This window comes from Dendrobates tinctorius, unplaced genomic scaffold (assembly GCF_039654945.1).
Source record: "Dendrobates tinctorius isolate UK_male_01 unplaced genomic scaffold, ASM3965494v1 ptg000216l, whole genome shotgun sequence".
Classification (NCBI taxonomy): Eukaryota; Metazoa; Chordata; class Amphibia; order Anura; family Dendrobatidae; genus Dendrobates; species Dendrobates tinctorius.
Window position 1 is genome coordinate 845,809 of NW_027361883.1, and position 144,179 is coordinate 989,987.

The window sequence follows — 144,179 nt, forward strand, 5'->3', positions numbered from 1 at the left end:
CATGCCTCTGATGCTCCTTGACTATGGGCTGTACCCCTACATCACATGTCTAAGCTCAGCAGATTGTATCCCAAATTATAAGCTTAGATACATTGCAGCTAAAGCCAACGTGTCCTTCTCTTCCCTAGATGAAGCCGTACTTGTGTGGTCATGTGTGACCGGTCCCCGCGCCCTTCACACCTGTGCTGAGTATTAAATATCTGCAGGATAACATTTAACAGCAAATTGGTCTCCTGTTTAACCTGCAGGATTTTCCTGAAAGGGGATAAAAGACTGCGGAGGAGGTAAGGATCCAGATCTTACACCACAGGCGCAGCCATGTCACCGGCAGGTCTCAAGGGTCAGAGATGGTCATTTGGCTGAACAAAAGACAAGTGTTTACAGTTAGCTCATCAAAGTGACCAGCGGAAACCAAAGAGTCCCCCTACCACCGCTCCCAGAGTGCGACTCAAGGCGTAATGAGACCGCTACAAGTCAAGACGATACTTCCTATATATACTGACTTGAAAAAGCCTTGAGACCCTGAGAAGTTTTCCACATTTTTTCACATTACACCAACAAATTTAAATGTTTTTTATTTTCTGTGATACCAACACTAAGTAGCAAGTATTTGTGAAGTGTAAAGGAAATGGTATAATAAATATTATAAAACTATAAATCTGAAAGTTGCGAGTTACATGTGTATTCAGCTCTCTGTAGTCTGATGCCCCGAAATAAACTCCTGAGTGACCAATCTCCTCCAGAAGTCACGTAATTAGTACATTGCGGCCACCTGTGTACAGTTTCTTCTCAGGTGTTCTGTGAAGGCCTCAGTTGTTTGAGAACATTAGGGATCCAACAGCATCATGAAAACCAAGGAACACAACAGACAGGTCAGGGATAAAGTTGTGGAGAAGAGTAAAGCAGGTTTAGGTTATAAAAGAATAACACTGAACATATCACGGATCACTGTTCAATCCATCATCCAAAAATGGAACTATTATGGTACAAGTGCAAACCTACCAAGACATGGCCTTCCACCTAAAGTGACATCAAAACAAGGAAAGTTCTAATTAGAGAAGCAGCCAAGAGGCCCATGGTCACTGGAGGAGCTCCAGAGATCCACAGCTCGGGGGAGGACATTCTGTCCACAGAACAACTATTAGTCCTTATCAGGAGAACGCAACTCTGCTGCCTCCAATCATCAGGACAATTACGCAATTGAGTAACAAGTGATGGACAAGGCTGTGGCTGCTTCCACTACTAGGCTGGTTATTGGGGAACTCTGTGAGCGTTTGATATATACACCTCCGATTCCAGCGCATGGACTATATGCAAATACCCCGGTATGGTTACTGCCAACTCCACAATAACAGAAAAAAAAGAAACCACTACTAGCTTCTGCCACCAGTCATTTATACAGGCCGATATGACACCCGTTACAGGTAGTGTTTGGCTTCAGGGGTGCGGTTTACTGAACAAAAGCAACAGAGCTATTAAATTTTGAATATTTAATCCAGAAAGATACCTGTAGGCAGAGTTTATAAAAAAAAATAGTTTTCTCTCTTCCTCATCTACAATTAATCACATATGTTCAATGTGAGGGTGATATGTCCCCTCACTGGAGATGTCTGTATGGAATTTAATTTTTCTCTATTACATTCATATACTCCAAAAATATGGCCTTTATGGAAGAGGACATGCAAACATGTAGGGGGACACAGCTAGAATGTGGAAGAAGGTGCTCTAGTCAGATGGGCTAAATGGAAAATGCTGTGTGTCAGAAAGCAAACTGCTCTTCACCATAAAAACACCATCCCCACCATCATACATGGTAGTAGCAACATCCTGCTGTGGGGAGGTGATCGGAAGATGGATAGAGCTAACTACAGGGCAGTCCTGGAGGAAAACTTGTTAGTGTCATGATCAAAGCTTGGTGGAGTGGCAGCTATGGTGAAAGCTGCACTCAGATGCTGGACTCTGTTGCTGGAAGAGAGCTGCACTCAGATGCTGGACTCTGTTGCTGGAAAGCTGCACTCAGATGCTGGACTCTGTTGCTGGAAAGCTGCACTCAGATGCGGGACTCTTGCTGGAAAGCTGCACTCAGGTGTTGGATCCGGTTGGAGGAAAAGATGCACTCAGGTGTCGGACTCTGTTGCTTGGAGCATTAGCAACAGATCACAGCTAAGTGGTGTTTCCCTGTTTGTCACTTTCCTCAATGTGTGTTTTAGTGCAGTGGTGGGATTAGTTTCTGCACCGTCCACTTCACTAGTAAGGGATTGGTTCAGGGCGAGCTAGGGATTTCAGGTATCCTGATCGGTGCCCGGTGCGGAAACGGCCTAGGGATCGTTAGGAGTGTAGAGACACTGACTCAGGGGAGTGCAGGAGGTCTCCATGTCCCCGTTCCCTATCGCAGGGTCACCAATGTAATTGTTTTCCTGGTTTTCCCCTTTATTCTGAAATTCGTCCTGCTGGAGGCTGTGTATCCAGACATACGTGTACTACTGAAATTCGCCTGCTGGAGGCGGTGTATCCAGCTGCACCTTCTATTATTTAAATTCGCAATGCTGGAGGCGGTGTATCCAGGGTCACGCTTGTCATATAAATTCGCCCTGCTGGAGGTGGTGTGTCCAGTCACACGTGACCATGACATTATCACCAACCCTACTTTTTTTTTTCTGGTAGGCCTTTGGCCAAGTTCAGGCTGGTGAGTAATTGCTGCTGGGCCTCACTGAGGTGAGTGAGGAGCTGCATGGTGTGTTGAAGCAGTTCCAGCAGCAGTTATCAGGGTCTGGGGCCTTCCCTCTGGCTCAACCAGAAAATCAAATTGCGGCTCTGGCAAAGAAGCCTCCAGAGTCCCTGCTGGTGTTCGGGACTTGCTCATGCACGCGGACACATCCAGACAGGTGGGAGGAGTGGGTGAGTGGGTGCCCCCATGGTGCTGCCTGGTATTCCCCGAGGTGAAGGTCTACGTCCCTGTTGTGGGCGGATTTGTTATAGTCCGCGGGGCTCACGCCAAACCTTCCATACCACCAAAGAAGCCGCCCCCTCCTGGTCGTGTGGAGGAAGACGACCAGGGAGTATATATTTCCTCTGTACCCCCGTCCCCTTCTCCAGTTGTGGCTGCAGGGGTGCTGCCAGGGATTAGGGGCAAGTCTCAACCCTTTCCATTAGCCAACCCAGAGAGGCGCAGACCTCGTAGTAGGAGGGGTTGGAGGGTGGTGTTTCCCTTGGTGAATAGCGGGGATGTGAGTGTGGTGACACAGGGGGACGCCTGTTGTCAGTTCCAGTAAAAGTTCACAGTATTTGACAAAGTAATGAGTGGCGATAAACGTTCTGGTCCGGACCAGTGTGTGAACGAGCGTGTATGGGTGTCCACCAAATAACATCCAGTGGAAGTGTGTGCGGAGTCTTGTCAGCTTGTTTTACCTCCAAACATGCTCATGCACAACTCGCTCCCCAGGACGGTGCTCTGGGGATGTGCAACGCCGCCAGAACATACATTTCCAATTCCAGCGGTGTCCATTTGTCTTTAACCTGAAGTACAGGTAGTTGCAGAGGTGAACTCTGGATCTGGGCGTCCCCCCTGTAGGTGGTTCCCTGATGATGAGTGGTCTTGAGGGTCCAGAGGCCCCTCATTGAGGGAGAGTACAGTCATGATCCAGGTTGGATATGACAGGTTTTGAATAAGTAACCTTTTTTTCCTTTGAGCTGGTTGCTTAAGAGTTGGTTTTGCCCCCGGTGGCCATTAGGGTTATTACACAGTGGTGTCTTTTGTTCTAGTTTGCCCCCGGTGGTGGTGAGCGTTATTGCATGGGAATCTCTAACAGGTGTGAGTCTCTGACTCCTAACTATAAAGGTGTGTCAGGTGTTCTCACTCACTGTTGGTGATATTGGTGTTTTCCAACCATCCTTGGTGAAGGAAGGAACTAGAGAGAGGAACTGGGGCAGCCCAGTCAGAATCCTGGAGTGGCAGCTATGGTGTCAGCGAGGAGTTCTTGCAAAGCTTGGAGGAGTGGCAGCAATGGTGTCAGCGAGGAGTTCTTGTAAAGCATGGTGGAGTGGCAGCTATGGTGAAAGCTGCACTCAGATGCTGGACTCTGTTGCTGGAAGAGAGCTGCACTCAGATGCTGGACTCTGTTACTGGAAAGCTGCACTCGGATGCTGGACTCTGTTGCTGTAAAGCTGCACTCAGGTGTTGGATCCGGTTGGTGGAAAAGATGCACTCAGGTGTCAGACTCTTGCTTGGAGCATTAGCAACAGAGCAAAGCTAAGTGGTGTTTCCCTTTTTGTCACTTTCCTCAATGTGTGTTTTAGTGCAGTGGTGGGATTAGTTTCTGCACCGTCCACTTCACTAGTAAGGGATTGGTTCAGGGCGAGCTAGGGATTTCAGTTAACCTGACCGGCGCCCGATGCGGAACTGGTCTAGGGATCGTAAGGAGTGTAGAGATGCTGACTCAGGGGAGTGCAGGAGGTCTCCACGTCCCCATTCCCTATCACAGGGCCACCATTGTAATTGTTTTCCTGGTTTTCCCCTTTATTCTGAAATTCGCCCTGCTGGAGGCGGTGTATCCAGACATACGTTTACTACTGAAATTCGCCTGCTGGAGGCGGTGTATCCGGCTGCACGTTCTATTATTTAAATTCGCCCTGCTGGAGGCAGTGTATCCAGGGTCACATGTGTCATATAAATTCGCCCTGCTGGAGGTGGTGTGTCCAGTCACACGTGACCATGACAGTTAGAGGCTGCAAAATACTTGAGACTGGGGCAGGGATGTACATAGAAATCATGGGGCCCCACAGCAGAAGTTCTATTTGCCCTCTGCTCCAAAACAAAAAATCCTTAATATTCGGCAAGGTCACAGAGTATATCTCACAACTTTGCAGCCCTTACAAAGTCATTTTATTTAACTTTAACATAGTCACCCATACAGTATTATGGGCACCATATAGTCTTCCATACAGTGCTATAGGCACCACATAGTCCTCCATACCATATCAAGGGTACCACATATTCTTCCATATAGTATTATAGGCACCACATAGTGCTCCGTACATAATAATGGGCCCTATATAGTGCTCCATACAGTATAATGACCCCACATAGTGCTCCATACAGTATAACGGGCCCCATATATTACTCCATACAGTATAATGGGCCCCATATAGTGCTCTATACAGTATAATGTGCCCCATATAGTTCTCCATTCAGTATAATGTGCTCCATACAGTGTAATGGGCACCACATATTGCTCCATTCACTATTATAAGCCCCACATAGTGCTCCATACATCATTATGGGCCCCATATATTGCTCCATACAGTGTTATGGACCCCACATAGTGCGCCATACAGTTTAATGGACACCATATATTGCTCCATACACTATTATGAGCCCCACATAGTGCTCGATACAGTATTATGGGACCCATATATTGCTACGTACAGTATTATGGGACCTCTATAGTGCTCCATTTAGTATTATGGGCATCACATCGTCCTCCATGCAGTATAATGGTCCCCATATAGTACTGCATACAGTATAAAGGGCCCTATATAGTTCTCCATTCAGTATTATATATCTTCCATACAGTATACTGGGCCACATATAAAGTGTTCCATATAGTATAATGGACCCCATGTAATGATCCATACATAAGATACATAAATACTCCCCTAATAGACGCACAAAGTGATCCATACAGTATAATGGGACCCATATAATTCTCCATACATAAAAGATACATAAATACTCCCCTAATCCCATTCCCTGCTCCTCTAGTCTCCTGAGCATCTCTTGACTCTGCCGTGCTCGGCACACAGGGCTTTAGTGACCTCATCTGACAAAGAAGAGAGAAGGAGCATCATCTGACAGCTCCCTCTCCCATCATTGTTTTAAACTGTGTTGACTTCCAGGACCAGGATGCTGATACAGTTGAAAGTACGATGACGGGTGGGGAGCCTGGTGCTGGCACTGGGCCCCCTCACTCATGGGCCCCATAATGGCCTTGTGGTCTACGCCACTTGACTGGGACATGTTCATCTTCCAGCAGGACAAAGGCCCTAAACATCCTACCAGGGCTACAATGGAGGGTCTAGAACACAACATATTCATGTGGGTGAACGGTGCAGTCACCATCCAGACCCAAATCCCAGAGAATCTGTGACAAGACTTGAAAATTACTGATCACACTCGTCTCCATCCAATGTCACTGAGCGAGAGCGAGGGAGCAAAGAAGAAGGAAGAAAATGTCACCTCTAGATGTGCAAAGCTGGAGAGACAGACCTCAAAAGACTACAGCAGTAACTGCAGAGAAAGAGGGTCCTACAAGGTATTAACTCAGGGGGGTGAATACAAATGCAGGTCACAACTCTCAGATTTATCATTTTTAAAATAATTAGAAGTGTATCATTTCCTTTACACTTGAAAAATATAACTATAATTCTGCCCCCTATGTACATGAATATATTACTATAATACTGCCCCTATGTACAAGAATATAACTATTATAATACTGCTCCCTATGTACAAGAATATAACTACTATAATACTGCTCCCTATGTACAAGAATATAACTACTATAATACTGCTCCCTATGTACAAGAATATAACTACTATAATACTGCTCCCTATGTACAAGAATATAACTACTATAATACTGCCCCCTATGTACAAGAATATACCTACTATAATACTGCCCCTATGTACAAGAATATAACTACTATAATACTGCCCCCTATGCATAAGAATATAACTACTATAATACTGCTCCCTATGTACAAGAATATAACTACTATAATACTGCCCCTATGTACAAGAATATAACTACTATAATACTGCCCCTATGTACAAGAATATAACTACTATAATACTGCCCCTATGTACAAGAATATAACTACTATAATACTGCCCCTATGTACAAGAATATAACTACTATAATACTGCCCCATATGTATAAGAATATAACTACTATAATACTGCCCCTATGTACAAGAATATAACTACTATAATTCTGCCCCCTATGTATAAGAATATAACTACTATAATTCTGCCCCCTATGTATAAGAATATAACTACTATAATACTGCCCCCTATGTACAAGAATATAACTACTATAATACTGCCCCCTATGTACAACAATATAACTACTATAATACTGCTCCTATGTACAACAATATAACTACTATAATGCTACCCCCTATGTACAACAATATAACTACTATAATGCTGCCCCCTATGTACACGAATATAACTACTATAATACTGCTCCTGTGTACAAGAATATAACTACTATAATACTGCCCCTATGTACAAGAATATAACTACTATAATACTGCCCCCTATGTACAAGAATATAACTACTATAATACTGCCCCCTATGTACAAGAATATAACTACTATAATACTGCTCCTGTGTACAAGAATATAACTACTATAATACTGCTCCTATGTATAAGAATATACTATAATACTGCCCCTATGTACAAGAATAAAACTACTATAATACTGCTCCTATGTACAAGAATATAACTACTATAATACTGCCTCCTATATACAAGAATATAACTACTATAATACTGCCCCCTATGTATAAGAATGTAACTACTATAATACTGCCACTATGTACAAGAATATAACTACTATAATACTGCCCCTATGTACAAGAATATACTATAATACTGCACCGTGTACAAGAATATAACTACAATAATACTGCTCCCTATGTACAAGAATATAGCTACTATAATACTACTCCTATGTGCAAGAATATAACTACTATAATACTGCTCCTATGTATAAGAATATACTATAATACTGCTCCCTATGTACAAGAATATAAATACTATAATACTGCCCCCTATGTACAAGAATATAACTACTATAATGCTGCCCCCTATGTACAACAATATAACTACTATAATGCTGCCCCCTATGTACAACAATATAACTACTATAATGCTTCCCCCTATGTACACGAATATAACTACTATAATACTGCTCCTGTGTACAAGAATATAACTACTATAATACTGCCCCTATGTACAAGAATATAACTACTATAATACTGCCCCCTATGTACAAGAATATAACTACTATAATACTGCCCCCTATGTACAAGAATATAACTACTATAATACTGCTCCTATGTACAAGAATATAACTACTATAATACTGCTCCTATGTACAACAATATAACTACTATAATACTGCTCCTATGTACAACAATATAACTACTATAATACTGCTCCTGTGTACAAGAATATAACTACTATAATACTGCCCCCTATGTACAAGAATATAACTACTATAATACTGCCCCCTATGTACAAGAATATAACTACTATAATACTGCCCCCTATGTACAAGAATATAACTACTATAATACTGCCCCCTATGTACAAGAATATAACTACTATAATGCTGCCCCCTATGTACAAGAATATAACTACTATAATACTGCCCCCTATGTACAATATAACTACTATAATATTGCCCTTATGTACAAGAATATAAGTACTATAATACTGCTCCTATGTGAACAATGGACAGCAACCAATAGATTGGTAATTAACAGGGAGAAATGCAAGATTCTATATCTGTAAGAAAAAAAAAATTAGATCTACAGAATGAAAGGAATGGAACTAAGCAACAGCACATGTGAAGAAGACTTGGGTATACTAATAGATAACAGACTGCACATGAGTCAACAGTGTGATGCAGCAGCAAAATAGGCAATCAGTTCTAGGATGTATTAACAGAAGCATACAGTCTAGATCACGTGAAGTCATTATCCCTCTCTACTCCTCCTTGGTCAGGCCTCATCTAGAATACCGTGTCAAGTTCTGGGCACCACATTGTAAAAAGACATTGAAAAGCTGGATCAAGTTAAGAGAAGAGTGACCAGGATGGTGAGCAGACTGCAAAGTATGTCCTACAAGGAACAGTTAAAGGATCTGGGAAAGTTTAGTTTGCAAAAAAGAAAACTGAGAGGAGACTTAATAGCTGTCTACAAATTTCTCAAGGGCTGTCACATTGCAGAAGGATCAACTTTATTCTCATTTGCACGAGGAAAGACTAGAAGCAATGGGATGAAACTGAATGGGAGGAGACACAGATTAGATATTAGAAAAAACTTTTTGACAGAGTGAGCAATGAGTGGAACATGCTTCCACGAGAGGTGGTGAGTTCTCCTTCAATGGAAGTCTTCACACAGAGGCTGGACAGACATCTGACTGGGATGATTTAGTGAATCCTGCTTAGAGCAGGGGGTTGGACCAGATGGCCCAGGAGGTCCCTTCCAACTCTACGATTCTATGTACAAGAATATAACTACTATGGATGACTATAAGGTGCATTATATTATATGGAGGACTATAGGGGATGCATTCTACTTCTGCTATGGAGCCCCATGACTTCTGTGTTTTTTTTCTGCAGTGAAACACGATCTCTTGGTAGGAAAGAAGCTGCACACAGGTTACACGCTCTTTATCACACAGTTCCCTGTAGGTTTGGATTTCTTTTTCCCTTAATAATAAAGACTCCATTTATAAACTGCATTTTGTCATCTTTGTCTGATATTTACATTTGTTTGGTGATCGGAAACATTTAAATGTGACAAACATGGGAGAGAATAAGAAATCAGGAAGGGGGTGAACACTTTTTCACACAACTGTATCCATATGATATATCCAGGGTGGGGGAGGGGGCGGTATAAATCCATCAGACTGTAGTTACGCCCCTGGTCAGCGCTCATTATGCAGGTAGGACGGCTCCTCCACTTCTCCCCGGACTGTTCAGGTGTCGGGGGCACGTGGCTCCCCCAATCCAGCTTTCCCGGGCGCAGAGACGACACTGACAAATGTCGGCATTGTGCAGTATATGTTGTGGGATTCCGTCTCTAACGGTAAAGTGGTCAGTGCCAATGTTTCCATCAGGCAGCGCTGCGGCGTGCAGCGAGGCGTCACGTGCCTCCGTCTGCAGAGAGTGAAGTGTGACTGCACCTATGTAACGTGGCATCTGCCATTCCGCACACACCAGATCTAATCACCAGGGTCTGAGCGCGGGAGAGATTTGCAGCCAACCTGGCAGCGGCTTTGTTCTCAGAAATGGCATTTGTTGTTCTGGTGTAAAAAACACAAATATTATTCCCAGTCCTCCCATCCTACAAGTGACGATCCACAGACAGACAGGGGGCGACCTGCTGATTGGCGGCGGAGGCATCAGCCTGGCATTGACATGGTTAAATATTATTAATATTTGTCATTAATGTGCTGCTGTCCCGGCTCATTGATTTCAGCAGGAGCAGAGAAGGATCGGACATGCTGAACGACAACATGTCTCATCCCTATGCAACCACATGGGCTGTTCTCATCTCACTGGTATGTTTGAAATTTGCTGCTTATTAAAATTTGCCTCCGCTCTTCAGATATTAGCACTTTCGGCTTGTTTACAGCTCGTTGCCTGGGAGACCGACCACCGCTGCTGCCTGGTTTGTAAGCACTGCACTGAAGGTGGACGGGATTAGGAGTTAACCGCACACTCCAGCGATCCTGGACAGCTTCAAAACAGTGCTTACAAGCTCAAGAGAAAAGAGCCTGTAGGCACTGCGCATGTCCTGCTGTCTAACAGCAGTGGTCGGTCTCTAAGACATGGAGCTGTAAATAAGAGTTAGTAACTCAAGAACAGTAACCGGCATAATTGCTTCTGTTAGGACTATCCATCCATTTCCACTTGTAAGGATGGCATCTGTGGAGATTGTTCCTCTGATTAGCAGACAAGTTCACCAATGGATGAGGGCAGTCAGCAGCTCCCGCTATTCTCTGGAGGCAGAAATCTCTTTCAGGAACAAAGGATTACGCATGTCACAATCCAACATGCCTGATTCCCCCCTAAAAAAAAAATTCCTGCCATCAGGACAAGGCTGAGAGACCACCACACATTGGTTTCTCAGCCATTCCATTGTGGGGTTACTCTGATATTAGGACGGAGGATGGAGACTTGTCCTTGGTGCCAACTACAAGATAGCTCTGACATCCTACAATCATTTCTGACAGATTACATACTACTGCTTCAGATTTCTCAGCAAGACCTGACAACCAAGGAGGTATGGGACTGGCCCTGACCATCAATGGGGTCTGGATTACAATAGCCACCAAACCTGACTACTTTAGGGGAACCTTCTGCCTGTCCTATGTGACTATTTTGGGGGATCCGTCTGCCTGTCGTGACTACTTTGGGGGAACATTCTGCCTGTCGTAAGTGACTACTTTGGGGGATCCGTCTGCCTGTCCTATGTGACTATTTTCGGGGAACAGTCTGCCTGGCCTATGTGACTACTCTGGGGGATCAGTCTGCATGTCCTATGTGACTATTTTGGGGGATCCGTCTGCCTGTCCTATGTGACTACTTTGGGGGAACCTTCTGCCTGTCGTATGTGACTACTTTGGGGGATCCGTCTGCCTGCCCTATGTGACTACTTTGGGGGATCTGTCTGCCTGCCCTATGTGACTATTTTGGGGGAACCTTCTGCCTGTCCTATGTGACTATTTTGGGGGAACCTTCTGCCCATCCTATGTGACTATTTTCAGGGAACAATCTGCCTGTCCTATGTCACTTTTCTGGGGGAACCATCTGCCCGTCCTATGTGACTTTTTTGGGGGGAACCATCTGTCCGTCCTATGTGACTTTTTGGGGGAACCATCTGCCCGTCCTATGTGACTTTTTTGGGGGGAACCATCTGCCCGTCCTATGTGACTTTTTTGGGGAAACCATCTGCCCGTCCTATGTGACTTTTTTTGGGGGAACCATCTGCCCGTCCTATGTGACTTTTTTGGGGGGAACCATCTGTCCGTCCTATGTGACTTTTTGGGGGAACCATCTGCCCGTCCTATGTGACTTTTTAGGGGAACCATCTGTCCGTCCTATGTGACTTTTTTGGGGGGAACCATCTGCCCGTCCTATGTGACTTTTTTGGGGAAACCATCTGCCCGTCCTATGTGACTTTTTTGGGGGGAACCATCTGCCCGTCCTATGTGACTTTTTTGGGGGGAACCATCTGTCCGTCCTATGTGACTTTTTTGGGGAAACCATCTGCCCGTCCTATGTGACTTTTTTGGGGAAACCATCTGCCCGTCCTATGTGACTTTTTTTGGGGGAACCATCTGCCCGTCCTATGTGACTTTTTTGGGGGGAACCATCTGTCCGTCCTATGTGACTTTTTTGGGGAAACCATCTGCCCGTCCTATGTTTATGGCATCTCTTGACTCTTCCCATACAGCAGGTGCGGGGATAAGTTGGATCAGGCTGTTGGATGTAATATAATAATATTCCCAATCCTTTGCTCTCAGGAAAGTTAACCTGTTTCCAATACTGTCTGGCAGTCCGCACATTCAGGATACAAGCATGCTCAGGTGAGCTGAGCGTGCATGTGTATGACACGCTTGAGATGAGAGTCTGGCCAGCTTTACTCCTCATTTTTCCCCTTCGAGGTCTCAGATGATGTCAGACAGACCCATGTGTTTTATATTATTTTTATTAACACACATTTACACACTAAATTGGTAATAGCTACAGTGTCTTTCCTTTATCAGATAAAGAAAATAAATTAAAAAATTAAGGGAGTTGGAGGGCAGATAAAAGAAAACAAAAAAAGATTTTTTTTTTCTTGAACGCCCATTCAGCCCATGGTCATGATTTGTGATGGCTAATAAAAGTCTATGGAGAAAGCAGCCTGGTCCGGAGCCGAGGGGCCTCACCGTCACGACGGGCCCACGGCGTCCGCTTCTTCCTCAGTTCTGTACCATAATGGTCGCACTCGGTGGTCTCCGCTCAGTTTGTCATTGTGAGATGCAGTAAAGTCTTGTATGGTGTCGGGGTCCTGGCGATTAATCATTGGACGTGACATCGATGTCCTCCCCGTTGGGCTGCTTGGTGGCCAGTCTCCATCTGTTGATGTGGTGAGAACCTTTCTTCTTCTGATCCGAGTCCGGACCTTCCTCCTCCAGCTTCTGCCTCTTGTACTTGGTTCTCCTGTTCTGGAACCAGACCTTCACCTGTCAAAAAGTGACAAGATCACAATTAATGTAAGGCAAAAAAAAAATAATCTAATGCCCCCAATATTCAAAATTAATAAAAATGGAATTATTTTGACATTTTATAACATTGGTTTACTTTCAAGAACTGCAGTGAGTGGCGGTATTATTTATGTACTGGTTACTAAATGTAACCGGTAATGATCGGACGCAATCTCTCAGTGGGTAAAAGGAAATCCTACATTATTAGTTAACTCATTCATGGCCTCCCAGGGTCGGCGACTCTTTGTAGTGGGGTGGTTTAATTTTTGGTCAACATTGGGTTAATGGAAGGGCTATAATGTGTTAATAAATGACATGAGTTATTATTATTTTAGAACTTTTTATTGCGCTTTGACTTTTTTTTTATGCAAATGAATGATTTTGTCCGAGCACCATCTCTAAAGTTCAAGTGACGTTTTATGGATTTAGGAATATCTTTGTGACTTTTTGAAATAAAAAAAAAAATCATTAACCCCTTGTTGTATTTTTACCTAATTTTTCTAAAGAGTTGTGTCCTATTGGGCTGACCTCTGTGTATACTACTGATGGATGACGATGCATCTGGCTGAAGTATGAGGTGGACCACGAAATAAGAATGGGGGAGATACGGATTATCACATGTGTGAATGAAAAAAAAATAACATATATTTCAAACAGAATCTACTGGGTGAGAACTCAGCGTGATGGCAGCTATACACACTGACTAATTCCAAGATATTCAGTGTGAGCAGCAAACTCTCATTTGGCCACAATCCATGAGAATGTGAAAATGCAAACTGCATATTTAATACTCCAATTTTAACATGCAAGAGTGTGAGATCGTCGTCAGTCAGACTTCTAGAGACGAGACGCGCCAAGGCCACCCAGGCAACAGGTCACATTGCAGAAGACAGGTAGGACTCCACCTGCAATCTATTCTCTGTGTCCAAGTATTAGACCAGGAAAGTGTCTGAAGAAGGCGCCGAACACTGGTCTGCTCTCATATTATCAGCAGATGTCCCAGGCCTTCTATGTTCTAATGGCACCGGAAAGGGGGGATATGCTGAGTTCAGGGATGTCTCATTTCCTGGTCCCAGTCTGGAATTGCTTAGATAAAGCAGATCAAATTCTAGTAGAACTCATAAAGAAAGCTTGTGAGTCCTGCTTCCTCCTCCCACTGGTAGAGAGAGCCTGTGAGCCCTGCTTCCTCCTCCCACTGGTAGAGAAAGCCTGTGCGTTCTGCTTCCTCCTCCCACTGGTAGAGAAAGCCTGTGCGTTCTGCTTCCTCCTCCCACTGGTAGAGAAAGCCTGTGAGTTCTGCTTCCTCCTCCCACTGGTAGAGAAAGTCTGTGAGTTCTGCTTCCTCCCACTCGTAGAGAAAGCCTGTGAGTCTAGCTTCCTCCTCCCACTCATAAAGAAAGCCTGTTATTCCTGCTTCCTCCTCTCACTCATAGAAAATCCTGGGAGTCCTGCTTCCTCCTCCCACTCATCAAGAAAGCCTGTGAGTCCTGCTTCCTCCTCCCGCTCATAGAGAAAGCCTGTGAGTCCTGCTTCCTCCTCCCGCTCATAGAGAAAGCCTGTGAGTCTAGCTTCCTCCTCCCACTCATAAAGAAAGCCTGTGAGTCCTGCTTCCTCCTCCCACTCATAGAAAATCCTGGGAGTCCTGCTTCCTCCTCCCACTCATAGAGAAAGCCTGTGAGTCATACTTTCTCTACCTACTCATAGAAAAAGCCAGCGTGTCTTGCTTTCTTTGCCCACTCCTAGAGAGAGCCTGTGAGTCCTGCTTCCTCCTCCAACTCATCATCAAAATCTGCCAGTCCTGCTTTCCCCTCCCTCTCATCAAGAAAGACTGGGAGTCCTGCTTCCTTCTCCCACTCATCAAGAAAGCCTGGGAGACCTGCTTCCTCCTCCCACTCATCAAGAAAGCCTGGGAGACCTGCTTCCTCCTCCCACTCATCAAGAAAGCCTGGGAGACCTGCTTCTTCCTCCCACTCATAAAGAAAGCCTGGGAGTCCTGCTTCCTTCTCCCACTCATCAAGAAAGCCTGATAATCCTGATTCCACCTTCCACTCATAAAGAAAGCTTGTGAGTCCTGCTTCCACCTTCCACTCATAAAGAATGCATGTGAGTCCATCCTGCTTCCTTCTCCCACTCATCAAGAAAGCCTGATAGTCCTGCAAGAACCTTCCACTCATAATGAAAGCCTGTGAGTCCTGCTTCCTCCTCCCACTCATAAAGAAAGCCTGTCAGTCCTGACTCCTTTTCCCACTCATCAAGAAAGCCTGGGAGTCCTACTTCCTCTGCCTACTCACAGAAAAAGCCTGTGAATCCTGCTTTCTTTGCCCACTCCTAGAGAGAGCCTGTGAGTCCTGCTTACTCCTCCCACTCAGAGAAATTAAATTAAGCCTGTGGGTCCTGTCTCACCCATCCACTCATTAAGAAAGCCTGTGTGACCTCCTCCCACTCATAGAGAAAGCCTCCTCCTCATGACCACTCACAAAAAAGCTTTATGCGCATGAAGTAACAAATGTCAGTCATTACATATATGCAGGAAAAGTAGGACTCACAGGCTTTCACTAATAATGGCTAAATGCTGGGGGAAGCAGGACTCACAGGCTTTCTCTATGTGTGGGCAGGAGCAGGGGAAGCCTTGTAGGTTCACTTGTGCACTTGTATCCAGAGAGGAGACCTTGTTTTGTGATAGACACGTGTGTACAATCTTTTGGGTCATTTTTACCTTAGAAGAGGTAACAATTGTGGATACAATGAAGACTTTAAGATGTTTTGGGTCAGATCTCCAAAGATAAGGACTTTGGCCGTCACTCCTCAACTAAATTAATATGGTAAATGCACATTTACATGGAGTATTGATTGGCTGAATGAACACTCACCATAATGCTCTTTCCCAATCGATTGGGATAAAAAAAAAAAAAGTTTGCTCTCTACAGCTTATCTCCCCGTATCGACAATGTTCCACCCTCATGAGGCCTGAAGAATTGTTGTAGTGCGGTATTCCCACTATGGAAAACTATGATCAAATGTGGCCCCAGTGTAAATGGAGAGGGCAGTCACGCATGACCCTCTATAATATGCGATTTCCTGAAAAAAAACAAACAGAGGAAGCGTTCCCCTCAGTTATTGCAGTGCCATATAGTGCACATTTCACCATTATACCTGGGGGACTATTCCACCATACTGCCAGATGTCCGGTCTACTATTCCACCATACTACCAGATGTCCGGTCTACTATTCCACCATACTGCCAGATGTCCGGTCTACTATTCCACCATACTACCAGATGTCCAGTCTACTATTCCACCATACTGCCAGATGTCCAGTCTACTATTCCACCATACTGCCAGATGTCCAGTCTACCATTCCACCATACTGCCAGATGTCCGGTCTACTATTCCACCATACTGCCAGATGTCCAGTCTACTATTCCACCATACTGCCAGATGTCCAGTCTACTATTCCACCATACTGCCAGATGTCCAGTCTACTATTCCACCATACTGCCAGATGTCCAGTCTACCATTCCACCATACTGCCAGATGTCCGGTCTACCATTCCACCATACTGCCAGATGTCCAGTCTACTATTCCACCATACTGCCAGATGTCCAGTCTACTATTCCACCATACTGCCAGATGTCCAGTCTACTATTCCACCATACTACCAGATGTCCAGTCTACCATTCCACCATACTGCCAGATGTCCTGACTACCATTCCACCATACTGCCAGATGTCCTGACTACCATTCCACCATACTGCCAGATGTCCGGTCTACTATTCCACCATACTCCCAGATGTCCGGTCTACCATTCCACCATACTGCCAGATGTCCGGTCTACCATTCCACCATACTGCCAGATGTCCGGTTTACCATTCCACCATACTGCCAGATGTCCGGTCTACCATTCCACCATACTGCCAGATGTCCGGTCTACCATTCCACCATACTGCCTGATGTCCGGTCTACCATTCCACCATACTGCCAGATGTCCGGTCTACTATTCCACCATACTCCCAGATGTCCGGTCTACCATTCCACCATACTGCCAGATGTCCGGTCTACCATTCCACCATACTGCCAGATGTCCGGTTTACCATTCCACCATACTGCCAGATGTCCGGTCTACCATTCCTCCATACTGCCAGATGTCCGGTCTACCATTCCACCATACTGCCTGATGTCCGGTCTACCATTCCACCATACTGCCAGATGTCCGGTCTACTATTCCACCATACTACCAGATGTCCAGTCTACTATTCCACCATACTACCAGATATCCGGTCTACTATTCCACCATACTACCAGATGTCTGGTCTACTATTCCACCATACTACCAGATGTCCGGTCTACTAATCCACCATACTACCAGATATCCGGTCTACTATTCCACCTTACTACCAGATGTCTGGTCTACTATTCCACCATACTACCAGATGTCCGGTCTACTATTCCACCATACTACCAGATGTCTGGTCTACTATTCCACCACACTGCCAGATGTCCAGTCTACCATTCCACCATACTGCCAGATGTCCGGTCTACTATTCCACCATACTATAAATATAGATCAGAGCACGAACAATAATTGTAAGATACTGACAACATCCAATATGTCATTGTGACAGAAAAACTCCCAACAATAAATGAACAAATTAGAAAAATTTGAGTCAAAATAGCCGTCTTTAAGTGAATAAAAAATAATTTATTAAATACAAGCATCCAATAAGAGATACAAAAAGAACATAATCATAAATAGATACATATGACATTCAAAAGAGTATCTGAAAAATGAAGGACACAGGTAAAAAATGTCCAAAAGACAACACTGGTAAACAGACAAATCCGACAAGGCGAATCAAGTTCTTTGAAAATATAGACCTTAGAATACAGTGTGTATACGCCTTTAAGGGCACCTAATAAATTTGACTAGTCAAAGATAGATCCTCACCCATCATGGTCGCAGTGTGTCAAAGGACTGCCAGCCCCTACGCTCGTTTTGCGTAGGCTTCTTCGGGGGGCCATTTTTAAGATACTCATTTGAATGTCATATGTATCTGTTTACAATTACGTTCTTTACATATCTCTTATTGGATGCTTGTATTTAATAGATTTTCTTTTTCACTTTAAAGACAGCTATTTTTATTCCACCATACTACCAGCCACCTGGTCAACTATTCCACCATACTACCTGATGTCCAGTCTACTATTCCACCACACTACCAACCACACAGTCTAGAATTCCACCATACTACCAGCCACCTGGATCTACAATTCCACCATACTACCAGCCACCTGGTCTACTACAACACTACCAGCCATTCGATCTACTATTTGACCATACTACCAGATGTCCAGTCTACTATTCCACCACACTACCAACCACACAGTCTAGTATTCCACCATACTACCAGCCACCAAGTCTACTATTCCACCATACTACCAGATGTCCAGTCTACTATTCCACCACACTACCAACCACACAGTCTAGAATTCCACCATACTACCAGCCACACAGTCTAGTATTCCACCATACTACCAGCCACACAGTCTAGTATTCCACCATACTACCAGCCACCTGGTCTACTGCAACACTACCAGCCATTCGATCTACTATTTCACCATACTACCAGCCACACAGTCTAGTATTCCACCATACTACCAGCCACCTGGATCTACAATTCCACCATAGTACCAGCCACCTGGTCTACTACAACACTACCAGCCATTCGATCTACTATTTCACCATACTACCAGATGTCCAGTCTACTATTCCACCACACTACCAGCCACACAGTCTAGTATTCCACCACACTACCAGCCACACAGTCTAGTTTTCCACCATACTACCAGCCACCTGGATCTACAATTCCACCATACTACCAGCAACCTGGTCTACTACAACACTACCAGCCATTCGATCTACTATTTCACCATACTACCAGATGTCCAGTCTACTATTCCACCATACTACCAGTCACCTGGATCTACAATTCCACCTTACTACTAGCCACCCACTCTACTATTCCACCATACTACCAGATGTCCAATCTACTATTCCACCATACTACCAGCCACACAGTCTACTACAACACTACCAGCCATCTGCTCTACTATTTCACCATACTACCAACCGCTCTGTTTACGTTTCCACTATATTACCAGCCACAAGGTCTACTATTTCACCATTCCACCAGCCACCCGATCAATTATTGCACCATACTACCAGATGCCCAGTCATACTAGCAACCATACGGTCTACAATTCCACCATACCACCAGCACCTAGTCTGCTATTCCACCATACTACCAGCCACCAACTCTACTATTGCACCAGACTAGCAGCCACCTAATCTACTATTCCACAACACTTCCAGCCATCCGCTCTACTATTCCACCATATTACCAGCCACCCTGGTCTACTATTTCACAATTTCACCAGCCACCTAGGTCTACTATTCCACCATATTACTAGATGCTCAGTCTAGTATTTCACCATACTACCAGGCACTCGATCTACTAGTCCAGCATGCTACCAGATGCCAAGTCTATTATTCCACCATACTACCAACCATGCGGTCTACAATTCCACCATACCACCAGCAACTAGTCTGCTATACTACCATACTACCAGTCACCAGGTCTACTATTCCACCATACTACAAGCCACCTAGTCTAGTATACCACCATACTACCAGACACCCGGTCTACTATTCCACCATAATACCAGCCTCCAGGTCTAGTATTCTGCCATACTACCAGATGTCTAGTCTTCTGCCAATCAGTCTAATATTCTGCCATACTACCAATCTCCCAGTCTACTTTCTACCATGCTACCAGATGTCCAGTCTAGTATTCTGACATACTACCAGCCACCCGGTAGTACCTATCCTTCTTTTTGATACTTTTTATCCCCAACATGTGCCATGCACAGTTCAGAAACTCACTTCATTCCTAGTAGGTTATAGCTATTACAAGCTTTTAGTCATGTAGCTTTGTAGGCCTTTATCATGGTATCCTAGAAGCCTGGTAGTCATGTAGCATTGTGGTTGTTTATTATAGTATCCTAGTAGCCTGGTAGTCATGTAGCCTTGTAGCCCTTTAACATGGTATCCTAATAGCCTGGTAGTCATGCATCCTTGTAGCTCTTTATCATAGTATCCTAGAAGTCTGGTAATAATGTAGCCTTGTAGCCCTTTATCATAGTATCCTAGTAGCCTGGTAGTCATGTAGCCTTGTATGTTGTGAGTTCATTTTCCCCTCCGTCACTGAGGCCTGGTGAACTCCCTATTCTAGTGAAGGAAGGTAGTGAGCCTGATTATCAGACACCTGGGACTAATGAAGACGATTGGCTGAGTGGAGTCACTGACTGGATTTAAGGCAGCCTACGCCCTTTCTGCCCTGCGGGTGATTTCTCTGTGGACTCTTGGACACCAGTCTGATTCCTGCTCTCCTAAAGCTAAGTTTTCTGTTTTGCCTTTTGCATCTAAGATTTGTTTTTGTTTTTCTTGCTTTTTGGATTCTGCCACTCCCTGCTGGAGTGTGCAGTGTTCCGTGAGCTCTGTCTTCTGAAGGTACCTGAGTGCTGATTTAGTTTTTGAAGCTTAGTTGCTTCAGGGCCATTTTTATATCAGCTTGTTGGCTTTTTCTCTGATAGGGTTTTTGCAGATTGCAGACAGCAGCCTTCCTATCCGTTCCTATCTAGGTAGTTTTTGGGCCCCGTCTTTGCTCAGCCTGTCTTTCTGTCTGTGTAAGTGTTTTCATCTTGCTTCACCGTCATTATATGTGGGGGGCTGCCTATTGCTTTGGGGTCTGCTCTGGGGCAGTTAGATTTCCCCTTTCCTTCTTTAGGCCTATGTATCTCTCTGGCTGTGATCGAGGGGTCTAGGTCATCGTAGGAACCCCCCACGGCTACTGCTAGTTGTGTTGATAGGTTCAGGGGTCTGCAATCTGATAGTTGCCAACTTCTCTGGTTTTCAGGACTTAGCTAGCATTTCTGTTTTTGCCTCCTATGGTGACTCAATCATAACACTTGTAGCCCTTTATCATAGTATCCTAGTAGCCTGGTAGTCATGTAGCCTTGTAGCCGTTTATCATGGCATCCTAGTAACCTAGTAGTCATGGTATCCTAGTAGCCTGCTAGTCCTGTAGCCTTGTAGCAATTTATTACAGTATCCTAGTAGCCCATTATCTTGTAGCCTGGTAGTCCATTAGCTTTGTTGCCTGGTAGCCTTTTATCATGGCATCCTAGTAGCCTGACAGTCTTATCTTCATAGCCTGGTCGCCTTGTGGTGGTTCCTGGTTTTATTAGCCGGGCCGCCTGCTCATCTGCTCCCGTACTATTCTAGGTGAATAATCTCCTGGATGGCGTTCTCCGCTTCTTCCACCTTGGGCATTTCGTATTCTGTCTGTAATTCTAATTTATACAGACATCGTCCCTGGAAGGCAAAGATCCCGAAAACTCTCACTGCTGCTTCATTTCCATATCCATTACTGCCTTCACCAATCAGAGGCCGCCTCCCACCACCAATATTCTCACCCCTCCTCTCCGTATGCAAATGCTTTTTGCGCTCAAACTGGCGGACGAAATAATGATTTTTTTTATTTTTTTTTATATTCCTGGCATGAGAAATCACTGTGGGGTGGTGGAGGAGAGAACAAAGCTTTATAGGTGCCTCGCAACATATGGTGAAGTTATCGGCACATATATTACTCATAGGTGGTGAACTCTTGGATTTACATGCATTGTAAGAACCAGGAGAGCATCGAGCCGTGGACTGTATGCCTCCTAACAATCCACAATATATTCGTAGAAGGCATTACTGGACAAGAAATAAAAACATGCCCCAATGGGCAACCAGTGCTACCCGTAGTGGATGCCACCCATGTTACATTCCTCCCGCGAACCTCCTACTGCTCTCCTCCAACCAAGCAGCCGAGATATTGGCCCCTTCACACTACGATGCTGCTCTGCATCTGGTGGAGTTGCCCTCCTGATAATTTCGTGACCATGCCATTCCATACCTTTCACCATTGCCCACCACCTACCATGCTTCCTCTATCTAGTCTCTGAACCTTTCTTGTATATGTGCCGATTTCCATAGCGTGAATGTGGTGGGTATGTGTAGACGTATGACACCAACCTGGGTTTCTGATAGACTGAGACTGCTTGCCAACTGTTTCCTCTCTGCTCCCACCACATAATGGTTCTTCTCGAAGGCCCTCTCCAGCCGGAGCAACTGCGAAGGTGAAAACGCTGTTCTGATACGCTTGGGCTTCCTGGCAAAGGGTCCATGAAGGAGTAAACTCTCCTGGGAGACATCGCTGCCTGGAATAAGAAGATACAAGACAAGAGTGAGAATGTCGCCTGATCCCGAGAGGACAATGTCCTACCGTAGTGCCACTCATGAATAATGAACACACTATGACCTTCACATGAAGGTGATGTCACAACCTTCCATGATCTTGGGATGATTCAAAATCCCCACAGTTTGTAGGAAAAATGTAAAAATAAATATATAATAATACATATGAATAACTAAGTGCTGACAACCTAAAATACCTGGCATGTGCTAAAACTTTAAAATGATGTCAGATTATTTCACAGCCCCTCATAAATCATGGAGAAGATGATGTCATCAATCCTAAAATCCATTCATCTGATGTCATCATTCTGAATAATTACACAGATGGTGTCAGAATTTATGGCACAAAATCTCTGATCCTTCGGATGATGCAAAAATCCTCAAAAGTGTGCAGGAAATATGCAAAAATAGGAAAAAAGCCGAGAGGATTCTAAATGGCGACAACATAAAATATATAACGTTGTGTCGTGTTCTGTTACTGTCGGTCACTAGTGATGAGCGAGCACAGGAATGATCGAGCCGCTCAGTACTAGAATCCAGCAGGTCTGAGGCCTGAAAAAAAAAAAAACCGCCTCCTCCTCCTCCACCCTTTATAACGGCCATCTCACTGCGTATTTCCCCATCCCCTATGACTACGGTAGATGACATAACAGGTGGGGAAATAATACTACACCACCCGGTAAATGATAACATTCTACCTTATCTGGCATGTGGTGTGTGACATGGTCAGACACGTACTGTGTAATTTATGAAAGAGCGACTCTGAAACTCGCAAAGCCTATGTGGACGATGGAAAGGCTGTCAAAAATGAGATTTATGAGACATAAAGGAGTATCTTATACACAATCTGTTACAATTGTTAAGCAGTGGACTCCTAAACTCATAAAGCCTAAACACTGGGCTGCCAAACATTAAAAGGAAGGACTGAAATGCACCATGGAAGACACGTAGTGGAGGCCTCAGAAAATATTTTTTTTTCCATTTTTAAGGATTAGGACTCCTAGACTGGTAAAGCCTATGCACCAAGTGCAAGGGCTGAAGAGCATTTACTCCTGGGGAGTGTATATATGTATGTAAAAGAATTGTACAGGTAGGCCTTTTACAGACCCTGTAAAAATTATGAAGGAGGGCATCATACACACCCTGGAAAAACAATGAGTGAGCGTCATGTGATGAGCTGACCCTCTAAACATTATAAGTGAGGGCCGCCTGTTTACTGTCTAAAAATTATAAGTAAGGGCCACCTGTTTACCCTCTAAAAACTATAAGCAAAGGACCACCTGTTTTACCGTCTAAATATTATAAGCGAGGACCGCCTGTTTACCGTCTAAAAATTATCAGCGAGGACCGCCTGTTTACCCTCTAAATATTATAAGCGAGGACCGCCTGTTTACCGTCTAAAAATTATCAGCGAGGACCGCCTGTTTACCGTCTAAATATTATAAGCGAGGACCGCCTGTTTACCGTCTAAAAATTATCAGCGAGGACCGCCTGTTTACCCTCTAAATATTATAAGCGAGGACCGCCTGTTTACCCTCTAAATATAAGCGAGGCCTGCCTGTTTACCCTCTAAATATTATGAGCGAGGACCCCTGTTTACCGTCTAAATATTATAAGCGAGGACCACCTGTTTACCCTCTAAATATTATAAGCGAGGACCGCCTGTTTACCCTCTAAATATTATAAGCGAGGACCGCCTGTTTACCCTCTAAATATTATAAGCGAGGACCGCCTGTTTACCCTATAAATATTATGAGCGAGGACCCCTGTTTACCGTCTAAATATTATAAGCGAGGACCGCCTGTTTACCGTCTAAATATTATAAGCGAGGGTCGCCTGTTTACCCTCTAAATATTATAAGCGAGGACCGCCTGTTTACCCTATAAATATTATGAGCGAGGACCCCTGTTTACCGTCTAAATATTATAAGCGAGGACCGCCTGTTTACCGTCTAAATATTATAAGCGAGGACCGCCTGTTTACCCTCTAAATATTATAAGCGAGGACCGCCTGTTTACCCTATAAATATTATGAGCGAGGACCCCTGTTTACCGTCTAAATATTATAAGCGAGGACCGCCTGTTTACTGTCTAAATATTATAAGCGAGGACCGCCTGTTTACCCTATAAATATTATAAGCGAGGACCGCCTGTTTACCCTATAAATATTATGAGCGAGGACCGCCTGTTTACCCTCTAAATATTATAAGCGAGGACCGCCTGTTTACCCTATAAATATTATGAGCGAGGACCGCCTGTTTACCGTCTAAATATTATAAGCGAGGACCGCCTGTTTACCGTCTAAATATTATAAGCGAGGACCGCCTGTTTACCCTCTAAATATTATAAGCGAGGACCGCCTGTTTACCCTCTAAATATTATAAGCGAGGACCGCCTGTTTACCCTATAAATATTATGAGCGAGGACCGCCTGTTTACCGTCTAAATATTATAAGCGAGGACCGCCTGTTTACCCTCTAAATATTATAAGCGAGGACCGCCTGTTTACCCTATAAATATTATGAGCGAGGACCCCTGTTTACCCTCTAAATATTATAAGCGAGGACCGCCTGTTTACCCTATAAATATTATGAGCGAGGACCCCTGTTTACCGTCTAAATATTATCAGCGAGGACCGCCTGTTTACCCTCTAAATATTATAAGCGAGGACCGCCTGTTTACCCTATAAATATTATGAGCGAGGACCCCTGTTTACCCTCTAAATATTATAAGCGAGGACCGCCTGTTTACCCTCTAAATATTATAAGCGAGGACCGCCTGTTTACCCTATAAATATTATGAGCGAGGACCCCTGTTTACCGTCTAAATATTATCAGCGAGGACCGCCTGTTTACCCTCTAAATATTATAAGCGAGGACCGCCTGTTTACCCTATAAATATTATGAGCGAGGACCCCTGTTTACCCTCTAAATATTATAAGCGAGGACCCCTGTTTACCCTCTAAATATTATAAGCGAGGACCGCCTGTTTACCCTATAAATATTATGAGCGAGGACCCCTGTTTACCGTCTAAATATTATCAGCGAGGACCGCCTGTTTACCCTCTAAATATTATAAGCGAGGACCGCCTGTTTACCCTATAAATATTATGAGCGAGGACCCCTGTTTACCCTCTAAATATTATAAGCGAGGACCGCCTGTTTACCCTCTAAATATTATAAGCGAGGACCGCCTGTTTACCCTATAAATATTATGAGCGAGGACCCCTGTTTACCGTCTAAATATTATCAGCGAGGACCACCTGTTTACCCTCTAAATATTATAAGCGAGGACCGCCTGTTTACCCTATAAATATTATGAGCGAGGACCCCTGTTTACCCTCTAAATATTATAAGCGAGGACCCCTGTTTACCCTCTAAATATTATAAGCGAGGACCGCCTGTTTACCCTATAAATATTATGAGCGAGGACCCCTGTTTACCGTCTAAATATTATCAGCGAGGACCGCCTGTTTACCCTCTAAATATAAGCGAGGCCTGCCTGTTTACCCTCTAAATATTATGAGCGAGGACCGCCTGTTTACCGTCTAAATATTATAAGCGAGGACCACCTGTTTACCCTCTAAATATAAGCGAGGCCTGCCTGTTTACCCTCTAAATATTATGAGCGAGGACCGCCTGTTTACCGTCTAAATATTATAAGCGAGGACCGCCTGTTTACCCTCTAAATATTATAAGCGAGGACCGCCTGTTTACCCTCTAAATATTATAAGCGAGGACCGCCTGTTTACCCTCTAAATATTATGAGCGAGGACCCCTGTTTACCGTCTAAATATAAGCGAGGACCGCCTGTTTACCCTCTAAATATTATAAGCGAGGACCGCCTGTTTACCCTCTAAATATTATAAGCGAGGACCGCCTGTTTACCCTCTAAATATTATAAGCGAGGCCTGCCTGTTTACCCTCTAAATATTATGAGCGAGGACCGCCTGTTTACCGTCTAAATATTATAAGCGAGGACCGCCTGTTTACCCTCTAAATATTATAAGCGAGGACCGCCTGTTTACCCTCTAAATATTATAAGCGAGGACCGCCTGTTTACCGTCGAAATATTCTAAGCGAGGACCACCTGTTTACCCTCTAAATATTATAAGCGAGGACCGCCTGTTTACCCTATAAATATTATGAGCGAGGACCCCTGTTTACCGTCTAAATATTATAAGCGAGGACCGCCTGTTTACCCTCTAAATATTATAAGCGAGGACCGCCTGTTTACCCTATAAATATTATGAGCGAGGACCCCTGTTTACCGTCTAAATATTATCAGCGAGGACCGCCTGCTTACCCTCTAAATATTATAAGCGAGGACCGCCTGTTTACCCTCTAAATATAAGCGAGGCCTGCCTGTTTACCCTCTAAATATTATGAGCGAGGACCCCTGTTTACCGTCTAAATATTATAAGCGAGGACCGCCTGTTTACCGTCTAAATATTATAAGCGAGGACCACCTGTTTACCCTCTAAATATTATAAGCGAGGACCGCCTGTTTACCCTCTAAATATTATAAGCGAGGACCGCCTGTTTACCGTCTAAATATTATAAGCGAGGACCGCCTGTTTACCGTCTAAATATTATAAGCGAGGGTCGCCTGTTTACCCTCTAAATATTATAAGCGAGGACCGCCTGTTTACCGTCTAAATATTATAAGAGAGGACCGCCTGTTTACCGTCTAAATATTATAAGCGAGGGTCGCCTGTTTACCCTCTAAATATTATAAGCGAGGACCGCCTGTTTACCGTCTAAATATTATAAGCGAGGACCGCCTGTTTACCGTCTAAATATTATAAGCGAGGACCGCCTGTTTACCCTCTAAATATTATAAGCGAGGACCGCCTGTTTACCGTCTAAATATTATAAGCGAGGACCGCCTGTTTACCGTCTAAATATTATAAGCGAGGAACGCCTGTTTACCGTCTAAATATTATAAGCGAGGACCGCCTGTTTACCCTCTAAATATTATAAGCGAGGACCGCCTGTTTACCCTCTAAATATTATAAGCGAGGACCGCCTGTTTACCCTCTAAATATTATAAGCGAGGACCACCTGTTTACCGTCTAAATATTATAAGCGAGGACCGCCTGTTTACCGTCTAAATATTATAAGCGAGGACCGCCTGTTTACCCTCTAAATATTATAAGCGAGGACCGCCTGTTTACCCTCTAAATATTATAAGCGAGGACCGCCTGTTTACCCTCTAAATATTATAAGCGAGGACCGCCTGTTTACCGTCTAAATATTATAAGCGAGGACCGCCTGTTTACCCTCTAAATATTATAAGCGAGGACCGCCTGTTTACCGTCTAAATATTATAAGCGAGGAACGCCTGTTTACCGTCTAAATATTATAAGTGAGGACCGCCTGTTTACCGTCTAAATATTATAAGCGAGGACCACCTGTTTACCCTCTAAATATTATAAGCGAGGAACACCTGTTTACCCTCTAAAAATTATAAGCGAGGACCGCCTGTTTACCCTCTAAATATAAGCGAGGACCGCCTGTTTACCATCTAAAAATTATAAGCGAGGACCGCCTGTTTACCGTCTAAATATTATAAGCGAGGACCGCCTGTTTACCGTCTAAATATTATAAGCGAGGACCGCCTGTTTACCGTCTAAATATTATAAGCGAGGACCGCCTGTTTACCGTCTAAATATTATAAGCGAGGACCGCTTGTTTACCGTCTAAATATTATAAGCGAGGACTGCCTGTTTACCCTCTAAAAATTATAAGCGAGGACCGCCTGTTTACCGTCTAAATATTATAAGCGAGGACCGCCTGTTTACCCTCTAAAAATTATAAGCGAGGGTCGCCTGTTTACCCTCTAAATATTATAAGCGAGGACCGCCTGTTTACCCTCTAAAAATTATAAGCGAGGACCGCCTGTTTACCCTCTAAAAATTATAAGCGAGGACCGCCTGTTTACCCTCTAAAAATTATAAGCGAGGACCACATGTTTACCCTCTAAAAATTATAAGCGAGGACCGCCTGTTTACCCTCTAAAAATTATAAGCGAGGACCGCCTGTTTACCCTCTAAATATTATAAGCGAAGGCCGCCTGTTTACCCTCTAAAAACTATAAGCGAGGACCGCCTGTTTACCCTCTAAAAATTATAAGCGAGGACCGCCTGTTTACCCTCTAAAAATTATAAGCGAGGACCGCCTGTTTACCCTCTAAATATTATAAGCGAGGACCGCCTGTTTACCCTCTAAATATTATAAGCGAGGACCGCCTGTTTACCCTCTAAATATTATAAGCGAGGGCCGCCTGTTTACCCTCTAAAATTTATAAGCGAGGACCACCTGTTTACCGTCTAAAATTTATAAGCGAGGACCGCCTGTTTACCGTCTAAAATTTATAAGCGAGGACCGCCTGTTTACCGTCTAAAATTTATAAGCGAGGACCACCTGTTTACCGTCTAAAATTTATAAGCGAGGGCCGCCCGTTTACCCTTTAGAAATGATAAGCAAGGGCCGCCTGTTTACCCTCTAAAATTTATAAGCGAGGACCACCTGTTTACCGTCTAAAAATTATAATCAAAGGCTGCCTATTTACCCTCTAAAAATTATAAGTGAGGCCCGCATGTTGACCCTGAGGGATAAGAAAAAGAATAAACCATAAAGCATGTACCCTTTTTTGAGTGGGAAGGGGTGCATGGGAATATACCAGACAAAGAGGAACATCTGAATTGACTGCATGTTCCGCTGCTGTCATCTGGTGGGGTTGAGAAGTCTTGGCCCACATACTCTGCGTGCACCATCAGCAGCATATCCACTTCCCCGTTTCTTACTGCATGCTTTGCGCATTTTAAATTACGTAGATATTTATATGCCTGCATACTTTCTAGTATTAATACGGAAAAGAATATATGTAGCACTGAATAGGACTTTTATTTTTAGGTTGCAGCAGCAGTATATCTATAGGACTGTAAGGCAATAACCCCTGCCTATATGCCTCTAATCCAAAACTATCCCTCCTCCACCAGCTATCTCTACACTGAATGCAGATAACAGCAATTTTACTAGAGAAAGGGCAATATGTCTCCTTGAAAAACACTTTTGTTTTAATGGTTCAGCAGCGGTATACAAGTACTGCGATAGAAATTAAACCCTGCTGTGATGGTGTGATATGTTATGTGGATGTCATTTTTTGTATATTCCTATTTTTCTATTTCAGTTATTTTCATAGTGTTTTTCTTATTACATTGTAAGTCTACAGCCTCACTGTATCTGTCTCTTGATGACCCCCCTGTACTGCATTAATCTCTAACGCCCTTTGTTCTCCTCTGGGGGGCCTGGAAACCGCCCCAACTTGTTTGACTTTCCCTGGACAAGGAAGGGGGTGGAGAAAGAACAGGAGCTGGGCAAGTCAGTTCTGGTGTGGACAGGATCGTGTAACAACTGCATTTCAGAGAGAAGGACCCATTTTATCCTCTGGTGCTAGAGTTTTGGAATCTCGTTTCCCTGGACATTTTATCCTGTTACTGGACTGCATTCTTATTCTGGACTATCTTATCCTTTGTGTGGTGGACTGAATATGGACCTTTTCGTATTTTTGCCTGAATAAAGGTCTTGGAATTGTTCACTCTTCGCTTGCTCTGTTGATTGTGTGATACCAGAGAAGGACCCCGTGACACCTGCCTATAAGCCTGCCCTAATCTAAGCTCTCCTCCCAATATCAACTCTCCCTGATTTGCTTATAGAGGACAGTGTGCCAAGAATCGCGTCACTGGTTCTCATATAAGACCCCATGACACGATGAGGCCGTCCAACATGGCTACTGCATAACCGTGTATCGCAGGCATTCCCTGCATGTTTATTGGTTGTCTAACAAGCAGGAAACATGCGGGGGCAGGGATTCGAGCATGGTCTACCATGGTGCACCGATACATGATAAAGTATCAAGCGTACCTGAGCAAGTATGGAGCACACGCGCTCATCACGATCCTTGACATATTGCGATGTCATAAGTCACAAGATCCTTCCTGTGAGGTCATACCATTGATACGATGCCACAATCTCTAATATTTACAAACTGTATCAGATTATGTCAAAATCAATCCTGAAAATTACATGGGGGTAACACTTCACAAACACCGTGCTGTGATGTCAGAGCTTTCACATGGCGTAAAGATGAGGTCTGACATGATGTCATCATTGGCACAAACCACAGCGATGACCAGAGCGACTAAGCACAGATTAGAGCGTGTCCGTGACCGGGTGACCAGACGTCAGCCTCCTGGGAGATAACATGGAAGTAGCACCTCATGGTGTCTAAGAACCGGCTGCTCAGCACAACGCACAGGTCCTTGGCAGGAAATATGATTTATATTATTTTTCTTCAATTTCATTCAAAGTTATAAAAATAGTGAAATATTTGAAGATATTTTACTCCACGTTCAGCAAACAGTCATATTACACCCACTGACGACGTGTGCCAGATCACTAGTGACATCCGGGAAAGAGCGGAGACACAGGAGGAACAGGAGCATGTCATCCAGGCTATGCTGGTATAACCTGGGCATCTCCTGTATATAATTATAGAGGTACAGCTGGTATAACCTGGGCATCTCCTATATATAATTATATATGTACAGCTGGTATAACCTGGGCATCTCCTGTATATAATTATATATGTACAGCTGGTATAACCTGGGCGTCTCCTGTATATAATTATATATGTACAGCCGGTATAACCTGGGCATCTCCTGTATATAATTATATATGTACAGCCGGTATAACCTGGGCATCTCCTGTATATAATTATATATGTACAGCCGGTATAACCTGGGCATCTCCTGTATATAATTATATATGTACAGCTGGTATAACCTGGGCATCTCCTGTATATAATTATATATATGCACAGCTGGTATATCCTGGGCATCTCCTGTATATAATTATATATGTACAGCCGGTATAACCTGGGCATCTCCTGTATATAATTATATATGTACAGCCGGTATAACCTGGGCATCTCCTGTATATAATTATATATGTACAGCTGGTATAACCTGGGGATCTCCTGTATATAATTATATATGTACAGCTGGTATAACCTGGGCATCTCCTGTATATAATTATATATGTACAGCTGTATAACCTGGGCATCTCCTGTATATAATTATATATTGTGAGAATCATGTGGGAATAGTGGATGAGGGCAGGTATATCTCGCCCAGATTCCTTTCCTATGTGGCCTAGTCTGGTCAGTATCTCACCTGGTTACTAATGAATAATGGAAGGCGGATATAAAAGGATGCCAGGTGGTTGTGTGAGTGTCTCAGCCTGGGAACACAGAGAGCCTGTCTATGTGAGAGACACATGTGAGTGGAAGCAGTGCCCACTGCAACTGTGGTTTGGCTGGACGGGAGAAGCCCGCCAGTTGGTAGTTAGGTTGTCCATTGTTTAGTTAGTGCCGGACAGGCAAGGATTTGTTTTATGTTTTATTTCCTTTATGCATTGCTTTCACCGTTAATAAACCTGACTCAGGGTCAGTTACACCCGAATCCCTGCTCTGCGCCTGACCTTTGACCCCAGCAAAGGCGATCCCGGAGTGTTTTATCACATTGTGGTGGAGAACGCGGGCATCACGTTGCAAGCATGAGCATGGAGGACGTGGTGAAAGCGCTGGTACAGTCCACCGCCGTACAGCAAGAAGCTAATCGGGTGATGATGGCCCAGCTGAAGGAGTTGGTGGACATGACAGTTACCGATCGTTCGCTTCTCCAGCAGGTGGCGCAGCGCTTGGCAAGCTTACCTGAGCTTAACCTGGAAGCCGAGTCGAGAGTGATTCACGTGAGTCGGTACTGGCAGAAGATGACGACCGAAGATGACGTCGAGGCATACCTGACCACGTTTGAACGGACGGCGGTGCGAGAAAAATGGCCGAAGGCACGATGGGCCGGCCTGATTTCCCCGTTTCTTTCCGGTGAGGCCCAAAAGGCTTATTATGACTTAGAGCCTGAAGCCGCGCAGGACTTTGACAAATTGAAAGCCGAGATCTTGGCCCGGCTGGGAGTGACGACCGCTGTCCGTGCACAGAGAGTGCATCAATGGACTTATCAGCCGGATAAACCACCGCGGTCCCAGATGTTCAACCTGATCCACGTGACGAAGAAGTGGCTACAACCCGAGGTGTTGACAGTGCCAGAGATAATCCAGAGAGTCGTCATGGACAAGTACCTGAGAGCTCTACCACCAGCCCTGAGGAAGTGGGTAAGCCATGGAAATCCTACCACGGCAGATCAACTGGTGGATCTGGTTGAACGTTACTCCGTGGCGGAAGGACTCCGAGACGACGCTACCTCACCTCGTTCTTCATCATCTCCACGGGGAACCGGTAAGACTGTTCCAGGGAGTAGGGGAGATGGAAAAATCCCTAAGACAGTGGGGGAGGAAAACGGGACTGCCCGCACTGCGAGGCCGAGAGTAACGAACTATGGTCTAAGCAAGGGGCCCGTTAGGTGTTTCCCCTGCCAAGAGATGGGACATATTGCTGCGAACTGTCCGGTCACTACTGAACCCATGCAGTGCGACGTCACAGACTCTAAAAACCGCATGTCTATGGTTGCATGGGTAGTGAGTGTGAATGCCGGTCAAAAAGATGTGGAAAAACATTTGTGTGATTTAGCTGTTGATGGCAAAAATGTGGTGGCATTGTTAGACTCGGGAAGTGTGGTGACTCTGGTGAAGGCCAGTCTGGTGTCAGCCCCGACTGGACCAGCAGACAAATTTTCTGTAACGTGTGTGCATGGAGACACCTGTTCGTACCTCACCGCGGTCATATGCATTACTACTTCCTATGGGTCTGTGCAACATAAAGTGGGACTCGTCCCGGCGTTATTGCATGATGTTATCCTGGGCCGGGATTTTCCCCACTTCTGGCAATTGTGGGAGAATCAGTTGATGCCCTCGGGTAATAGTGTACATGATTCTTCTCCCAGGGCGCGTGTGGGTCCCGAACCCCTGGAAGAGGTCTCCCCGGAAGACTCGGGGGAAGAGACTGCTGGAAATGACCTACAGTTCCCGTTTTCAGTCATGGCGGGTGATACGGAGGAGACCGGGGAAGAGGAGGAGGCCGACAGCCGTCCACCTCCCCGTTTGCCGGATTTAGAAGTTCAGAAAGATGACTTCCAAAGCGAGCAAATAAAGGATCCTACCCTTTCTCAGGCTAGGACAAATGTAAAAGTGATAAATGGGGTACCCGTAGAACCTGGCTCTAGGCTGGCATATCCTTACATGGTTCTGGAGAATGATTTACTCTATCAGACAGAGAAAAAGGGGGAAGATACGGTGCAACTATTAGTCGTGCCAAAACCCTACCGGCGGCAGGTGCTGGACCTGGCCCACGGACATGTGATGGGAGGTCACCTGGGAGTCCAGAAAACCACCGAAAGGATATTACACTGTTTTGTTTGGCCAGGCATGCATCACGATATTCGTGTATATTGTGAGTCTTGTCCTGACTGCCAAGCCTCTGCACCTAAGCCCCGGTTCTGTAGCCCTTTGGTACCCCTACCTATTATTGAAGTCCCGTTTGAGAGGATTGGGATGGATTTAGTTGGGCCCCTTCCACGGTCTGCACGTGGACACCAACATATCCTGGTGATCTTGGATTATGCCACTCGTTACCCGGAGGCCATCCCTTTGCGTAACACGACCACCAAGACGATTGCCAAGGAACTGGTGCATGTGTTTAGTCGGGTCGGTATACCAAAACAGATACTCACCGACCAGGGGACCCCCTTTATGTCCAGGGTAATGAAGGAGCTCTGCCGATTGTTACAAATCGAACCGTTACGCACATCCGTGTATCACCCTCAAACAGACGGGTTGGTCGAACGGTTCAATAAAACTCTGAAGCAGATGCTGAGAAAGGTGATAGACAAGGATGGGAAGAACTGGGACTATTTACTTCCGTATTTGCTTTTTGCCATCAGGGAAGTACCCCAGTCTTCCACGGGATTCTCGACTTTCGAGTTATTGTACGCCCGACGTCCTCGTGGACTGTTAGACATCGCCAAAGAATCCTGGGAGGGTCAGGTCACACCGTTTAAAACAGTGATAGATCACGTCACACAAATGCAGGACCGTATTGCGGCTGTTATGCCTATCGTCAAAGAACACATGATACAGGCTAAAAGAGCCCAAAAAAGAATCTATGATAGGGGCGCCAAGATCTGTACGTTTGCACCCGGAGATAGGGTGTTGATCCTGGTCCCCACGGTGGACAGTAAGTTCCTGGCAAAGTGGCAGGGCCCCTTTGAGATTAAGGAAAGAGTTGGTGAAGTAAACTACAAAGTATACCAGGCAGGTAAACGGAAACCTGAACAGATTTATCATGTAAATCTGATAAAGCCCTGGAAGGATCGGTCTGCCTTGTCAGCGGAGCTGGCCCGTCCCGTCTGCTCACATACCGTACCGGAGGTACGGGTTGCAGAGACTCTCTCGGAGCGGCAAAAGACTGAGGTCAGGCAGTTTCTACTTTACAACCAAAAGTTTTTCTCAGAAAAACCCGGGCAGACTACGCTAATGAAACATGACATTGTAACGGAACCTGGTGTCACAGTTCACGTAAAACCCTACCGAATCCCGGAAGCGCGCCGTGAAGCCGTTTCCCGAGAAGTGAAGGCAATGTTAGAGTTAGGAGTCATTGAGGAATCGCACAGTGCGTGGTCCAGCCCGATTGTGCTAATTCCTAAACCGGACGGCACCATCCGGTTCTGCAATGACTTCAGGAAACTGAATGCGGTCTCAAAATTTGATGCCTATCCTATGCCCCGGGTCGACGAGTTAATAGATCGGTTAGGAAAAGCCCGGTATATTATGACCCTAGACCTAACAAAGGGGTATTGGCAGATCCCTCTGGTGGAGGCTGCCAGAGAAAAGACGGCATTTGCTACGCCGGAAGGTTTATTCCAGTATGTGTATATGCCGTTTGGACTGCACGGAGCACCGGCGACCTTCCAGAGACTGATGGATCGAGTCCTGAGGCCACATAGGCGGTATGCTTCGGCCTATTTGGACGACATTGTCATTTACAGCTTGGACTGGGAGACTCATCTCCAGAAAGTACAAGCTGTGATTGACGACCTGTGGGAGGCAGGTCTAACCGCGAACCCCAAGAAATGTCACATTGGGCTAGAAGAAGCCCGGTATTTGGGGTATGTAATTGGGAGGGGTGTTGTTAAACCCCAGCTCGATAAGATTCAGGCGGTTCAGGACTGGCCACAACCTGGCAACAAGAAGCAGGTACAAGCCTTCCTGGGGATCGCCGGCTATTATCGCCAGTTCATACCCAATTTTGCAGCCATCGCTACCCCCCTGACGGATCTTACAAAAGGGAAAGACTCCGTCATGATTAAATGGAGTTTAGCGGCTGAAGAAGCCTTCCATAGCCTAAAACGGGCACTTTGCTCTCAGCCCGTACTGGTGACTCCGGACTTCCGCAGCGAGTTTGTGGTACAAACGGATGCCTCTGATACCGGTATCGGGGCCGTACTCTCACAAGTGAGGGATGGAGTGGAACACCCAGTCCTCTATCTCAGCAGGAAGCTGAACAAACATGAGCAAAGGTATACAGTCATAGAAAAAGAGTGCCTCGCCATTAAGTGGGCTCTAGGGGCCCTCAAATATTACCTGGTGGGCCGAAAGTTCAGGCTGATCACTGACCATGCCCCTCTCAAGTGGATGCACTTGCACAAGGAACGGAATAGCCGGGTGACCCGGTGGTTCCTTGCCCTGCAGGCCTACACTTTTACGGTGGAGCACCGCCCAGGGGTACAGATGGGAAATGCAGATGCCCTGTCCCGAGTGCACTGTTTGGCGGGTGTCATTGCTCGACCAGAGTGGTCTGAGCAGAGGGGGGGGGATATGTGAGAATCATGTGGGAATAGTGGATGAGGGCAGGTATATCTCGCCCAGATTCCTTTCCTATGTGGACTAGTCTGGTCAGTATCGCACCTGGTTACTAATGAATAATGGGAGGTGGATATAAAAGGATGCCAGGTGGTTGTGTGAGTGTCTCAGCCTGGGAACACAGAGAGCCTGTCTGTGTGAGAGACACACGTGAGTGAAAGCAGTGCCCACTGCAACTGTGGTTTGGCTGGACGGGAGAAGCCCGCCAGTTGGTAGTTAGGTTGTCCATTGTTTAGTTAGTGCCGGACAGGGAAGGATTTGTTTTATGTTTTATTTCCTTTTTGCATTGTTTTCACCGTTAATAAACCTGACCCAGGGTCAGTTACACCCGAATCCCAGCTCTGCGACTGAGTTTCATGCTAAACGCACGTGACCTTTGACCCCAGCAAAGGCGATCCCGGAGTGTTTTATCACAATATGTACAGCCGGTATAACCTGGGCATCTCCTGTATATAATTATATATATGCACAGCTGGTATATCCTGGGCATCTCCTGTATATAATTATATATGTACAGCCGGTATAACCTGGGCATCTCCTGTATATAATTATATATGTACAGCTAGTATAACCTGGGCATCTCCTGTATATAATTATATATATGCACAGCTGGTATATCCTGGGCATCTCCTGTATATAATTATATATGTACAGCCGGTATAACCTGGGCATCTCCTGTATATAATTATATATGTACAGCTAGTATAACCTGGGCATCTCCTGTATATAATTATATATATGCACAGCTGGTATAACCTGGGCATCTCCTGTATATAATTATATATGCACAGCTGGTATAGCCTGGTCATCTCCTGTATATAATTATATATGTACAGCTGGTATAACCTGGGCATCTCCTGTATATAATTATATATGTACAGCTGGTATAACCTGGGCATCTCCTGTATATAATTATATATGTACAGCTGGTATAACCTGGTCATCTCCTGTATATAATTATATATGTACAGCTGGTATATCCTGGGCATCTCCTGTATATAATTATATATGTACAGCCGGTATAACCTGGGCATCTCCTGTATATAATTATATATGTACAGCTGGTATAACCTGGTCATCTCCTGTATATAATTATATATGTACAGCTGGTATAAGCTGGTCATCTCCTGTATATAATTATATATGTACAGCTGGTATATCCTGGGCATCTCCTGTATATAATTATATATGTACAGCCGGTATAACCTGGGCATCTCCTGTATATAATTATATATGTACAGCTGGTATAACCTGGGCATCTCCTGTATATAATTATATATATGCACAGCTGGTATAACCTGGGCATCTCCTGTATATAATTATATATGCACAGCTGGTATAGCCTGGTCATCTCCTGTATATAATTATATATGTACAGCTGGTATAACCTGGGCATCTCCTGTATATAATTATATAGGTACAGCTAGTATAACCTGGGCATCTCCTGTATATAATTATATATATGCACAGCTGGTATATCCTGGGCATCTCCTGTATATAATTATATATGTACAGCCAGTATAACCTGGGCATCTCCTGTATATAATTATATATGTACAGCTGGTATAACCTGGGCATCTCCTGTATATAATTATATATATGCACAGCTGGTATAACCTGGGCATCTCCTGTATATAATTATATATGTACAGCCGGTATAACCTGGGCATCTCCTGTATATAATTATATATGTACAGCTGGTATAACCTGGGCATCTCCTGTATATAATTATATATATGCACAGCTGGTATAACCTGGGCATCTCCTGTATATAATTATATATGTACAGCTGGTATAACCTGGGCATCTCCTGTATATAATTATATATATGCACAGCTGGTATAATCTGGGCATCTCCTGTATATAATTATATATGTACAGCCGGTATAACCTGGGCATCTCCTGTATATAATTATATATATGCACAACTGGTATATCCTGGGCATCTCCTGTATATAATTATATATGTACAGCCGGTATAACCTGGGCATCTCCTGTATATAATTATATATGTACAGCTGGTATAACCTGGGCATCTCCTGTATATAATTATATATATGCACAGCTGGTATATCCTGGGCATCTCCTGTATATAATTATATATGTACAGCCGGTATAACCTGGGCATCTCCTGTATATAATTATATATGTACAGCTGGTATAACCTGGGCATCTCCTGTATATAATTATATATATGCACAGCTGGTATAACCTGGGCATCTCCTGTATATAATTATATATATACAGCTGGTATAACCTGGGCAATCTGCTGTATATAATTATATAGGTACAGCTGGTATAACCTGGGCATCACCTGTATATAATTATATATGTACAGCCGATATAACCTGGGCATCTCCTGTATATAACTATATATGTACAGCTGGTATAACCTGGGCATCTCCTGTGTATAATTATATATGTACAGCTGGTATAACCTGGGCATCTCCTGTATATAATTATATATATGCACAGCTGGTATATCCTGGGCATCTCCTGTATATAATTATATATGTACAGCCGGTATAACCTTGGCATCTCCTGTATATAATTATATATGTACAGCTGGTATAACCTGGGCATCTCCTGTATATAATTATATATATGCACAGCTGGTATAACCTGGGCATCTCCTGTATATAATTATATATGTACAGCCGGTATAACCTGGGCATCTCCTGTATATAATTATATATGTACAGCTGGTATAACCTGGGCATCTCCTGTATATAATTATATAAGTACAGCTGGTATAACCTGGGCATCTCCTGTATATAATTATATATGTACAGCTGGTATAACCTGGGCAATGTGCTGTATATAATTGTATAGGTACAGCTGGTATAACCTGGGCATCACCTGTATATAATTATATATGTACAGCCGATATAACCTGGGCATCTCCTGTATATAATTATATATGTACAGCTGGTATAACCTGGGCATCTCCTGTGTATAATTATATATGTACAGCTGGTATAACCTGGGCATCTCCTGTATATAATTATATATATGCACAGCTGGTATATCCTGGGCATCTCCTGTATATAATTATATATATGCACAGCTGGTATATCCTGGGCATCTCCTGTATATAATTATATATGTACAGCCGGTATAACCTGGGCATCTCCTGTATATAATTATATATGTACAGCCGGTATAACCTGGGCATCTCCTGTATATAATTATATATGTACAGCCGATATAACCTGGGCATCTCCTGTATATAATTATATATGTACAGCTGGTATAACCTGGGGATCTCCTGTATATAATTATATATGCACAGCCGGTATAACCTGGGCATCGCCTGTATATAATTATATATGTACAGCCGGTATAACCTGGGGATCTCCTGTATATAATTATATATGTACAGCTGGTATAACCTGGACATCTCCTGTACATAATTATATATGTACAGCTGGTATAACCTGGGCATCTCCTGTGTATGATTATATTTGTACAGCTGGTATAACCTGGGGATCTCCTGCATATAATTATATATGTACAGCTGGTATAACCTGGGTATCTCCTGTGTATGATTATATATGTACAGCTGGTATAACGTGGGGATCTCCTGCATATAATTATATATGTACAGCTGGTATAACCAGGGTATCTCTTGTATACAATTATATATGTACAGCTGGTATAACCTGGGTATCTTCTGTATATAATTATATATGTACAGCTGGTATAACCTGGGCATCTCCTGTATATAATTATATATGTACAGCTGGTATAACCAGGGTATCTCTGGTATATAATTATATATGTACAGCTGGTATAACCTGGGTATCTTCTGTATATAATTATATATGTACAGCTGGTATAACCTGGGCATCTCCTGTATATAATTATATATGTACAGCTGGTATAACCTGGGCAGCTCCTGTATATAATTATATATGTACAACTGGTATAACCTGGACATCTCCTGTATATAATTATATATGTACAGCTGGTATAACCTGGGCATCTTCTGTATATAATTATATATGTACAGCTGTATAACCTGGACATCTCCTGTATATAGTTATATAAGTAAAGCTGGTATAACCTAGGTATCGTCTGTATATAATTATAATAATAATAATAATAATAATCTTTATTTATATAGCGCCAACATATTCCGCAGCGCTTTACAGTTGAACAGTTTCAAACACAACAGTCATAAGTAACAACGTTAACAATACAATAATTAAAGCGAAATAAGACGACCCTGCTTGTGGAGCTTACAATCTACAATGAGGTGGGGGGGATACAAAGCACAGGTTTGTATTTACAATGATGTATTTACAATGATGGTCCAGCCATCTTCAGGGGGTGGGGGATAGATGGAGATAGTGAATGGGCTACACACACATAAGCATAAAATGACTTTGATTACTGAATGTGATAGGCCGCTCTGAACAAATGTGTTTTGAGCGAGCGCCTAAAACTATGCAAATTGTGGATGGTCCTAATATCTTGGGGTAGAGCATTCCAGAGGATTGGCGCAGCACGGGAGAAGTCTTGGAGTCGGGAGTGGGAGGTACGGATTAGGGCAGAGGTTAGTCGAAAGTCATTTGCAGAGCGCAGCGGTCGGTTAGGCCGATAGACAGAAATGAGGGAGGAGATGTAAAGGGGTGCCGCACTGTGGAGAGCTTTGTGGGTGAGAACAAGTACTTTGAATTGTACCCTGTAATGAATTGGCAGCCAGTGTAACGACTGGCGAAGAGCGGACGCGTCTGAGTAACGATTAGCCAGATGGACAACCCTGGCTGCTGCATTAAGGATAGACTGGAGAGGGGAGAGTCGAGTGAGAGGGAGGCCAATTAATAGAGCATTACAGTAGTCCAGGCGGGAGTGGATCAGGGTGACAGTGAGAGTTTTTGTTGTTTCCATGGTGAGAAAAGGACGGATTCTAGAGATGTTCTTTAGGTGTAAGCGGCATGAGCGGGCAAGAGATTGTATATGGGAGGTGAAGGAGAGATCGGAGTCAAACATAACACCCAGACAGCGCGCCTGCTGTCGGGGTGTTATTATGGTGCCACCCATAGAGAGGGAAATGTCAGATTTAGGGAGGTTGGTAGATGGTGGGAGCAGAAGAAGTTCAGTTTTGGAGAGGTTGAGTTTCAGATTGAGAGCAGACATGATGTTGGAGACTGCAGACAGACAGTCAGTGGCGTTCTGTAGTACAGCGGAGGTAAGGTCAGGGGATGATGTGTACAGTTGTGTGTCATCAGCATAAAGATGGTACTGAAAGCCAAATCTGCTGATGGTCTGTCCAATTGGGGCCGTGTAGAGAGAGAAGAGAAGGGGGCCAAGGACTGAGCCCTGAGGTACCCTGACAGCAAGAGGAAGAGGAGATGAAGTGGAGCCAGAGAACAAAACACTGAACGAGCGGTCGGAAAGATAGGAGGAGAACCAGGAAAGAGCAGTGTCCTTAATGCCTAGTGACTGGAGCCTAGAGAGTAGGAGAGGATGGTCAACAGTGTCGAAAGCTGCAGAAAGGTCGAGAAGAATGAGCAGAGAGTGGTCACCATTACGTTTTGCTGTCAGAAGGTCATTGGTCACTTTGATGAGTGCAGTTTCTGTCGAATGTAGGGGCGGAAACCGGACTGTGAAGGGTCTAGGAGGGAGTGAGTGGAGAGGTAACGGGTAAGGCGTGAGTATATCAGGCGCTCCAAGAGTTTAGAGATGAAGGGGAGATTGGAGACTGGTCTGTAGTTGTTTGTGCAGGATGGGTCGAGAGCGGGTTTCTTTAGTAATGGAGTAATGATAGAGTGTTTGAAGGAGGAGGGGAAAATGCCAGAGGAGAGGGAGAGATTAAAGATTGTAGTTAGGTGAGTTGTGACGACTGGAGAGAGAGACTGGAGGAGATGTGAGGGAATGGGGTCGGTTGTGCATGTAGTCGGACGAGAAGAGGAGAGGAGTCTGGAGACTTCTTCTTCTGTGATGGGATCGAATGTGGAGAGTGAGCCAGGGGAAATGCAGGGAGGGATGGGAGTCACAGCACTTTGTGGTTGGGAGCAGATTTCCTGATGGATATTATCTATTTTTTCTGTAAAGTGGGAGGCCAGGTCATCAGCACAAATGTCTGAGATAGGGGCTTGTGCTTTTGGCCTGAGGAGGGAGTGAAAGGTGTCAAAAAGTTTCTTGGGGTTGTTGGATAGTGAGGAAATCAGGGTGGTGAAGTAGGTCTGTTTGGCGAGGTGAAGGGCAGTGTTATATGTCCTTAACATAAATTTGAAGTGTATGAAGTCTTCTGGTGTGCGTGTTTTCCTCCATAAGCGTTCAGCACACCTAGAGCATCGCTGGAGAAATCGGGTTTGCGATGCGAGCCAGGGCTGTTTCACTCTGTGTTTGGAGGTTCTGAGGGTGAGAGGAGCTACTTGGTCAAGGGTGCTTCTAAGAGTGTCATTGAAGTGATGTACAGCCAGATCAGGACAGGACAAAGAGGAGATTGGGGACAGAGATGAGTGTAGGGAGTCTGAAAGTGTATGAGGGTTAATGGCTTGTAGATTTCTGACTGAATGGTAGGTAGGAGGGTGCTGGGGTGAGCGAGGATTTGTGAGTGTAAAGGAGAGAATGTTGTGGTCAGAGAGTGGAAGCGGTGAGTTATCTAGGTAGGAGAATGAGCAGAGCCGGGCGAAAACCAGGTCCAGGGTGTTACCGTCTTTGTGTGTTTCAGATGTTGAGAGCTGAGAGAGGCCTAATTATATATGTACAGCCGATATAACCTGGGCATCTCCTGTATATAATTATATATGTACAGCTGGTATAACCTGGGCATCTCCTGTATATAATTATATATGTACAGCTGGTATAACCTGGACATCTCCTGTATATAATTATATATGTACAGCTGGTATAACCTGGGCATCTCCTGTATATAATTATATATGTACAGCTGGTATAACCTGGACATATCCTGTATATAATTATATATGTACAGCTGGTATAACCTGGGCATCTCCTGTATATAATTATATATATACAGCTGGTATAACCTGGACATCTCCTGTATATAATTATATATGTACAGCTGGTATAACCTGGGCATCTCCTGTTTGTAATTATATATGCACAGCTGGTATAACCTGGGCATCTCCTGTGTATAATTATATATGTACAGCCGATATAACCTGGGCATCTCCTGTATATAATTATATATGTACAGCCGGTATAACCTGGGCATCTCCTGTATATAATTATATATGCACAGCTGGTATAACCTGGGCATCTCCTGTATATAATTATATATGTACAGCTGGTATAACCTGGGCATCTCCTGTATATAATTATATATGTACAGCTGGTATAACCTGGAGATCTCCTGTATATACAGTCATATGTAAAAGTTTGGGCACCCCTGTTAATGTTAACCTTTTTTCTTTATAACAATTTTGGTTTTTGCAACAGCTATTTCAGTTTCATATATCTAATAACTGATGGACTCAGTTATATTTCTGGATTCAAGTGAGGTTTATTGTACTAACAGAAAATGTGCAATCTGCATTTAAACAATATTTGACCGGTGCAAAAGTATGGGCACCCTTATCATTTTCTTGATTTGAATACTCCTAACTACTTTTTACTGACTTCCTGAAGCACTAAATTGGTTTTGTAACCTCATTGAGCTTTGAACTTCATAGCCAGGTGTATCAAATCATGAGAAAAGGTATTTAAAGTGGCCACTTGCAAGTAGTTCTCCTATTTGATTCTCCTATGAAGAGTGGCATCATGGGCTCCTCAAAACAACTCTCAAATGATCTGAAAACAAAGATTATTCAACATAGCTTTTCAGGGGAAGGATACAAAAAGTTGTCTCAGAGATTTAACCTGTCAGTTTCCACTGTGAGGAACATAGTAAGGAAATGGAAGAACACAGGTACAGTTCTTGTTAAGCCCAGAAGTGGCAGGCCAAGAAAACTATCAGAAAGGCAGAGAAGAAGAATGGTGAGAACAGTCAAGGACAATCCACAGACCACCGCCAAAGACCTGCAGCATCATCTTGCTGCAGATGGGTCACTGTGCATCGGTCAACAATACAGCGCACTTTGCACAAGGAGAAGCTGTATGAGAGAGTGATGCGAAAGAAGCCGTTTCTGCAGGCACGCCACAAACAGAGTCGCCTGAGGTCTGCAAAAGCACATTTGGACAAGCCAGTTACATTTTGGAAGAAGGTCCTGTGGACTGATGAAACAAAGATTGAGTTGTTTGGTCATACAAAAAGGCGTTATGCATGCGCTGTATTGTTGACCGATGCACAGTGACACCATCTGCAGCAAGATGATGCTGCAGGTCTTTGGAGGTGGTCTGTGGATTGTCCTTGACTGTTCTCACCATTCTTCTTCTCTGCCTTTCTGATATTTTTCTTGGCCTGCCACTTCTGGGCTTAACAAGAACTGTACCTGTGTTCTTCCATTTCCTTACTATGTTCCTCACAGTGGAAACTGACAGGTTAAATCTCTGAGACAACTTTTTGTATCCTTCCCCTGAAAAGCTATGTTGAATAATCTTTGTTTTCAGATCATTTGAGAGTTGTTTTGAGGAGCCCATGATGCCACTCTTCATAGGAGAATCAAATAGGAGAACTACTTGCAAGTGGCCGCCTTAAATACCTTTTCTCATGATTTGATACACCTGGCTATGAAGTTCAAAGCTCAATGAGGTTACAAAACCAATTTAGTGCTTCAGGAAGTCAGTAAAAAGTAGTTAGGAGTGTTCAAATCAAGAAAATGATAAGGGTGCCCATACTTTTGCACCGGTCAAATATTGTTTAAATGCAGATTGCACATTTTCTGTTAGTACAATAAACCTCATTTGAATCCAGAAATATAAATGAGGCCATCAGTTATTAGATATATGAAACTGAAATAGCTGTTGCAAAAACCAAAACTGTTATAAAGAAAAAAGGTTAACATTAATAGGGGTGCCCAAACTTTTACATATGACTGTAATTATATAAGTACAGCTGGTATAACCTGGACATCTGTATATAATTATATATGTACACATGGTATAACCTGGGCATCTCCTGTATACATTATATATGTACAGCTGGTATAACCTGGGCATCTCCTGTATATAATTATACTGTATATGCACAGCTGGTATAACCTGGGCATCTCCTGTTTGTAATTATATATGCACAGCTGATATAACCTGGGCATCTCCTGTATATAATTATATATGCACAGCTGGTATAACCTGGTCATCTCCTGTATATAATTATATATGTACAGCTGGTATAACCTGGGCATCTCCTGTATATAATTATATATGTACAGCTGGTATAACCTGGGCATCTCCTGTATATAATTATATATGTACAGCTGGTATAACCTGGGCATCTCCTGTATATAATTATATATGTACAGCTGGTATAACCTGGACATCTCCTGTATATAATTATATATGTACAGCTGGTATAACCTGGACATCTCCTGTTTGTAATTATATATGCACAGCTGGTATAACCTGGGCATCTCCTGTGTATGATTATATATGCACAGCTGGTATAACCTGGGCATCTCCTGTATATAATTATATATGCACAGCTGGTAAAACCTGGGCATCTCCTGTATATAATTATATATGAACAGCTGGTATAACCTGGTCATCTGCTGTATATAATTATATATGTACAGCTGGTATAACCTGGGCATCTCCTGTATATAATTATATATGTACAGCTGGTATAACCTGGACATATCCTGTATATAATTATATATGTACAGCTGGTATAACCTGGGCATCTCCTGTATATAATTATATATATACAGCTGGTATAACCTGGACATCTCCTGTATATAATTATATATGTACAGCTGGTATAACCTGGGCATCTCCTGTTTGTAATTATATATGCACAGCTGGTATAACCTGGGCATCTCCTGTGTATAATTATATATGTACAGCCGATATAACCTGGGCATCTCCTGTATATAATTATATATGTACAGCCGGTATAACCTGGGCATCTCCTGTATATAATTATATATGCACAGCTGGTATAACCTGGGCATCTCCTGTATATAATTATATATGTACAGCTGGTATAACCTGGGCATCTCCTGTATATAATTATATATGTACAGCTGGTATAACCTGGAGATCTCCTGTATATACAGTCATATGTAAAAGTTTGGGCACCCCTGTTAATGTTAACCTTTTTTCTTTATAACAATTTTGGGTTTTGCAACAGCTATTTCAGTTTCATATATCTAATAACTGATGGACTCAGTTATATTTCTGGATTCAAGTGAGGTTTATTGTACTAACAGAAAATGTGCAATCTGCATTTAAACAATATTTGACCGGTGCAAAAGTATGGGCACCCTTATCATTTTCTTGATTTGAATACTCCTAACTACTTTTTACTGACTTCCTGAAGCACTAAATTGGTTTTGTAACCTCATTGAGCTTTGAACTTCATAGCCAGGTGTATCAAATCATGAGAAAAGGTATTTAAAGTGGCCACTTGCAAGTAGTTCTCCTATTTGATTCTCCTATGAAGAGTGGCATCATGGGCTCCTCAAAACAACTCTCAAATGATCTGAAAACAAAGATTATTCAACATAGCTTTTCAGGGGAAGGATACAAAAAGTTGTCTCAGAGATTTAACCTGTCAGTTTCCACTGTGAGGAACATAGTAAGGAAATGGAAGAACACAGGTACAGTTCTTGTTAAGCCCAGAAGTGGCAGGCCAAGAAAACTATCAGAAAGGCAGAGAAGAAGAATGGTGAGAACAGTCAAGGACAATCCACAGACCACCGCCAAAGACCTGCAGCATCATCTTGCTGCAGATGGGTCACTGTGCATCGGTCAACAATACAGCGCACTTTGCACAAGGAGAAGCTGTATGAGAGAGTGATGCGAAAGAAGCCGTTTCTGCAGGCACGCCACAAACAGAGTCGCCTGAGGTCTGCAAAAGCCCATTTGGACAAGCCAGTTACATTTTGGAAGAAGGTCCTGTGGACTGATGAAACAAAGATTGAGTTGTTTGGTCATACAAAAAGGCGTTATGCATGCGCTGTATTGTTGACCGATGCACAGTGACACCATCTGCAGCAAGATGATGCTGCAGGTCTTTGGAGGTGGTCTGTGGATTGTCCTTGACTGTTCTCACCATTCTTCTTCTCTGCCTTTCTGATATTTTTCTTGGCCTGCCACTTCTGGGCTTAACAAGAACTGTACCTGTGTTCTTCCATTTCCTTACTATGTTCCTCACAGTGGAAACTGACAGGTTAAATCTCTGAGACAACTTTTTGTATCCTTCCCCTGAAAAGCTATGTTGAATAATCTTTGTTTTCAGATCATTTGAGAGTTGTTTTGAGGAGCCCATGATGCCACTCTTCATAGGAGAATCAAATAGGAGAACTACTTGCAAGTGGCCGCCTTAAATACCTTTTCTCATGATTTGATACACCTGGCTATGAAGTTCAAAGCTCAATGAGGTTACAAAACCAATTTAGTGCTTCAGGAAGTCAGTAAAAAGTAGTTAGGAGTGTTCAAATCAAGAAAATGATAAGGGTGCCCATACTTTTGCACCGGTCAAATATTGTTTAAATGCAGATTGCACATTTTCTGTTAGTACAATAAACCTCATTTGAATCCAGAAATATAAATGAGGCCATCAGTTATTAGATATATGAAACTGAAATAGCTGTTGCAAAAACCAAAACTGTTATAAAGAAAAAAGGTTAACATTAATAGGGGTGCCCAAACTTTTACATATGACTGTAATTATATAAGTACAGCTGGTATAACCTGGACATCTGTATATAATTATATATGTACACATGGTATAACCTGGGCATCTCCTGTATACATTATATATGTACAGCTGGTATAACCTGGGCATCTCCTGTATATAATTATACTGTATATGCACAGCTGGTATAACCTGGGCATCTCCTGTTTGTAATTATATATGCACAGCTGATATAACCTGGGCATCTCCTGTATATAATTATATATGCACAGCTGGTATAACCTGGTCATCTCCTGTATATAATTATATATGTACAGCTGGTATAACCTGGGCATCTCCTGTATATAATTATATATGTACAGCTGGTATAACCTGGGCATCTCCTGTATATAATTATATATGTACAGCTGGTATAACCTGGGCATCTCCTGTATATAATTATATATGTACAGCTGGTATAACCTGGACATCTCCTGTATATAATTATATATGTACAGCTGGTATAACCTGGACATCTCCTGTTTGTAATTATATATGCACAGCTGGTATAACCTGGGCATCTCCTGTGTATGATTATATATGCACAGCTGGTATAACCTGGGCATCTCCTGTATATAATTATATATGCACAGCTGGTATAACCTGGGCATCTCCTATATATAATTATATATGAACAGCTGGTATAACCTGGTCATCTGCTGTATATAATTATATATGTACAGCTGGTATAACCTGGGCATCTCCTGTATATAATTATATATGTACAGCCGGTATAACCTGGGCATCTTCTGTATATAATTATATATGTACAGCCGGTATAACCTTGGCATCTCCTGTATATAATTATATATGTACAGCCGGTATAACCTGGGCATCTCCTGTATATAATTATATATGTACAGCCGGTATAACCTGGGCATCTCCTGTATATAATTATATATGCACAGCCGGTATAACCTGGGCATCTCCTGTATATAATTATATATGCACAGCTGGTATAACCTGGGCATCTCCTGTATATAATTATATATGCACAGCTGGTATAACCTGGGCATCTCCTGTATATAATTATATATGAACAGCTGGTATAACCTGGTCATCTGCTGTATATAATTATGTATGTACAGCTGGTATAACCTGGGCATCTCCTGTATATAATTATATATGTACAGCCGGTATAACCTGGGCATCTTCTGTATATAATTATATATGTACAGCCGGTATAACCTGGGCATCTCCTGTATATAATTATATATGTACAGCCGGTATAACCTGGGCATCTCCTGTATATAATTATATATGTACAGCCGGTATAACCTGGGCATCTCCTGTATATATTATATATGTACAGCTGGTATAACCTGGGGATCTCCTGTATATAATTATATATGTACAGCCGGTTTAACCTGGGCATCTCCTGTATATAATTATATATGTACAGCTGGTATAACCTGGACATCTCCTGTATATAATTATAAATGTACAGCTGGTATAACCTGGGCATCTCCTGTTAGTAATTATATATGCACAGCTGGTATAACCTGGGCATCTCCTGTATATAATTATATATGCACAGCTGGTATAACCTGGGCATCTTTTGTATATAATTATATATGTACAGCCGGTATAACCTGGGCATCTTCTGTATATAATTATATATGTACAGCCGATATAACCTGGGCATCTCCTGTATATAATTATATATGTACAGCCGATATAACCTGGGCATCTCCTGTATATAATTATATATGTACAGCTGGCATAACCTGGACATCTCCTGTATATAATTATATATGTACAGCTGGTATAACCTGGGAATCTCCTGTGTATAATTATATATGTACAGCCGATATAACCTGGGCATCTCCTGTATATAATTATATATGTACAGCTGGTATAACCTGGACATATCCTGTATATAATTATATATGTACAGCTGGTATAACCTGGGCATCTCCTGTGTATGATTATATATGTACAGCTGGTATAACCTGGGCATCTCCTGTGTATAATTATATATGTACAGCCGATATAACCTGGGCATCTCCTGTATATAATTATATATGTACAGCTGGTATAACCTGGACATATCCTGTATATAATTATATATGTACAGCTGGTATAACCTGGGCATCTCCTGTGTATGATTATATATGTACAGCTGGTATAACCTGGGCATCTCCTGTGTATAATTATATACATATGTATAGCTGGTATAACCTGGGCATCTCCTGTATATAAGTATATATATATACAGCTGTTATAACCTGGACATCTCCTGTATATAATTATATATGTATAGCTGGTATAACCTGGTCATCTGCTGTATATAATTATGTATGTACATCTGGTATAACCTGGGCATCTCCTGTATATAATTATATATGTACAGCCGGTATAACCTGGGCATCTTCTGTATATAATTATATATGTACAGCCGGTATAACCTGGGCATCTCCTGTATATAATTATATATGTACAGCCGGTATAACCTGGGCATCTCCTGTATATAATTATATATGTACAGCCGGTATAACCTGGGCATCTCCTGTATATATTATATATGTACAGCTGGTATAACCTGGGGATCTCCTGTATATAATTATATATGTACAGCCGGTTTAACCTGGGCATCTCCTGTATATAATTATATATGTACAGCTGGTATAACCTGGACATCTCCTGTATATAATTATAAATGTACAGCTGGTATAACCTGGGCATCTCCTGTTAGTAATTATATATGCACAGCTGGTATAACCTGGGCATCTCCTGTATATAATTATATATGCACAGCTGGTATAACCTGGGCATCTTCTGTATATAATTATATATGTACAGCCGGTATAACCTGGGTATCTTCTGTATATAATTATATATGTACAGCCGATATAACCTGGGCATCTCCTGTATATAATTAAATATGTACAGCCGATATAACCTGGGCATCTCCTGTATATAATTATATATGTACAGCTGGCATAACCTGGACATCTCCTGTATATAATTATATATGTACAGCTGGTATAACCTGGGAATCTCCTGTGTATAATTATATATGTACAGCCGATATAACCTGGGCATCTCCTGTATATAATTATATATGTACAGCTGGTATAACCTGGACATATCCTGTATATAATTATATATGTACAGCTGGTATAACCTGGGCATCTCCTGTGTATGATTATATATGTACAGCTGGTATAACCTGGGCATCTCCTGTGTATAATTATATACATATGTATAGCTGGTATAACCTGGGCATCTCCTGTATATAAGTATATATATATACAGCTGTTATAACCTGGACATCTCCTGTATATAATTATATATGTATAGCTGGTATAACCTGGGCATCTCCTGTATATAATTATATATGTACAGCTGGTATAACCTGGACATCTCCTGTATATAATTATATATGTACAGCTGGTATAACCTGGGCATCTCCTGTGTATAATTATATATGTACAGTCGATATAACCTGGGCATCTCCTGTATATAATTATATATGTACAGCCGGTATAACCTGGGCATCTCCTGTTTGTAATTATATATGCACAGCTGGTATAACCTGGGCATCTCCTGTGTATAATTATATATGTACAGTCGATATAACCTGGGCATCTCCTGTATATAATTATGTATGTACAGCCGGTATAACCTGGGCATCTCCTGTATATAATTATATATGCACAGCTGGTATAACCTGGGCATCTCCTGTGTATAATTATATATGCACAGCTGGTATAACCTGGGCATCTCCTGTATATAATTATATATGCACAGCTGGTATAACCTGGTCATCTGCTGTATATAATTATATATGTACAGCTGGTATAACCGGGGCATCTCCTGTATATAATTATATATGTACAGCCGGTATAACCTGGGCATCTTCTGTATATAATTATATATGTACAGCCGGTATAACCTGGGCATCTACTGTATATAATTATATATGTACAGCCGGTATAACCTGGGCATCTCCTGTATATAATTATATATGTACAGCCGGTATAACCTGGGCATCTCCTGTATATAATTATATATGTACAGCCGGTATAACCTGGGCATCTCCTGTATATATTATATATGTACAGCTGGTATAACCTGGGGATCTCCTGTATATAATTATATATGTACAGCCGGTTTAACCTGGGCATCTCCTGTAAATAATTATATATGTACAGCTGGTATAACCTGGACATCTCCTGTATATAATTATAAATGTACAGCTGGTATAACCTGGGCATCTCCTGTTTGTAATTATATATGCACAGCTGGTATAACCTGGGCATCTCCTGTATATAATTATATATGCACAGCTGGTATAACCTGGGCATCTTCTGTATATAATTATATATGTACAGCCGGTATAACCTGGGCATCTTCTGTATATAATTATATATGTACAGCCGATATAACCTGGGCATCTCCTGTATATAATTATATATGTACAGCCGATATAACCTGGGCATCTCCTGTATATAATTATATATGCACAGCTGGCATAACCTGGACATCTCCTGTATATAATTATATATGTACAGCTGGTATAACCTGGGCATCTCCTGTGTATAATTATATATGTGCAGCCGATATAACCTGGGCATCTCCTGTATATAATTATATATGTACAGCTGGTATAACCTGGACATATCCTGTATATAATTATATATGTACAGCTGGTATAACCTGGGCATCTCCGGTGTATGATTATATATGTACAGCTGGTATAACCTGGGCATCTCCTGTGTATAATTATATACATATGTATAGCTGGTATAACCTGGGCATCTCCTGTATATAATTATATATATATACAGCTGTTATAACCTGGACATCTCCTGTATATAATTATATATGTATAGCTGGTATAACCTGGGCATCTCCTGTATATAATTATATATGTACAGCTGGTATAACCTGGACATCTCCTGTGTATAATTATATATGTACAGCTGGTATAACCTGGGCATCTCCTGTGTATAATTATATATGTACAGTCGATATAACCTGGGCATCTCCTGTATATAATTATATATGTACAGCCGGTATAACCTGGGCATCTCCTGTTTGTAATTATATATGCACAGCTGGTATAACCTGGGCATCTCCTGTGTATAATTATATATGTACAGTCGATATAACCTGGGCATCTCCTGTATATAATTATATATGTACAGCCGGTATAACCTGGGCATCTCCTGTATATAATTATATATGCACAGCTGGTATAACCTGGGCATCTCCTGTGTATAATTATATATGTACAGCTGGTATAACCTGGGCATCTCCTGTATATAATTATATATGTACAGCTGGTATAACCTGGAGATCTCCTGTATATACAGTCATATGTAAAAGTTTGGGCACCCCTATTAATGTTAACCTTTTTTCTTTATAACAATTTTGATTTTTGCAACAGCTATTTCAGTTTCATATATCTAATAACTGATGGACTCAGTTATATTTCTGGATTCAAGTGAGGTTTATTGTACTAACAGAAAATGTGCAATCTAAATTTAAACAATATTTGACCGGTGCAAAAGTATGGGCACCCTTATCATTTTCTTGATTTGAACACTCCTAACTACTTTTTACTGACTTTCTGAAGCACTAAATTGGTTTTGTAACCTCATTGAGCTTTGAACTTCATAGCCAGGTGTATCAAATCATGAGAAAACGTATTTAAAGTGGCCACTTGCAAGTAGTTCTCCTATTTGATTCTCCTATGAAGAGTGGCATCATGGGCTCCTCAAAACAACTCTCAAATGATCTGAAAACAAAGATTATTCAACATAGCTTTTCAGGGGAAGGATACAAAAAGTTGTCTCAGAGATTTAACCTGTCAGTTTCCACTGTGAGGAACATAGTAAGGAAATGGAAGAACACAGGTACAGTTCTTGTTAAGCCCAGAAGTGGCAGGCCAAGAAAACTATCAGAAAGGCAGAGAAGAAGAATGGTGAGAACAGTCAAGGACAATCCACAGACCACCTCCAAAGACCTGCAGCATCATCTTGCTGCAGATGGTGTCACTGTGCATCGGTCAACAATACAGCGCACTTTGCACAAGGAGAAGCTGTATGGGAGAGTGATGCGAAAGAAGCCGTTTCTGCAGGCACGCCACAAACAGAGTCGCCTGAGGTATGCAAAAGCACATTTGGACAAGCCAGTTACATTTTGGAAGAAGGTCCTGTGGACTGATGAAACAAAGATTGAGTTGTTTGGTCATACAAAAAGGCGTTATGCATGCGCTGTATTGTTGACCGATGCACAGTGACACCATCTGCAGCAAGATGATGCTGCAGGTCTTTGGAGGTGGTCTGTGGATTGTCCTTGACTGTTCTCACCATTCTTCTTCTCTGCCTTTCTGATATTTTTCTTGGCCTGCCACTTCTGGGCTTAACAAGAACTGTACCTGTGTTCTTCCATTTCCTTACTATGTTCCTCACAGTCGAAACTGACAGGTTAAATCTCTGAGACAACTTTTTGTATCCTTCCCCTGAAAAGCTATGTTGAATAATCTTTGTTTTCAGATCATTTGAGAGTTGTTTTGAGGAGCCCATGATGCCACTCTTCATAGGAGAATCAAATAGGAGAACTACTTGCAAGTGGCCGCCTTAAATACCTTTTCTCATGATTTGATACACCTGGCTATGAAGTTCAAAGCTCAATGTGGTTACAAAACCAATTTAGTGCTTCAGGAAGTCAGTAAAAAGTAGTTAGGAGTGTTCAAATCAAGAAAATGATAAGGGTGCCCATACTTTTGCACCGGTCAAATATTGTTTAAATGCAGATTGCACATTTTCTGTTAGTACAATAAACCTCATTTGAATCCAGAAATATAAATGAGGCCATCAGTTATTAGATATATGAAACTGAAATAGCTGTTGCAAAAACCAAAACTGTTATAAAGAAAAAAGGTTAACATTAATAGGGGTGCCCAAACTTTTACATATGACTGTAATTATATAAGTACAGCTGGTATAACCTGGACATCTCCTGTATATAATTATATATGTACACATGGTATAACCTGGGCATCTCCTGTATACATTATATATGTACAGCTGGTATAACCTGGGCATCTCCTGTATATAATTATACTGTATATGCACAGCTGGTATAACCTGGGCATCTCCTGTTTGTAATTATATATGCACAGCTGATATAACCTGGGCATCTCCTGTATATAATTATATATGCACAGCTGGTATAACCTGGTCATCTCCTGTATATAATTATATATGTACAGCTGGTATAACCTGGGCATCTCCTGTATATAATTATATATGTACAGCTGGTATAACCTGGGCATCTCCTGTATATAATTATATATGTACAGCCGGTATAACCTGGGCATCTCCTGTATATAATTATATATGTACAGCCGGTATAACCTGGGCATCTCCTGTATATAATTATATATGTACAGCTGGTATAACCTGGGCATCTCCTGTATATATTATATATGTACAGCTGTTATAACCTGGGGATCTCCTGTATATAATTATATATGTACAGCCGGTATAACCTGGGCATCTCCTGTATATAATTATATATGTACAGCTGGTATAACCTGGACATCTCCTGTATATAATTATATATGTACAGCTGGTATAACCTGGGCATCTCCTGTTTGTAATTATATATGCACAGCTGGTATAACCTGGGCATCTCCTGTATATAATTATATATGCACAGCTGGTATAACCTGGGCATCTTCTGTATATAATTATATATGTACAGCCGGTATAACCTGGGCATCTTCTGTATATAATTATATATGCACAGCTGGTATAACCTGGGCATCTTCTGTATATAATTATATATGTACAGCCGGTATAACCTGGGCATCTCCTGTATATAATTATATATGTACAGCTGGTATAACCTGGGCATCTCCTGTATATATTTATATATGTACAGCTGGTATAACCTGGGCATCTCCTGTATATATTTATATATGTACAGCTGGTATAACCTGGGCATCTCCTGTATATATTTATATATGTACAGCTGGTATAACCTGGGCATCTCCTGTATATATTTATATATGTACAGCTGGTATAACCTGGGCATCTCCTGTATATAATTATATATGCACAGCTGGTATAACCTGGGCATCTCCTGTTTATAATTATATATGTACAGCTGGTATAACCTGGGCATCTCCTGTATATAATTATATATGTACAGCTGGTATAACCTGGGCATCTCCTGTATATATTTATATATGTACAGCTGGTATAACCTGGGCATCTCCTGTATATATTTATATATGTACAGCTGGTATAACCTGGGCATCTCCTGTATATATTTATATATGTACAGCTGGTATAACCTGGGCATCTCCTGTATATATTTATATATGTACAGCTGGTATAACCTGGACATCCCCTATATATAATTATATATGTACAGCTGGTATAACCTGGACATCCCCTATATATAATTATATATGTACAGCTGTTATAACCTGGACATCTCCTGTATATAATTATATATGTACAGCTGGTATAACCTGGGCATCTCCTGTATATAATTATATATGCACAGCTGGTATAACCTGGGCATCTCCTGTATATAATTATATATGTACAGCTGGTATAACCTGGGCATCTCCTGTATATATTTATATATGTACAGCTGGTATTACCTGGGCATCTCCTGTATATATTTATATATGTACAGCTGGTATAACCTGGGCATCTCCTGTATATATTTATATATAGTACCTTGAAAACATGTAAATACCTTTGAACGTTTTCACATTTTTTTTACAAGCTTAAGGCTATGTGCACACAGTGCGGATCCTCCCGCGGATTTTTCAGCGCGGATCTTACTAAATCTGTAGGTCAAATGACCTGCATTTTTCCTGCAGATTTCTTCCTTTCTTTTGTGGTTTTGCTGCGGTTTTTGTGCAGTTTTCCACTGCGATTTTCCACCTGCGGATTTGTAGAATGGAGCAGGTGGAAAACTGCAGCAAAACCGCACAAAAGAAGTCGCAGGCTGCTTTTTTTCTTTCCGCGGAAAAATCCGCAGCATGTGCACAGCGTTTTTTTTTTACATAGCCAATAATGGTACTGCACATCACCTGCAGTTCTGCTGCAGATTTGCATCGGCAAATCCGCTGCGGATCCACAGTAGAAACCGCACCGTGTGCACAGACCCTAAAAGTACAGTATCTTATTTGGATTTTATGTGATGCCAACACTAATTTACAATTATTTCTGAAGTGTAAAGGAAATTATACAGGGTTATCTAATTATTTTAAAAAATATGTATAAAAGTCCAGCTCACCCACGTCTGACTTCACCGCACCTCAGACTCGGATCCGGCCCTGCCCTGGCCGCACAGCAATAATAAAAGAAGAAGCGATCCAGCTGAGTGCTCTGGTGATTTATTGAATGCTGTTCAAACAGAACGTTGTTTACGCGTTTCTGGCTAGTAATCATAATAGTTATGATTAAGGGCGTCTAGCCAGAAACGCGTAAACAACGTTCTGTTTGAACTGCATTCAATAAATCACCAGAGCACTCAGCTGGATCGCTTCTTCTTTTATTTTTAAAAAATATAAATTTGTAAATTGCTCTGTGCATTAGTATTCACACCCGTCTAGTCCATTGCCCATAAATAATATCCTGAGTGGCCAATCGCCCGCAGAGGTCACATAATTATTACATTGCGTCCACCTGGGTGTCATTTCTTCTCAGTATAACTACTGATTTCCGTGAATGCCTCAGAGGTTTGTGTGAGAACATTAGAGATCAAACAGCATCATGGAAGCCAAAGAGCCCACCAGACAGGTCAGGGATAAAGTTGTGGAGAAGAGGAAAGCAGGGTTAGGTTATAAAAAATAACCCAAGGTCTGAACATCTCATGGAGAACTGTTCAAGTTCATCATCCAAACATGGAAGGAGTACGGCAGAACTGCAACCCTCTCAAGACATGGCCGTCCACCTAACCTGACATCCCAAGCAAGGAGAGCACTGATGAGAGAGGTAGCCAAGAGGCCCATGGTCATTGGAGGAGCAGCAGAGATCCACAGCTCAGGGGGGAGAATCTGTCCACAGGACAACTATTAGGCCGGGATCACACACAGCGAGATACGGGCGAGTCTCGCAGGTTAAAACCAAGATCTAGGCGCCGGCACTCCGGAGCGGAGCGTGCAGCCGCACAGCAATACATGGAGCTGCACGCTCCGCTCCGGAGTGCCGGTGCCAGAGCTTGGTTTTAACCTGCGAGACTCGGCCGTATCTCGCTGTAGTGTGACTCCGGCCTTAGACTAATGCTCCACAAATCTTGTCTTTTTGGAAGAGCGGCAAGAAGAGGATATTTTTTAACCTCTTAACCCCCAGGTCATTTTCCATTTTTCTGTTTCTGTTTTTTTTTTTTGCTCCCTTTCTTCCCAGAGCCATAACTTTTTTATTTTTCAGTCAATGTGGCCATATTGGGTCTTGTTTTTTGTGGGACGAGTTGTATTTTTGAATGACCCCATTGTTTTTGCCATACAGTGTTCTGGAAAGTGGGATAAAAAGAAATTCCAAGCGCGATGAAAATGCAAAAAAAAAAATACAATCCCACAATTGTTTTTTTGTTTTGCTTTTTTACCATTTTCACCAAAACGAGTTCACAGGCACCAACCATGTCTCGGTTCCTTGTTATTTAAGTGGTAAAAAAAAAATCCAAAGTTTGTTAAAAAAAAATTGCGTAATTTTCTGAGACTCATAGCGTCTCCATTTTTCTGATCTCGGGTTGGGTGACGGACCCTATTAGCATACATCGCAGGAGAAATAAAACAGGTTTTTATGGGTGATACATGGGGAGTCAGGGGGTTACACAACTATTTAGGGAATGTGTAGCTGAAATTGAATAAAATGATATTTTTAGCTGGTAGGACAGAAAAGTGGTGACAGGTTCCCTTTAAGCTGGTATAACCTGGGCATGCTGGTATAACCTGGGCATTTTCCATATACATGGAGCATGCTGGTATAACCTGGACATTTTCCATATACATGGAGCATGCTGGTATAACCTGGGCATCTTCCATATACATGGAGCATGCTGGCATAACCTGGGCATCTTCCATATACATGGAGCATGCTGGCATAACCTGGGCATCTTCCATATACATGGAGCATGCTGGTATAACCTGGACATTTTCCATATACATGGAGCATGCTGGTATAACCTGGGCATCTTCCATATACATGGAGCATGCTGGCATAACCTGGGCATCTTCCATATACATGGAGCATGCTGGTATAACCTGGGCATTTTCCATATACATGGAGCATGCTGGAATAACCTGGGCATTTTCCATATACATGGAGCATGCTGGTATAACCTGGGCATCTTCCATATACATGGAGCATGCTGGTATAACCTGGGCATCTTCCATATACATGGAGCATGCTGGTATAACCTGGGCATTTTCCATATACATGGAGCATGCTGGAATAACCTGGGCATTTTCCATATACATGGAGCATGCTGGTATAACCTTGGCATCTTCTATATACATGGAGCATGCTGGTATAACCTGGGCTTCTACTGCTTGTACACACTGATGAGTGATGTTGATTCATGTAACTCTATCTGCTGGGATTGGACATTCTCCATAATTTCGCATTCTCGGGGCTCTGGCCGTGAACACCGCTCTGTATGGGAACACTATACGCAGTATGTGAGGACCCCATGTGTTCTATCGTTATGGAGTCGCTGGCATCAGAGCACCAATAATGAGGTATCAGGATACAGACCCCGCTATGTAAGGCGCGGAGGCGTATCCGTGCCCGATCCTCACCTCCAGGATCAGGCTGACGGACGCTGTAATTATCTAATCGTGTGCACAATTACACACTGCAATTTCCAATCCACCATATTATTAAGGCATTTACTGCAGTGTTATTACACCGAGCCACACGGCAGCATCTGTGCACACAGAGGGATGCCCAGGTTATACCAGACACAGTGCGGGCAATGTACAGGGCCCACTGAGGATCAATGCAGGATCAGCAATGTACAGGTGCTTCTCACAAAATTAGAACATCATGAAAAAGTGAATTTATTTCAGTTCTTCAATACAAAAAGTGACACTCATATATTCTATAGAGTCATTACACACAGAGTGATCTATGTCATGGGTTTATTTCTGTTGATGTTGATGATTATGGCTTACAGCCAATGAAAACCCCAAAGTCATTATCTCAGTAAATTAGAATAATTAACAATAAACACCTGTAAAGGCTCCTAAGTGTTTTAAAACCTTCTTTAGTCTGTTTCAGTAGGATCCACAATCATGGGGAAGACTGCTGACTTGACGTGTCCAGAAGGCAGTCACTGACACACTCCACAAGGAGGGGAAGCCACAAAAGGTCATTGCTACAGAAGCTGGCTGTTCACAGAGTGCTGTTGTGGGAGAGAGGGCCCCCGTCGAGTGTCCGGGACGGCGGTTGGTGCACTAGGGATGGAGATTGTCAGGGACAGAAGGGTAATAGCTGGGAAAGATAGACAAGAGGATGCAGTACCTAGAAATAACCACAAGATGGCAGGGGGGAGTAGTTCAGGACTCAACAGCAACTTAGAGATAGGAACCCAGAAGGGGAATTCCAGGGACAATGAGTCAGCAGACAGACACAGAGGCAGCTGGAGACGGTGGGAGCGACTGTCAGCAAGTGTAGATTACCAGGGCGAGACAGGACGCTTACCGAGGACTTCAGGGGGACAGCACCAAGATAAGCAGCCGAGACCTGCCTCCACGCTCCAGCCCGTGGCCACCTCCACACTTCAGCCAGCGGCTGCAGCCTATCCGCGGTCACCTGTGGCCGCTGCCTCCACACTCCAGCCCGCCGCATTCGCCACGCTCCCACCAGTGGCCACAGCTGGTACAGTGCTGTTGGCGGCCACTGCCCCGCCCCAGTCCACACCAGGGGTCTGTCCTCTGCTGGTCGCGAACTCCCTGTCGCAGCTGTTAGCTGCGCAGGTGACCTGCCATTTGCCACCCCTCACCGCCGCCGCTTGCCCCAGTCCGGGGACTGCGGCCTATCCAGCCAAGGACTCCGCCGAGGCCCGCGGGGCCCCGTGTCATCAACGCGCCGGAACGCGCGAAGCTTTCGTCAATGCCTCAACAACTGGGCCCAGCAACTCTTCCGTCGAAAGGTCAGCAGAACGGCGAGGGACGTCGGGACAGCTAAGTAGACTTTAGACTCAAGGACCCGTAGTCGGCCACACCGCAGCCCTATAGTGACCGGCCGTTGCCGGGAGTAGTCGTGTTCTACATTACCGTGTTTGCTTGTTTAGAGCCCCTGCGTGGGCAACCTGTGTTACCCCTGTTTTGGTGATCAGGCCGTGACTGAGGGAAGTCCCCTCAAGTCCCATAAACGAATCTTTAAAAAGCACCGTAGTTGTCTCGTGACTCGACGCTGCATCCTCCGTACCTGCTAGTACCACACTGTATCCAAGAATATTAATGGAAAGTGGAGTGGAAGGAAAAAGTGCGGTAGAAAAAGGTGCACAAGCAACCGGGATAACCGCAGCCTGGAAAGGATTGTTAAGACTAGGCCAATCGAGAATTTGCGGGAGATTCACATGGAGTGGACTGCTGCTGGAGCCATTGCTTCACACCACACACAGATGTCTCCAGGACATGGGCTACAAGTGTCACATTCCTTGTGTCAGCCACTCATGACCAATAGAAATCGCCAGAAGCGTCTAACCTGGGCCAAGGAGAAAAAGAACCGGACTGTGGTCAGTGGTCCGAGGTGTTTTCAGATGAAAGTAAATTTTGCATTTCATTTGGAAATCGCGGTCCCAGAGTCTGGAGGAAGAGTGGAGAGGCCACAATCCAAGCTGCTGGAGGTCTAGTGTGAAGTCTCCACAATCAGTGATGGTTTGAGGAGCCATGTCATCTGCTGGTGTAGGTCCACTGTGTTTTATCAAGACCAAAGTCAGCGCAGCCGTCTACCAGGACATTTTAGAGCTCTTCATGCTTCCCTCTGCCGACAAGCTCTATGGAGATGGAAATGTCATTCTCCAGCAGGACTTGGCCCCTGTCCACACTGCCAAAAGTACCAATACCTGGTGTACACACAACAGTATCACTGAGCTTGATTGGCAGCAAACTCGCCTGACCTTAACCCCATAGAGACTCTATGGGGTCCGGTATTGTCAAAAGGAAGATGAGAGACACCAGACCCAACAATGCAGATGAGCTTCTGAGACCGAGAGAAGCCGCAAGGCTTCCAACATCCAGGAGAAGCCTGCTAGTGTGCAAAATGACGGTCCTTCCGGAGGAAAGCTGAGTGCTCACAGAGGTGAGGCCGACCTCACTGAGGGGGGTTGGGGGCTGCAGAAACCAAAGGAGTCTGTGTCCACCTATGCCTCTCGGTGTAACAGGCCAGATTAACCCGCCGCCCAGAATATACCCGGGGTTAAAGTGGCCTAGGCCAGATTATACCCATCCGGGTCAGAATATACCCCAGATCATATTTTTCACGTTTTTGAGAACCATCAAGTACGGGGCCCCAGGCAGCACATGGGGGGCAGAGACAGTGAACAGGGTCCCAGGCAGCACACAGGGGCAGAGACAGCAAAAGGGGCCACAGGCAGCACATAAGGGCCCCAGGCAGCGCACAGGGGCCCCAGGCAGCGCACAGGGCCCCAGACAGCACACAGAAGCCCAGGCAGCACACGGAAGCCCCAGGCAGCACACAGGGGCCCCTGGAAGTGCACAGGGCCCCAGGCAGCACACGGGGGCCTCAGGCAGCACACAAAGGCCCCAGACGCTACACAGGGGCCAAAAGCAATGCACAGGGGCCCCCGGCAGCACACGGGCCCAGGCAGTGCACTTGGCCCCAGGCAGCACAAAGTGGCCCCAGGTGCTGCAGAGGGGCCACAGGCAGCATACAGGGCCCCTGGCAAGCCACAGGGGATTCAGCAGCACACAGGGGCCCCAGGCAGCACACAAGGGCCCCAGGAAGCACAAAGTGGCCCCAGGCAGCGCACAGGGGCAGAGACAGCGAAAGGGGGCCCAGGAAGCACACAGGGCATCAGACAGTGCACAGGGGCCCCAGGCAGCACACGGGGGCCCCAGGCAGCACACGGGGGCCCCAAGCAGCACACAGAGGCCCCTGGCAGTGCACAAGTCCCAAGGCAGCGCACAGGGGCCCCTGGCAGTGCACAGGGCCTAAGGCTGCACACGGGGACCCCAGGCAGCGCACAGGGCCCCAGGAAGAGCACAGGGACCCAGGCAGCACACAGTCAGCACACAGGGGGCCCCAGGTGCTGCACATGGGCTACAAGCAGCGCACAGGGGCCCCAGACATCGCACAGGGGCCCCAGACGTCGCACAGGGGCCACAGACATCGCACATCGCACAGGGGCTCTGGACATTGCAGAGGATTGAGTGATATACTCAAGAATGGGGCCCCAGACATCGCACAGGTGGTCCCAAATAGTACACAGGGAGTCCCAGACAGCACACAGGGGGGCAGAGACAGCACATAGGGAGGCAGAGACAGCACTGTCTCTTCCCCCCTTGTGTGCACTCTCTGCCCCCCTGTGCTCGGCCTGGGGCCCTGTGCACTGCCTGGGGCTCCTGTGTGCTGCCTAGGGCTCCTGTGTGCTGCCTGGGCCACCGTTCGCTGTCTCTGCCCCTGTGTGCTGCCTGGGCCACCGTTCGCTGTCTCTGCCCCTGTGTGCTGCCGGGGGCCCTGTGCGCTGCCTGGGGCCCCCGTGGCTGCTTGGTACCCCGTTCGCTGTCTCTGCCCCCCCATGTGTTGCCTGGGGCCCCATGTGCTGCTGGTGCCCCATTTTTGATGGTTCTCAAAAGCGAGAAAAATCTGATCTACAGCAGCTGGGGTTTATTCTGACCCGGAGGGGTATATAATCTGACCTAGGCCAATTTATACCCTGGGCTATAGTTTGGCCTAGGCCATAATATACCCGGGGTATAGTCTGGCCCAGAGGGATATAAACTGGCCTAGGCTAATTTATACCCCGGGGTATAGTTTGGCCTAGGCCAGAATATACCCGGGGTATAATCTGGCCTAGACCACTTTAACCCCGGGTATATTCTGGGCGGGGGGGTTAATCTGGCCTTTTACAACGGGTCATGAGCCACCTCCGTGAGTATAAAGAGACGAGTAAGACCCTGAGGAGGCTCCCGGAGGAGCTGCGCTGAACAAGCGCCAAAGCTGCAGGTTCCTCCAAACCCAGGAAGAATCAGCTCCAGGCAGAGGTAAAGAGGCTGAAGCTTGAAATTAATGAGATGGAGGTGAGGAGAGCATTCCTTAGAGAAAAAAGTGGACCATTTAAAGAAAAACTACTGATTGAGGACAGATTCAGAGAAATGGCTGATAACAGAGAGCAAAGGCAGATGGGACTGCAGCCTGAGAGCCAGATGGATGATGATGATGAGGAGGAGGATGACCAGCAGAAAGCCCCACCTGGCAGCCTGCAAAGTCACCCGCAGCCCAGGTACAGCGAGCTCCCTGCAGGATAGGCATCATTGATATCTGGACGCAGTTCTGCCAGCTCGGGGGAAGACAGTGATAACAGTGGCCAGGGAGGGGTGTTAATGGCCGAGATCAAGCTCCTGGAGTCCCCAGTGTGCCTGCAGACTTTCCAACTTGGTCACGATTTACCAGAGAAGGCACCTGAGTGCCAGAAGAAAAAGGCAAAGACCACCGAGCCAAAGCTGCAGGAAGCGGTAAGCTATGTATATGCCCCCCTCCCTGTGCCCCCTGAGTCAGCTGCAGGGTCAGCTCGCTGTCTAAGCTCCGTTGCCCAGCCCAGCCCAGGTTCTGCTGTGGATCTGGTGCAAAGGTGCGGGGAGAGTACAGAGCACGGTATTGAGGCGCAGAGCTCCGTCTCTGCTTGTAGTAGCAGGGACGTAGCAGGAGGTGCATCAGCCGAGAGGCTGGACAGTGAAGGCGGCCCGGTGGGAGGCGAATGGTCAGGCCACAGCTCCTCAGTGGTAAGGGGGAGCGGCCCATTGTCGGGGGGCGGCTCCAGCAGCCTCAGCGCCCCTGAATACTGTTGCCGCTGATCACTTAGTTGAGAAGCGGCCGCAGTGTGATGGGGCTGCCACGGCTGGGAGTTCCGGTCCTCCCAAAGTCCTATTCTGTGTTGGCGTCGCTGGTCAGCAAGATCCTGATGTAAACGATCAGCGGTGCCTCACAACGGCAAAAGATCAACGGCGTCTGGTATCAACAGTGAAGCAACAGAAAATATCAACTGATGATGCGGAGGGCACACGTAAGCCCAGGGATAAGGTTGCCTCCAGTTCTGTGGAGAAGACTGAGCCCCTTGTGCCTGATGATGCAGAGGTCAAAATGTCACCCCCTGTTGTCACTTGTCCAGCAGGAGTGAATGTGGTGGGATTTATGGATGAGGAAAATTCTTTTTCTAGTGGTGTGCTTTATGTTTTGGTGGAGGGTGAGGGGGTTTATGGAGGTGGGTAATAGTGATACTGTTGGTGTTGATGTGGTCACTGGTCCAGTTGCCCGCCCTTTCCCCGGTGGTGGCAGAACCCATCAGGAGTTATGCCACTGTCACCTCCAGGGGAAATAGGGCATCCTCCTCGTCTCCAGGCTCTGAGGACGGCAGGTTGCAGCGGCGCCTCCCGGAGGCTATAAAGAAGGGGGAGAGATCACTAATGATAGAGGGCTGAGAGGTTGATCCATCCTCCTGAATAGAGAGGCATGGCCTTGGGGCCTTCCGAGAGCAAAAAGGGGAGGATTCAGTGTGGTCCCTCCCAACAGCTGTACCGGGTAGTGTGCGTAGGAATGTGGTCTGTCTTCGGTGGAGGGGCAGTGATACATGTCTTCCGAGGTCTAAGGTTGTGGAGCTCCTGCTGAGGATGGGCTTCAAGGCAATTTACATCTATGTTTTGATACATCCCTATTCCACACCTGAGTTTGATGTCAGCTTTGTTCGGCCAGAGGGGCTTGAGCTCTTCTGGTCGAATGAGCCCGGCTGGCGAGACTTTGCCATTCAGGCGGTGTCTCGCCAAAACCAAGTCAAGAAAGTGACTGTGATGACTTGTAACGAGTTGCTTTCTTTTTATGACATCATGATTTGACTTGGCCGATATGGAGAGGTGGTGGAGATGCCAAAGAAAAACCGTGATGATTATGGTATCTGGTCAGGGGCCTGGACGTTTATGGTAAAACTTAAACGTTCAGTTGGTACAGTTGCCCACATTCCATCATCTGCCTTCCTGGGTAGGAATCTTCTACCAGGGGCAACCGAAGCTCTGCACAGGTGCGGCGACCCCACACACTTCAGTGCAAACTGCACTGTGCAGAAATGTGCATTGTGTAGGGATATCGGCCGTCTTGCTGCATCTTGTTTGGAGATTAGGTGCCACTTGTGTGGTGACTTAGGTCCTCGCTCCTTTGCTAATGCAGTCGTGACCCCGGTGGGAGAAAGCCGTGAGGCCGATTCTGCTGGGGAAGGAACTAGCAAGGGTGAGGGAGCTGAGGGGCCAAGGAGGAAAACAATAAAAAGACGCCTGCTCAGCTAAGGCGTCTAGACAAACGCAGACAGGAGAGGGAGCTGGGCGAGCCCCGGGCTACTGAGGTGGCCCCTGTTCTGGATGCCAGTTTTGCTGCTGAGGCCCTGAGGGATGATGAGTTGGATGAAGAGGTCAGGATGATCCACAGGCAGAAAAGCGTCACTGCCTCCGAATCCTCCCATTATGAAAGTATGGATGAGGATAACAGGCAGTGGCTAGAGGACAAGCATAACATCGGCACCAAGAATAAGAGAAAGAAGGGAGATAAAACATCTCCCGCTCTGACCAAGGTACTTAAGGAAGGAAAAGCTGACTCCCTTCTGGTTGGTTTTTGTAACCGGTTCCAAGCCCTTGAGAACATCTCTTCCTCTGAGGAGGAAGCTGAGGGTGAGGTTCCGGCTTCGTCAGGGCTTACAGGGGGTGCCGAGTCTCCTTCTTCTGGGGATGTAAGGACGATAAAAAGAAAAAACACCTGATAATGGACACCTCGGTGTCATTAATGAGGGGAAAGGGGAGGGGAAAGGATTCCTCCTCTGAGGCAGAGGATAAGGGGAGTGGGAAGAAGAAAGCCATCTAACTCAATCACCAATGATGGTGGTACACACTCCATTGATGCTGGCGTCCATTAATGTTGCCAGCATAAAGTCAAATACAGCCAGATTTGCGGCCTTTGATTTTCTCAGTTGGGTTGAAGCTGACATTTTGTTTTTGCAAGAGACCAGGCTGCCAAACATGGCAGATGTGTTTAAAGCTAAGGCTAGTTTCACACTAGCATTTTTGAGCGCAGCGACGGGCTGCGCACGGCCGCCGCTAAGCCCCGCCCCCTGCCACGCCTCCGCCGGTAGCTCCGCCTACCGGCGCATGACGCTGCATGCGCCCTGCGTCCCCTATCTTTATCACTGGGGGCGCAGGCCGTGCGCAGTATGCGTTTGGCGGCGCATGCGCCTTTTTGACGGTGCGCCGGCGCAACCAAACTGCAGCAGGTTGCGTTTGGCGCAGATCGGCGCACCGTGAAAAGGACGCATGCGCCGCCAAACGCATACTGCACACGGCCTGCACCCCCAGTGATAAAGATAGGGGACGCAGGGCGCATGCAGCGTCATGCGCCGGTAGGCGGAGCTACCGGCGGAGGCTCGGCAGGGGGCGGGGCTTAGCGGCGGCCGTGCGCAGGCCGTCGCTGCGCTCAAAAACGCTAGTGTGAAACTAGCCTAAGAGAGAGTGGAGACTTGAGCCCTCCTACTGGTCTCTTGCCGTATAGTAGAGTGGCGGTCCTTTTTATCGCAGTGGTGGAATGCCGACGGGTTATTGAGTGAGAAATGGGGAGGTGCCTGATCTTAGATGTCCTCATGAAGGGACAAGAGCTCTGGCTCATTAACATCTATGGTCCCCAATCTAAGTGGGACCGGAAGTGTCTCTTTATGACGATCAAGCCCTACCTTTTTACAAGTCAGCAGGTTACCTTTGGAGGGGACTTCAATACTGTCACAAGGCCCCGAGATAGAGGAGGTTTCAGAGACAAGCTGACTTATGATAGCATCACCCTTAATAGTCTAGCTAGTGAGACTCGCCTGGTGGATGTCCACATTCGGCACACCCCAGACCACAAGGGGTTCAGCTATCATAAAGCTAACTGTAGGTCCAGAATAGATAGGTTTTATTTGAAGGAGGAAGCTGTCTCTTCAGCAGTGTCTGTTGTTGAGGTGGAGTTCTACGACCACTGTTTAATTTTGTTTTCTCTGAATGTCAGAGACCCTCCGGATGGGAAAAGGCTTTTGGAGGCTCAATTCGTCTCTCTTGGAAGAAGCGGACATAAGACAGTCCTGTGAGGATTTTCTTCAGAGCCAGGTACCCTTGCTAGATCTTTGTAGTAGTAAGTCAGATTGGTGGGAGATGTTCAAGAAATGGGTGACAAGATTCTTCTGCCAGCTCTCGAGCCTCAGGAATCTGAGGAGGTACCATCTGTATCAGGGTCTGAGGAGGAAACTCAAGCATCTTGTCTCAACTGGAGGTAGCCATGAGGAGATTTCCAGAGTGAAATCTTTGCTTATGGGTTGTCAGTACGATAGACACACATCTTTGGTTTTTGTGAGGGATTACGGGAAGTACCACTCACCCGACCCTTACAGAAACTGCAAGATGTCAGTGAATAGTAAAGTGGTTACAGGACTGGTCGACACTACGGGGTCCCTGAGGCAATCCAGGTCAGGGATCCTGGAGGTTGTCAGATCCTTCTAGTCGCAACTCTTGGTGAAGAGGCATCTTGATTGGGATGAGATGTCGGCTTTCCTGGTTAAAGCCGTCCCCGAACCAGGGGAAGACCGCTCTCTTGACGTTTTGACAGAGATGATCAGGGAAGAGGAAGTTAAGTTGGCAATTGAAGGGCTTGCCCAAAAAAAAAAAAAAATCGCACAGTCCAGGAAGGTTCCGGCAAAGGTGCTGTTTAATCGGTTGGTGAAATATGCACCCCGACTCCTTTCGCAGGCCCAGCATAGCTCTGTTCCAGGCCACAGCACATTTAGTGCTGTGTTCGGTGTCTGAGAGACAGTGGAGCAGGGTAAGGCTGGTCACTGGAAGGACTACATCATGTCACTGGACTAGGCAAAAGCGTTTGATCGGGTTAATCACGAGTACCTCTGGTTTGTCCTTCTGAGATCTTGCCTGCCGGGGGGGTTTGTTGATTGGCTTAAGACCTTGTACGGTGGGGCAGAGTTTCCCGCTTGTGAAGGTTGGATTGGCAGCTCTTTTGAGGTTGGATATGGTGTTCGCCAGGGTTCTCCCTTGATCCCGCCACTGTACGTGTTTGCGATTCACCTACTTCTTAGGAGGGTGGAGCGTGGACCGTTGGCCGGGATCGGGAAGGACCGAACAGCACCGGAAGCCACTCTGAGGGTGGTGGCGTATACTGATGATGTCACTGTTTTTGTTTTCTCTCGAGGAGGCAGGGTGGCTGATGTTAGAGGTAGAACGCTACTCGGAGGCTTCCGGGTCCAAGATTAACCAGGATAAGTGTGAGAGTCTCTGGCTGGGAGGAGGAGATCCTAGTTTTGATCTCCCGGACATCCTTCCAGGACCCAATGTCTCTGCAAAAGTCCTTGGCATCGAATTTGGCCAGGGGGATTACCCCAAACAAAATTGGGACAGCAGGCTAGAAAATGCCACTGAGAAGGTGAACCAATGGAAGGGTTGGTCTTTAATCCTAAGAGAAAAGGTAAACCTGATCAAAACTTTCCTGCTCCCTTTACTGATTTATCTGGGCAGTGTGTGCATCTAGCCGGAGTCTCTCTGGACTCGGGTCTACAGTTTGTTCTTCCAACTGTTATGGGGAATAGACTGAACCTGGTCAAGAGGGAGGATACTTACCGTACGAGGAGACTAGGAGGGTTGGGTATGGTCAACCCTGTGGTATTCCTTGTGGATACCTTCATTAAGATAAATATTGCAAACCTCTGGAAAGAGAGGACTCCTACGTGGGTATTCTCCTGTAGGGGGATGGTTTCAGTCTTTCTTCCAGGAATGGGAGACAGGAGGGCAAGTGAAAGATCTTCGCCACCACATGGACAGTTTCCAGCTTACACTATCTTGGTTCTGAAGGTAATTTGCCAGTGGGGTCTGGGAATGTGAGAGATCAGGACTCTGAAAAGGAAACTCCTTGACAATAGGGTTCTGTTTACCCATTTCCAGAGGCCTCTGGCTCTCAGAGATTGCCCAAGTTGGGATCTTGGGGTGGGTTTGCATCTTTTGAATCCTATCAAGATCCCCTCAAAGTTTTGGGACTTGACTTGGCGTTGCTTCCATGGAAAACTGTGTGTGAGGGACAATCTGAAGTGTAGGCGCTCTGAGGACAGGAACTGTCCTCGGGAGCATTGAGGTACCGTGCTGGAAAGCATGGACCACTTTCTGCTTCATTGTCCCTTCAACACAGAGGTGTACAACAGGGTGGGTGCGTCCATTGGCTGGTCTCGGCTGGCCGGTCTCTTCTATGCGGAATGGGCCTACGGAGCATTCAGAAACCCTGGTGGTCAGGACCACTGCACCTTATTTCTAGTTAGCGCAGTAGTTAGGTATCACACGTTGAACGCACAGTGCTTAGTATCGACGCAACGGAAAATCCTCCCATTGGACGATGTGTTTAGGACCATACTTGGTGACCTGGTGAAGGTGCGCTCTCTGGAGTATGGGAGACTGGGCACATGTAGGGCCGCTCTCCTCTGGAGGGGCTTTTCTTTTAGTGTGCCCTAGTCTGGTCAACTCCTTTCCTGGTGGTGGGCTGCCGCTGCCACTGTAGATTTTTGTTTTGTGATCGGTATACAGTGATGTAGGGCTGCAGGCGCCGAACTTGGGCTTTGTCATTTGTGGGTGTTGTAGTGTTTGTTTCTGTATATATTGTATATAGGGATATAGATTTGGGTGTAGGTGTTAGGTTGAGTGGTGGGAAAAGGGGGGAGGTGGGTTTACCTTGTGGGACTATGGGACACTGGGGTGTTTGGGGGAACACTGGCACTGCCTGATCTGGCCTATGGACGTTGGACATGGACTGAGGCATGAGATGCAGAACCAGCTCTCAGGTCAGTGCGGGGGTTGGGAATGGTGGGCTTGAGCGTGGGGTGGTGGTTAGTTTATTCTTGTATATATTTGCATAGTTTGTGGTTATATGTGTGTAGATATATATGTATGTAATAAAAAAAAAGTTTATGTATATAGTTTTTGTTTGCTATTGTTTATTTTATTTGTTTGTGGTTATTATTTTGTTTGGTGACCGGACCAGAAGGTAAAAGGATTCATTATTAGTTATTATTCTGTATATATGTATAATATGTGTGTGAATGAGCAGCTGAACCAGTGTTCATTATGCTGATTATTTTCTGGCTGATATTTCTGTTTTGTTTCTGTTGTTATTATTATTATTGTTATGTTTTTCATTTTTATAATAAAAGATCTACAAGGATGTAACTCAGGATCTGTGTGGGATAAGTAATGATAGATATTAATAATGAATGTACAGTGTTATTGTGCACAAGGGAACTCTATCATGGTGCACACCAGTGATACAGAACATAAAATGATGCACAATAGTGATATAGACACTTTAACATGGTGCACACTCGTGATTCAGACTCACAATCATGGTGCACACTAGTGATTTAGACACTGTCATGGTGTACACTAATGAAACAGACACCATCATGGTGCCATCTAATAATATAAACATTCTACCCTTGTTTACACTAGTGACACAGACATTATATTATGGTACACATTAGTGATTGACACTATCATGGTACACACTACAGACACTATTATCGTTCACAGTAGTGATACAGACACTATCATGATGCACAGTATTAATACAGATACTATTATTGTTCACACTAGTGATACAGACACTATCATGATGCACAGTATTAATACAGATACTATTATTGTTCACACTAGTGATACAGACACTATCATGGTACACACTAGTGATACAGACACAATAATCATTCACAGTAGTGATACAGACACTATCATGGTGCACACTAGTGATACAAACACTACTATGGTGTACACTAGTGATACAGACACTATTATTATTCACACTAGTGATACATACACTATCATGGTGCACACGAGTGATACAGACACTATTATCAGTCACACTAGTGATACAAATACTATCATGGTGCACAGTAGTGATACAGACACTATTATGGTGTACACTAGTGATACAGACACTATCATGGTGCACAGTAGTGTTACAGACACTATTATCATTCACACTAGTGATACAGACACTATTATCGGTCACACTACTGATACAAACATTATCATGGTGCACACTAGTGATACAGACACTACTATGGTCTACACTAGTGATACAGACACACTATCATGGTGCACACTAGTGATATAGACACTATCATGGTCCACACTAGTGATACAGACACTATTATCATTCACACTAGTGATACAGACACACTATCATGGTGCACACTAGTGATATAGACACTATCATGGTCCACACTAGTGATACAGACACTATTATCATTCACACTAGTGATACAGACACACTATCATGGTGTACACTAGTGTTACAGACACTATTATCATTCACACTAGTGATACAGACACTATCATGATGCACAGTAGTGATACAGACACTATTATCGTTCACACTAGTGATACAGACACTATCATGGTGCACACTAGTGATACAGACACTACTATGGTGTACACTAGAGATACAGACACTACTATGGTGTACACTAGTGATACAAACACTATTATTATTCACACTAGAGATACAGACACTATCATGGTGCACAGTAGTGTTACAGACACTATTATCATTCACACTGGTGATACATACACTATTATCGGTCACACTACTGATACAAACACTATCATGGTGCACACGAGTGATACAGACACTATAATCAGTCACACTAGTGATACAAACACTATCATGGTGCACAGTAGTGATACAGACACTATTATGGTGTACACTAGTGATACAGACACTATCATGGTGCACAGTAGTGTTACAGACACTATTATCATTCACACTAGTGATACAGACACTATTATCGTTCACACTACTGATACAAACCTTATCATGGTGCACACTAGTGATACAGACACTACTATGGTCTACATAGTGATACAGACACACTATCACGGTCCACACTAGTGATATAGACACTATTATTCACACTAGTGATACAGACACTATTATCATTCACACTAGTGATACAGACACAATTATCATTCACAATAGTGATACAGACACACTATCATGGTGCACACTAGTGTTACAGACACTATTATCATTCACACTAGTGATACAGACACTATCATGATGCACAGTAGTGATACAGACACTATTATCGTTCACACTAGTGATACAGACACTATCATGGTGCACACTAGTGATACAGCCAAAACAAACATTCACACTAGTGATACAGACACTATCATGGTGCACAGCAGTGATACAGACACTGTTATCATTCACAGTAGTGATACAGACACTATCATGGTGCACACTAGTGATACAGACACTACTATTCACACTAGAGATACAGACACTATCATGGTGCACAGTAGTGTTACAGACACTACTATGGTCTACACTAGTGATACAAACACTATCATAGTGCACAGTAGTGTTACAGACACTATTATCATTCACACTAGTGATACAGACACTATTATCGGTCACCCTACTGATACAAACACTATCATGGTGCACACTAATGATACAGACACTGCTATGGTCTACACTAGTGATACAAACACTATCATGGTGCACAGTAGTGTTACAGACACTATTATCATTCACACTAGCGATACATACACTATCATGGTGCACACTATTGATACAGACACTATTATCGTCACACTAGTGATACAAACACTATCATGGTGCATACTAGTGATACAGACACTATTATGGTGTACACTAGAGATACAGACACTATCATGGTGCACAGTAGTGTTACAGACACTATTATCATTCACACTAGTGCTACAGACACTATTATCGGTCACACTAGTGATACAAACACTATCATGGTGCACACTAGTGATACAGACACTACTATGGTGTACACTAGTGATACAGACACACAATCATGGTGCACACTAGTGATACAGACACTATCATGGTGCACACTAGTGATACAGACACTATTATCATTCACACTAGCGATACATACACTATCATGGTGCACACTATTGATACAGACACTATTATCGTCACACTAGTGATACAAACACTATCATGGTGCATACTAGTGATACAGACACTATTATGGTGTACACTAGAGATACAGACACTATCATGGTGCACAGTAGTGTTACAGACACTATTATCATTCACACTAGTGCTACAGACACTATTATCGGTCACACTAGTGATACAAACACTATCATGGTGCACACTAGTGATACAGACATTACTATGGTGTACACTAGTGATACAGACACACAATCATGGTGCACACTAGTGATACAGACACTATCATGGTGCACACTAGTGATACAGACACTATTATCATTCACACTAGTGATACAGACACTATCATGGTGCACACTAGTGATACAGACACAACAATCATTCACACTAGTGATACAGACACTATCATGGTGCACAGCAGTGATACAGACACTATTATCATTCACAGTAGTGATACAGACACTATTTTTATTCACACTAGAGATACAGACACTATCATGGTGCACAGTAGTGTTACAGACACTATTATCATTCACACTAGTGATACATACACTATTATTGGTCACACTACTGATACAAACACTGTCATGGTGCACACTAATGATACAGACACTACTATGGTCTACACTAGTGATACAAACACCATCATGGTGCACAGTAGTGTTACAGACACTATTATCATTCACACTAGCGATACATACACTATCATGGTGCACACTAGTGATAAAGACACTATTATCGTCACACTAGTGATACAAACACTATCATGGTGCATACTAGTGATACAGACACTATTATGGTGTACACTAGAGATACAGACACTATCATGGTGCACAGTAGTGTTACAGACACTATTATCATTCACACTAGTGATACAGACATTATTATCGGTCACACTAGTGATATAAACACTATCATGGTGCACACTAGTGATACAGACACTACTATGGTGTACACTAGTGATACAGACACTATCATGGTGCACACTAGTGATACAGACACTATTATTCACACTAGTGATACAGACACTATTATCATTCACACTAGTGATACAGACACTATTATCATTCACAGTAGTGATACAGACACTCAATTATGGTGCACACTAGTGACACAGACACTACTATGGTGTACACTAGTGACACAGACACAATTATCATTCACAATAGTGATACAGACACACTATCATGGTGCACACTAGTGTTACAGACACTATTATCATTCACACTAGTTATACAGACACTATCATGGTGCACAGTAGTGATACAGACACTATTATCGTTCATAGTAGTGGTACAGACACTATCATGGTGCACACTAGTGATACAGACACTACTAAGGTGTACACTAGTGATACAGACACTACTATGGTGTACACTAGTGATACATACACTATTATTATTCACACTAGAGATACAGACACTATCATGGTGCACAGTAGTGTTACAGACACTATTATCATTCACACTAGTGATACATACACTATCATGGTGCACACTAGTGATACAGACACTATCAGTCACACTAGTGATACAAACACTATCATGGTGTACACTAGTATTACAGACACTATTATGGTGTACACTATAGATGCAGACACTATCATGGTGCACAGTAGTGTTACAGACACTATTATTCACACTAGTGATACAGACACTATCAGTCACACTAGTGATACAAACACTATCATGGTGTACACTAGTGATACAGACACTATTATGGTGTACACTATAGATGCAGACACTATCATGGTGCACAGTAGTGTTACAGACACTATTATTCACACTAGTGATACAGACACTATTATCAGTCACACTAGTGATACAAACACTATCATGGTGCACACTAGTGATACAGACACTATTATCAGTCACACTAGTGATACAAACACTATCATGGTGTACACTAGTGATACAGACACTATTATGGTGCACACTAGTGTTACAGACACTATTATCATTCACACTAGTGATACAGACACTCTATCATGGTGCACAGTAGTGATACAGACACTATTATCGTTCACAGTAGTGATACAGACACTATCATGGTGCACACTAGTGATACAGACACTACTATGGTGTACACTAGTGCTACAGACACTACTATGGTGTACACTAGTGATACAGAGACTATTATTATTCACACTAGAGATACAGACACTATCATGGTGCACAGTAGTGTTACAGACACTATTATCATTCACACTAGTGATACATACACTATCATGGTGCACACTAGTGATACAAACACTATCATGGTGCACAGTAGTGATACAAACACTATTATGGTGTACACTATAGACACAGACACTATCATGGTGCACAGTAGTGTTACAGACACTGTTATCATTCACACTAGTGATACAGACACTATTATCAGTCACAGTAGTGATACAAACACTATCATGGTGCACACTAGTGATACAGACACTACTATGGTGTACACTAGTGATACAGACACACTATTATGGTGCACACTAGTGTTTCAGACACGATTATCATTCACACTAGTGATACAGACACTCTATCATGGTGCACACTAGTGATACACACACTATTATCATTCACAGTAGTGATACAGACACTACTATGGTGTACACTAATGATGCAGATGCTATCATGGTGCACAGTAGTGGTACAGACTCTATTATCATTCAAACTAGTGATACACACTATCATGGTGCACACTAGTGATACAGACACTATTATCGGTCACACTAGTGATACAGACACTCTATCATGGTGCACACTAGTGATACAGACACTACTATTTTGTACACTAGTGATACAGACACTCTATCATGGTGCACACTAGTGATACAGACACTATTATCGTTCACACTAGTGATACAGACACTACTATGGTGTACACTAGTGGTACAGACACTATCATGGTGCACACTAGTGATACAGACATTACTATGGTGTACACTAGTGGTACAGACACTATCATGGTGCACACTAGTGATACAGACACTAATATTTTGTTCACTAGTGATACAGACACTATCATGGTGTACACTAGTGATACAGACACTATTATTATTCACACTAGAGATACAGACACTATTATGGTGCACACTAGTGATACAGACACTATTATTGTTCACAATAGTGATACACACTATCATGATGCACACTAGTGATGCACACACTACTATGGTGTACAGTAGTGGTACAGAAGCTCTATCATGGTGCACAGTAGTGTTACAGACACTATTATCATTCAGACTAGTGATACAGACACTATCATGGTGCACACTAGTGATACAAACACTATTATCGTTCACAGTAGTGATACACACACTATCATGGTTCACACTAGTGATACAGACACTACTATGGTGTACACTAGTGGTACAGACACTCTATCATGGTGCACACTAGTGATGCAGACACTATTATTATTCACACTAGAGATATAAGCACTATTATGGTGCACACTAGTGATACAGACACTATTATTATTCACACTAGAGATACAAGCACTATTATCGTGCACACTAGTGATACAGACACTATTATTATTCACACTAGAGATACAAGCACTATTACAGTGCACACTAGTGATACAGACACTCTATCATGGTGCACACTAGTGATACAAACACTATTATCATTCAAAGTAGTGATACACACACTATCGTGGTGCACACTAGTGATATAGAAACTACAATGGTGTACACTAGTGGTACAGACACTATCTTGGTGCACACTAGTGATACAGACACTATTATTATTCACACTAGAGATATAAGCACTATTATGGTGCACACTAGTGATACAGACACTATTATTATTCACACTAGAGATACAAGCACTATCATGGTGCACAGTAGGGTTACAGACACTATTATCATTCACACTAGTGATCCAGACACTCTATCATGGTGCACACTAGAGATACAGACACTATTATTGTTCACAATAGTGATACACACACTATCATGATGCACACTAGTGATGCAGACACTACTATGGTGTACGCTAGTGGTACAGACACTATCATGGTGCATAGTAGCGTTACAGACACTATTATCATTCACACTAGTGATACATACACTATTATGGTGCACACTAGTGATACAGACACTATTATCGGTCACACTAGTAATACAAACACTATCATGGTGCACACTAGTGATACAGACACTACTATGGTGTACACTAGTGGTCCAGACACTCTATCATGGTGCACACTAGTGATACAGACACTACTATGGTGTACACTAGTGGTACAGACACTATCATGGTGCACAGTAGTGATACAGACACTACTATGGTGTACACTAGTGATACAGACACTCTATCATGGTGCACACTAGTGATACAAACACTATTATCGTTCACAGTAGTGATACACACACTATCGTGGTGCACACTAGTGATATAGACACTACAATGGTGTACACTAGTGGTACAGACACTATCATGGTGCACAGTAGGGTTACAGACACTATTATAATTCACACTAGTGATACAGACACTCTATCATGGTGCACACTAGTGATACATACTCTATTATCATCCAGTTGGAAGAATGTCTCAAGTGGTGTACCACAGGGCTCTGTCCTGGGCCCTGTATTGTTCAACATCTTTATCAACGATTTAGATGAAGGAATTGAGGGTAAACTGATTACATTTGTTGATGATACAAAGCTAGGAGGGATAGCTAATACTAGAGAAGAGAGAGAGAGGATTCATAAAGATATAAATAAACTGGAGCAGTGGGCAGCAACTAACAGAATGGTTTTTAACAGGGTAAAATGCAAAGTACTACATCTGGGCAATAAAAATGAAAAAAGCATATACAGAATGGGAGGAATAGGGCTAAGCAACAGCACATGTGAAAAAGACTTGGGTATACTAATAGATCACAGACTGAATATGAGTCAACAGTGTGATGCAGCAGCAAAAAAGGCAAAAGCAATTCTAGGATGTATAAACAGAAGCATACAGTCTAGATCACGTGAAGTCATTATTGCCCTCTACTCCTCTTTGGTCAGACCTCATCTGGAACACTGTGTCCAGTTTTGGGCACCACATTTTAAAAAAGACATCAACAAACTAGAGCAAGTTTAGAAAATAGCGACCAGAATGGTGACCGGTCTGCAAACCCTGTCTTATGAGGAAAGGTTGCAGGATTTGGGAATGTTTAGCTGCAGAAGAGAAGACTGAGAGGAGACTTATTAGCTGTCTACAAATATCTCAAGGGCTGTCACATTGTAGAAGGATCATCTTTTTTCTCATTTGCACAATGAAAGACTAGAAGCAATGGGATGAAACTGAATGGGAGGAGACACAGATTAGATATTAGAAAAAACTTTTTGACAGAGTGATCAATGAGTGGAACAGGCTGCCACGAGAGGTGGTGAGTTCTCCTTCAATAGAAGTCTTCAAACAGAGGCTGGACAGACATCTGTCTGGGATGATTTAGCGCAGTGGTCCCCAACCTTTTTTGCACCAGGGACCGGTTTCAAGCAAGACCATTCTTCCATGGCCCGGCAGGGCGGGGATGGAGGTGTGGCAGGGGCGGGGCTTTGGTCATAAGGGGGCGGGGCTATGGACACGGTTGTAGTGTAGCAGTGCATACTTATAATTAAATAACATTTATAATGTGACTCAACTCACCATAGGTTTTGAATGAGTGCTCCATCACCCCCTTCTCCCCATCATTGCCTTCACCCCATCACTCCCCTCTCCCCATCATTGCCTTCACCCCATCACTCCCCTCTCCCCATCATTGCCTTCACCCCATCACTCCCCTCTCCCCATCATTGCCTTCACCCCATCACTCCCCTCTCCCCATCATTGCCTTCACCCCATCATTGCCTTCACCCCATCACTCCCTTCTCCCCATCGTTGCCTTCACCCCATCACTCCCTTCTCCCCATCATTGCCTTCACCCCATCACTCCCTTCTCACCATCATTGCCTTCACCCCATCACTCCCCTCTCCCCATCATTGCCTTCACCCCATCACTCCCTTCTCCCCATCATTGCCTTCACCCCATCACTCCCCTCTCCCCATCATTGCCTTCACCCCATCACTCCCCTCTCCCCATCATTGCCTTCACCCCATCACTCCCCTCTCCCCATCATTGCCTTCACCCCATCACTCCCCTCTCCCCATCATTGCCTTCACCCCATCACTCCCCTCTCCCCATCATTGCCTTCACCCCATCATTGCCTTCACCCCATCACTCCCTTCTCCCCATCATTGCCTTCACCCCATCACTCCCTTCTCCCCATCATTGCCTTCACCCCATCACTCCCTTCTCACCATCATTGCCTTCACCCCATCACTCCCTTCTCACCATCATTGCCTTCACCCCATCACTCCCTTCTCCCCATCATTGCCTTCACCCCATCACTCCCTTCTCCCCATCATTGCCTTCACCCCATCACTCCCCTCTCCCCATCATTGCCTTCAGCCCATCACTCCCTTCTCCCCATCATTGCCTTCACCCCATCACTCCCCTCTCCCCATCATTGCCTTCACCCCATCACTCCCTTCTCCCCATCATTGCCTTCACCCCATCACTCCCTTCTCCCCATCATTGCCTTCACCCCATCACTCCCTTCACCCCATCACTCCCTTCACCCCATCATTGCCTTCTCCCCATCACTCCCTTCTCCCCATCACTCCCTTCTCCCCATCACTCCCTTCTCCCCATCATTGCCTTCACCCCATCACTCCCTTCTCCCCATCATTGCCTTCACCCCATCACTCCCTTCACCCCATCACTCCCTTCACCCCATCACTCCCTTCACCCCATCATTGCCTTCTCCCCATCACTCCCTTCTCCCCATCACTCCCTTCTCCCCATCACTCCCTTCTCCCCATCATTGCCTTCACCCCATCACTCCCTTCTCCCCATCACTCCCCTCTCCCCATCATTGCCTTCAGCCCATCACTCCCTTCTCCCCATCATTGCCTTCACCCCATCACTCCCCTCTCCCCATCATTGCCTTCACCCCATCACTCCCTTCTCCCCATCATTGCCTTCACCCCATCACTCCCTTCTCCCCATCATTGCCTTCTCCCCATCACTCCCTTCTCCCCATCACTCCCTTCTCCCCATCACTCCCTTCACCCCATCACTCCCTTCTCCCCATCATTGCCTTCTCCCCATCACTCCCTTCTCCCCATCACTCCCTTCTCCCCATCATTGCCTTCAGCCCATCACTCCCTTCTCCCCATCATTGCCTTCACCCCATCACTCCCCTCTCCCCATCATTGCCTTCACCCCATCACTCCCTTCTCCCCATCATTGCCTTCACCCCATCACTCCCTTCTCCCCATCATTGCCTTCTCCCCATCACTCCCTTCTCCCCATCACTCCCTTCTCCCCATCACTCCCTTCTCCCATCACTCCCTTCTCCCCATCACTCCCTTCTCCCCATCACTCCCTTCTCCCCATCACTCCCTTCTCCCCATCACTCCCCTCTCCCCATCATTGCCTTCAGCCCATCACTCCCTTCTCCCCATCATTGCCTTCACCCCATCACTCCCCTCTCCCCATCATTGCCTTCACCCCATCACTCCCTTCTCCCCATCATTGCCTTCACCCCATCACTCCCTTCTCCCCATCATTGCCTTCTCCCCATCACTCCCTTCTCCCCATCACTCCCTTCTCCCCATCACTCCCTTCTCCCCATCACTCCCTTCACCCCATCACTCCCTTCTCCCCATCATTGCCTTCTCCCCATCACTCCCTTCTCCCCATCACTCCCTTCTCCCCATCATTGCCTTCACCCCATCACTCCCTTCTCCCCATCACTCCCCTCTCCCCATCATTGCCTTCAGCCCATCACTCCCTTCTCCCCATCATTGCCTTCACCCCATCACTCCCTTCTCCCCATCATTGCCTTCTCCCCATCACTCCCTTCTCCCCATCACTCCCTTCTCCCCATCACTCCCTTCACCCCATCACTCCCTTCTCCCCATCATTGCCTTCTCCCCATCACTCCCTTCTCCCCATCACTCCCCTCTCCCCATCATTGCCTTCACCCCATCACTCCCTTCTCCCCATCATTGCCTTCACCCCATCACTCCCTTCTCCCCATCATTGCCTTCTCCCCATCACTCCCTTCTCCCCATCACTCCCTTCTCCCCATCACTCCCTTCTCCCCATCACTCCCTTCTCCCCATCATTCCCTTGACCCCATCACTGCTGTCTCTCCATCACTCCCCTCATGGCCTTCTCCTCATGTCCCCATCTCCTCCAGGGCCAGGCTACACAAACACAGACCAACACACACACACACACACACACAGACATACATATTATACGTACACACACACAGACACCACCTCTCTCCTCTCACCTGCCCGCCGCCCGCGCTTCCTCGCTCTGACACAGCAGCGGCCGCGCTCCTCTCTGTGTCAGAGACAGGAAGCGCGGGCGGCGGGCAGGAAGCTGGACGCAGTGGACGGGTCCTTGCAGCTCCGCTGCAGCGGAGCTGCTTGGATCGCTCCCTGCCGCCGCTACACACGCTGCCCCAGCCCCCGCTACGCCACTGACCGCCCCTGGCTCCCCTTGTGTCCGCGGACCGGCAAGGGCACTGCAGCGGCCCGGTGCTGGGCCGCGGACCGGTGGTTGGGGACCCCTGATTTAGCGAATCCTGCTTTGAGCAAGGGGTTGGACCAGATGGCCCAGGAGGTCCCTTCCAACTCTATGATTCTATGATTCTATATTTAAGTCACATGCTGTCCATTTCCCTGTGATCCTCCTTGAGATGGTTCTGCACCTTTCATTGGAGTCCAGCTGTGTGTAATTAAACTGATAGGACTTGATTTGTAAAGGCGCACACCTGTCTATATAAGACCTCACAGCTCACAGTGCATGTCAGACAAAATGAGAATCATGAGGTCAAAGGAACTGGCCAAGGATCTCAGAGACAGAATGGTGGCAAGGCACAGATCTGGCCAAGGTTACAAAAGAATTTCTCCAGTACTCAAGGTTCCTAAGAGCACAGTGGCCTCCATAATCCTTAAATGGAAGAAGTTTGGGACCACCAGAAGTCTTCCTAGACCTGGTCGTCCAGCCAAACTGAGCAATCGTGGGAGAAGAGCCTTGGTGAGAGAGGTAAAGAAGAACCCCAAGATCACTGTGGCTGAGCTCCAGAGATGCAGTAGGGAGATAGGAGAAAGTTCCACAAAGTCAACTATCACTGCAGCCCTCCGCTAGTCGGGCCCTTATGGCAGAGTGGCTCCACGGAAGCCTCTCCTCAGTGCCAGACATATGAAAGCCCACATAGAGTTTGCTAAAAAAAACACATGAAGGACTCCCAGACTATGAGAAATAATATTCTTTGGTCTGATGAGACGAAGATAGAACTTTTTGGTAATAATTCGAAGCGGTATGTGTGGAGAGAACCAGGCACTGCTCATCACCTGCCCAATACAATCCCAACAGTGAAACATGGTGGTGGCAGCATCATACTATGGGGGTTTTTTTCAGCTGCAGGGACAGGACGACTGGATGCAATTGAAGGAAACATGAATGCTGCCAAGTACAGAGATATCCTGAATGAAAACCTCTTCCAGAGGGCTCTGGACCTCAGACTTGGCTGAAGGTTCACCTTCCAACAAGACAATGACCCTAAGCATGACCCTCTGGTGAGACACTATGTGATGGTGCCCTCTTATGACACACACTGTATGATGGTAACCTCTGGTGACAGACACTATGATGGTGCGCTCTGGTGACAGACAATATAAGATGGTGGCCTCTGGTGACACACACTGTATGATGGTGGCCTCTGGTGACACACTAAATGATGGTGCCCTCTGGTGACACACACTGTATGATGGTTCCCTCTGGTGACACACACTGTATGATGGTGTCCTCTGGTGACACACTGTATAATGGTGCCCTCTGGTGACACACTGTATAATGGTGCCCTCTGGTGACACACACTGTATAATGCTGCCCTCTGGTGCTACACACTGTATAATGGTGCCCTCTGGTGATACACACTGTATGGTAGTGGCCTCTGGTGACACACACTGTATGATGGTGGCCTCTGGTGACACACTGTATGATGGTTCCCTCTGGTGACACACACTATGTGATGGAGCCCTCTTATGACAAACACTATATGATGGTGCCCTCTGGTGACGAACACACTGTATGATGGTGCCCTCTGGTGACACACACTGTATGATGGTGCCCTCTGGTGACACACTGTATAATGGTGCCCTCTGGTGACACACTGTATAATGGTGCCCTCTGGTGACACACTGTATAATGGTGCCCTCTGGTGACACACACTGTATGATGGTGCCCTCTGGTGACACACACTGTATGATGGTGCCCTCTGGTGACACACTGTATAATAGTGGCCTCTGGTGACACACACTGTATGATGGTGCCCTCTGGTGACACACTGTATGATAGTGGCTTCTGGTGACACACACTGTATGATGGTGCCCTCTGGTGACACACTGTATGATGGTGCCCTCTGGTGACACACTGTATAATGGTGCCCTCTGGTGACACACTGTATGATGGTGCCCTCTGGTGACACACACTGTATGATGGTGGCCTCTGGTGACACACGCTGTATGATGGTGGCCTCTGGTGACACACGCTGTATGTTGGTGGCCTCTGGTGACACACACTGTATGATGGTGCCCTCTGGTGACACACACTATATGATGGTGCCCTCTGGTGACACACGCTGTATGATGGTGGCCTCTGGTGACACACACTGTATGATGGTGCCCTCTGGTGACACACACTGTATGATGGTGCCCTCTGGTGACACACACTATATGATGATGCCCTCTGGTGACACACGCTGTATGATGGTGCCCTCTGGTGACACACACAGTATGATGGTGCCCTCTGGTGACACACACTGCATGATGGTGCCCTCTGGTGACACACACTGCATGATGGTGCCCTCTGGTGACACACACTGCATGATGGTGGCCTCTGGTGACACACACTATATGTTGGTGGCCTTTGGTGACACACACGATATGATGGTGGCCTCTGGTGACACACACTGTATGATGGTGGCCTCTGATGACACACACTGTATGATGGTGGCCTCTGGTGACACACTATATGATGGTGGCCTCTGGTGACACACTATATGATGGTGGTCTCTGGTGACACACACTGTATGATGGTGGCCTCTGGTGACACACACTGTATGATGGTGGCCTCTGGTGACACACTGTATGATGGTGCCCTCTGGTGACACACGCTATATGATGGTGCGCTCTAGTGACACACACTGTATGATGGTGCCCTCTGGTGACGCACACTGTATGATGTGCCCTCTGGTGACGCACACTGTAAGATGGTGCCCTCTGGTGACACACACTGAATGATGGTGCCCTCTGTTGACACACACTGTATGATGGTGCCCTCTGGTGACACACACTGAATGATGGTGCCCTCTGTTGACACACACTGTATTATGATGGCCTCTGGTGACACACGCTATATGAAGGTGGCCTCTGGTCACACACTATATGATGGTGGCCTCTGGTGACACACGCTGTATGATGGTGCCCTCTGGTGACACACACTGTATGATGGTGGCCTCTGGTGTCACACACTGTATGATGGTGGCCTCTGGTGACGCACACTGTATGATGGTGGCCTCTGATGACACACACTGTATGATTGTGGCCTCTGGTGATACACTATATGATGGTGGCCTCTGGTGACACTGTATGATGGTGGCCTCTGGTGACACACACTGTATGATGATGCCCTCTGGTGACACACGCTGTATGATGGTGGCCTCTGGTGACACACACAGTATGATGGTGCCCTCTGGTGACGCACACTGTATGATGGTGCCCTCTGGTGACACACACTGCATGATGGTGGCCTCTGGTGACACACACTATATGTTGGTGGCCTTTGGTGACACACACGATATGATGGTGGCCTCTGGTGACACACACTGTATGATGGTGGCCTCTGATGACACACACTGTATGATGGTGGCCTCTGGTGACACACTATATGATGGTGGCCTCTGGTGACACACTATATGATGGTGGTCTCTGGTGACACACACTGTATGATGGTGGCCTCTGGTGACACACACTGTATGATGGTGGCCTCTGGTGACACACTGTATGATGGTGCCCGCTGGTGACGCACACTGTATGATGGTGCCCTCTGGTGACACACACTGAATGATGGTGCCCTCTGTTGACACACACTGTATGATGGTGCCCTCTGGTGACACACACTGATGGTGCCCTCTGTTGACACAAACTGTATTATGATGGCCTCTGTTGACACACACTGAATGATGGTGGCCTCTGGTGACACACACTGAATGATGGTGGCCTCTGGTGACACACGCTGTATGATGGTGGCCTCTGGTGACACACGCTGAATGATGGTGGCCTCTGGTGACACACGCTGTATGATGGTGGCCTCTGGTGAGACACGCTGTATGATGGTGGCCTCTGGTGACACACGCTGTATGATGGTGGCCTCTGGTGACACACGCTGTATGATGGTTCCCTCTGGTGACACGCTGTATGATGGTGGCCTCTGGTGACACACGCTGTATGATGGTGGCCTCTGGTGACACACGCTGTATGATGGTTCCCTCTGGTGACACACGCTGTATGATGGTTCCCTCTGGTGACACACGCTGTATGATGGTTCCCTCTGGTGACACACGTTGTATGATGGTTCCCTCTGGTGACACACACTGTATGATGGTTCCCTCTGGTGACACACGCTGTATGATGGTGGCCTCTGGTGACACACGCTGTATGATGGTTCCCTCTGGTGACACACGCTGTATGATGGTGGCCTCTGGTGACACACGCTGTATGATGGTGGCCTCTGGTGACACACGCTGTATGATGGTGGTCTCTGGTGACACACACTGTATGATGGTGGTCTCTGGTGACACACGCTGTATGATGGTGGCCTCTGGTGACACACGCTGTATGATGGTTCCCTCTGGTGACACACGCTGTATGATGGTGGCCTCTGGTGACACACGCTGTATGATGGTTCCCTCTGGTGACACACGCTGTATGATGGTGGTCTCTGGTGACACACGCTGTATGATGGTGGCCTCTGGTGACACACGCTGTATGATGGTTCCCTCTGGTGACACATGCTGTATGATGGTGGCCTCTGGTGACACACGCTGTATGATGGTGGTCTCTGGTGACACACGCTGTATGATGGTGGCCTCTGGTGACACACGCTGTATGATGGTTCCCTCTGGTGACACACGCTGTATGATGGTGGCCTCTGGTGACACACGCTGTATGATGGTTCCCTCTGGTGACACACGCTGTATGATGGTGGTCTCTGGTGACACACGCTGTATGATGGTGCCCTCTGGTGACACACGCTGTATGATGGTGGTCTCTGGTGACACACGCTGTATGATGGTGGCCTCTGGTGACACACGCTGTATGATGGTTCCCTCTGGTGACACACGCTGTATGATGGTTCCCTCTGGTGACACACGCTGTATGATGGTGGCCTCTGGTGACACACGCTGTATGATGGTGGCCTCTGGTGACACACGCTGTATGATGGTTCCCTCTGGTGACACACACTGTATGATGGTGGCCTCTGGTGACACACGCTGTATGATGGTTCCCTCTGGTGACACACGCTGTATGATGGTGGTCTCTGGTGACACACGCTGTATGATGGTGGCCTCTGGTGACACACGCTGTATGATGGTTCCCTCTGGTGACACATGCTGTATGATGGTGGCCTCTGGTGACACACGCTGTATGATGGTGGTCTCTGGTGACACACGCTGTATGATGGTGGCCTCTGGTGACACACGCTGTATGATGGTTCCCTCTGGTGACACACGCTGTATGATGGTGGCCTCTGGTGACACACGCTGTATGATGGTTCCCTCTGGTGACACACGCTGTATGATGGTGGTCTCTGGTGACACACGCTGTATGATGGTGCCCTCTGGTGACACACGCTGTATGATGGTGGTCTCTGGTGACACACGCTGTATGATGGTGGCCTCTGGTGACACACGCTGTATGATGGTTCCCTCTGGTGACACATGCTGTATGATGGTTCCCTCTGGTGACACACGCTGTATGATCGTGGCCTCTGGTGACACACGCTGTATGATGGTGGCCTCTGGTGACACACGCTGTATGATGGTTCCCTCTGGTGACACACACTGTATGATGGTGGCCTCTGGTGACACACGCTGTATGATGGTTCCCTCTGGTGACACACGCTGTATGATGGTGGTCTCTGGTGACACACGCTGTATGATGGTGGCCTCTGGTGACACACGCTGTATGATGGTTCCCTCTGGTGACACACGCTGTATGATGGTGTCCTCTGGTGACACACGCTGTATGATGGTGGCCTCTGGTGACACACACTGAATGATGGTGGCCTCTGGTGACACACACTGTGTGATGGTGGCCTCTGGTGACACACACTGTGTGATGGTGCCCTCTGGTGACACACACTGTGTGATGGTGGCCTCTGGTGACACACACTGTATGATGGTGCCCTCTGGTGACACACACTGAATGATGGTGGCCTCTGGTGACACACACTGTATGATGGTGGCCTCTGGTGACACACACTGAATGATGGTGGCCTCTGGTGACACACACTGAATGATGGTGGCCTCTGGTGACACACACTGAATGATGGTGGCCTCTGGTGACACACGCTGTATGATGGTGGCCTCTGGTGACACACGCTGTATGATGGTGGCCTCTGGTGACACACGCTGTATGATGGTTCCCTCTGGTGACACACGCTGTATGATGGTGGCCTCTGGTGACACACGCTGTATGATGGTGGCCTCTGGTGACACACGCTGTATGATGGTTCCCTCTGGTGACACACGCTGTATGATGGTTCCCTCTGGTGACACACGCTTTATGATGGTTCCCTCTGGTGACACACGCTGTATGATGGTTCCCTCTGGTGACACACACTGTATGATGGTTCCCTCTGGTGACACACGCTGTATGATGGTGGCCTCTGGTGACACACGCTGTATGATGGTTCCCTCTGGTGACACACGCTGTATGATGGTGGCCTCTGGTGACACACGCTGTATGATGGTGGCCTCTGGTGACACACGCTGTATGATGGTGGTCTCTGGTGACACACACTGTATGATGGTGGTCTCTGGTGACACACGCTGTATGATGGTGGCCTCTGGTGACACACGCTGTATGATGGTTCCCTCTGGTGACACACGCTGTATGATGGTGGCCTCTGGTGACACGCTGTATGATGGTTCCCTCTGGTGACACACGCTGTATGATGGTGGTCTCTGGTGACACACGCTGTATGATGGTGGCCTCTGGTGACACACGCTGTATGATGGTTCCCTCTGGTGACACATGCTGTATGATGGTGGCCTCTGGTGACACACGCTGTATGATGGTGGTCTCTGGTGACACACGCTGTATGATGGTGGCCTCTGGTGACACACGCTGTATGATGGTTCCCTCTGGTGACACACGCTGTATGATGGTGGCCTCTGGTGACACACGCTGTATGATGGTTCCCTCTGGTGACACACGCTGTATGATGGTGGTCTCTGGTGACACACGCTGTATGATGGTGCCCTCTGGTGACACACGCTGTATGATGGTGGTCTCTGGTGACACACGCTGTATGATGGTGGCCTCTGGTGACACACGCTGTATGATGGTGGCCTCTGGTGACACACGCTGTATGATGGTTCCCTCTGGTGACACACGCTGTATGATGGTGGCCTCTGGTGACACACGCTGTATGATGGTGGCCTCTGGTGACACACGCTGTATGATGGTTCCCTCTGGTGACACACACTGTATGATGGTGGCCTCTGGTGACACACGCTGTATGATGGTTCCCTCTGGTGACACACGCTGTATGATGGTGGTCTCTGGTGACACACGCTGTATGATGGTGGCCTCTGGTGACACACGCTGTATGATGGTTCCCTCTGGTGACACACGCTGTATGATGGTGGCCTCTGGTGACACACGCTGTATGATGGTGGTCTCTGGTGACACACGCTGTATGATGGTGGCCTCTGGTGACACACGCTGTATGATGGTTCCCTCTGGTGACACACGCTGTATGATGGTGGCCTCTGGTGACACACGCTGTATGATGGTTCCCTCTGGTGACACACGCTGTATGATGGTGGTCTCTGGTGACACACGCTGTATGATGGTTCCCTCTGGTGACACACGCTGTATGATGGTGGTCTCTGGTGACACACGCTGTATGATGGTGGCCTCTGGTGACACACGCTGTATGATGGTTCCCTCTGGTGACACACGCTGTATGATGGTTCCCTCTGGTGACACACGCTGTATGATGGTGGCCTCTGGTGACACACGCTGTATGATGGTGGCCTCTGGTGACACACGCTGTATGATGGTTCCCTCTGGTGACACACACTGTATGATGGTGGCCTCTGGTGACACACGCTGTATGATGGTTCCCTCTGGTGACACACGCTGTATGATGGTGGTCTCTGGTGACACACGCTGTATGATGGTGGCCTCTGGTGACACACGCTGTATGATGGTTCCCTCTGGTGACACACGCTGTATGATGGTGGCCTCTGGTGACACACGCTGTATGATGGTGGTCTCTGGTGACACACGCTGTATGATGGTGGCCTCTGGTGACACACGCTGTATGATGGTTCCCTCTGGTGACACACGCTGTATGATGGTGGCCTCTGGTGACACACGCTGTATGATGGTTCCCTCTGGTGACACACGCTGTATGATGGTGGTCTCTGGTGACACACGCTGTATGATGGTGCCCTCTGGTGACACACGCTGTATGATGGTGGTCTCTGGTGACACACGCTGTATGATGGTGGCCTCTGGTGACACACGCTGTATGATGGTTCCCTCTGGTGACACACGCTGTATGATGGTTCCCTCTGGTGACACACGCTGTATGATGGTGGCCTCTGGTGACACACGCTGTATGATGGTGGCCTCTGGTGACACACGCTGTATGATGGTGGCCTCTGGTGACACACGCTGTATGATGGTTCCCTCTGGTGACACACACTGTATGATGGTGGCCTCTGGTGACACACGCTGTATGATGGTTCCCTCTGGTGACACACGCTGTATGATGGTGGTCTCTGGTGACACACGCTGTATGATGGTGGCCTCTGGTGACACACGCTGTATGATGGTTCCCTCTGGTGACACATGCTGTATGATGGTGGCCTCTGGTGACACACGCTGTATGATGGTGGTCTCTGGTGACACACGCTGTATGATGGTGGCCTCTGGTGACACACGCTGTATGATGGTTCCCTCTGGTGACACACGCTGTATGATGGTGGCCTCTGGTGACACACGCTGTATGATGGTTCCCTCTGGTGACACACGCTGTATGATGGTGGTCTCTGGTGACACACGCTGTATGATGGTGCCCTCTGGTGACACACGCTGTATGATGGTGGTCTCTGGTGACACACGCTGTATGATGGTTCCCTCTGGTGACACACGCTGTATGATGGTGGCCTCTGGTGACACACGCTGTATGATGGTGCCCTCTGGTGACACACACTGTATGATGGTGGCCTCTGGTGACACACGCTGTATGATGGTGCCCTCTGGTGACACACGCTGTATGATGGTGGTCTCTGGTGACACACACTATATGATGGTTCCCTCTGGTGACACACGCTGTATGATGGTGGCCTCTGGTGACACACACTGTATGATGGTGGCCTCTGGTGACACACGCTGTATGATGGTGGTCTCTGGTGACACACACTATATGATGGTTCCCTCTGGTGACACACGCTGTATGATGGTGGCCTCTGGTGACACACACTGTATGATGGTGGCCTCTGGTGACACACACTGTATGATGGTTCCCTCTGGTGACACACGCTGTATGATGGTGGTCTCTGGTGACACACGCTGTATGATGGTGGCCTCTGGTGACACACGCTGTATGATGGTTCCCTCTGGTGACACATGCTGTATGATGGTGGCCTCTGGTGACACACGCTGTATGATGGTGGTCTCTGGTGACACACGCTGTATGATGGTGGCCTCTGGTGACACACGCTGTATGATGGTTCCCTCTGGTGACACACGCTGTATGATGGTGGCCTCTGGTGACACACGCTGTATGATGGTTCCCTCTGGTGACACGCTGTATGATGGTGGTCTCTGGTGACACACGCTGTATGATGGTGCCCTCTGGTGACACACGCTGTATGATGGTGGTCTCTGGTGACACACGCTGTATGATGGTTCCCTCTGGTGACACACGCTGTATGATGGTGGCCTCTGGTGACACACGCTGTATGATGGTGCCCTCTGGTGACACACACTGTATGATGGTGGCCTCTGGTGACACACGCTGTATGATGGTGCCCTCTGGTGACACACGCTGTGTGATGGTGCCCTCTGGTGACACACACTGTATGATGGTTCCCTCTGGTGACACACACTGTATGATGGTGGCCTCTGGTGACACACACTGTATGATGGTGGCCTCTGGTGACACACGCTGTGTGATGGTGCCCTCTGGTGACACACGCTGTATGATGGTGGCCTCTGGTGACACACACTGTATGATGGTGGCCTCTGGTGACACACACTGTATGATGGTGCCCTCTGGTGACACACGCTGTATGATGGTGACCTCTGGTGACACACGCTGTGTGATGGTGCCCTCTGGTGACACACGCTGTGTGATGGTGCCCTCTGGTGACACACACTGTATGATGGTGGCCTCTGGTGACACACGCTGTATGATGGTGCCCTCTGGTGACACACGCTGTGTGATGGTGCCCTCTGGTGACACACACTGTATGATGGTTCCCTCTGGTGACACACACTGTATGATGGTGGCCTCTGGTGACACACACTGTATGATGGTGGCCTCTGGTGACACACGCTGTGTGATGGTGGCCTCTGGTGACACACGCTGTATGATGGTGGCCTCTGGTGACACACACTGTATGATGGTGGCCTCTGGTGACACACACTGTATGATGGTGCCCTCTGGTGACACACGCTGTATGATGGTGACCTCTGGTGACACACGCTGTGTGATGGTGCCCTCTGGTGACACACGCTGTGTGATGGTGCCCTCTGGTGACACACGCTGTATGATGGTGACCTCTGGTGACACACGCTGTATGATGGTGACCTCTGGTGACACACGCTGTATGATGGTGGCCTCTGGTGACACACACTGTATGATGGTGGCCTCTGGTGACACACACTGTATGATGGTGGCCTCTGGCAGTGCCCGGGTCGCCCTCTCTCTCACCCTCTGCGGCAGAGACGCGTTTTCTCCGTGGTAATGGGGCAGGAGGTGATTACAGGGTAATATGGAATAATTAGCAGCTCCCGGGAATAACGCGCAGGTCACATGAAGCTGCAGGAGGAGGACTACATGCCCCAGCATGCGGCCCGCTGATATTAACCATTCATCTGCCGGGACACAGGATCTGCGGCACAGAGTGACATCGGGGAGCGGTCACGTGTCTGCACCGTCAGCCTCGCTATAACACGCGTAGTTTACAGCCAGATTCACACTGCACGGTCACAGCTCCCGGGATTTACCGCAAACACATGTGCGGTGTGTCCGGGGCGAATCCCGGCATGGCAGCTATGGATCTCACCTCATCATAACCGGGAATCGCGGCTTACAACAAATATTATTATTATTAATGAGGCAGAGAATTCACACAGTGCGGTTATCTCCGGACTGTGCTCCGGATCCTCCACGTCCCCGGCTCTGAGCATTATCTGCATTTATTATTCATACATTTGTTTATTTGTTCTAAAAGGGTCAGAAAATGACGAACCTGGATCTTATAGCATTATTATTATTAGTATTAGTATTATTATTATTAGTATTATTATTATTAGTAGTAGTATTATTATTATTATTATTATTATTAGTATTATTATTATTATTATTATTATTATTATTATTATTATTAGTATTATTATTAGTATTATTATTATTAGTAGTATTATTATTATTAGTATTATTATTATTATTAGTATTATTAGTGGTATATATGGAATGATATAATATATATTGTCCTGCAGAGAAGCCGCCAGGCTCCGTATAGTTCCAGCATCAGTCGCTGATCTGCGGAAAGAAGTGTCTGTTACTAATAGTACGATCACTGATGTGAAATTAATTGTTATATTAGTAGAAGTATTATATGATATTATTATTATTATTATATTTTTCTTTACTATTATTATGAATATTCTTGTATTGATGATGATGATGGAGCAGCTGAGGATCGGTCGCTTCCTGTGATCGCCCTCCTCACTGTGTGACGATGGCTCTCGGTGTCTCTTCCCCCAGTGATCTCTCCTCTGATCGGGGCTGTGACCCTTCTCTGACATCTCACAGTACGATCGTTCCTCTCTCCTCGTTCCCTCCGTGTATTCTCTGCCGCCGCTGCTCCCCGCCGCTCCTCTGCCCTCGGCGGTGGCCCCGGGTGTCTGCGGGGAGCGGCTCCGCGGCACTGAGGTCGCCTCCACCTGCGGAGCTGCCGCAATACAGAAGCATAAGAAAAAGAGATCCCCGAGTACAGACCGAGCAGCGCCGGGGACACTGGGGATGGAGGAGACAGATACCTGCTGTTATCATTACACTGTCCTCTCATCCTGATCAGTGTAAGGTAACAGCGATCCTCCCCGGTATACCGCGCGCGGGACAGCCGCCGGCACCAGCGGATCACCGCTCTCTGCGGTCACAGGCGGGGGCCCCGAACTGACAGAGGATCACCGGATCCAAGAGGAGGAAATCTGCACAGAAGCCCGAACACCGATCACTCCATCCATCACTGGATCTAGAGATAGTGACAACACCAAACAACATAACACATATCACCACATATCAGATCAATAATATATGTCTATAGCTGGATCTGGGGCTGACATTATATATATGATTATATCTGATGGTGACATTATATATAAAAGATTATATCTGGTGGTGACATTATATATATGATGATATCTGGGGCTGACATTATATATATGATTATATCTGGGGCTGACATTATATATATGATTATATCTGATGGTGACATTATATATATGATTATATCTGATGGTGACATTATATATATGATTATATCTGATGGTGACATTATATAAAAGATTATATCTGGGGCTGACATTATATAAAAGATTATATCTGATGGTGACATTATATATATGATTATATCTGATGGTGACATTATATATATGATTATATCTGATGGTGACATTATATATATGATTATATCTGGTGGTGACATTATATAAAAGATTATATCTGGTGGTGACATTATATAAAAGATTATATCTGATGGTGACATTATATAAAAGATTATATCTGATGGTGACATTATATATATGATTATATCTGGTGGTGACATTATATATATGATTATATCTGATGGTGACATTATATATATGATTATATCTGATGGTGACATTATATATATGATTATATCTGATGGTGACATTATATATATGATTATATCTGATGGTGACATTATATATATGATTATATCTGATGGTGACATTATATATATGATTATATCTGGTGGTGACATTATATATATGATTATATCTGGTGGTGACATTATATATAAGATTATATCTGGTGGTGACATTATATATAAGATTATATCTAGTGTTATTATATATATGATTATATCTGGTGGTGACATTATATATATGATTATATCTGGTGGTGACATTATATATAAGATTATATCTGGTGGTGACATTATATATAAGATTATATCTAGTGGTGACATTATATATAAGATTATATCTAGTGTTATTATATATATGATTATATCTGGTGGTGACATTATATATATGATTATATCTGGTGGTGACATTATATATATGATTATATCTGGTGGTGACATTATATATAAGATTATATCTGGTGGTGACATTATATAAAAGATTATATCTAGTGTTATTATATATATATGATTATATCTGGTGGTGACATTATATATATGATGATATCTGGTGGTGACATTATATATATGATTATATCTGGTGGTGACATTATATATAAGATTATATCTAGTGTTATTATATATATGATTATATCTGTTGTTATTATATATAAGATTATATCTGGTGTTATTATATATAAGATTATATCTGGGGCTGACATTATATATATGATGATATCTGATGGTGACATTATATAAAAGATTATATCTGATGGTGACATTATATATATGATTATATCTGGTGGTGACATTATATATATGATTATATCTGGTGGTGACATTATATATAAGATTATATCTGGTGGTGACATTATATATAAGATTATATCTAGTGTTATTATATATATGATTATATCTGGTGGTGACATTATATATATGATTATATCTGGTGGTGACATTATATATAAGATTATATCTAGTGTTATTATATATATGATTATATCTGGTGGTGACATTATATATATGATTATATCTGGTGGTGACATTATATAAAAGATTATATCTGGTGTTATTATATATAAGATTATATCTGTTGTTATTATATATAAGATTATATCTCTTGTTAATATATATATATATATATATATATATAGATATGATTATATCTGGTGGTGACATTATATATATGATTATATCTGGTGTTATTATATATAAGATAATATCTGGTGTTAACATATATAAGATTCTAACTGGTGATGACATTATATATAAATATATATATATGATTATATCTGGTGTTATTATATATATGATTATATCTGGTGTTATTACATATATGAGTATATCTGGTGGTGACATTATATATAATATTATATCTGGTGTTATTATACATATAATTATATCTGATGGTGACATTATATATATGATTATATCTGGTGGTGACATAAAAGATTACATCTAGTGTTATTATATATAAGATTATATCTTGTGGTTACATTATATACATGATTATATCTGGTGGTGACATTATATATATGATTATATCTGGTGTTATATATATATGATTATAGCTGGTGTTATTATATATATGATTATATCTGGTGTTATTATATATAAGATAATATCTGGTGCTGACATGATATATATGATTATATCTGATGTTATTATATATAAGATTATAATTGGTGGTGACATTATATATATGATTATATCTGGTGTTATTATACATAATATTATATCTGGTGTTATCATACTTCATATTATATCTGGTGTTATTATATATAAGATTATATCTGGTGTTATTATATATAAGATTATATCTGGTGTTATTATATATATATATATATATATATATATATGATTATATCTGGTGTTATTACATATATGATTATATCTGGTGGTGACATTATGTATATATGATTATATCTGGTGTTATTATATATAAGATTATAACTGGTGATGACATTATATATATGATTATATCTGGTGTTATTATACTTAATATTATATCTGGTGTTATTATACTTAATATTATATCTGGTGTTATTATATATAAGATTATATCTGGTGTTATTATATATATATGATTATATCTGGTGTTATTATATATAAGATTATAACTGGTGGTGACATTATATATATGATTATATCTGGTGTTATTATACATAATATTATATCTGGTGTTATTATACTTAATATTATATCTGGTGTTATTATAAATAAGATTATATCTGGTGTTATTATATATATGATTATATCTGGTGTTATTATATATAAGATTATAACTGGTGATGACATTATATACATATGATTATATCTGGTGTTATATATATGATTATATCTGGTGCTATTACACATGATTATATCTGGTGGTGACATTATATATAAGATTATAACTGGTGATGACATTATATATATATGATTATATCTGGTGTTATTATACTTAATATTATATCTGGTGTTATTATATATAAGATTATATCTGGTGTTATTATATATATATGATTATATCTGGTGGTGACATTAGATATATGATTATATCTGGTGTTATTATATATAAGATTATATCTGGTGTTATTATATATAAGATTATATCTGGTGGTGAAATTATATATAAGATTATATCTGGTGTTATTATATATAAGATTATATCTGGTGTTATTATATATATATGATTATATCTGGTGGTGACATTAGATATATGATTATATCTGGTGTTATTATATATAAGATTATATCTGGTGTTATTATATATAAGATTATATCTGGTGGTGAAATTATATATAAGATTATATCTGGTGTTATTATATATAAGATTATATCTGGTGTTATTATATATAAGATTATATCTGGTGTTATTATATATAAGATTATATCTGGTGGTGACATTATATATGATTATATCTGGTGTTATTACATATATGATTATATCTGGTGGTGACATTATATATAAGATTATATCTGTTGTTATTATATATAAGATTATATCTGGTGTTATTATATATAAGATTATATCTGTTGTTATTATATATATGATTATATCTGGTGTTATTATATATAAGATTATATCTGGTGGTGACATTATATATATAAGATTATATCTGGTGTTATTATATATAAGATTATATCTGGTGTTATTATATATATATGATTATATCTGGTGTTATTATATATAAGATTATATCTGGTGGTGACATTATATATATATGATTATATCTGGTGTTCTTATATATAAGATTATATCTGGTGTTATTATATATATGATTATATCTGGTGGTGACATTATATATATAAGATTATATCTGGTGTTATTATATATAAGATTATATCTGGTGTTATTATATATATATGATTATATCTGGTGTTATTATATATAAGATTATATCTGGTGTTATTATATATAAGATTATATCTGGTGGTGACATTATATATATGATTATATCTGGTGTTATTATATATAAGATTATATCTGGTGTTATTATATATAAGATTATATCTGGTGGTGACATTATATATATGGTTATATCTGTGGTTACATAATTCGTGTATCTATGAATTTATAACTATTGAGGACATTGTATCTATAAGGTCACGCAATGACCTGAGACTCGGCACCGATCAGTCCCACGTGCAGTGGATATATCACACGTGGAGCCACTGTGACATCTGTATCTCTAGACGGTATATACTACATGGAATTCTCCAATATGTGGTAACTGACCATAATGTGTGACTGCAGGTGGAAGAGCATTATACAGAGGTGCCAGGACACAATTATACCCACTGATGCAGCATTATACAGAGGTGCCAGGACACAATTATACCCACTGATGCAGCATTATACAGAGGTGCCAGGACACAATTATACCCACTGATGCAGCATTATACAGAGGTGCCAGGACACAATTATACCCACTGATGCAGCATTATACAGAGGTGCCAGGACACAATTATACCCACTGATGCAGCATTATACAGAGGTGCCAGGACACAATTATACCCACTGGTGCAGCATTATACAGAGGTGCCAGGGCACAATTATACCCACTGGTGCAGCATTATACCAAGGTGCCAGGAGACAATTATACCCACTGGTGCAGCATTATACAGAGGTGCCAGGAGACAATTATACCCACTGGTGCAGCATTATACAGAGGTGCCAGGAGACAATTATACCCACTGGTGCAGCATTATACAGAGGTGCCAGGGCACAATTATACCCACTGGTGCAGCATTATACCAAGGTGCCAGGAGACAATTATACCCACTGGTGCAGCATTATACAGAGGTGCCAGGAGACAATTATACCCACTGATGCAGCATTATACAGAGGTGCCAGGACACAATTATACCCACTGATGCAGCATTATACAGAGGTGCCAGGGCACAATTATACCCACTGGTGCAGCATTATACAGAGGTGCCAGGACACAATTATACCCACTGGTGCAGCATTATACAGAGGTGCCAGGACACAATTATACCCACTGGTGCAGCATTATACAGAGGTGCCAGGACACAATTATACCCACTGATGCAGCATTATACAGAGGTGCCAGGACACAATTATACCCACTGGTGCAGCATTATACAGAGGTGCCAGGGCACAATTATACCCACTGGTGCAGCATTATACAGAGGTGCCAGGACACAATTATACCCACTGATGCAGCATTATACAGAGGTGCCAGGACACAATTATACCCACTGGTGCAGCATTATACAGAGGTGCCAGGGCACAATTATACCCACTGGTGCAGCATTATACAGTGGTGCCAGGACACAATTATACCCACTGGTGCAGCATTATACAGAGGTGCCAGGACACAATTATACCCACTGATGCAGCATTATACAGAGGTGCCAGGACACAATTATACACACTGATGCAGCATTATACAGAGGTGCCAGGACACAATTATACCCACTGGTGCAGCATTATACCAAGGTGCCAGGGCACAAATATACCCACTCGTGCATCATTATACAGAGGTGCCAGGAGACAATTATACCCTCTGGTGCAGTATTATACAGAGGTGCCAAGGCACAATTATACCCACTGGTGCAGCATTATACAGAGGTGCCAGGAGACAATTATAACCACTGGTGCAGCATTATACAGAGGTGCCAGGGCACAATTATACCCACTGGTGCAGCATTATACCAAGGTGCCAGGGCACAAATATACCCTCTGGTGCAGCATTATACAGAGGTGCCAGGAGACAATTATACCCTCTGGTGCAGTATTATACAGAGGTGCCAGGACACAATTATACCCACTGGTGCAGCATTATACAGAGGTGCCAGGAGACAATTATAACCACTGGTGCAGCATTATACAGAGGTGCCAGGACACAATTATATCCACTGGTGCAGCATTATACAGAGGTGCCAGGAGACAATTATAACCACTGGTGCAGCATTATACCAAGGTGCCAGGGGACAATTATACCCACTGGTGCAGCATTATACAGAGGTGCCAGGAGACAATTATAACCACTGGTGCAGCATTATACAGAGGTGCCAGGGCACAATTATACCCACTGGTGCAGCATTATACAGAGGTGCCAGGAGACAATTATAACCACTGGTGCAGCATTATACAGAGGTGCCAGGGCACAATTATACCCACTGGTGCAGCATTATACAGAGGTGCCAGGACACAATTATACCCACTGGTGCAGCATTATACCAAGGTGCCAGGGCACAAATATACCCACTCGTGCATCATTATACAGAGGTGCCAGGAGACAATTATACCCTCTGGTGCAGTATTATACAGAGGTGCCAGGACACAATTATACCCACTGGTGCAGCATTATACAGAGGTGCCAGGAGACAATTATAACCACTGGTGCAGCATTATACAGAGGTGCCAGGAGACAATTATAACCACTGGTGCAGCATTATACCAAGGTGCCAGGGCACAATTATACCCACTGGTGCAGCATTATACAGAGGTGCCAGGAGACAATTATAACCACTGGTGCAGCATTATACCAAGGTGCCAGGGCACAATTATACCCACTGGTGCAGCATTATACCAAGATGCCAGGGCACAATTATACCCACTGGTGCAGCATTATACCAAGGTGCCAGGGCACAATTATAACCACTGGTGCAGCATTATACCAAGGTGCCAGGGCACAATTATACCCACTGGTGCAGCATTATACCAAGGTGCCAGGGCACAAATATACCCACTCGTGCATCATTATACATAGGTGCCAGGAGACAATTATACCCTCTGGTGCAGTATTATACAGAGGTGCCAGGACACAATTATACCCACTGGTGCAGCATTATACAGAGGTGCCAGGAGACAATTATAACCACTGGTGCAGCATTATACCAAGGTGCCAGGGCACAATTATACCCACTGGTGCAGCATTATAAAAAAGGTGCCAGGGCACAAATATACCCACTCGTGCATCATTATACATAGGTGCCAGGAGACAATTATACCCTCTGGTGCAGTATTATACAGAGGTGCCAGGACACAATTATACCCACTGGTGCAGCATTATACAGAGGTGCCAGGGCACAATTATTCCCACTGGTTCCGCATTATACAGAGGTGCCAGCGCACAATTATACCCACTGATGCAGCATTATACAGAGGTGCCAGCGCACAATTATACCCACTGATGTAGCATTATACAGAGGTGCCAGCGCACAATTATACCCACTGATGTAGCATTATACAGAGGTGCCAGCGCACAATTATACCCACTGATGCAGCATTATACAGAGGAGCCAGCGCACAATTATACCCACTGATGCAGCATTATACAGAAGTGCCAGCGCACAATTATATCCACTGGTGCAACATTATACAGAGGAGCCAAGGCACAATTATACCCACTGATGCAGCATTATACAGAGGTGCCAAGGCACAATTATATCCCCTGGTGCAACATTATACAGAGGAGCCAGGGAACAATTATACCCACTGGTGCAGCATTATACAGAGGTGCCAGGGCACAATTATTCCCACTGGTGCAGCATTATACAGAGGTGCCAAGGCACAATTATACCCACTGGTGCAGCATTATACAGAGGAGCCAGGGGACAATTATACCCACTGGTGCAGCATTATACAGAGGTGCCAGGGCACAATTATACCCACTGGTGCAGCATTATACAGAGGTGCCAGGACACAATTATAACCACTGGTGCAGCATTATACAGAGGTGCCAGGACACAAATATAACCACTGGTGCAGCATTATACAGAGGTGCCAGGGCACAATTATACCCACTGGTGCAGCATTATACAGAGGTGCCAGGACACAATTATAACCACTGGTGCAGCATTATACAGAGGTGCCAAGGCACAATTATACCCACTGGTGCAGCATTATACAGACGTGCCAAGGCACAATTATACCCACTGGTGCAGCATTATACAGAGGTGCCAGGGCACAATTATACCCACTGGTGCAGCATTATACAGAGGTGCCAGGACACAATTATAACCACTGGTGCAGCATTATACAGAGGTGCCAGGACACAAATATAACCACTGGTGCAGCATTATACAGAGGTGCCAGGGCACAATTATACCCACTGGTGCAGCATTATACAGAGGTGCCAGGGCACAATTATACCCACTGGTGCAGCATTATACAGAGGTGCCAGGACACAATTATAACCACTGGTGCAGCATTATACAGAGGTGCCAGGGCACAATTATACCCACTGGTGCAGCATTATACAGAGGTGCCAGGAGACAATTATACCCACTCGTGCATCATTATACAGAGGTGCCAGGAGACAATTATACCCTCTGGTGCAGCATTATACAGAGGTGCCAGGGCACAATTATACCCACTCGTGCATCATTATACAGAGGTGCCAGGACACAATTATAACCACTGGTGCAGCATTATACAGAGGTGCCAGGACACAATTATAACCACTGGTGCAGCATTATACAGAGGTGCCAGGACACAATTATAACCACTGGTGCAGCATTATACAGAGGTGCCAGGGCACAATTATACCCACTGGTGCAGCATTATACAGAGGTGCCAGGACACAATTATATCCACTGGTGCAGCATTATACAGAGGTGCCAGGACACAATTATATCCACTGGTGGAGCATTATACAGAGGTGCCAGGGCACAATTATACCCACTGGTGCAGCATTATACAGAGGTGCCAAGGCACAATTATAACCACTGGTGCAGCATTATACAGAGGTGCCAGGAGACAATTATACCCACTCGTGCATCATTATACAGAGGTGCCAGGACACAATTATAACCACTGGTGCAGAATTATACAGAGGTGCCAGGGCACAATTATACCCACTGGTGCAGCATTATACAGAGGTGCCAGGGCACAATTATATCCACTGGTGCAGCATTATACAGAGGTGCCAGGACACAATTATATCCACTGGTGCAGCATTATACAGAGGTGCCAGGGCACAATTATACCCACTGGTGCAGCATTATACAGAGGTGCCAAGGCACAATTATAACCACTGGTGCAGCATTATACAGAGGTGCCAGGAGACAATTATACCCACTCGTGCATCATTATACAGAGGTGCCAGGACACAATTATAACCACTGGTGCAGAATTATACAGAGGTGCCAAGGCACAATTATATCCACTGGTGCAGCATTATACAGAGGTGCCAGGACACAATTATAACCACTGGTGCAGCATTATACAGAGGTGCCAGGACACAATTATAACCACTGGTGCAGCATTATATAGAGGTGCCAGGGCACAATTATACCCACTGGTGCAGCATTATACAGACGTGCCAAGGCACAATTATACCCACTGGTGCAGCATTATACAGAGGTGCCAGGGCACAATTATACCCACTGGTGCAGTATTATACAGAGGTGCCAGGGCACAATTATACCCACTGGTGCAGTATTATACAGAGGTGCCAGTGCACAATTATACCCACTGGTGCAGTATTATACAGAGGTGCCAGGGCACAATTATAACCACTGGTGCAGCATTATACAGAGGTGCCAGGACACAATTATAACCACTGGTGCAGCATTATACAGAGGTGCCAAGGCACAATTATACCCACTGGTGCAGCATTATACAGAGGTGCCAGGGCACAATTATACCCACTGGTGCAGTATTATACAGAGGTGCCAGTGCACAATTATACCCACTGGTGCAGCATTATACAGAGGTGCCAGGGCACAATTATACCCACTGGTGCAGCATTATACAGACGTGCCAAGGCACAATTATGCCCACTGGTGCAGCATTATACAGAGGTGCCAGGGCACAATTATATCCACTGGTGCAGCATTATACAGAGGTGCCAGGACACAATTATAACCACTGGTGCAGCATTATACAGAGGTGCCAGGACACAATTATAACCACTGGTGCAGCATTATACAGAGGTGCCAGGACACAATTATATCCACTGGTGCAGCATTATACAGAGGTGCCAGGGCACAATTATACCCACTGGTGCAGCATTATACAGAGGTGCCAAGGCACAATTATACCCACTGGTGCAGCATTATACAGAGGTGCCAGGACACAATTATAACCACTGGTGCAGCATTATACAGAGGTGACAGGGCACAATTATACCCACTGGTGCAGCATTATACAGAGGTGCCAGGAGACAATTATACCCACTGGTGCAGCATTATACAGAGGTGCCAGGGCTCAATTATACCCACTCGTGCATCATTATACATAGGTGCCAGGAGACAATTATAACCACTGGTGCAGCATTATACAGAGGTGCCAGGACACAATTATAACCACTGGTGCAGCATTATACAGAGGTGACAGGGCACAATTATACCCACTGGTGCATCATTATACATAGGTGCCAGGAGACAATTATACCCACTGGTGTAGCATTATACAGAGGTGCCAGGGCTCAATGAAATGGATTTGCTTGCCGTCACTCATTCTTACCCTGATGACATGACCACACTTTGGCCCAGTACAGTGGCTTTATCTGGCTGCACATTTCCGGCCCCTTTGCAATAGTAATATATGACAGCAGAATCCACCTGCCCTATATAAAGAGTGTTCCTATTTGCTGAGTGGGGCAGAGGTGTGTTATATTCAGGTTTTATGTGCTACAGACCCCTGGTATATACACTATCGATGCTGCACATACCCTGTATTTCTACCATGTGCAGAAAACGTATAACATATAACATATAACGCCTTCTCATATACAGCTCTATGGAATTAGTGGTGCTCTAATAATAATAATAATAATCACCTGCCAGATATCAGCCTGCAGTGGAGACAGACAAACTCTAAACAGAGGAGGACGAATCAATTCTTGGTTTGTCCTTAGGAAATCCCATTCCAAAACTTCATTAATAAACAAATTATAACAACTAACTACACAACGTAGCTGCACCAGAAAATATGAGTGTCCTGACAACCTCTATACAGAGGATATATCTGTGCCCTGACAACCTCTATACAGAGGATATATCTGTGTCCTGACAACCTCTATACAGTGGATATATCTGTGTCCTGACAACCTCTATACAGAGGATATATCTGCGTCCTGACAACCTCTATACAGAGGATATATCTGCGTCCTGACAACCTCTATACAGAGGATATATCTGTGTCCTGACAACCTCTATACAGTGGATATATCTGTGTCCTGACAACCTCTATACAGAGGATATATCTGTGTCCTGACAACCTCTATACAGAGGATATATCTGTGTCCTGACAACCTCTATACAGAGGATATATCTGTGCCCTGACAACCTCTATACAGAGGATATATCTGTGTCCTGACAACCTCTATACAGAGGATATATCTGTGTCCTGACAACCTCTATACAGAGGATATATCTGTGCCCTGACAACCTCTATACAGAGGATATATCTGTGTCCTGACAACCTCTATACAGAGGATATATCTGTGTCCTGACAACCTCTATACAGTGGATATATCTGTGTCCTGACAACCTCTATACAGAGGATATATCTGTGCCCTGACAACCTCTATACAGAGGATATATCTGTGTCCTGACAACCTCTATACAGAGGATATATCTGTGCCCTGACAACCTCTATACAGAGGATATATCTGTGTCCTGACAACCTCTATACAGAGGATATATCTGTGCCCTGACAACCTCTATACAGAGGATATATCTGTGTCCTGACAACCTCTATACAGAGGATATATCTGTGCCCTGACAACCTCTATACAGAGGATATATCTGTGCCCTGACAACCTCTATACAGTGGATATATCTGTGCCCTGACAACCTCTATACAGTGGATATATCTGTGCCCTGACAACCTCTATACAGAGGATATATCTGTGTCCTGACAACCTCTATACAGAGGATATATCTGTGTCCTGACAACCTCTATACAGAGGATATATCTGTGTCCTGACAACCTCTATACAGAGGATATATCTGTGTCCTGACAACCTCTATACAGAGGATATATCTGTGTCCTGACAACCTCTATACAGAGGATATATCTGTGTCCTGACAACCTCTATACAGAGGATATATCTGTGCCCTGACAACCTCTATACAGAGGATATATCTGTGTCCTGACAACCTCTATACAGAGGATATATCTGTGCCCTGACAACCTCTATACAGAGGATATATCTGTGTCCTGACAACCTCTATACAGAGGATATATCTGTGTCCTGACAACCTCTATACAGAGGATATATCTGTGTCCTGACAACCTCTATACAGAGGATATATCTGTGCCCTGACAACCTCTATACAGAGGATATATCTGTGCCCTGACAACCTCTATACAGAGGATATATCTGTGTCCTGACAACCTCTATACAGAGGATATATCTGTGTCCTGACAACCTCTATACAGAGGATATATCTGTGCCCTGACAACCTCTATACAGAGGATATATCTGTGTCCTGACAACCTCTATACAGAGGATATATCTGTGTCCTGACAACCTCTATACAGTGGATATATCTGTGTCCTGACAACCTCTATACAGAGGATATATCTGTGTCCTGACAACCTCTATACAGTGGATATATCTGCGTCCTGACAACCTCTATACAGAGGATATATCTGCGTCCTGACAACCTCTATACAGAGGATATATCTGTGTCCTGACAACCTCCATACAGAGGATATATCTGTGTCCTGACAACCTCTATACAGAGGATATATCTGTGTCCTGACAACCTCTATACAGAGGATATATCTGTGTCCTGACAACCTCTATACAGAGGATATATCTGTGCCCTGACAACCTCTATACAGAGGATATATCTGTGTCCTGACAACCTCTATACAGAGGATATATCTGTGTCCTGACAACCTCTATACAGAGGATATATCTGTGTCCTGACAACCTCTATACAGAGGATATATCTGTGCCCTGACAACCTCTATACAAAGGATATATCTGTGTCCTGACAACCTCTATACAGAGGATATATCTGTGTCCTGACAACCTCTATACAGAGGATATATCTGTGTCCTGACAACCTCTATACAGAGGATATATCTGTGTCCTGACAACCTCTATACAGAGGATATATCTGTGCCCTGACAACCTCTATACAGAGGATATATCTGTGTCCTGACAACCTCTATACAGAGGATATATCTGTGTCCTGACAACCTCTATACAGAGGATATATCTGTGCCCTGACAACCTCTATACAGAGGATATATCTGTGTCCTGACAACCTCTATACAGAGGATATATCTGTGTCCTGACAACCTCTATACAGAGGATATATCTGTGCCCTGACAACCTCTATACAGAGGATATATCTGTGCCCTGACAACCTCTATACAGAGGATATATCTGTGCCCTGACAACCTCTATACAGAGGATATATCTGTGTCCTGACAACCTCTATACAGAGGATATATCTGTGTCCTGACAACCTCTATACAGAGGATATATCTGTGCCCTGACAACCTCTATACAGAGGATATATCTGTGTCCTGACAACCTCTATACAGAGGATATATCTGTGTCCTGACAACCTCTATACAGAGGATATATCTGTGCCCTGACAACCTCTATACAGAGGATATATCTGTGTCCTGACAACCTCTATACAGAGGATATATCTGTGCCCTGACAACCTCTATACAGAGGATATATCTGTGCCCTGACAACCTCTATACAGTGGATATATCTGTGCCCTGACAACCTCTATACAGTGGATATATCTGTGCCCTGACAACCTCTATACAGAGGATATATCTGTGTCCTGACAACCTCTATACAGAGGATATATCTGTGTCCTGACAACCTCTATACAGAGGATATATCTGTGTCCTGACAACCTCTATACAGAGGATATATCTGTGTCCTGACAACCTCTATACAGAGGATATATCTGTGCCCTGACAACCTCTATACAGAGGATATATCTGTGTCCTGACAACCTCTATACAGAGGATATATCTGTGCCCTGACAACCTCTATACAGAGGATATATCTGTGCCCTGACAACCTCTATACAGAGGATATATCTGTGTCCTGACAACCTCTATACAGAGGATATATCTGTGTCCTGACAACCTCTATACAGAGGATATATCTGTGTCCTGACAACCTCTATACAGTGGATATATCTGTGTCCTGACAACCTCTATACAGAGGATATATCTGTGCCCTGACAACCTCTATACAGAGGATATATCTGTGCCCTGACAACCTCTATACAGAGGATATATCTGTGTCCTGACAACCTCTATACAGAGGATATATCTGTGTCCTGACAACCTCTATACAGAGGATATATCTGTGTCCTGACAACCTCTATACAGAGGATATATCTGTGCCCTGACAACCTCTATACAGAGGATATATCTGTGCCCTGACAACCTCTATACAGAGGATATATCTGTGTCCTGACAACCTCTATACAGAGGATATATCTGTGTCCTGACAACCTCTATACAGAGGATATATCTGTGTCCTGACAACCTCTATACAGAGGATATATCTGTGCCCTGACAACCTCTATACAGAGGATATATCTGTGTCCTGACAACCTCTATACAGAGGATATATCTGTGTCCTGACAACCTCTATACAGTGGATATATCTGTGTCCTGACAACCTCTATACAGAGGATATATCTGCGTCCTGACAACCTCTATACAGTGGATATATCTGCGTCCTGACAACCTCTATACAGAGGATATATCTGCGTCCTGACAACCTCTATACAGAGGATATATCTGCGTCCTGACAACCTCTATACAGAGGATATATCTGCGCCCTGACAACCTCTATACAGAGGATATATCTGTGTCCTGACAACCTCTACACAGAGGATATATCTGTGTCCTGACAACCTCCATACAGAGGATATATCTGTGTCCTGACAACCTCTATACAGAGGATATATCTGTGTCCTGACAACCTCTATACAGAGGATATATCTGTGCCCTGACAACCTCTATACAGAGGATATATCTGTGTCCTGACAACCTCTATACAGAGGATATATCTGTGTCCTGACAACCTCTATACAGAGGATATATCTGTGTCCTGACAACCTCTATACAGAGGATATATCTGTGCCCTGACAACCTCTATACAGTGGATATATCTGTGCCCTGACAACCTCTATACAGAGGATATATCTGTGTCCTGACAACCTCTATACAGAGGATATATCTGTGTCCTGACAACCTCTATACAGAGGATATATCTGTGCCCTGACAACCTCTATACAGAGGATATATCTGTGCCCTGACAACCTCTATACAGAGGATATATCTGTGTCCTGACAACCTCTATACAGTGGATATATCTGTGTCCTGACAACCTCTATACAGAGGATATATCTGTGCCCTGACAACCTCTATACAGAGGATATATCTGTGTCCTGACAACCTCTATACAGAGGATATATCTGTGTCCTGACAACCTCTATACAGAGGATATATCTGTGCCCTGACAACCTCTATACAGAGGATATATCTGTGTCCTGACAACCTCTATACAGAGGATATATCTGTGTCCTGACAACCTCTATACAGAGGATATATCTGTGTCCTGACAACCTCTATACAGAGGATATATCTGTGTCCTGACAACCTCTATACAGTGGATATATCTGTGCCCTGACAACCTCTATACAGAGGATATATCTGTGTCCTGACAACCTCTATACAGAGGATATATCTGTGCCCTGACAACCTCTATACAGAGGATATATCTGTGCCCTGACAACCTCTATACAGAGGATATATCTGTGTCCTGACAACCTCTATACAGAGGATATATCTGTGTCCTGACAACCTCTATACAGAGGATATATCTGTGTCCTGACAACCTCTATACAGAGGATATATCTGTGTCCTGACAACCTCTATACAGAGGATATATCTGTGCCCTGACAACCTCTATACAGAGGATATATCTGTGTCCTGACAACCTCTATACAGAGGATATATCTGTGTCCTGACAACCTCTATACAGAGGATATATCTGTGTCCTGACAACCTCTATACAGAGGATATATCTGTGTCCTGACAACCTCTATACAGTGGATATATCTGTGTCCTGACAACCTCTATACAGAGGATATATCTGTGTCCTGACAACCTCTATACAGAGGATATATCTGTGCCCTGACAACCTCTATACAGAGGATATATCTGTGTCCTGACAACCTCTATACAGAGGATATATCTGTGTCCTGACAACCTCTATACAGAGGATATATCTGTGCCCTGACAACCTCTATACAGAGGATATATCTGTGCCCTGACAACCTCTATACAGAGGATATATCTGTGTCCTGACAACCTCTATACAGAGGATATATCTGTGCCCTGACAACCTCTATACAGAGGATATATCTGTGTCCTGACAACCTCCATACAGAGGATATATCTGTGCCCTGACAACCTCAATACAGAGGATATATCTGTGTCCTGACAACCTCTATACAGAGGATATATCTGTGTCCTGACAACCTCTATACAGAGGATATATCTGTGCCCTGACAACCTCTATACAGAGGATATATCTGTGCCCTGACAACCTCTATACAGAGGATATATCTGTGTCCTGACAACCTCTATACAGAGGATATATCTGTGCCCTGACAACCTCTATACAGAAGATATATCTGTGTCCTGACAACCTCCATACAGAGGATATATCTGTGTCCTGACAACCTCCATACAGGGGTAATGCACCAGTTTTCCTTTGTAATAATTTTTAATTTGCCTGTAGAACTACAAGCTCCAGCATTCGTTGGCCATCACATCAGTACAAGCTGTGATCCCAGCACTGCTATTATTGTCCTCTGTGCAGCCATCACCTCACCATTCTGCTCTCCCACTAGATCCCTGCAGCTCTGACCAATCACTGAGGCCGAATCATCACCCAGATATCAGTATTCATCAGTCAGTGATAATTGCTAATCACTCATACACATGCTCTAATCAGCCATAGTCATCACCCACATCCCTGAGCCCATCACCCACATCCCTTTGCCATCACCCACATCCATGCGCCCATCACCCACATCCATGCGCCCATCACCCACATCCCTGAGCCCATCACCCACATCCATGCGCCCATCACCCACATCCCTGAGCCCATCACCCACATCCATGTGCCCATCGCACACATCCATGTGCCCATCACCCACATCCATGCGCCCATCACCCACATCCATGCGCCCATCACCCATATCCATGCGCCCATCACCCACATCCATGCGCCCATCACCCACATCCATGCGCCCATCACCCACATTCATGGGCCCATCACCCACATCCATGCGCCCATCACTCATATCCATGCGCCCATCACCCACATCCATGCGCCCATCACCCACATCCATGCGCCCATCACCCACATCCATGCGCCCATCACCCACATCCATGTGCCCATCACCCACATCCATGCGGCCATCACCCACATCCATGCGCCCATCTCCCTCTTACAGGGGCTCATTATCTACAGGCAGAGGATTCATCATCCGCCGATAATTATTGGTCACTGGTAGACTTGTAGTAATGAGGTATAGCTTTGCCCTCATCATCCTCCATATCTCCTCATCACCCATAGACACGCATCCTTCAGCATCATCAATACCTGGCCATTATCCATGGGGCTGCACTCATCATCTCGGCATATTTACTAGTCGCTCACAGACATGCCCCATCACCCATCTCTGTCCTCATCATCTACTGTCGCCATGAGCCCATCAGCCGCGGATATGGGCTCATCACCTGCACAGGTACCGACAGCCGACATCTTCCCATCACTCACAGATCTGTATTATCACTCATGGTCATGTGCAAAGCAGCTGCAGCATCCCCTCCATGTCCGGGCACAGCTGACAGCAGGTCCCGGGGTGACCCCCAGCAGCAGGACATGAGGCTGCAGCCCCAGGACAATGATGGCTGCAGCCCCCCAGGACAATGATGGCTGCAGCCCCCCAGGACAATGATGGCTGCAGCCCCCCAGGACAATGATGGCTGCTCATTATCATCCCGAGAGAAGGGGCAGCGGATTAGCATCAGTGGGAGAATAATGAGGAGGGGGAGGGAGGCCGGCACCAGCCACAGTGTCTGCCAGGGACTGGGACCACCACCATCATCACTACCATCATCACCACCACCAAAATCATCATCACCACCACCATCACTACCACCACCATCATCACCATCATCATCATCATCATCACCACCACTATCACCATCACTACCACCACCATCACCATCACCAGCACTATGACCATCACCATCATCATCACCACCACCATCATCACTACCACCACCATCATCACCAGTACTATGACCATCACCACCACCATCACCACCACCATCATCACTATCACCAGCACTATGACCATCACCACCACCATCACCACTATCACCAGCACTATGACCATCACCACCACCATCATCACTATCACCAGCACTATGACCATCACCACCATCATCACCATTACCATCATCACTATCACCATCATCATCACGACCATCACCATGACCATGACCACCATCACCACGACCATTACCATTATCACCACCATTACCATCACCACCACTATCACTATCACAACCACCATCATCGCCACCACCATTACCACCTTCACCACCATCATCACCACCACCATCACCACCACCATTACCATCACCACCACCATTACCATCACCACCATCATCACTATCACCACCATCATCACCACCACTCAGAGTAACCCCACCTCACAGCATCATTCATCACAGTCAGTAACTGATCACATCTCACTAATGATAAATGGAGACTCCCGGGAACACGGACACGCGTGGCCACAGAGAGAAGAATCACAGCGATGATAGGAGGGATAGAAATAGAGATGATGAGAGTGATGAGCAATGACTGATAGATCACTGATGATCAGGGTCAGAAGGCAGCGAATATTATTATGATTACTACTACAAAGAAGAATTATTACCAGTAACAATAATATTTATGTTTCAATATTTTGATTCGAAATTTCCACCCGGAGCTGAGAATAGAACGTTCAGCGCTTCTGCTTCACTGGGTTTTGTTTTTTTTTCATGTATTCGATCTAATTTGTCTCTCCCCAAATTATTATCCACAAGTCACCTATCATCTGTTATCTATCATCTAACATCTATCTATCTATCTATCTATCTATCTATCTATCTATCTATCTATCTATCTATCACAATATCTCTTTATAATCTATTGTATGTTATCTATTATCTCATATGTCTTATTATCTGTTATTTCTTATCTATTATTTGTCATCTATGTATGATCTAACCTTTATGTATTAAATATCTATCTACTATCCATTATCTATCTATTAATCTATCATCTATTAAATATCTATCTTTCTATTATTTATCTATCATCTATATATCTATTACCTCTCTCCTTTTCCTGCCCTCCCCGGTTTTCTTGCTGTGACTTTCTCTGTCCCGCATTTCCCCTTTCCCTGTGATTACAGTCAGTGCTTTCTACACGATGATGATTATTCTTCTTCTCTGCAGCCGTGTGTGCGGTGATTGTGCACTGACGCCCGGATGCGCAGATTTGCCGCACGCTGCTGCGGATGTCGGTGCTGTGCATACCGTGCGGTGATGCTGCGTACAGCGGAGATGTGATCAGACCCAGTCGGTGTAATCAGGATCGGTGTGTGCCTCCTCCTGCATCGGTGCCATGTACACCGGGATACAGACACGCCGTATACACCAGCTGTATAGCACCGAGATGATATGTAATGGTAACAGGGGATGGCTCCGGTGACACAGAACGTGCGGATCAGGGTCACACAGCAGCTGCGGTATATATATATATAGTGTGATCGTCACACTGCTCCCTACACTGCGGATAGAAGGGATCGCGTCTCCATCACAGAATGTCAGGGGTCTGGTGATCACTAAGGGACGTGCGGGGGCAGCACTGAGCCCCCCGGGGGCAGCACTGAGCCCCCCGTATACAGGGTGTATATATATAGCATGCTCCGCGTGCGTTACCGCTATGTCACGTGTATATATATATACTGCTCAAGGACATAAAGCAGCCTGCTATGGCAGTGTTCCCTTTACTTGCGCAGTATAGCAGTATATATATATACACATATCTATAATCCGCACACACTCTGCCTATGTTCATCATTAGCTGGCAGCTGAGTGTTTCTGCCTTTCATTTAGTTAATCTTTCTCTGCACATGGATGTGTCGCTCTGTATCCTGTCTTTACTGTGTGTATATATATATTGCTGTGCGCATTCTTCCTAGTTGCTATTCAGACTGCGCGTCTTTCCTGCGTTCAGTGTCTCTGCAGCTCCCATGTGTCGGTTTTTCCTCCCCCCCTGGTTTCTGTGTTGCTGAGCAAACATCCTACATGTCCATGTGGCAGGGATCTCTCTGGCTGGGATCTCTCTGGCTGGGATCTCTCCGGCTGGGATCTCTCTGGCAGGGATCTCTCTGGCTGGGATCTCTCTGGCTGGGATCTCTCTGGCTGGGATCTCTCCGGCTGGGATCTCTCCGGCAGGGATCTCTCCGGCAGGGATCTCTCCGGCTGGGATCTCTCTGGCTGGGATCTCTCTGGCTGGGATCTCTCCGGCTGGGATCTCTCCGGCAGGGATCTCTCTGGCAGGGATCTCTCCCATTTCTTGGCATTATTCTCTACTCTCAGTCCTTCGCCAGATCGCTCCACGGCTGGTGTGGGACTTGTAGTGCGCCTGAGGCTTGTGGTGCAGATCTGTCGGTATATACGGGCGGCTGTCAGTGTGTGGAGCAGATCCGCGCTATACCCGGGCTCTCCCTGACATTTCCTCCAGAGCCGGAGATCACAGTGCGCTGCTCTCCAGGTCTCTTATGTTTAGGATAGAGTTAGATATTAATAAGCAGCTTATGTTTCTTCTACAATTATTATATATCGAAGTTGTGTAACCATATGCATTATAAGTCACCTGGCTGTATATACAGGGCACCCAGCAGATATCACTGTATGGCACTGTATCTGGGGTGTACAGTATATACAGATATGGCACTGTATCTGGGGTGTACAGTATATACAGAATGGCACTGTATCTGGGGTGTACAGTATATACAGATATGGCACTGTATCTGGGGTGTACAGTATATACAGAATGGCACTGTATCTGGGGTGTACAGTATATACAGAATGGCACTGTATCTGGGGTGTACAGTATATACAGATATGGCACTGTATCTGGGGTGTACAGTATATACAGAATGGCACTGTATCTGGGGTGTACAGTATATACAGAATGGCACTGTATCTGGGGTATACAGTATATACAGATATGGCACTGTATCTGGGGTGTACAGTATATACAGATATGGCACTGTATCTGGGGTGTACAGTATATACAGATATGGCACTGTATCTGGGGGTGTACAGTATATACAGATATGGCACTGTATCTGGGGTGTACAGTATATACAGAATGGCACTGTATCTGGGGTATACAGTATATACAGAATGGCACTGTATCTGGGGGTGTACAGTATATACAGATATGGCACTGTATCTGGGGTGTACAGTATATACAGAATGGCACTGTATCTGGGGTATACAGTATATACAGAATGGCACTGTATCTGGGGTGTACAGTATATACAGAATGGCACTGTATCTGGGCTATACAATATATACAGATATGGCACTGTATCTGGGCTATACAATATATACAGAATGGCACTGTATCTGGGGTGTACAGTATATACAGATATGGCACTGTATCTGGGCTATACAATATATACACATATGGCACTGTATCTGGGCTATACAATATATACAGAATGGCACTGTATCTGGGGTGTACAGTATATACAGATATGGCACTGTATCTGGGCTATACAATATATACAGATATGGCACTGTATCTGGGGTGTACAGTATATACAGATATGGCACTGTATCTGGGGTGTACAGTATATACAGATATGGCACTGTATCTGGGGTGTACAGTATATACAGATATGGCACTGTATCTGGGCTATACAATATATACAGATATGGCACTGTATCTGGGCTATACAATATATACAGATATGGCACTGTATCTGGGCTATACAATATATACAGATATGGCACTGTATCTGGGCTATACAATATATACAGAATGGCACTGTATCTGGGGTGTACAGTATATACAGATATGGCACTGTATCTGGGCTATACAATATATACACATATGGCACTGTATCTGGGCTATACAATATATACAGAATGGCACTGTATCTGGGGTGTACAGTATATACAGATATGGCACTGTATCTGGGCTATACAATATATACAGATATGGCACTGTATCTGGGGTGTACAGTATATACAGATATGGCACTGTATCTGGGCTATACAATATATACAGATATGGCACTGTATCTGGGCTATACAATATATACAGATATGGCACTGTATCTGGGGTGTACAGTATATACAGAATGGCACTGTATCTGGGCTATACAATATATACAGAATGGCACTGTATCTGTGGTATACAGTATATACAGATATGGCACTGTATCTGGGCTATACAATATATACAGATATGGCACTGTATCTGGGGTGTACAGTATATACAGAATGGCACTGTATCTGGGCTATACAATATATACAGAATGGCACTGTATCTGTGGTATACAATATATACAGATATGGCACTGTATCTGGGCTATACAATATATACAGATATGGCACTGTATCTGGGCTATACAATATATACAGATATGGCACTGTATCTGGGGTGTACAGTATATACAGATATGGCACTGTATCTGGGGTGTACAGTATATACAGAATGGCACTGTATCTGGGCTATACAATATATACAGATATGGCACTGTATCTGGGCTATACAATATATACAGATATGGCACTGTATCTGGGGTGTACAGTATATACAGGCATGGCACTGTATCTGGGCTATACAATATATACAGATATGGCACTGTATCTGTGGTATACAGTATATACAGATATGGCACTGTATCTGTGGTATACAGTATATACAGATATGGCACTGTATCTGGGCTATACAATATATACAGATATGGCACTGTATCTGGGCTATACAATATATACAGATATGGCACTGTATCTGGGCTATACAATATATACAGATATGGCACTGTATCTGGGGTGTACAGTATATACAGGCATGGCACTGTATCTGGGGGCGTACAGTATATACAGGCATGGCACTGTATCTGGGGTATACAGTATATACAGGCATGGCACTGTATCTGGGGGCGTACAGTATACACAGCAGACACTGGCACCTGATGACACACTATAACACGACCCTCAGTGGCCCCGCCGGGCAGTAGCACAGTCCAGAAGCCAGGGGGCAGCAGGTGGGGTAGTTACCTTGGAATCTGTGTGGGAAGAACCTGTTCCTGAGCACCCAGGGGTAGAAGTTGAGGGGGTCCCTGTGCTGGGCTCCGTAGAAGGAGTGCGGGTGCTGGTGCAGCTGGTGCACGCTCAGGGGCGGGTGGGTGACCGCAGCCTCGGGGAACACCAGCTCGGGGCTCGTGTACAGGGGGCGTCCAGCTGGGCTGGGGAAGCCACTGACGAAGGCCTCGGCCGTGGCGCTGGGGTAGGTGAGGGCGGTGGGTCTCACGGGCTCCTCGGAGGTCAGGCGGGTGTCCTTGGCCACTAAGGACTCAATGGTAAAGCAGCGCTTCCCAGCCGGCTGGAACATGGCTCACAGTCCTGGAGGCCCCTCTCCTCCTCCTCACAGGGTCAGTGCTGCCCCCCAATGCCCCCGATCCAGGGGCACTCTCCAGGCTCCAGTCCTCAGACTCCTGCATCCATGCCCTCCTCCTCCGAGGCTTCCCTGGGATTCCTCCACACAGGTCTCCTTCTCCTCCTGGAGGTGGTGAGTGGGGGTCACCTGTCCTGGGCACCTCCTCACCTGCTGCACTCAGGAGAAGGAGTGATGGGGAGCAGCAACTCTTCTGAGAGGTGGAGGAGGCTGCGGGGGTCTGCATGACTGCTGCCCCACCCAGCTCATGAATCATGCATGAGGGGAGGGCCCCAACTGGGTTAACTCCTCACTCTCCGAGCTGGATGCCCAAATCCCAGGTCCTACAGACCTGAGCCGGGCTGTCATTGCAGGGGCAGGGGCTGAAAGTGCAGGATACAGTGGGGTGGGGGGAGTCTCCATATAACCAATGGCACCCGATGTGGGAAAAATCTAATTTTTCATTTTCACAGCTCAATGTTATGATTTTCTGTGTCGTACCTGTGAATTCAAGGTGCTCATCACACATCTAGATAAAGTCCATGAAGGGGTCTAGTTTCGAAAATGGGGTCACTTGTGGGGGGCTTCCACTGTTTAGGCACATCAGGGGCTCTCCAAACACGACATAGTGTCCATCATCTACTTCGGCCAATTTTATGCAGCAAAAGTCAGATGGCGCTCCTTCCCTTCCGAGCTCTGCCGTGCGCCCAAACAGTAGTTTTACACCACATATGGGGTATCATCGGACTAAAGACAAATTGTACAATAAATTTTGGGGTCCATTTTCTCCTGATACTCTTTTGAAAATGAAAACTTTGGGGGTAAAGCAATATTTTTGTGTGAAAAGTCTAATTTTTCATTTTTATGTCTAAATGTTATAAAATTCTGTGAAGCACCTGTGGGTTCAAGATGCTCAATACACACCTAGAAAACCTAACTGAGAGGTGTGGTTTCCAAAATGGAGTCACGTGTGGGGGGATTACACTGTTTAGGCACATCAGGGGCTCTGCAAATGCGACATTGGCTATCGATTCCATCCAAATTTGCACCTCAAAAGTCAAATGGTGCTCTTATCCTTCTGAGTCCTGCCGTGCGCCCAAACTGTAGTTTACTATTAAAGGTAGTGTACTCATGGGGTTCAGAGTGTTACAGGGGTTCAGAGTGCTGCAGAGGAGCACAGCGGTACGATAGGTAGGGGTGCAGTATATTATTAGACAGGTGCGGTGTATTATAGGGGTGCAGTATATTATTAGACAGGTGCAGTGTATTATAGGGGTGCAGTATATTATTAGACAGGTGCGGTGTATTATAGGGGTGCAGTATATTATTAGACAGGCACGGTGTATTATAGGGGTGCAGTATATTAATAGACTGGTGCAGTGTATTATAGGGGTGCAGTATATTATTAGACAGGTGCGGTGTATTATAGGGGTGCAGTATATTATTAGACAGGTGCGGTGTATTATAGGGGTGCAGTATATTATTAGACAGGTGCGGTGTATTATAGGGGTGCAGTATATTAGACATGTGCGGTGTATTATAGGGGTGCAGTATATTATTAGACAGGTGTGTATTATAGGGGTGCAGTATATTAGACAGGTGCAGTGTATTATAGGGGTGCAGTATATTATTAGACAGGTGCAGTGTATTATAGGGGTGCAGTATATTAGACAGGTGCGGTGTATTATAGGGGTGCAGTATATTATTAGACAGGCACGGTGTATTTTAGGGGTGCAGTATATTATTAGACAGGTGCGGTGTATTATAGGGGTGCAGTATATTATTAGACAGGTGCAGTATATTATAGGGGTGCAGTATATTATTAGACAGGTGCGGTGTATTATAGGGGTGCTGTATATTAGACAGGTGCGGTGTATTATAGGGGTGCAGTATATTATTAGACAGGTGCGGTGTATTATAGGGGTGCAGTATATTATTAGACAGGTGCGGTGTATTATAGGGGTGCAGTATATTAGACAGGTGCGGTGTATTATAGGGGTGCAGTATATTATTAGACAGGTGCGGTGTATTATAGGGGTGCAGTATATTATTAGACAGGTGCGGTGTATTATAGGGGTGCAGTATATTATTAGACAGGTGCGGTGCATTATAGGGGTGCAGTATATTATTAGACAGGTGCGGTGTATTATAGGGGTGCAGTATATTATTAGACAGGTGCGGTGTATTATAGGGGTGCAGTATATTAGACAGGTGCGGTGTATTATAGGGGTGCAGTATATTAGACAGGTGCGGTGTATTATAGGGGTGCAGTATATTATTAGACAGGTGCGGTGTATTATAGGGGTGCAGTATATTATTAGACAGGTGCGGTGTATTATAGGGGTGCAGTATATTATTAGACAGGTGCGGTGCATTATAGGGGTGCAGTATATTATTAGACAGGTGCGGTGTATTATAGGGGTGCAGTATATTATTAGACAGGTGCGGTGTATTATAGGGGTGCAGTATATTAGACAGGTGCGGTGTATTATAGGGGTGCAGTATATTAGACAGGTGCGGTGTATTATAGGGGTGCAGTATATTATTAGACAGGTGCGGTGTATTATAGGGGTGCAGTATATTAATAGACTGGTGCAGTGTATTATAGGGGTGCAGTATATTATTAGACAGGTGCGGTGTATTATAGGGGTGCAGTATATTATTAGACAGGTGCGGTGTATTATAAGGGTGCAGTATATTATTAGACAGGTGCGGTGTATTATAGGGGTGCAGTATATTAGACAGGTGCGGTGTATTATAGGGGTGCAGTATATTATTAGACAGGTGTGGTGTATTATAGGGGTGCAGTATATTAGACAGGTGCAGTGTATTATAGGGGTGCAGTATATTATTAGACAGGTGCGGTGTATTATAGGGGTGCAGTATATTATTAGACAGGTGCGGTGTATTATAGGGGTGCAGTATATTAGACAGGTGCGGTGTATTATAGGGGTGCAGTATATTATTAGACAGGTGCGGTGTATTATAGGGGTGCTGTATATTAGACAGGTGCGGTGTATTATAGGGGTGCAGTATATTATTAGACAGGTGCGGTGTATTATAGGGGTGCAGTATATTATTAAACAGGTGCGGTGTATTATAGGGGTGCAGTATATTAGACAGGTGCGGTGTATTATAGGGGTGCAGTATATTATTAGACAGGTGCGGTGTATTATAGGGGTGCAGTATATTATTAGACAGGTGCAGTGTATTATAGGGGTGCAGTATATTAGACAGGTGCGGTGTATTATAGGGGTGCAGTATATTATTAGACAGGTGCGGTGTATTATAGGGGTGCAGTATATTATTAGACAGGTGCAGTATATTATAGGGGTGCAGTATATTATTAGACAGGTGCGGTGTATTATAGGGGTGCTGTATATTAGACAGGTGCGGTGTATTATAGGGGTGCAGTATATTATTAGACAGGTGCGGTGTATTATAGGGGTGCAGTATATTATTAGACAGGTGCGGTGTATTATAGGGGTGCAGTATATTAGACAGGTGCGGTGTATTATAGGGGTGCAGTATATTATTAGACAGGTGCGGTGTATTATAGGGGTGCAGTATATTATTAGACAGGTGCGGTGTATTATAGGGGTGCAGTATATTAGACAGGTGCGGTGTATTATAGGGGTGCAGTATATTAGACAGGTGCGGTGTATTATAGGGGTGCAGTATATTATTAGACAGGTGCGGTGTATTATAGGGGTGCAGTATATTAATAGACTGGTGCAGTGTATTATAGGGGTGCAGTATATTATTAGACAGGTGCGGTGTATTATAGGGGTGCAGTATATTATTAGACAGGTGCGGTGTATTATAAGGGTGCAGTATATTATTAGACAGGTGCGGTGTATTATAGGGGTGCAGTATATTAGACAGGTGCGGTGTATTATAGGGGTGCAGTATATTATTAGACAGGTGTGGTGTATTATAGGGGTGCAGTATATTAGACAGGTGCAGTGTATTATAGGGGTGCAGTATATTATTAGACAGGTGCAGTGTATTATAGGGGTGCAGTATATTAGACAGGTGCGGTGTATTATAGGGGTGCAGTATATTATTAGACAGGTGCGGTGTATTATAGGGGTGCAGTATATTATTAGACAGGTGCAGTATATTATAGGGGTGCAGTATATTATTAGACAGGTGCGGTGTATTATAGGGGTGCAGTATATTAGACAGGTGCGGTGTATTATAGGGGTGCAGTATATTATTAGACAGGTGCGGTGTATTATAGGGGTGCAGTATATTAGACAGGTGCGGTGTATTATAGGGGTGCAGTATATTAGACAGGTGCGGTGTATTATAGGGGTGCAGTATATTATTAGACAGGTGCGGTGTATTATAGGGGTGCAGTATATTAGACAGGTGCGGTGTATTATAGGGGTGCAGTATATTATTAGACAGGTGCTGTGTATTATAGGGGTGCAGTATATTATTAGACAGGTGCAGTGTATTATAGGGGTGCGGTATATTTTTAGACAGGTGCGGTGTATTATAGGGGTGCAGTATATTATTAGACAGGTGCAGTGTATTATAGGGGTGCAGTATATTATTAGACAGGTGCGGTGTATTATAGGGGTGCAGTATATTATTAGACAGGTGCGGTGTATTATAGGGGTGCAGTATATTAATAGACAGGTGCGGTGTATTATAGGGGTGCAGTATATTATTAGACAGGTGCGGTGTATTATAGGGGTGCAGTATATTATTAGACAGGTGCGGTGTATTATAGGGGTGCAGTATATTAGACAGGTGCGGTGTATTATAGGGGTGCAGTATATTAGACTGGTGCAGTGTATTATAGGGGTGCAGTATATTATTAGACAGGTGCGGTGTATTATAAGGGTGCAGTATATTATTAGACAGGTGCGGTGTATTATAGGGGTGCAGTATATTATTAGACAGGTGCAGTGTATTATAAGGGTGCAGTATATTAGACAGGTGCGGTGTATTATAGGGGTGCAGTATATTATTAGACAGTTGCGGTGTATTATAAGGGTGCAGTATATTATTAGACAGGTGCGGTGTATTATAGGGGTGCAGTATATTATTAGACAGGTGCAGTGTATTATAGGGGTGCAGTATATTAGACAGGTGCGGTGTATTATAAGGGTGCAGTATATTATTAGACAGGTGCGGTGTATTATAGGGGTGCAGTATATTATTAGACAGGTGCGGTGTATTATAGGGGTGCAGTATATTATTAGACAGGTGCGGTGTATTATAGGGGTGCAGTATATTATTAGACAGGTGCGGTGTATTATAGGGGTGCAGTATATTAGACAGGTGCGGTGTATTATAGGGGTGCAGTATATTATTAGACAGGTGCGGTGTATTATAGGGGTGCAGTATATTATTAGACAGGTGCGGTGTATTATAGGGGTGCAGTATATTATTAGACAGGTGCAGTGTATTATAGGGGTGCGGTATATTTTTAGACAGGTGCGGTGTATTATAGGGGTGCAGTATATTATTAGACAGGTGCAGTGTATTATAGGGGTGCAGTATATTATTAGACAGGTGCGGTGTATTATAGGGGTGCAGTATATTATTAGACAGGTGCGGTGTATTATAGGGGTGCAGTATATTAATAGACAGGTGCGGTGTATTATAGGGGTGCAGTATATTATTAGACAGGTGCGGTGTATTATAGGGGTGCAGTATATTATTAGACAGGTGCGGTGTATTATAGGGGTGCAGTATATTATTAGACAGGTGCGGTGTATTATAGGGGTGCAGTATATTAGACAGGTGCGGTGTATTATAGGGGTGCAGTATATTAGACTGGTGCAGTGTATTATAGGGGTGCAGTATATTATTAGACAGGTGCGGTGTATTATAAGGGTGCAGTATATTATTAGACAGGTGCGGTGTATTATAGGGGTGCAGTATATTATTAGACAGGTGCGGTGTATTATAAGGGTGCAGTATATTAGACAGGTGCGGTGTATTATAGGGGTGCAGTATATTAGACTGGTGCAGTGTATTATAGGGGTGCAGTATATTATTAGACAGGTGCGGTGTATTATAAGGGTGCAGTATATTATTAGACAGGTGCGGTGTATTATAGGGGTGCAGTATATTATTAGACAGGTGCAGTGTATTATAGGGGTGCAGTATATTAGACAGGTGCGGTGTATTATAAGGGTGCAGTATATTATTAGACAGGTGCGGTGTATTATAGGGGTGCAGTATATTATTAGACAGGTGCGGTGTATTATAGGGGTGCAGTATATTAGACAGGTGCGGCGTATTATAGGGGTGCAGTATATTATTAGACAGGTGCGGTGCATTATAGGGGTGCAGTATATTAGACAGGTGCGGTGTATTATAGGGGTGCAGTATATTATTAGACAGGTGCGGTGTATTATAGGGGTGCAGTATATTATTAGACAGGTGCGGTGTATTATAGGGGTGCAGTATATTAGACAGGTGCGGTGTATTATAGGGGTGCAGTATATTATTAGACAGGTGCGGTGTATTATAGGGGTGCAGTATATTAGACAGGTGCGGTGTATTATAGGGGTGCAGTATATTATTAGACAGGTGCGGTGTATTATAGGGGTGCAGTATATTAGACAGGTGCGGTGTATTATAGGGGTCAGTATATTAGACAGGTGCGGTGTATTATAGGGGTGCAGTATATTATTAGACAGGTGCGGTGCATTATAGGGGTGCAGTATATTATTAGACAGGTGCGGTGCATTATAGGGGTGCAGTATATTATTAGACAGGTGCGGTGTATTATAGGGGTGCAGTATATTATTAGACAGGTGCAGTGTATTATAGGGGTGCAGTATATTAGACAGGTGCGGTGTATTATAGGGGTGCAGTATATTATTAGACAGGTGCGGTGTATTATAGGGGTGCAGTATATTATTAGACAGGTGCGGTGTATTATAGGGGTGCAGTATATTAGACAGGTGCGGTGTATTATAGGGGTGCAGTATATTATTAGACAGGTGCGGTGCATTATAGGGGTGCAGTATATTATTAGACAGGTGCGGTGCATTATAGGGGTGCAGTATATTATTAGACAGGTGCGGTGCATTATAGGGGTGCAGTATATTATTAGACAGGTGCGGTGTATTATAGGGGTGCAGTATATTATTAGACAGGTGCGGTGTATTATAGGGGTGCAGTATATTATTAGACAGGTGCGGTGTATTATAGGGGTGCAGTATATTATTAGACAGGTGCGGTGTATTATAGGGGTGCAGTATATTAGACAGGTGCGGTGTATTATAGGGGTGCAGTATATTATTAGACAGGTGCGGTGTATTATAGGGGTGCAGTATATTATTAGACAGGTGCGGTGTATTATAGGGGTGCAGTATATTATTAGACAGGTGCGGTGTATTATAGGGGTGCAGTATATTAGACAGGTGCGGTGTATTATAGGGGTGCAGTATATTAGACAGGTGCGGTGTATTATAAGGGTGCAGTATATTATTAGACAGGTGCGGTGTATTATAGGGGTGCAGTATATTATTAGACAGGTGCGGTGTATTATAGGGGTGCAGTATATTATTAGACAGGTGCGGTGTATTATAGGGGTGCAGTATATTATTAGACAGGTGCGGTGTATTATAGGGGTGCAGTATATTATTAGACAGGTGCGGTGTATTATAGGGGTGCAGTATATTATTAGACAGGTGCGGTGTATTATAGGGGTGCAGTATATTATTAGACAGGTGCGGTGTATTATAGGGGTGCAGTATATTATTAGACAGGTGCGGTGTATTATAGGGGTGCAGTATATTAGACAGGTGCGGTGTATTATAGGGGTGCAGTATATTATTAGACAGGTGCGGTGTATTATAGGGGTGCAGTATATTAGACAGGTGCGGTGTATTATAGGGGTGCAGTATATTAGACAGGTGCGGTGTATTATAGGGGTGCAGTATATTATTAGACAGGTGCGGTGCATTATAGGGGTGCAGTATATTAGACAGGTGCGGTGTATTATAGGGGTGCAGTATATTATTAGACAGGTGCGGTGTATTATAGGGGTGCAGTATATTAGACAGGTGCGGTGTATTATAGGGGTGCAGTATATTATTAGACAGGTGCGGTGTATTATAGGGGTGCAGTATATTAGACAGGTGCGGTGTATTATAGGGGTGCAGTATATTATTAGACAGGTGCGGTGTATTATAGGGGTGCAGTATATTAGACAGGTGCGGTGTATTATAGGGGTGCAGTATATTAGACAGGTGCGGTGTATTATAGGGGTGCAGTATATTATTAGACAGGTGCGGTGTATTATAGGGGTGCAGTATATTAGACAGGTGCGGTGTATTATAGGGGTGCAGTATATTATTAGACAGGTGCGGTGTATTATAGGGGTGCAGTATATTAGACAGGTGCGGTGTATTATAGGGGTCAGTATATTAGACAGGTGCGGTGTATTATAGGGGTGCAGTATATTATTAGACAGGTGCGGTGCATTATAGGGGTGCAGTATATTATTAGACAGGTGCGGTTTATTATAGGGGTGCAGTATATTATTAGACAGGTGCGGTGTATTATAGGGGTGCAGTATATTATTAGACAGGTGCGGTGCATTATAGGGGTGCAGTATATTATTAGACAGGTGCGGTGCATTATAGGGGTGCAGTATATTATTAGACAGGTGCGGTGCATTATAGGGGTGCAGTATATTATTAGACAGGTGCGGTGCATTATAGGGGTGCAGTATATTATTAGACAGGTGCGGTGCATTATAGGGGCACTTTTCATTGCAGAGGTTGGGGACACTGCTCAGACTCCAGCTTCTGGGGCCAAGTCCTGGGAGCCTGGGGCTTTGTGCACAGGGGATGAGGCCAGTGATTTGCAGGCAGGGCTTGTGTCACACATTATTGGAGTTTGGATAGCCCCCTGCGGAGGGGGACGTGTTCTCACCTTCACTACAAAGAGTCTATTTTCCACTCCAGTGACTGCAGCTCCCCCCACAGTCTTGATCAGAGAGCGGAGGAAGGAGGTGGGGGGCACAGGTAACAGAGGCCAAGAGGAGGCACAGGCAGCACCAACCAGACACAGGGAAAAGGAAAGACAACTGTACTTGGTGCTGTACCGATACATTGTGTATCACCTTTACAGCTCTGGCAAAAGTTAAGAGCCCACTGCACAGTTTTATAAAAATCAGCTCCTCTCCGTGTCTGACAGCCATTCCATTCCAGTGTCAGCTGAATTCCAGCCAGAGTCCACCTCATTCTACTTAATGTGCTTCTGATTAGGTGATCACCTGAACCAAATCTTATTTAACGAAGGAAAGTATAAAAAAAACGCTGCTGTGGCAAAACAAGTGCTAGTAATATCCCACAAGTAATAGGAAGGAAAAAATAACTTTTAACCATGAAAAGAAGTTGAAAACAAAAGTCCTGAGGAAAAGAAGGGCTCACTTCTGGCTTTACTAGCAGAGGGATACAGAGAGCGTCATGTTTCATCCATCCTTAAAATTTCTAAGACAGCAGTCCATTACAACAGGGTCAAGCAGCAGACATTGGGGATAACAAAGCTCCAGACCGGCAGAGCGCGAAAACAACTCTCCACTGACCGGAATGACCGTTATCTTATTCAAATGTCACTCAGCAACCGCAGGATGACATCAAGTGACCTACAAAAATAGCAAATGGCAGCTGGGGTGACGTGCATGGCAAGAACAGTTCATAACAGGCTCCTAGAGGCAGAGCTCAAGCTATGCAAAGGTAGAAAAAAGCCTTTCATCAATGAGAAGCAAAGAAGAACCAGGCTGAAGTTTGCCAAAGACCATAAGGATTGGACCATAGAGAACTGGAGTAAGGTAATCTTCTCTGATGAGTCAAATTTTCAGCTTTGCCCAACACCTTGTCGTCTAATGGTTAGATGGAGACCTGGAGAGGCGTACAAGCCAGAGTGTCTTGCCCCCACTGTGAAATTTGGTGGAGGATCGGTGATGATCTGGGGATGCTTCAGCAAGGCTGGAACTGGGCAGGTGTCATGATCCAGACTGGGTTTGGGGTCTTGTCACTCCTTTCCCGGTCTGGTCATTCAAGGGTTAACTTTCTCTGCCTCGTTCCAGTGTCGTGTCTGCTGTTTCTCTGTGCTGCATCCTGCAGGCAGTGCCAGTTATATTTCCTGCCTACGGCGTGTGTGGCTGGCTGTGGTGAGACCCTGATTTGTCCTGCCGCGTTTAGCTGACTTTGCTTGTGTACCCCTTTCCTACCCATCCCTTTTTTGTGTGTTTGAACTCCCCGGTACTCGACTCTGCTTTGGCTCTGACCTGATTCTGTCCCCTCCTTCTGGTAGTTATGCTACGCACTGGTACTGACCTGTTTGCGCTTCTCTGACTGTGTGTGTGGGATTCCTCTTGATAATACACTTCTCTCTGGTATCGACCTGGCTTGTCTGTGTATTCTGCTGCCACCTGATGGTAGCCTCACTGCTGTACTGCTGGCCTGCTCTGAGCAGGATTCCAGCCCTCTCTCCACTCTGCTGCCATCTAGTGGAGTTTGCATTACTCTTCATTTACCTGCAGTGCTACAGTGTGACAGCAGGTTAATATTTGCGAAGGACGTATAAATCAAGCCGCATACAAGGATATCTTGGAAAAACAGTTGATTCCTTCTGCTCAGGCAATGTTCCTCAATGCTGAGGACTGGTTTTTCCAGCAGGACAATGTGCCATGCCACACAGCTAGGTCAATCAATGTGTGGATGAAGGATCACCACATCCAATCCCTGTCATGGCCGCCCAATCTCCAGACCTGAACCCCATTGGAAACCTCTGGAATGTAATCAAGAGGAAGATGGATATTCACAAGCCATCAAACAAAGAAGAACTGCTGACATGTGTGTACCAGGAGCGGCATAAGGTCACCCAAAAGCCGTGTGAGAGAGACTGGTGGAAAGCAGCCAAGACGCAGGAAAGCTGGGAAAAAAATCATGGTTATTCCACAGAATATTGATTTCTGAACTCTTCCTGAGGTAAAACATTAGTATTGTTGATTCTAAATGATTATGAACTTGTTTCCTTAGCATTATGTGAGGTCTGTAAGCACTCCGCATTTTTTGTTATTTTGATCATTTCTCATGTTCTGAAAATAAATACAAAATTTATTGCTTGGAAATTCGGAGACATGTTGTCAGCAGTTTATAGAGTAAAAGAGCAATTTACATTTTACTCAGAAAGAGAAAAATCACAGAAACTGAACAATGTGCCAGAGCTGTGTATACAGAGGTCTCCTGTCCTCACTGCACTCTGCACTGTACTGATACATTGTATATCTCCTATATATACAGAGGTCTCCTGTCCTCACTGTACTCTGCGCTGTACTGATACATTGTATATCTCCTATATATACAGAGGTCTCCTGTCCTCACTGCACTCTGTGCTGTACTGATACATTGTATATCTCCTATATATACAGAGGTCTCCTGTCCTCACTGCACTCTGTGCTGTACTGATACATTGTATATCTCCTATATATACAGAGGTCTCCTGTCCTCACTGTACTCTGTGCTGTACTGATACATTGTATATCTCCTATATATACAGAGGTCTCCTGTCCTCACTGCACTCTGCACTGTTCTGATACATTGTATATCTCCTATATATACAGAGGTCTCCTGTCCTCACTGCACTCTGTGCTGTACTGATACATTGTATATCTCCTATATATACAGAGGTCTCCTGTCCTCACTGTACTCTGTGCTGTACTGATACATTGTATATCTCCTATATATACAGAGGTCTCCTGTCCTCACTGTACTCTGCACTGTTCTGATACATTGTATATCTCCTATATATACAGAGGTCTCCTGTCCTCACTGTACTCTGTGCTGTACTGATACATTGTATATCTCCTATATGTACAGAGGTCTCCTGTCCTCACTGCACTCTGCACTGTTCTGATACATTGTATATCTCCTATATATACAGAGGTCTCCTGTCCTCACTGCACTCTGTGCTGTACTGATACATTGTATATCTCCTATATATACAGAGGTCTCCTGTCCTCACTGCACTCTGTGCTGTACTGATACATTGTATATCTCCTATATATACAGAGGTCTCCTGTCCTCACTGTACTCTGTGCTGTACTGATACATTGTATATCTCCTATATATACAGAGGTCTCCTGTCCTCACTGCACTCTGTGCTGTACTGATACATTGTATATCTCCTATATATACAGAGGTCTCCTGTCCTCACTGTACTCTGTGCTGTACTGATACATTGTATATCTCCTATATATACAGAGGTCTCCTGTCCTCACTGTACTCTGTGCTGCACTGATACATTGTATATCTCCTATATATACAGAGGTTGTGCTGTACTGATACATTGTATATCTCCTATATATACAGAGGTCTCCTGTCCTCGCTGTACTCTGTGCTGTACTGATACATTGTATATCTCCTATATATACAGAGGTCTCCTGTCCTCACTGTACTCTGTGCTGCACTGATACATTGTATATCTCCTATATATACAGAGGTCTCCTGTCCTCACTGCACTCTGTGCTGTACTGATACATTGTATATCTCCTATATATACAGAGGTCTCCTGTCCTCACTGCACTCTGTGCTGTACTGATACATTGTATATCTCCTATATATACAGAGGTCTCCTGTCCTCACTGCACTCTGTTCTGTACTGATACATTGTATATCTCCTATATATACAGAGGTCTCCTGTCCTCACTGTACTCTGTTCTGTACTGATACATTGTATATCTCCTATATATACAGAGGTCTCCTATCCTCACTGCACTCTGTTCTGTACTGATACATTGTATATCTCCTATATATACAGAGGTCTCCTGTCCTCACTGTACTCTGTGCTGTACTGATACATTGTATATCTCCTATATATACAGAGGTCTCCTGTCCTCACTGTACTCTGTGCTGTACTGATACATTGTTTATCTCCTATATATACAGAGGTCGCCTGTCCTCACTGTACTCTGCGCTGTACTGATACATTGTATATCTCCTATATATACAGAGGTCTCCTGTCCTCACTGCACTCTGTGCTGTACTGATACATTGTATATCTCCTATATATACAGAGGTCTCATGTCCTCACTGCACTCTGTGCTGTACTGATACATTGTATATCTCCTATATATACAGAGGTCTCCTGTCCTCACTGCACTCTGTGCTGTACTGATACATTGTATATCTCCTATATGTACAGAGGTCTCCTGTCCTCACTGTACTCTGTGCTGTACTGATACATTGTATATCTCCTATATATACAGAGGTCTCCTGTCCTCACTGCACTCTGTGCTGTACTGATACATTGTATATCTCCTATATATACAGAGGTCTCCTGTCCTCACTGCACTCTGTGCTGTACTGATACATTGTATATCTCCTATATATACAGAGGTCTCCTGTCCTCACTGTACTCTGTGCTGTACTGATACATTGTATATCTCCTATATATACAGAGGTCTCCTGTCCTCACTGCACTCTGTGCTGTACTGATACATTGTATATCTCCTATATATACAGAGGTCTCCTGTCCTCACTGCACTCTGTGCTGTACTGATACATTGTATATCTCCTATATATACAGAGGTCTCCTGTCCTCACTGTACTCTGTGCTGCACTGATACATTGTATATCTCCTATATATACAGAGGTCTCCTGTCCTCACTGTACTCTGTGCTGTACTGATACATTGTATATCTCCTATATATACAGAGGTCTCCTATCCTCACTGCACTCTGTTCTGTACTGATACATTGTATATCTCCTATATATACAGAGGTCTCCTGTCCTCACTGTACTCTGTGCTGTACTGATACATTGTATATCTCCTATATATACAGAGGTCTCCTGTCCTCACTGTACTCTGTGCTGTACTGATACATTGTTTATCTCCTATATATACAGAGGTCGCCTGTCCTCACTGTACTCTGCGCTGTACTGATACATTGTATATCTCCTATATATACAGAGGTCTCCTGTCCTCACTGCACTCTGTGCTGTACTGATACATTGTATATCTCCTATATATACAGAGGTCTCATGTCCTCACTGCACTCTGTGCTGTACTGATACATTGTATATCTCCTATATATACAGAGGTCTCCTGTCCTCACTGCACTCTGTGCTGTACTGATACATTGTATATCTCCTATATGTACAGAGGTCTCCTGTCCTCACTGTACTCTGTGCTGTACTGATACATTGTATATCTCCTATATATACAGAGGTCTCCTGTCCTCACTGCACTCTGTGCTGTACTGATACATTGTATATCTCCTATATATACAGAGGTCTCCTGTCCTCACTGCACTCTGTGCTGTACTGATACATTGTATATCTCCTATATATACACAGGTCTCCTGTCCTCACTGTACTCTGTGCTGTACTGATACATTGTATATCTCCTATATATACAGAGGTCTCCTGTCCTCACTGCACTCTGTGCTGTACTGATACATTGTATATCTCCTATATATACAGAGGTCTCCTGTCCTCACTGCACTCTGTGCTGTACTGATACATTGTATATCTCCTATATATACAGAGGTCTCCTGTCCTCACTGTACTCTGTGCTGCACTGATACATTGTATATCTCCTATATATACAGAGGTCTCCTGTCCTCACTGTACTCTGTGCTGTACTGATACATTGTATATCTCCTATATATACAGAGGTCTCCTGTCCTCACTGTACTCTGTGCTGTACTGATACATTGTATATCTCCTATATATACAGAGGTCTCCTGTCCTCGCTGTACTCTGTTCTGTACTGATACATTGTATATCTCCTATATATACAGAGGTCTCCTGTCCTCGCTGTACTCTGTTCTGTACTGATACATTGTATATCTCCTATATATACAGAGGTCTCCTGTCCTCGCTGTACTCTGTTCTGTACTGATACATTGTATATCTCCTATATATACAGAGGTCTCCTGTCCTCACTGTACTCTGTGCTGCACTGATACATTGTATATCTCCTATATATACAGAGGTCTCCTGTCCTCACTGCACTCTGTGCTGTACTGATACATTGTATATCTCCTGTATATACAGAGGTCTCCTGTCCTCACTGTACTCTGTGCTGTACTGATACATTGTATATCTCCTATATGTACAGAGGTCTCCTGTCCTCACTACACTCTGTTCTGTACTGATACATTGTATATCTCCTATATGTACAGAGGTCTCCTGTCCTCACTGCACTCTGTGCTGCACTGATACATTGTATATCTCCTGTATATACAGAGGTCTCCTGTCCTCACTGTACTCTGTTCTGTACTGATACATTGTATATCTCCTATATGTACAGAGGTCTCCTGTCCTCGCTGTACTCTGTGCTGCACTGATACATTGTATATCTCCTATATATACAGAGGTCTCCTGTCCTCGCTGTACTCTGTTCTGTACTGATACATTGTATATCTCCTATATATACAGAAGTCTCCTGTCCTCACTGTACTCTGTGCTGCACTGATACATTGTATATCTCCTATATATACAGAGGTCTCCTGTCCTCACTGCACTCTGTGCTGTACTGATACATTGTATATCTCCTATATATACAGAGGTCTCCTGTCCTCACTGTACTCTGTGCTGCACTGATACATTGTATATCTCCTATATATACAGAGGTCTCCTGTCCTCACTGCACTCTGTGCTGTACTGATACATTGTATATCTCCTGTATATACAGAGGTCTCCTGTCCTCACTGTACTCTGTGCTGTACTGATACATTGTATATCTCCTATATGTACAGAGGTCTCCTGTCCTCACTGCACTCTGTTCTGTACTGATACATTGTATATCTCCTATATGTACAGAGGTCTCCTGTCCTCACTGTACTCTGTTCTGTACTGATACATTGTATATCTCCTGTATATACAGAGGTCTCCTGTCCTCACTGTACTCTGTGCTGCACTGATACATTGTATATCTCCTATATATACAGAGGTCTCCTGTCCTCGCTGTACTCTGTGCTGTACTGATACATTGTATATCTCCTATATGTACAGAGGTCTCCTGTCCTCACTGTACTCTGTGCTGCACTGATACATTGTATATCTCCTATATATACAGAGGTCTCCTGTCCTCACTGTACTCTGTGCTGTACTGATACATTGTATATCTCCTATATATACAGAGGTCTCCTGTCCTCACTGTACTCTGTGCTGTACTGATACATTGCATATCTCCTATATATATACAGAGGTCTCCTGTCCTCACTGTACTCTGTGCTGTACTGATACATTGTATATCTCCTATATATACAGAGGTCTCCTGTCCTCACTGTACTCTGTGCTGTACTGATACATTGTATATCTCCTATATATACAAAGGTCTCCTGTCCTCGCTGTACTCTGTGCTGTACTGATACATTGTATATCTCCTATATATATACAGAGGTCTCCTGTCCTCACTGTACTCTGTGCTGTACTGATACATTGTATATCTCCTATATATACAGAGGTCTCCTGTCCTCACTGTACTCTGTGCTGTACTGATACATTGTATATCTCCTATATATACAGAGGTCTCCTGTCCTCACTGTACTCTGTGCTGTACTGATACATTGTATATCTCCTATATATACAGAGGTCTCCTGTCCTCACTGTACTCTGTGCTGTACTGATACATTGTATATCTCCTATATATACAGAGGTCTCCTGTCCTCACTGTACTCTGTGCTGTACTGATACATTGTATATCTCCTATATATACAGAGGTCTCCTGTCCTCGCTGTACTCTGTGCTGTACTGATACATTGTATATCTCCTATATATACAGAGGTCTCCTGTCCTCGCTGTACTCTGTGCTGTACTGATACATTGTATATCTCCTATATATACAGAGGTCTCCTGTCCTCACTGTACTCTGTGCTGTACTGATACATTGTATATCTCCTGTATATACAGAGGTCTCCTGTCCTCACTGTACTCTGCGCTGTACTGATACATAGTATATCTCCTGTATATACAGAGGTCTCCTGTCCTCGCTGTACTCTGTGCTGTACTGATACATTGTATATCTCCTATATATACAGAGGTCTCCTGTCCTCGCTGTACTATGTGCTGCACTGAAGCATTGTATATCTCCTATATATACAGAGGTCTCCTGTCCTCGCTGTATTCTGTGCTGTACTGATACATTGTATATCTCCTATATATACAGAGGTCTCCTGTGCTCGCTGTACTCTGTGCTGTACTGATACATTATATATCTCCTATATATACAGAGGTCTCCTGTCCTCACTGTACTCTGCGCTGTACTGATACATTGTATATCTCCTATATATACAGAGGTCTCCTGTCCTCACTGTACTCTGCGCTGCACTGAAACATTGTATATCTCCTATATATACAGAGGTCTCCTGTCCTCGCTGTACTCTGCGCTGCACTGATACATTGTATATCTCCTATATGTACAGAGGTCTCCTGTCCTCGCTGTACTCTGCGCTGTACTGATACATTGTATATCTCCTATATATACAGAGGTCTCCTGTCCTCACTGTACTCTGTGCTGCACTGATACATTGTATATCTCCTATATATACAGAGGTCTCCTGTCCTCACTGCACTCTGCGCTGCACTGAAACATTGTATATCTCCTATATATGCAGAGGTCTCCTGTCCTCGCTGTACTCTGTGCTGCACTGATACATTGTATATCTCCTATATGTACAGAGGTCTCCTGTCCTCACTGTACTCTGTGCTGTACTGATACATTGTATATCTCCTATATATGCAGAGGTCTCCTGTCCTCGCTGTACTCTGCGCTGCACTGATACATTGTATATCTCCTATATATGCAGAGGTCTCCTGTCCTCGCTGTACTCTGTGCTGCACTGATACATTGTATATCTCCTATATATACAGAGGTCTCCTGTCCTCGCTGTACTCTGCACTGTACTGATACATTGTATATCTCCTATATATACAGAGGTCTCCTGTCCTCACTGTACTCTGCGCTGTACTGATACATTGTATATCTCCTATATATACACAGAGGTCTCCTGTCCTCGCTGTACTCTGCGCTGCACTGATACATTGTATATCTCCTATATGTACAGAGGTCTCCTGTCCTCGCTGTACTCTGCGCTGCACTGAAACATTGTATATCTCCTATATATGCAGAGGTCTCCTGTCCTCGCTGCACTCTGTGCTGCACTGATACATTGTATATCTCCTATATGTACAGAGGTCTCCTGTCCTCACTGTACTCTGTGCTGTACTGATACATTGTATATCTCCTATATATACAGAGGTCTCCTGTCCTCGCTGTACTCTGCGCTGCACTGATACATTGTATATCTCCTATATATGCAGAGGTCTCCTGTCCTCGCTGTACTCTGTGCTGCACTGATACATTGTATATCTCCTATATATACAGAGGTCTCCTGTCCTCACTGTACTCTGCGCTGTACTGATACATTGTATATCTCCTATATATACAGAGGTCTCCTGTCCTCGCTGTACTCTGCGCTGCACTGATACATTGTATATCTCCTATATATGCAGAGGTCTCCTGTCCTCGCTGTACTCTGCGCTGCACTGAAACATTGTATATCTCCTATATATGCAGAGGTCTCCTGTCCTCGCTGCACTCTGTGCTGCACTGATACATTGTATATCTCCTATATGTACAGAGGTCTCCTGTCCTCACTGTACTCTGTGCTGCACTGATACATTGTATATCTCCTATATATGCAGAGGTCTCCTGTCCTCGCTGTACTCTGTGCTGCACTGAAACATTGTATATCTCCTATATATGCAGAGGTCTCCTGTCCTCGCTGCACTCTGTGCTGCACTGATACATTGTATATCTCCTATATGTACAGAGGTCTCCTGTCCTCACTGTACTCTGTGCTGTACTGATACATTGTATATCTCCTATATATACAGAGGTCTCCTGTCCTCGCTGTACTCTGCGCTGCACTGATACATTGTATATCTCCTATATATGCAGAGGTCTCCTGTCCTCGCTGTACTCTGTGCTGCACTGATACATTGTATATCTCCTATATATACAGAGGTCTCCTGTCCTCACTGTACTCTGCGCTGTACTGATACATTGTATATCTCCTATATATACAGAGGTCTCCTGTCCTCGCTGTACTCTGCGCTGCACTGAAACATTGTATATCTCCTATATGTACAGAGGTCTCCTGTCCTCACTGTACTCTGTGCTGCACTGATACATTGTATATCTCCTATATATGCAGAGGTCTCCTGTCCTCGCTGTACTCTGTGCTGCACTGATACATTGTATATCTCCTATATATGCAGAGGTCTCCTGTCCTCGCTGTACTCTGTGCTGCACTGATACATTGTATATCTCCTATATATACAGAGGTCTCCTGTCCTCGCTGTACTCTGTGCTGTACTGATACATTGTATATCTCCTATATATGCAGAGGTCTCCTGTCCTCGCTGTACTCTGTGCTGCACTGATACATTGTATATCTCCTATATGTACAGAGGTCTCCTGTCCTCACTGTACTCTGCCCTGTACTGATACATTGTATATCTCCTGTATATACAGAGGTCTCCTGTCCTCGCTGTACTCTGCGCTGTACTGATACATTGTATATCTCCTATATATACAGAGGTCTCCTGTCCTCACTGCACTCTGTGTTGTACTGATACATTGTATATCTCCTATATATACAGAGGTCTCCTGTCCTCGCTGCACTCTGTGCTGTACTGATACATTGTATATCTCCTATATATACAGAGGTCTCCTGTCCTCTGCGCTGTACTGATACATTGTATATCTCCTATATACACAGAGGTCTCCTGTCCTCGCTGTACTCTGCGCTGCACTGATACATTGTATATCTCCTATATACACAGAGGTCTCCTGTCCTCACTGTACTCTGCGCTGCACTGATACATTGTATATCTCCTGTATATACAGAGGTCTCCTGTCCTCGCTGTACTCTGCGCTGTACTGATACATTGTATATCTCCTGTATATGCAGAGGTCTCCTGTCCTCGCTGTACTCTGCGCTGTACTGATACATTGTATATCTCCTGTATATACAGAGGTCTCCTGTCCTCACTGTACTCTGTGCTGTACTGATACATTGTATATCTCCTGTATATACAGAGGTCTCCTGTCCTCGCTGTACTCTGTGCTGTACTGATACATTGTATATCTCCTATATATACAGAGGTCTCCTGTCCTCGTTGTACTCTGTGCTGTACTGATACATTGTATATCTCCTATATATACAGAGGTCTCCTGTCCTCACTGTACTCTGTTCTGTACTGATACATTGTATATCTCCTATATATGCAGAGGTCTCCTGTCCTCGCTGTACTCTGTTCTGTACTGATACATTGTATATCTCCTATATATACAGAGGTCTCCTGTCCTCGCTGTACTCTGTTCTGTACTGATACATTGTATATCTCCTATATATACAGGTCTCCTGTCCTCGCTGTACTCTGTTCTGTACTGATACATTGTATATCTCCTATATATACAGAGGTCTCCTGTCCTCGCTGTACTCTGTTCTGTACTGATACATTGTATATCTCCTATATATACAGAGGTCTCCTGTCCTCACTGTACTCTGTTCTGTACTGATACATTGTATATCTCCTATATATACAGAGGTCTCCTGTCCTCACTGTACTCTGTGCTGCACTGAAACATTGTATATCTCCTATATATACAGAGGTCTCCTGTCCTCGCTGTACTCTGGGCTGCACTGAAACATTGTATATCTCCTATATATACAGAGGTCTCCTGTCCTCACTGTACTCTGTGCTGCACTGAAACATTGTATATCTCCTATATATACAGAGGTCTCCTGTCCTCGCTGTACTCTGTTCTGTACTGATACATTGTATATCTCCTATATATACAGAGGTCTCCTGTCCTCACTGTACTCTGTGCTGCACTGAAACATTGTATATCTCCTATATATACAGAGGTCTCCTGTCCTCGCTGTACTCTGGGCTGCACTGAAACATTGTATATCTCCTATATATACAGAGGTCTCCTGTCCTCGCTGTACTCTGGGCTGTACTGATACATTGTATATCTCCTATATATACTATATATTGCTATCTCTGTGTTTCCAACTCTGCAAGCTTATATCTGGTATATAGCTTTTTTTTTTCAACTTACTCTGCTTGTCCCCTTATGTTGTGAGGTCAAGAAACTTTTCAAAGTGCGTTATGATCCATGTAGTGCTGGACATGTGTTTATTTGACTACAACACTTTATTGGGTCCTGGTGTCTCAATTTAGTGTGATTGATTAACGAGAAGAGAGAGAGAGCCAACAAAAAAAAAAAACTTAGCCTTAACCTCCTATATATTCAGACCTAGCTAGGGGGAGCATTTATGCACATGTAATCGAAGTACATGTATCAAAGTACTACTGGCAGTTATAACATGTCAGTTAGACAGGGCAGGAGACAGGTAAGACATTTATATACATCTACTCCCTGTACATTTGGAGCACATCAAATATATACCATATGCATTTGTGTAATTTTAATCCTGGCCGCTGCATTCACACACATCCACCGCCCTGGCATTAACTCTCTACACTCCATCCATATTCCCCCCTCGCTTCTTTCCTCTCCTATGTATAGCACTCACGCTCTTTTCACGTTGTTAAATTGTACAGATCCAGTCAGTCCCACCATTCAACATCAGAGACGCTCTCACAAATCACTTAACCATCTGCTCACTCTTTCTATCCTCCTTCTCCTAGTCACAGGAGACATTGCTCCCAACCCTGGTCCCCCATGTTATAGAAAGTCAAACCCCCCGACTGCTACACTTAGAAACCCCTCTAATCTGATTAATATTCCCTGCCTGCCATCTGTCTCTCTTAATTGTGCACTTTGGAATTCTCGCTCAGTGTGTAACAAACTCTCCTTCATCCATGACTTTTTCCTTTCTAATTCTCCTAACCTCCTGGCTCTTACTGAAACCTGGATCCAGCAGTCAGACACTACCGCTGCTGCTGCTCTTTCATACGGGGGGCTACACTTCTCTCATACCCCAAGATCAGACAGTAGAGCTGGTGGAGGCGTTGGTCTGCTCCTATCACCAAAATGTACCTTTCAGGTTATCCCTCAAGTACCCTCACTTGTCTTCCCTTCTTTTGAGGTCCATGCCGTCAGACTCTACACCCCCTTCTCCATGCGAGTGGCGGTGGTGTATCGTCCTCCCGGCCCCTCCCATCAGTTCCTGGATCATTTTGCCACTTGGCTTCCACATTTTCTCTCCTGTGACATCCCTACCCTCATCATGGGAGATTTCAACATCCCCATTGCTCTTCCCCTCTCACCATCTGCTACTCACCTTTTATCTCTAACCTCCTCATTTGGCCTTTCGCAGCTTACTAATTCTCCAACGCATGAAGACGGAAACTCCCTCGACTTGGTCTTCTCTCGGCTTTGTGCAGTGGATGATTTTGCAAACTCCCCTCTCCCGCTCTCTGACCACAATCTTCTTTCATTCTCTATCAAGAACTGCCAGGCTGCTCAGGTCACCCCTACTGTCCAGACTTATAGAAACATACAGGCCATTAACACCCAGAAACTTCTGAAGAACTTGCAGTCTTCATTGGCCCCTATCTCCTCCCTCTCATGTCCTGATTCTGCATTGAAGCATTACAATGAAACACTTCAAAGTGCTCTTGATGAATTTGCACCTCCTATAAATAGAACACCACAACACAGACGGCGACAACCCTGGCACACGGTGCAAACACGTTTCCTGAAGCGGTGCTCCAGGTGCGCTGAACGTCTGTGGAGAAAATCCAATCTACACGAAGATTTCATCCATTTTAAGTTTATGCTTAGAACATACAACACTGCCCTTCACCTCTCCAAACAAACCTATTTCAACACCCTCATCACCTCACTGTCCAATAACCCGAAACGTCTCTTTGACACTTTCATTCTCTACTCAACCCAAGAGTACAGGTCCCAACCACGGAGCTCCGAGCTGACGATCTGGCCAATTACTTCAAAGAAAAAATTGACCAGATTCGACAGGAAATTATCTCCCAATCACCTCATACCATGCACTGTCCTCCCTCCCCCACTGCATCTAGCTCACTCTCTGATTTTGAACCAGTCACAGAAGAAGAAGTAATCAGGCTCCTTGCATCTTCTCGCCCAACTACTTGCACCAGTGACCCATTTCGTCACATCTCCTCCAGTCCCTTTCCCCTGCTGTCACCCCTCACCTAACTAAAATATTTAACCTCTCTCTCTCTTCTGGTATTTTTCCCTCCTCATTTAAGCATGCCATCATACATCCACTACTTAAAAAACCATCCCTCGACCAAAACTGTGCCGCTAACTATAGACCTGTCTCTAATCTTCCCTTCATCTCTAAACTCCTGGAACGCCTGGTCCACTCCCGTCTTATCCGCTATCTCTCAGAAAACTCTGTTCTCGACCCTCTCCAATCCGGTTTCCGCTCTTTACACTCCACTGAAACTGCCCTCACTAAAGTCTCTAATGATCTGCTAACAGCTAAATCAAATGGTCATTACTCCATGCTAATTCTCTTGGATCTCTCTGCAGCATTCGACACTGTGGATCATCAGCTCCTCCTCACTATGCTCTGCTCCATCGGCATCAAGGACACCGTTCTCTCCTGGTTCTCCTCCTATCTCTCCGACCGCTCCTTTACTGTATCTTTTGCCAGTTCCTCCTCCTCTCATCTTCCCCTTACTGTTGGGGTCCCCCAAAGATCGGTTCTAGGCCCCCTCCTCTTCTCCTTGTACGCTGCCCCTATTGGTCAAACAATCAGTAGATTTGGTTTCCAGTACCATCTCTATGCTGATGACACCCAATTATACGCTTCTTCTCCTGACATCACGCCAGCCTTTCTAGAAAACACCGGCGATTGTCTAAACGCTGTGTCTAACATCATGTCCTCACTATATCTGAAACTGAACCTGTCAAAGACTGAACTCCTGGTGTTTCCTCCCTCTACTAATGTACCTATACCCGACATTGCTATTTCTGTGTGTGGCTCCACTATTACTCCCCAGCAACATGCCCGCTGTCTTGGGGTCATACTTGACTCTGAGCTTTCCTTTGCCCCCCACATTCGATCACTGGCTCGCTCTTGTCATCTGCACCTCAAAAACATTTCTAGAATTCGACCTTTTCTTACTTTTGACTCTGCAAAAACTCTTACTGTTTCTCTTATTCATTCTCGTCTCGACTATTGTAACTCTCTTCTAATCGGTCTCCCTCTTACCAAACTCTCCCCCCTCCAATCTGTCTTGAATGCTGCAGCCAGGATCATATTCCTCGCCAATCATTACACCGATGCCTCTACCTTGTGCCAGTCATTACACTGGCTACCCATCCACTCCAGAATTCAGTATAAACTTATTACCCTCACTCACAAAGCCCTCCATGGCTCAGCACCACCCTACATCTCCTCCCTTGTTTCAGTATACCACCCTACCCGCGTCCTCCGTTCTGCTGATGACCTGAGGTTAGTATCCTCAATAGTCAGAACCTCCCACTCCCGTCTCCAAGACTTTACACGTGCTGCACCAATTCTTTGGCATGCACTTCCCAGGTCAATACGATTAGTCCCCAATCCACACAATTTTAAGCGTGCCCTGAAAACGCATTTATTCAGACTGGCCTACCGCCTCAACACATTAACCTAATCTATCCCTGTGTGGCAGAGCCAAAAGTTTTACCATAACCAGATTTCCCGCATCATGTTCCCACATGCTTCATGCATCCATCAGCCCTCTGTGTCTGTACTGTCACACACTTAACATTATGGCTGGTCCATACAATCAGGGCAACTGTTACCACCCACCTTTCGTGTCTCCCTCTTTCCTCATAGACTGTAAGCTTGCGAGCAGGGCCCTCACTCCTTTTGGTATCTGTTATAATCTACTGTATGTGATTATTGTTATGCTGTAATGTATATTGTCTGTACAAATCCCCTCTGAAATGTAAAGTGCTGCAGAATATGTCGGCGCTATAGAAATAAAATGTATTATTATTATTATTATTATTATTATTATTATATACAGAGGTCTCCTGTCCTCACTGTACTCTATGCTGTACTGATACATTGTATATCTCCTATATATACAGAGGTCTCCTGTCCTCACTGTACTCTGCGCTGTACTGATACATTGTATATCTCCTATATATACAGAGGTCTCCTGTCCTCACTGTACTCTGTG

General features: G+C 44.4%; 1 protein-coding gene across 1 annotated transcript; it reads right to left on the reverse strand.

The window, feature by feature from the left end:
• Positions 1-12,496: 12,496 nt before the first annotated feature.
• Positions 12,497-119,214, reverse strand: EMX1 (empty spiracles homeobox 1). The gene is made up of 3 exons (XM_073555067.1): positions 118,608-119,214; positions 22,189-22,373; positions 12,497-13,032 (listed from the first exon to the last, which is right to left on the reverse strand). The coding sequence occupies exons 1-3, from the start codon at positions 118,939-118,941 to the stop codon at positions 12,865-12,867; spliced, it is 687 nt and encodes a 228-aa protein (XP_073411168.1). The 5' UTR covers positions 118,942-119,214; the 3' UTR covers positions 12,497-12,864.
• Between the last annotated feature and the right edge of the window lie 24,965 nt (positions 119,215-144,179).

What these genes read in the sequence shown, in the direction of transcription:
- EMX1 (XM_073555067.1), bottom strand. Translation starts at nt 118,941, where the DNA reads ATGTTCCAGCCGGCTGGGAAGCGCTGCTTTACCATTGAGTCCTTAGTG. An exon ending in CTTCCCACACAGATTCCAAG is followed by an intron (nt 22,374 to 118,607) that starts GTAACTACCCCA and finishes TTCTTATTCCAG; the next exon opens with GCAGCGATGTCTCCCAGGAG. An exon ending in TCAGTCTATCAGAAACCCAG is followed by an intron (nt 13,033 to 22,188) that starts GTTGGTGTCATA and finishes ACTTTTTGACAG; the next exon opens with GTGAAGGTCTGGTTCCAGAA.